Source organism: Emydura macquarii, unplaced genomic scaffold (genome assembly GCF_026122565.2).
Source record: "Emydura macquarii macquarii isolate MOO-44397 ecotype Brisbane River unplaced genomic scaffold, CSIRO-AGI_Emac_v2 contig_2897, whole genome shotgun sequence".
NCBI lineage: Eukaryota > Metazoa > Chordata > Testudines > Chelidae > Emydura > Emydura macquarii.
This window is the reverse complement of record NW_027133034.1, coordinates 23,524,664-23,668,842: the sequence shown is the minus strand read 5'-3', so window position 1 is coordinate 23,668,842 and position 144,179 is coordinate 23,524,664. Positions and strand designations below refer to the sequence as shown.

Here is a 144,179-nt window from a genome sequence, read left to right as displayed (position 1 = left end):
GCGCTGTGTGAACAGCACGCAGAAGGGAAGAAGAGCAGTCGACATGAGTTACGCAAGCTACTCTGTGTAGTTTGCGTAACTCCCGTCGACTGCTGCCTCATCTCCAGGTAAATTGATTTATTAAATGCTGAAGACCTGGGACCTGAATCACCCCTTTTGAATTCTGGTAAACTGGAGTGATACAGTGATGAATCATGGCCACAGTCTGTAAGCTTTCTGGTGGATGTCTCTTTCCTTCCACACTCTCCAGAAGTGCCTGGTGGAGGAGGAAGGATGGACAAAGTCTGTTAAAGCCAAAGGACTTGAATTTTAAAATTGTGATCTGGAACTGTGGTGGGACCTTAGTGATGTTGATGGCAGAAGACTGGAAAGATGGCAAAAAGATTGGTTGGGGTGTGTTTTAAATGTTTATATGAAGTACTTACGTCTCTCAATTGCAAGTTTAAAACAGGTGTTAGAAATGTTCATAGGCTGAAATTAATTCTGAACTACACCCTAACCTAAACCCTTACCACATGACATTATGCCCTCCTGCATCTTGAACAGGCAAGATAGGTTGCAATGTTTGCACACTTTTTTGTAGTGAGGGCGCGCGCACGCTCTCTCTCAAAAAAGAAAATTTGTAGTTTCAAGGATCTGCTTAACCTCTCCACACATAAATAAAACTCCAAAATTAATCCTGCAGCATCTTCCACATCCCACAAGGTACTTGAGACTTCATGTTACCCTTCAAACTTCCCTGATGGCATGTTCTTTGCACATCTGTCCCTCTCTCCTTGTCAAAAATATAAATAAATATATACGTCTTCTGTGAGATACTATGTCAGACCCCAGATTCTTTCTGACTCATCTTTCTTTTCTTACATTTCCCTAATTTGCTTATGAGACTGTCATATGGGACTATGTCAAAAGCCTTAGTAAAATCAAAATACATCACATCTTCTGCTTCCTCCATCCACTAGGCCAATAACCCTGTCAAAGAAGGAAGTTCAGTTGGTTTGGCATAACTTATTCTTGACAAATCCATGCAGGCTATTCCTTATAACCTATTATCCTCTGTTGCTTTCAAATTGGTTGTTTAATGATTTTTTCCAGTATCTTTCCAGGTATTGAACTTAGGCTGACTGTTCCCTTTTTTTAAAGATAGGTACTATGTTTGCCCTTCTCCAGTCCTCTGGAACCTCACACATCCTCCATGAGTTCCCAAAGATTGTTTTACCTAGCTTCTTAAGAATCCTAGTATGAATTTCATCTGGCAATTTGAATACATCTACCTTATCTAAATATTCTTTATCCCATTCTTTCCCTATTATGGCATGTGATCCATCCCCCTTGGTTGTGAGCTCCTACCAAAAAAGAATAAAATAATAATTTTGGGCTATCACTTTAGTGGTTTCTGTGGAGGTAAGATGAGGTGTTCTTTCCCAAAGGCAGGTAAAACTGGGGAGTGAGATTTATCAGCTACTGAAATTCCTTTTATTTATATTCATTTTATATACTTTGTTTCAGATTTTGGGATCCAAATATGAATATCAGCCTCCATGCACAGTCCTACTGTGCTGTATTTGTCATTCACATTCTGTCAATGTGTGTTAACTAATTCAATTCAACACTTATAATAATGAATTTCTTTCATTGATTTCAAAAGAATTGTATTTTAATAAGTTTTCTGTGTAATTTGTCTCTATTACTCAGTTTGAGGAACTGATAGGAAATTACAAAATGTGACACAACAATACACTTTCTCCTTTCACCGGAATCATATTGAATATTTCATCTTACTTGGAAAATTATGTTGGTAGAATATTTCATTAGGTTTCCAATTTATTTTATATTTTCCTGCATAATAATAATAAAAAAAAAGAAGTCTAATATGTGGCCTTTACTGTACTTCTGGATACTATCTGAATCCCTAAGCTTTTGAATGCCTGGAAACTAAAATTGTATGAAACTAATTTAAAATTAACCAGAGTTCTTAAGCAGAAAGTTATAATAGTAATTGAATTTATAATATAAATTGGATATATTGTATGGTGAATACTCCTTTTCTATTAAACTAAGTTTACCACCCTCCCTCTTCCCAAAGTGCTACACTTTCATAGAATAGATTATCAATATATTAAACAAATGAATGAAATTATTCAGGTATCTTCTTGGCTGTCTGAAAGAGCATGTGTGCACACTGTTAAATTTCTTAGATGCAGGACTGCAGTTGACAAGATAATTAAAGATGCACTTTATACTTGAGTCTGACTATAACTCTATCACAAAACTACTTTCATAGGCATGGGTGAATCTCATAAAGGTTAGAGTTTGGATGAGATAAGTATCCCAAAATTTGGATTGTTATCCAGACTTTCTAGACCTCTTCTGCCTGTATTATTACACTGAAAATATTGAGAGGAAAAGACTCCTTTATGGTATTCCAGTACTTTCATTTCTAGTTCTTACTGAAACCATGAAGTTCCAGGACAGAGAGACATACACAGAGAATCCCTTCACGTGTGGGAAAAAGAATGGATGAAAGATGATGAGCCTTCTCTCCAGTTGCATAGCTCCCAAAGCTAGGCTCTCTGCTGTGCACCAGAGAAGGTCTTTAGGAAAGAACCAGTCTTGCAAAGCTTAGGATTCCCACTGTTTAGTAAGATGCTTCTCAGGTGCATCCCTAACAAAGTACGCTCAATTTTTCCCTGAATCGTCTTGCAATTTAGAATGTTCGTAAAACCAAGGCAAGGCTTCCAAGGAGCTAAGTTGGGCATGTGTGCACAGTGAATCCTTTCCTAGTTGGGCACATTATGAACTTACAAAAAAAATCGATTGTACATTCTCAATATTTAATATACACTCCTCAAAAGCTAAAGATACTGCTTTTAAGGAAGACTATTTTGATATCCGATTTAACTTTTTAAAATCCACCCACAAGAAATTGGCTGTAGGGCCCTTTTGCCTTCTTTAAAAAAAAAAAAAAAAAAAAAAAAAAAAAGCTACCTATTTACAAGGCAAATGTCTGTCTTCAAATATAGCTGAAACAAATGTGATCAAAACTTCTAAAATTAATTTTTGGACAGAAAAAGGCATGATGAATTTCAGTTACAGAATTGAAATTTTCAGGAAGATTTGAGAGAACTGAGAATAAGGTTTTCAAACAATTGTTCTATCCCATGGTTACAGCTATTGTGTTTCCAATTGGCATTTTTGAACTATTTGTGGCAGGAATAATCAGAATTTAATAAATAATTATTAATATGTTTTAACTACTGACTACAATATGAAGAAAGCTGCCATCTGTCCAAACTATTCTTCTTTCATCATGCATCAGTTGGAATTCATGCAAAAAATCTGCAAGCATCTCAACTCTGTATCTGCTGCATCTATACAATTAAAATATTTATTGTTTAGAACTGCAAATAAAGAATCCATATCCAAAGTGTCAAGTGATGTCATTTACTGCATAGTCCAAGAGAGAGAGTAAGGAATATTTTCAAGAACACAAGGTCAAAAGAAGAGAAATTTGGTGTTATATAGACTGTCAGACCAACTAGCTTCCTAAAGACTGAGGCCTGATCTACACTGGCGACATAGGTTGACGTAAAGTCACTTACGTCGATCTACTTACACCCGCATCTACACTGGCACCACTGTTAATTCGAATTAAGGTGCCTGAAAAATCGACTTAAGACCACCTCTGCAAGTGGCGTAGCACCTAAATCGAATTTGTTAAATCGATTTAGTGTCAGTGTAGACACGTCACTTAAATCAAATTTATTGACCTCCAGAATGTATCCCACAATGTCCCACTTTGACTGCTCTGGACAGTCGCGCTGTGCTGCTTAGTGGTCACGCTACCAGGAAAAGTCCCCTCCACTCAAGCCCCGGGAAGATTTGAATTTTCATTTCTTGAGCTGCCAGCAGGGAGAGAGCTTTGTCACTGTTCTCCACATGGCTACTGCAAAGCCCAAACACACTCCAGCATGGAGTCAACCAGAGGTCTTAGATCTCATCGGGCTGTGGGGTGAGGAGTCCGTTCTGGCTCAGCTCAGAGCCAGCAAAAAGAATCTGGATATTTATGGGAAGATATCCAGAGCATGCTGGAGAAGGGACACGAGGGATGCTCAGTAGTACCGTGTGAAGATCAAGGAGCTGCATCAGTCTTATCAGAAAGCCAGGGAAGTTAACAGCTGTTCTGGCTCCTCACCCAAAACATGCTGCTTCTATGATGAGGTGCATGCAATTCTCGGTGGCAATCCCACCACGGTGCTGCCTCGCAGCATCGATATCTCCGCTAGGTCATGGTCCGTGGTCAATGATGAGGACTCCATGGATGAGGAGGCTGAGGAGAGCAGGACGCAGGACAGCGGGGTGTCCGTTCTCCTAGAAAGTCAGGACATATTCCTGACACCCGAGTAATCCAGCAGCACCCAGGACAGCACTAATGATCCCAGGGAAGGCACATCTGGTGAGTGTTTGTTAGCAGTTCTGTCTTTTTACATTGGGTGGGGGCACAAAAGGGATTTCAAGCGTTTCGGTGAGTGTACGGTGGGGTTACCCAAGGAACAGTTGTTGTTATGTGATGAGAAATGCTACATTTTTATCATCAGTAGATATCTCACAGAAACATTCATGTATGTAATATGTTATCCTTCGCAAAACTTTTCAGGGGAGGGCTGCCTTGTTCCTTCCTCCACGGTAAGATACTTTGCTGAAATCAAAGGAGCCTGCGTCATGGTGGAACACTGCTGGTACCCTGCTGCATCCAGCAAATCTTTGTTTTAAGCATAGACTTCCCCCCGCCTCCCATGCTCTCCACAGTTCCTGGGTTTAAAATACCAGCAGAGTTTTCCCCCGGCCATGCTCGCCACAGTTCCTCTCTGTAAGGGTTTAAAATACTGGCAGAGCTTCCCCCCCCTCACCACGCTGTTCGCAGATTAGAAAGGGGGGGGAGGGGAACCAAACAAGAGATGACATGTTCGGCGAGTTCATGAGCACCTCAGCTGTCACAGAGACAGAGCAAAGAGCGTGATGGCTCAGCTTGTCCCAGAATATGGACAGGGAGAGTCGCAGAGAAATGATGGAGCATGATTGCAGTACCACGCAGGAAATGCTGCGAATCATACGGGACCAGGCAGACATGCTCTGGCGGCTTGTGGAGATTCAGGAGGAGTAGAGGCAGGACAGAGTCCTGCTGCAGCCCCTCCATAATGCTCCTCAACCAAGGGCTTTGCTGCCCTCCCCCTCCTGCTCCCCCAAGAGGTCTTCTTTACTAAATCATACCTTGTTCGGGAGGGATTTGGTGGGTACAGATATCGATTTTGGGTGGGGGGGGGTAGTTCACCAAAGGCAAACCACATCCAGGAACAGAAATCAGTCCTGTATCTCATTGCAGAACCTGGTTTTCAAAATTTCCCTAATGCAAAGTGCTCTGGGGTTAGCTCTTAGCATAGTGCTGGCATCTGGCTGCTTATAATTGGTGGCCAGTCTTTCTGCTTCCACAGCCCAACCCTGGGGGAACCTCTCACCCTTCGCTTCACACACATTATGAAGAACACAGCAAGCAGATATCACAGAAGGGAGGTACTTCTCACTCATGTCCACCCTAGTGAGGAGACTCCTCCATCTATCCTTTAAATGCCCAAAGGCACATTCTGCAACCAGTCTGCAACTGCTTAACCTCTTATTAAAACACTCCTTGTCCCTGTCAAGGTGACCAGTGTATAGCTTCATTAGCCAAGGGAGCAAGGGGTAAGCAGGATCCCTCAGGATCACTATTGGCATTTCCACACTCCCATGTGAATTTTTTGGTCATGGAAGAAAGTGCCCACCTGCATCTTAAAGAAAAGTCCTGAATTACGAAATACACGAGCGTCATGCACCTTCCCAGAACACCCCATATAGATGTTGATGAAACGACCCCTGTGATCCACAAGTCCCTGCAGGACCATGGAAAAGTACCCCTTGCGGTTTATGTACTTGGTTGCTAGGTGGGCAGGCACTAAGATAGGGATGTGTGTCCCATCAATGGCCTCCCTCTCTCCCCCCCAGTTTAGGAACCCCATCATGGCAAACCCCTCCACTATGTCCTGCACGTTTTCCAAAGTCACGACTTCGTAGCAGAAGTCTATTTATGGCACTGCACACTTGATTCACGGCAGTGTCCACTGTAGATTTACAGACTCAGAATTGATTCCCAACTGAGCGGTAACAGTCAGGGGTTGCCAGCTTCCACAGAGCAATGGCAACTCTCTTCTCCACCGTCATAGCTTGTCTCAAGCGAGTATTCATGCACTTCAGGGAGGGGGCCAGCTCCGAGCACAGTTCCAGGAAAGTTGCCTTTCGCATACGAAAGTTTTGCAATCACTGGTCATCATCCCACAGCTGTATAATGATGTGGTCCCACCAGTCTGTGCTTGTTTCCCGGTACCAGAACCGGCACTCCACAGACTGCAGATGATGGATTACAGCCTGCAGCAATCGGGAATTGTTCCGCTCGATGGCTTGTAGCAGGGCAGCCTCGGTGGCATCGCAGTTGCCTGTGCTTCGGCTTCTTGCTCTATTTAAAAAATAATCGATGATAAGCTGCGATGTATTTGTCACGCTCACAATAATAGTGCAGGTTTGAGCTGGCTCCATGTCTCTCCAGGAATGGCGATCGCAGGGAGTAAAAAAACGGCGTGCAAAATACTTTTCCTGTTTGATTGGTGGGGGGGGAGGGGAGGAGGGGGAAGCAGTGTTGCATCATGGGCAGATGACACTACCCAACAGCTACCCACAGTGCACTGCTTTGCAATTCAAATTAAGGCTGGTCAGTGTAAATGCAGGAGACCTGTGCAAACAGTGTAGTGTATATATGCTGCTGCGATTTCTAAAAATCGGTTGTTGAAAGTCAACTTTAAGTTGACTTCCCTCGGTAGTGTAGACATAGCCAGAGAAATGCAAGAGAGATAACTTAGAGATATCCAATTGGATGACAGAACGATCTATGGCTATTTGTTTCCTAAATGGTAATCACTTTTTTTTTAGGCATGGATTTAAACTAAAATCTTAAGGCCTTCAAAGGGTTTTGAAGGGCTCCTAGCAAACCTATGACCAATAGAGTTCTCCATTTTCAGTCCCAAAAAGGGCATCTCTGAACAGAACTGAATCTGGCAACAGCACATCAAAGCTATTTTTAGGGGTAGATTATTTTCAATGATCTTTTGCTACATCATGAAATGTCACAAGCTATTATAACCTCATCTTCAAATGGATTCATCCATCTACTATTAATACTGATAGTTGTTTATATAATCATTAGATGTTTTTCCTGAAAAATGGATGAAGATAACATGAACCTTTACTTGGAGCTTGACATCTTTCACTGAATCACTGGTGAAAGACTGTAGTTGCAGTTGATTTGAAAGTAATGTACCCAACTGCAAATGACATGAATTTCTTAGCCTGTTCCTTTGGAAGAAAAATTAAGATAAACTAATAATCCAGAAATCTATTAAAAAGAAATAAACTTTAACAGTGACTGAAGAATGCATGAGGCAGGAGGCAATTGATGTTTTTTTCTCATGTGCTGGGAAGGTTTTTGTCATAGGACCCCAGCATTTTTTCAAAACATAGTCTCAGTTAAGTCACGAGTAAAATCCTCTGGATTTCCCCCTCCTGGTTTCAGGACTTGTTCAACAAATTTCTATTTAAAAAAATCATTAAGCACTGGGGAGGTGTATTTTGAAAAAGTTGGGTGGGTCCTTAATATGGCTACCTTTTGATTTTAATAATATTTGATGATGATGTCATACACATGTTTAAAATCCATCAAGCGATATGTTTTCAGTGCTCATGAAAGTGAAAGACTAATCCTGGTTTTACAGATGATCTGTGATGGATGAAGTGAGAGGAAAGATGGATAAGAACACTAGGGGTAGATGTCACAGGTGATACCTGACTAATTTCACTATAAAGATTTTAAGAAAATTCTTATACTGTGGTTGTGTAAGGGGCAAAGAGGTTCTTTTTCTTCCTCTGCCATACACTCCCTGGTGTCTCAAGCAGGGGATTTGTTTCTAGTGTTCGACAGTTTTTGGTTAATCTGAGCAGCCTTGTCTTGGTGGCTGATTTGAATTTCTCCTCATATAAGGAAATAGCTCATTTTGTTTGAAGCTAAAACTGAGTGGTTTCAGGTCAAGCTATCTGTTTCCGAGAATGCAGATAGGATGCAGAGGGAACAACTACTAAGGCTACGTTTACACTGATGGCAGCAAAATCGCTGCCGCCAGATCGATCTTTCAGGATTGATTGAGCGGTCCGTGAGATCCACTCAATCAATCAGGAAGTCGACTGAGTAAGTCCACTCCCTCAAGTAGCGTAGCGCTGAGTTGACGGGAACGCTGTTCCCGTCGGCTCATCGCAGTGTGAATAGTGCGCAGAAGGGAAGCTGAGCAGTCGACGTCAGTTACGCAAACTACTCTGCGTAGTTTGCATAACTCCCGTCGACTGCCGCTGAATTGCGCGGTCAGTGTGAACCAGCCCTAAGTCTTCTCTGAATTTGGGCTGGTGACATTTACTGAAGTATAAGACGTTTTGGGAATACTTTGGTACACAAACTGTTCTTTGGATCTATGGTCTTCCTCGCTGGTCAATGTTATGGGGGAAGCACTGGGTTTATTGCTGATGGAGACTGTTAACATCTACTTTAAGGAGGGCAGGTGGCAGACCTCTTAAGGAAGCTGTAGTGCAGTCTTTTCTCAAGAAACCATCACTTGAAATTGACAATCTGGTTAACTATCATTTGGTATCCAATCTTCCTTTTTGGATAACATGGTAGCTAATATCTAGATGCCTTTGAATTCCTTGAACCTTGTCACACAGGGTACGAACCTTGGAAAGGCACAGAAGCTGTACAGATATCATAGGTTAATAATCACCTCCTGATGATGTCTAGAGGGCAGGTGCCCATGTTGATATTGCTAGATCTAGCAGCTGCCTTTGATCATGAGCTGCTATTGACTTACCTGTGCACTACAGCAGGACTAGATGAGGTTGTAGTCAGACAGTTTTTTCCTATTGAACATTCGTAGAGGTTGGTGCTAGGCAGCTGCTCACCGTTTCTAAGAGTGCTCTCATGTGCAGTCCTTCAGGGTTTCAGCTTGCCTCCCGTGACATCAGTGACTATGTATGGGGCCACTGGAAAAATTAGGGAGGTAGGCACAGGATATGAATATCCAGTTGTTTCTCTGTCCGATCTGACCTAGCCAGCACTGAGGAATTCCATTCTCACTCTGTGGTTGAGACTGGAGAATAGAGCTGGATGAAACACAATCCAAATAAGACTGATGTAATGTTGGTAGTTGGGGAGAAGTGAGCAAAAGTCTAATGAGAATCACATCTGTCCCTGTTGAGATGTGTATCTGCCATTCATTGTTAGAGTTTACTACCTGGGAATATTACTGGATCATCAACTGCTATTAAATGGCTATATAGTTTATAGGAAACCTTTATTTCATCTCTGTCTGTCTCTGATACTGTGACTCTTTTTCTCTGATGTGGACCAGGCTACTGTCATCTGTGCCTGGTTCACCTCAGAACTAGATCCCTGCACATCCGTTACACGTGCTCCTAGCAATATACTTTATAAGTGACTTACCAGATTCAGCAGCAGTTGATAGTTCCAGGCTGATTTTAAGGAGTAGCCCAATGCAGAGTACATTGCAGTAATCTAATCCTGAGGTGACAAATGCATGGATTACTTCAGTGTACTCTCCATTGAGATTCTCCTTAAAATCAACCTGGAAAGTTAAACTGATGCATCGTGCAGCAGCTTGTAGCATCTAAAACATGTGCTCTGGTATTTGTATTGTGATCTGGATGCCTATTGGCTTCTGGCTGATTTTGTCCTGTAGTTTCTAAATGGTTTGGGACCTGCATGCTTGAGAGATGTGGCTCTTTCACCATGTCATGCTGCCCCTGTTGTGATGAGCAGATGCTCTTGACAGGCCCCCATTCCTTTGTCATAAGAGAGGGAGCTGTGTGCAAAGCATCCTCCATAATGGGTCCTCAACTTTGCAATCTGCTCTCCCCACTCTGAATTGCCTGAAACTTCAGGGTCGGCTACCCAGCTCATCTGTTTTCTCAGGCATCTGGGGAGTGAGGGATGTGCAAGGGGGTGTTTGTGGTAAAGGGATTGTTTTGATTTCATAGCCAGTTAATCATTTTCAGACATGGGGAGGGATTAGAAGGAGAGAAACAGCAACTGATTTAATTTCTTTTTATGACTGGATAGGCATCATGCATCTCAAATTCAAATAAATAAATAATTACCCTGGCTAAAGCCGTACATAGTACTTTCCTAAAGCGAAGTGGAGATGGCATCTTGCAATTTTGTGGAAGTCTGGGATTGTCAAAAGACTGTAGAGGAAGCATAGCTAAGCAGCAGGAAATTAAGGGCTTCAGCAATGCAGTTCACTTATTTTTTTATTTCTTTTATTACCATAGTGCCTAAGAGCCTTAGTCATGGACCAAGTCCTTGTTGCAGTAGATGCTGTACAGATACAGAACAAAAAGTTGGGCCCTGTCTCCAAACAGCTTACAACTGAAGTAGAAGACATGAGAAAACAGAGATAGGGGACTACAAGAAAACAGTGAGACAAAATTGGTCAGCAGCATGATAGGCAGAGGTGTAACTGTTAAGTGTTTCATAGACATTACAGCAAAGAAAAGTTATTTGAACGTGCATGATCAGGGAGCTCTGAGGATGTTTAGGAGAGCTCCTCCCAAGCATGTGGGGCAGCATGGGAAAAAGCAGAAAATTGCTTGTTTGAAAATTTTTAAGTGGGTGATGGAGATGGCTTCATTGGCTGATCAGAGGTGGGAGTCAACAGCTTGAGAGTGAAGGAGAGATGATAGATAGGAGACAGGCCTGAGAGAACTTGACAGTGATTTATCTGGAGTTGCTCCTGCTTTGAGCAGGGGGTTAGACTAGATGACCTCATGAGGTTCCTTCCAACTGTAATCTTCTATGATTCCAAGACAAGCAATTTGTTTGTAACAGAGAAATGGGAGCCAGTGGAGGGATTAAAAGGGAGGGATAACATGGTCAAAGCAACAGTTTAAGAAAATATTTGCAGTGGGAAAGAAGGGGAAAGATTACATTCTTCAAAGCCAAAGAAAAAGATGTTGCAGTAATTGAGACGCATAAGAACTATCATATTGGGTTATACTTGGTCATACCAATGGTCCAGCTAGCCCAGTTTCCTGTTTCTGACAGTGGTCATACCAGGGCTTTACGTGTACAGAACATGGCAATTTTCACCCCTGACTTTCACTCTTGGCTTCTGGAAGTCAAAGGTTTAAGGTTCTCATGGGCATGGGAGGGTGCTCCTGACCATCTTGTCTAATACCCATTGATGGACTTATCCTCGATGAATTTATCTAGTTCTTTTTTGAACCCAGTTATACTTTTGTACTTCACAACATCCCATGGCAATGAGTTCTACAGGTTATATTGTGCATTGTGTGAAAAAGTACTTCATCCTGTTTTAGTATTAAAATTGCTGCCTATTTATTTTATTGGGATATCCCTGGTTTTTGTATTGTGGGAAAGGGCAAATAACATTTTTTTCCATAGCATTCATGATTTTTCAGATCTTTATCCAATCCCCCTTACTTGTCCCTTTTCTAAGATGAACAGCCCTAATCGTTTTAGTCTCTCCTTGTGTAAAAGCCATTCAATATCTTTGATCATCTTTGTTGCCCTTCTCTGAACCTTTTCCAGTTCAATCATATCTTTTTAGAGATGGGGTGACCAGAAATTTATATAGTGGTATTATGATATTCTGTCTCCTTTTCTATCCCTTTCCAAATAGTTCCTAACGTTGCTAGCCTTTTTGACCACTGCTGTTCATTGAGCTGAAGTTTTCAGAAAACTATTCGTGGTGACTCCAAAATCTCTTTCTTGAGTGGTAACAGCTAAGTTAGAACCCATCATTATATATGTATGGTTGGGATTATTTTTGCCAGTGTGCATTACTTTTCACTTATTAACGTTGAATTTCATCTGCCCTTTTGTTGCCCAGTCACCCAGTTTTGTGAGATCCTCTTTTAACTCTGCACTCAGCTTTGAACTTAACTATCTTGAATAATTTTGTATTAGCTGAAAACTTTGTCACTTCACTGTTCACCCCCTTTTACGGATCTCTAGAGAATATATTGAACAGCTCAGGTCTCACTACAGATCTTTGAGGGACTGTGCTATTTACCTCCCTTTACTGCGAAGACTGACCATTTATTTCTATCTTTGTTTCCTATCTTTTAAACAGTTACTGATCCATGAGAGGACCTTCCCTCTCATTCCATGATTACTTAATTCCTTAAGAGCCTTTGGTGAAGAACCTTATCAAAGGCTTTCTGAAAACCCAGGTATGCTATATAGGCTGGATCACCTTTATTCATCCACTTGTTGACTCCCTCAAAGCATTCTAATATGTTGGTGAGGCATGACTTTCCTTTACAAAAGCCATGTTGACTCTTCCCCAACAAATGGTGTTTATCTATGTGTCTGTGTGAAGGTATATAGGACACCATTCATCTGTGGTCACAGGCCTACTGGTGGCTGGTTGGCTAATTAGCTCTACTGCAGCACCTGGGAAAAGACCTGCAACTTAATGGGCTGATCCTCATAAAAAGAAGAGTAGGAAATGCAAGGGTGCAGGGTCTGCAATACCTGTCAGAGGCTGGAGCAACTGCTGGGAAAAGCAGATCCAAGAAACAGATGGGAGACTGGAGAAAGTCCTGTTAGAGTGTTTGGGATAAAATAAGAGCCAGGAACTTTTGAATTGATGAACTCATGGGTTGAGGGACAGACTTGGGGAAAGGGACTTATTCTGTACAGACTTTGTGGGGAGAGGCTGTGAAGCTTTGATCCTGTTTTCATTAAGAAGGCTTGAAATGAAACCCATAGCAATTCATCTGGCTGGAAACTATCTTCCCTGGATTCTGTGAGAGGGCTCCAGGCAGAATTTCTCCAGAGAGAGAGCTGGCTCAGCAAGCACAAGCATGAGTCCAGTCAGAAGAGGGTGCTATAAGATAGTCCCCAATCCTTTACAGTCTCATAATTCTATTCTTTATTATAGTTTTTACCAATTTGCCAGGTACTGAAGTTGGGCTCACTGACCTGTAATTGCCAGGATCTCCTTTGGAGCCATTTTAAAAAATAGGTGTTACATTAACTAGCCTCCAGTCATCTGGTACAGAGGCTGATTTCAGTGACAGATTAGATACTACAGTTGTTAGTTCTGCAATTTCATATTTGAGTTCCTTCAGAACTCTTGGGTGACATCTGGTCCAAGTGACTTACTACTGTTTTTAAAATCTCTTCTTTAGACATATCAATGTGCGACGTAAGATGATGAGAGCCTGGATAAAAGTTTTGGTTGTGTGAATTGGTAGGATATACCATATTTTAGAGGTGTTATGTAGAAAGAATCTGCACGATTTAGACACAGCCTGGATATGAGGACCTAGAAAGAGGTATGCATTAATGGGCATGATTAGGTTATGGGCCCGAGAGACAAGCAGGATGGTGATATTGTCTCCAGTGATAATGGAAGGAGTTGGAGGGGGGAAGATTAGGAGCTCTTTTTTAGCCATGTTGACCTTGAGCTGATGACTAGACATCCAGGAGATTTTACTTTGGACAGAAGGAGACAAGTCATCAGACATAGTACTCTTCTAAAGTGGAAGTCAGGGATTGTCAACAGACTGTAGAGGAGACATAGTTGAGTAGCGGGCAATCAAGAGCTGTAGCAATTCAGTCTTTGTTTGCCCCATCATTGAAAAGATCAGGAGGCTGTGGCAATAGAAGAAAAGACATTTGTCTCTGAGAGAACAAGAGGAATAAAAGTAAATGTTATATATTAAAATAAAATATAAAGATGTGTGATCATAGTGATGACCTTGTGGAAAAAATGCCATAGAAATGAATTGGTGATTTCCACTTTTTAACATGCATATCAGCACATTTCTATAGATGGCCTTCAACAAAAGTAGCACTTAAGTTGTCATGGATTCCTGTACTTCATATCACAAATTTGGAATTGGTGTACAACTAAATGAGAGAGAGAGAGAGAGAGAGAGCAAAGGACAGAATTTCTACAGTTTTTTTGTTGTGGATTTAAACAATTGGAAGCTAATTGTTGGTAAAAAAACAAATTGACAGAGCTCCATGAATAATACAGGGGGCTGGGCTGGGAATTAGGGGACCTGGGTTCAGTTCTCAGATCTCTCACTGACATGTTTGATCTTGGACAAGTCACATAGTGTGGCTCTGACTCACTTAACATTTTTCCCATTTTTACAGATAAGGAAAGTACCTTCTGTGATGGAATACGCTTCTGTATTCACATTGTACATGCTGTTGTAATAATCTTTGTACAAGGTATCCCTTGTAAGGTATCATTTGAAAAGATATAATTTGCTTGTCAGTATTGTCCTTATAAAATGTGTGTCAACATTATATGTGAAGTTATAAGAGTCCCCAGTATGGCATTATTAACTCATGTTCCAAACACCAGAGGTCTGTCCTAAACAAAGGAATGTGTGCTTGCCTTAATTTGCATTTAAGTAGTAAACAGAGTCATCAAGCAGAAAGGGAAACAAAGGAAGCTCAAACAGCTGGAAACAACGAGCTGGAAACAACCTTCCACACAGACTCTTTGTCTCCTAGTTTCCAGCTGGAAAGGTTTTTCAAGGGGGAGATTGAAACTATAGAAAGGAGGGGCAAACACCCCAAGACACCCCTCTATCTATCTGCCCATCTCATTCTCTGCAACTGAGAAGACCAAAGAAAATAGCCATTGGACTTTGCAGGGGCAGGACCTGACCGGAAAGTTTGGTCAATAATCTGCTGGTGCTTGTGGTGAGACAGTTTGCTTTGCAACTAAGATAGTTTCTTAAGTAGATTTAGGGAAAGTGTTTTATCTTTATTTTTCTTGTAACTATTTCTGATTCTTATGCCTCATTACTTTTACTCACTTAAAATCTATCTCTTTGTAGTTAATATTTTTTTTTATTGTTTTATTTAATCCAATGTGTTTAAATTGAAGTGTCTGGGTAACTCTATTTAAAAAAATAAACTGGCATATTATTCCTTTAAAGGAATATTGGACATAATTGTACTGTCTAGGAGAGGGCTGGGCAGTACAAGACATACATTTCTGGGGCAAAATCTGGGACTGGAGGCCTGTTGGGGTCACCCTGCAGTATAACGAAGGTTAGTGAGGGACCTGGTGTGATTGGCAAGCTGCAATTACACACAGACACTGTGTGTGGCTTGCATGCTGGAAGGCTGCTTGCGAGCAGCTAAATGAGCAAGGCATTGTAAGGTACCCAAGGTTGCAGTGTAAGGATAACCCATCCCCCCCACAGGTCTGAATTGTACATGGTTATGTCACACCTTCCTTTTTAAAGGTACTCTCTGGATAATGTGAGAGCTAAGTATTTATTATTAATTATAACAAATAAGGCAGAATGAATAATTGGTCTTGGGTGATCATGAAAGAGCCAGTGTCATTTCATATACAATTAATATATGTTCTATAGCACTCTTTGGGCTATTGGCCAGAGAGTCAGGCTGATAATTAGTAATGTTAAATCTTCAAGCACTCATTTTATATTTTTTCTTTGTTTCTAAAGAGTTTATCTGAGGAATCTAAGTAGTTTTTATTTTTTAAAATAGTGGGTTTTATTTGGGATTTAAAGGATTGGAAATATTGAAATATATTGGCAATAAATATAATTAATATTGAAAATAACAAATATAAGAAAAGACGGTCAAGTATTAATTGACAAAGTTTATTTTTTCAGTTTTTGGTAATTTGATATAATGGGTCTGCTTCTCCATGCTGTTACAGTAGTTCTTTGCTGGTATAATTTCTCTGAATTATGCTTTTTCCCTCTCCCCTTTTTATCTTGTTTGCTCATCTTCATGTTCTTTTTTTTTTTAACTCAGTGTTTCTTTGCTTTTTTTTCTTATTACCTTATTTTCTGAGCTCTCTAAAATTCATTAAAAAATTCATTTTGAGAGGTATGTTTTCAGAACGATGCACATATATTTTAGCTAAGCAATCTCCCTTAGTGTCAATGGGAATCATGCACTCAGTTGTATTACAGAGCTCTGGGCTGAAAATTTACCCAAAAGTCTCAAATAAGCCCTTTGCCCTCACTTCCCCCTATTTCTGGGGAGGCATTTGGAGCTTGAGGAGAAACAAGATTAGGCATGTTAAGGCCTTCAAACCAGTGTTTAAAAGTGTTTTGGAAACTAACTAGGAAGGAGGTTATAGAAACTTTGAAAAATTTTGCAGTTATCAAGGCTTTGGCTGCGGTTCTGTCTCTAAATTAAATGTTTTTTTCTTCCTGTTTTTGTTTTTCATTTTCTGGGGCTAGCTTATGGATTGTTTGGGCCCTGAGGTTAACAAAAAACTCAAATGTATTGTTTAATACATTGTGTTTATGCCACATTTGTATGTACCACACACATACCAGCTGTTCCCAAGAAGGTAGTCTTTGGCATCTTGCTGCACTTGATTCTTTGCTGTATTACACCAGTGTACTCCACTGATTTTTTTTAAGCACCCAGACTGTTCTAAATTTTTTCAAGGCAGGCAGGGTTGGCATAAGGACAGCCTGAGTATCTGGGAGCTAGTTGCCCCAGCCCTGCTGCACCCCATGGACTTTTGGCATAGCAAAGAATCTGAGCCAGAATGCAATAAGTGGCAAAGAATGGAAGGAGAAAAACAAACAACTTGCAATTTATATAGTACCTTTCATCTGAAGATCTCAAAGCACATAATAATGAATAATTAAGCTTCATAACAATCTTAGTCAAATTGTTTTTGTTGTCTGCATTTTAAAAATGGGTAAAGCAGAGGCAGAGAGCAGTTAAATGACTTCATCAAGGAAGCTAATGGCAGAGGAGGATTGGATTAAATGACCTCCTGAGGTCCCTTCCAGCCCTAATATTCTATGATTCAGAGCCATGAACAGATTTCAGTAGTCTTGACTCTGAGTCCCCATCTTTGACCATTAGAATCACTGCGCCAATAAGAAAGCAAAGGGAATACAAAAGTGGGAGAGAACATAATATACTGGTGACTTAAGCCCAGTGGGATGCCAAGATTATTTTTGGTACAGAAAAATAGGGACAGTGGAGGGAGGGGGAAATGGAAGGAACAGATGAATATGGATTTCAGCTCTGCCTTCTCCACTCCCTTTGCTGAGACTTGAGTTAAGACACTGTTGGTGTTTAAAAAACCAGGATGTGTTTCATAATGTCGGAAAACAGTTTTTTTTAAAGAAGATGTTTAATTAGTCAAAGAGAGAGGTAGTAAACTTGTGGAGTCAGCATTGCTCACATTGCCCACAAAGAATCTGTTAGTTGTAGGCAAAATCTGAGTCTTTGCTGCACCCAGTTGCCCATGTTAGATTGATCATCTTCTCCCCCTTATGAGCAAGCCTCTTCCCCTGTATTTTATTTCACTGCAGATATCTTAAGTCAAGGTTATACACTAGGCTAGAAAACAACTTTACAGCAGAACCTATTAATAAAGGTGTCTGTGTTTGAACACTGAGTCAGATATTGAGTACTTTCTTTAGCTGTCTATTATACTGTATGTGATATTTAATGGCCAGTTAGGACAATCTGGTATATGTATTTCCCTTCAATCTCAAAGGGCACATAGTCCACACCTGCTTCTCCTATTCTATATTCTCCAGTTTCCCAAATTCCACAGAGTATAAATTATTCTTCCTATTTGATGACTCAGAGATGCCTATTTTTTTGAAACACTGACCTGCTTCTTTCATAAATATCTGATACAGGAGAGATGGGTCAGAGCTTGAGCCTTTGAAGAGACAGACAAGCCAGGTAGCAGCTAAACCAAGGCATTTCTATGTGATGATTTATTACAAACGCAGGTAGGAAGTGTGCAGACACTACTATGAAATGTCATTTATTGTTAAATTACATATAGGATCTCTCTGAAGAGACTTATTTGTGATCAGAGAAAAAGGATGAAATCCTTCATACTCTGCCCATTACATTTTTACCCTGGAAAGGCAAACTCCAATTAATCATAAAAGGTTTTTCCTGAAATTTTTGAGCAGCCCCTTAACAGACTTACACTATAATTCCACCTTTAATTAAGCTAGTTTTTATATTACTTGCTGTTACCTTCTGTCAAAACATTTGTAATGCCAGCTTTCCCCTAGTATACTGTAAATTTGGTTGCTCTGCTGAACTAATCTTGTGCATTAAATTCTTTTTTTGGAAGACTACACATAAAAGAAAACAACGTTGTCACTAAAAAGTGAATTATAATGATTACAAAATAGCTTTGAGTGTTTATTGCATTTATTCTTTGGACTTTATCAATCTGGAGTATTCTGTCTCTTGCATCTTCTGCCATCTGTCCTGTTTGCACTGCTATGGAAAGAAAAATGATAATGCAGAACCTATCTGTTTCCCTAGAGGCCTTTTTTATGTGATTGACAAAAGGGAGGTTATGTAGAGTACTTATACCGGGGATGACATTTATGGTTAAAGTGTATTGATGTAAATACTCTAACTCATAAAATGGCTGTTATCTAACAGTATTTCTATTTCTCGGTGGTTTTCTGCTGCATGATTTTTTTATTTCATATCTCCAAAGAGAGAGATTATGACTGAATTTAAAATTGACATGTAAAGAATAAGGGCTAGATGCACAAAAGGATTTAGGCACCCAAGTCCAAAATGTAGGTAATCAAAACTCCCCCTAACTCTATAGGCAGCAAAAGTTCCTTAGGAAGGAAACTTAAAGACCTACTTTTATTGACTAGTTTAAAAAATGGGTATAAGATGTATCTGAGTACTATTGCTCTTCTGTCTTATGATGGTATATGCCAGAACCACTATCATATATTCAGGAACTGTTCTTTGCATCAGTACATAATTACATACAAAATGTTTCCATGGGCTGGTAAGCACAGCTATCACAAGAGACACTCTGTTTCCAGGATGCATGGAATTCTTCCTATGAAATATGAATACTAGTGAACAACATGGCAGTTTCCCAGGGATTAAAGCTTATTTTCAAAGGCTTGTTCTGAAGTTCTGATGATAGATGCCATTTTAAACACATCATCTTAAGTCTCTCAAGGCTCACAAACCAATTTAGTTTAATTAAATTTCATTGCTTTACAACTAAGATTCTTCCACCTAAAATGAACTTTAAATTAAATGGCATGCCTTACTCTTCCATCCATATAATAATGGCATTCTATTCCACACTTGCAATAAAGAAACAAGGTATAAATTTGTAACTTTTGGTGTGTTTCTTTGAAACTTCTTACATTAACATCTGACAGAGTACATTCAATCCTTGTTAAAATCTTGTTCCCTCTTGAAGTATCTGCACTGATCTCTAAACAAAGATGTATTGCCACTGTCAGCCAAATCTGTACCAACATTGCATCTGTTCTGGTTGTACAATGGATGCCCCGGGCAAAATAACTTAAGTTTTCCCCCTCTCTGTTTAACATAATTGTAAAACATAATATGGATGTGCAAATCAAATAAAATGCTGTATTGTCTGTACTGTATGTTAATCAATATTGTATACTGGGGCAATTTATTTATGAATTTAGAGCAAGATTTTCAATAGGTGCATTAAGTTAAGATTGTAAATTCTTATCTGAGTACCTAAAATAAATGGATTGGTTTTTCAAAAGTATTGAGCAGCAAGAAGTTTGCAATTTGAACATCAGGACACACACATAGGTACCTTAATATGGATTTAGGAGACTAAATTTAGGAACCAATTTTTGAAAATGTTGACCCTACATTTCTATATAAGGAATCATTGTATATCAGTTTTTACAGTTTTTTTTACAGTGTTTAAAAAAAACAAAACCACAAATGCAGAAGCTGAGCACCTTTGAAATTTGGGCCACTTGCACTGTTTAGATGTATTTAATTTTACTGGGAGGTGCCTAGCTTTAGCTATCCAAAGTTGCAAATTTTGGCTTTAGTTTCTGTTGAAATTGCAGTTGTACAGTATGTATGATGTACTGTAGCTGTTGCAGAGAAGAGAAAAGCTATGAAATAGCAGTGATATGGTGTGCTTCCCCAGGAAGGATTCTATATGGGTTATCTTCTCTCAGAATAAGTGGAGATTAAATTGTTCTAATTAGCCACTCTGACTATTGTTTTTGGTGAAATATATCAGAAATTACTTGAGTTAAAATAAAATCTATTTAATAAAATTTAAGGAAGGAGAAATCTGGAATATTGAATATAGATTTATAATTCTCACAGATAATGTAACTTTTTAAATTGCCTGCTGTGAAACACATTATTTTCCTGAAATGACTGTTATGGAAGCATCTCCTTCAAAGTCATCTTTTCAGTGAATGAAGAAACAATGGTGCCAAGGGAAAACTGGTATAACTTTGGTATTTTTAATTCTTTTTTAAAAAAGAGTAATATCAACAATAACTACAACAATAACATTAACAATAACAATAATAGTATTTCTTGGGGGATTAATAAGCAGCTGGGGTCACTTTCAAGGTAATCAGTGCTCTTATCTAGTCATTAATCCCCTAGAAATATGCAGTTATCCCACACCCAGTTCTTTATTGCTTAAATAAAATCTGATTATCAAGGAATAGCAGAAACCAGAATGTTATAGGCAAGATCTAAGTAAAAGTAAAAGATTGAGAAAACAGAGTGTACCATATATGTGATAAATGGGTTGGAATATAAAATACAATTGGAAGCAAGTAATTAAAAGAATAAAAAAAAAAGGTGAGTAGCACATATTGTAGTAGTAATAGAGGAAATGACTAGTTGTAGTATTATTTAGGACGGACATATCAAAATGGTTTATATAAAAAAGATAATGGGAATTTTTAAAAAAGCATAACTATTATTACAGTAGGAAGATTAATTCTAAATGCTGGTATACACCATGGGGCAGGTCTTCATGTGGTATAAATAGTCATAGCTTCATTGGATCTGGCCCAAAGCATTTATGAGAGGAATCTGTGTTTAGGTGGGAAAAAACAAAACAAAAGGAATGGTAGCTGAACTATCTTTTTTTCTGCCTTCTGTGCCTGCTTCAAAGGGGTGTCCATCTGGCCTCTATTCTGAACAAATAATTATTTTAAAAGATGCCCAATTTATTTAGACATTTTAGCCACAGCATAGGAACTTTCTTGTTCTCACTTTTTTCCCTTCAAGATCAATTGTACTCTGAAAAGTGAAAAAGAGTTGAATTAAGGGGTTCCATATTTATTAGATTATGGAATCCCTGAGAAATATGTGCTCAGTTTATAAATAAAATGTGTTTTTCCAAACACCAGCCCTGCAACCCCACTTGGGATCTGAAAGTTGAGTTCTATTTCTTTAAGGCTTGTGTATCATCATCAGTTACAAAGATGCTGTGGGTCAAATTTTACCCTTCTGTTGCACCTAAACAAACCTATTATTTCTGAACAGAAGCCCAAATTTGTCCTAGGAACTGGAAGTTAACAGTTCTGTTGATGCTCACTCCAGAGTAGAATTCAGCTCACAGTCTCAGACCTGCATTATGCTAACTGTTGTTGGTGGATGATAAGTAGACAAGACCCTTTATTACTTATGTCTGGCTTAGAAATTGCAACCTTTTCTTTCCACCTGGTGATCTTGGCCTGAATCCACAAAGAGACTTGGCATTGCAATATTTACCATGGGAACAACAATGTGATCCAAAAAGCCTGAGTACAGCACCTAAGAGCCCTATACAATGCATAGGTATTAATAGGCACTTTAGGGTACAATTCACAAAAGCAAGCATACTAGTCAAGGAACCAGGTACGATAGCCAGTGGGAAATGTTGATGAGAGGGTGTGTCCTAACCCCTGCCCTTCTCCTGAAGAAAGGTGCTTCCCTGCAGCCTGGATTTAGGCATCTATCCCTGTGATCTACAACTGGGAACTCTTCTCCAGTTGGCTTAGGTGATTAAGTCATTTCTTTTGAGAATGAGTTAGGTGCCTGACTCATCAGCACAATATGGGGAGAGGGGAAGTTAGCTGGGTGACCTTCTAGCTTTTAGCCCAGTGGTTGGGTTAGCACAGTCATCAGGAAAGTAGGTGATCCAAGTTCAAATCTCCCTTATCTACCAGAGGCAGAGAGGATTTGAACAGTGGTCTCCCAAACGTCTCTCAGGAGAGTCTTGTAGCCACTGAGTTATAGGATTTGTATGATGTGGGGCTCCCTTAGGGTTTGTCTACCCTGCAATTAAAAACTCACTGCTAGCCTGTGCCAGCTGACTCAGGCTCGCAGGGCTTGGGCTAAGGGGCTGTTTAAACTGTGTTGTAGAAATTCAGGCTCAGGCTGGAGCCTGGGCTTTAGGACCCTGCGAGGTGGGAGGGTCCCAGAGCTTGGGCTGTAGCCCAAGCCCAAAAATATACACTGCAATGAAAGAACCCCTTAGCCTGAGTCAGCTGGCATGGCCCAGCCACAGGTATCTAGTGGCAGTTTAGACATATCATTAGTATCTTCTGTTGAAGCTGTTTCACTGTGTATATATAAGTAAATGGTTATTGATGGGGGGGAGAGAATAAGTGACTCTCTAGTACAGGGGTTAGGGCTAGAAGATAAGAGAGCCAGGGTCCATTCCCTCTGCTCCAATTACTCTAATTATTTATCCAAAATGGAGAACAACTTCAATAATACTTAGTCCTGCCTTGAGTGCAGGGGACTGGACTAGATGACCTCTTGAGGTCCCTTCCAATCTTAAAATTCTGTGATTCAAGAGCAGAGACTGAGGGAGCCTCTCATCAGAATATCCCTTATACCAGTGGTTAGAGCACTTTCCTAAGCAATATGAGGCCAAGGGTTCTGTGGATTTCAGTGGCACCTAAACTGTGACTTCAGTATCTTTGTGGACCTGGGGCTCTGAGACTAGGTTGCTGTACTGTGTTCTGCTTGTGAATACACCTTACATCCATTTGTGAGCTAAAGCTAATACAATTGCATGCTTGGTTAATGGAGTGCTTCACTGCAGGCATAGTAAACCAGTGTTCCATGATCTGCCTGTGGATTTCTGGATGGAGTTTGAGTTATCATTGACCTATAAAGTTCTTAATGGGTTAGGAACTTCATGCCAGAGAGCGTCTCTTCATGAACACTGCCATAGTTGAGATCTATGGAGGTGCTGAGACTGGACTCTCCTTTGCTATAAAAGAGAGGGCACTGGCAGGATGATCTCTGTGAGGACCCTTTTCCTTTGAAATATTGCTACCCTCCCCTGGATCACAAGAGCCATATGCTGACTTTCAAGGCATGCTGCAAGGCAAATCTTCTTAGGAGAGCAGCTGAAGAAGTGAATATTGTTGAGGGTGACGTTTAAAGAGAAATGTAGAATGTTTTTGGCCTGTTGGTTACTCAATACTATTCTACTATAGGGTTGCTATTTCTTTTATTAATTTATTTATTGTATTTAAGTATGTGTCAGCAGGGCTGGGCCTAGACCAAATGGCTTCCCCAGCAAGAAGTGTCTTTGGCACCCTCCCTCCATTTATTAAACTTTTGAATATTGTATTTTTTTATTGCATTTGTAGCCCATTTCATGACTTAGATGCATGATTTATCCCTGTCATATAAGATGATAAATTTGCATGCTAGGATCTGTAAATCTTTATTCATTCATTCCATATATAAACAAATAAAAAAATTAGTTTCCTCTAAGCTTATAGAAACTTAAAATTTAAAAATAACTGAAATGTACTAACATCAAGAAATTAAACTGTGCACCAATATTGGGTGGACCAGTATTAAACAGTGTTACATTAGGTGACAGTCTTAGAATGTTAACCCTAGTCCTTTTAGTTTATAAGGTTGTTTTTCCTCACCTTTTGCCCTTGTGAACTGAAGCACAGCATCAGACAGACCCAAAGACCGGTTACACAATAAAACAAGGTTCACAATATTGCAGCTAGGCTCTCACTTAACTTCAGTTTGTTCTTATCTCACTGACTGACTGATGATGCTTCGCCCCTTCTATACCCATGAGGGCAAGGCAGACAATCTTCTAAAAGGTTTGAGGAAAATGTAGTTCTCTAAGTCTGGAAGTTTCCATGAGATTCTACAAAAGGTCCAGAACATTCTAGGAGGTTAGTGAAAAATGAATACACATACAGAATAACTGAAACATTTTACTTCAAACATTCTATTCTCCCTTTTGTCATTAACAACAAAAATAGCACCCCTAGCCCACCACCCCAAATGGTCGTCTGAGTCGCCTGCCCCTAAATCCAGCCCTGTGTGTCAGAGGCTTCTAGTATATTCAAATTGGTGCCTCTTATTTATATCTTTAAAGATAAAAGAATAAGAATAAAAATCAGTAAACTTTTCTGTAATCAAAATAAGCAGATATGGCTAAATACTTGCTGGGTGCTAATCTACTGAGCAAGAAGTTGCCTTTTTTTTCACTTGCGTTTCTAACCATAGCAACACTTGAATAAAGAAAAAACATAGTATATTAAATCGTGAAACTGTGTGTAGAACTTGGAATGAACTACACACCATATTTGAACTGTATAGTTTACTTAATTTTTGATTTTTCGTGTCTCATATCAGTGGCATGCAAGAAACAATACAAGCTTTATCTGATAGCCAAGATAACACTGGTAAATTCCCATGGATATTAACCAAACACATTATAGGCCATACTGCCAAATATCTCCCTTATAGTTGAAAGCTACTTAGTTTATATCCTGTAGGAGTTGCATGTTTGTATTAAAAATTATACTGTTCAGACAATGAAAATTTTAAACAACTCCTTTTTAAGAAACAAAAGTAATATAATGGTTTCTCGTTGCTATTAGGAAAGTACCCAGTGGTTAAGCTCCTCAGTGCTATTAGAAAAGCAAAACATTCTCTTTTCCTGTCTCTTGCTCTCTGCAGACCCAAATCTTTTCTGTTATTTCCCTTTCTACTTCCTTCCAAGTGATCCATTCCCAGTCTCTTTTTTCCTTTGTATCAGTCTGTTTTGCTCTCAGTACTCTCACTTCTACTGCTCTCTTCTGTCTCAGACCTTCTCTACATTAAGGAAATTAACAGTGGTATAATTGCATTGATTTAACACCACTCCTAATGTAGAGATGCTACATTAGTGCAAAGTGGAGCATGTCCCAGAGTAATATAATTTGATAACTTAACTACATCTGAGCAGGTCCCAGTTTTGACCTTGTATAGTTTACATTAGGGATTTGCACAGGAGTAATAAATCAATATAGTTACACCAGTGTAAAATTATCTTACTGCAGACAAGACTTAAGTTCCCAATTCTTCATTCTTTATGAATTGATAAGACACAATGCAAGAAGTAATAAATCAGCCACTGAGGGAGACAATGCATTGAAAGGTATGATGCTCTAGTGGAGTTAGAGGATACCTCTAGTGGAATTTGGAGGATTTATCTGAGACTGAAATAGTTAATTTGCTGTAACATCACCATTTTCAATAGGCAGAGCTGCCAACTTAGTCCCAGACATGCAGAAAGAAAGACAAGGCTTTGGATATGGTTTAACTAGAACACAACTTACTAACTTAACTCATCTAGGAACTATTTGGCAATAACTCATACCATGTCTGTGGTGCTTCCTTCCATAGTCTTTTCAACTTGGTAGAGGCCTGCTATTAACTCCTCACCTTTCATCTGAGACTGTTGCTGTCGCCCCATTACCCTCTCCTCTTATGTGGATTAAGGAGGTTGTCCCTTCGCTGTGCTAGACATTAGGCACTCCAACCCCATTCTGCACCTTTTTGAGGGGAAGGCAGCCCCTAAGTCCACTTCCAACTCTGGTTTATCAGGGAACAAGACTACTATGAAATGCATATGTGCATTAGACACCAAGACGCAGCAGCAAATAGTGTGGCTGATTCCCCTCTACTGCTACTTGGATTCCTGGATTTTTAACCATCTTTCCCAAATAGCAGCCAGAATCAAATCCACTCAGGTGAATAATGTGATATTGGACGTGCAGTTTCATTATGGGTAATAACCAACTTTTCCCACTCACATAATTTAGCCTGCAGCTGATTTACTCCTCTAGTGGCTTTGCCCACTCCTGAAGGCCTTATTGTCCCCTTGCCCAACCCTCTGCTTCAACATCTCAGACCAGGTCACAGTTAATGGCACCTTGATTGTAGGGAAAGGATTTATATGCCTTTCCCTTTCTTGAGAGGGAACCAATTGACTTCCACAGAACTCCTGCCTCCCACTATTTTCCCCTCCTAATTGACGAGGAAGCTGCTTACATGAGATGGGGGAGAGAAGGAGAGAACACTTCTTTGTGGGGCAACAGCCCTTCCCCACTACCCCCATAACTCCAGACAATGATCCCTGTTTTTAAGTTGCAGGGGTGCAATGAAGTTACTTCAAGAAGCTGGTCCTGTTTTTCAATTTGACCACAGGCAAAATTGTTACTAATAGTGGCATGGCAATGTTCAATTAGCATACATTCAGGGCTCAGTTAAATTTTGGGGGGAGTGGGGGAGTGTTCAAAATGGTTTATAAAACTATGCCCTCTGGGCTCAATTAAAACATAGTAGCTTTTAGGACATATTTTAATTTTTAAATTCTTATAGGGACTGTCAGTGAAATGATGGGAAGCTGGTAAGCTTGACAGCAGGAGCCAAGGTCACTTGTATGGCTCCAAAGATAAAATATCTGTGTGCTGCGTGTATACAGCTCATCGTGTTGCTTTTTAATGCTTTACCATTTTCATTTTGCAAAGCCTTTTTCACAGAGAGTTTTAATTGCAAAGACACAGGACTCTACATAAAACAAAAAAAATCACATTTTCAAAGGAGCATTGTCGGCCTCCAAATCTACGCTCAGTTTTGTTTTGGGGATAAGCATGTTATTTGCATATGCAAATAGTGCTTGTGCATAGAGCTCCCCTATTTGCACATAGGGAATGTGCAGGCTGTTTCAATGTATTCATCTTTTCATGGTTTTTATTTTTTCCATATAAAAAGAACTTAATGAAAGTCTACAGGCCATGTTCTCCAGTACACTACAGACCCTTTGTCTCAGTCCAGAGGGATATTTTTAGTGTGAGGGATGATGAGCCACTCCCATTTCTATTGAAAAAGGGGTGGAGTCATCTGAGGGAATCTATCCCTCCATTCCCTATCAGTTTGCTATCATACTCACCAGAGTCACATGATTTGCAAGACTGGTTCTGAAGAAAGTAATAACTTAAGGCAGTGTGGAATGTAGCCTGAGACAGTTGCAAAATTCCTCACAAGCTATTCACCTTTTCATATTCTAGGACTATAGAGCCTATAGGAGATAAGAATCCCAGGCCTTGTGCAGATTCTTGTACTGTATAGGAGGAACAATGGGAGCAGGCTTATAGGTGGCCTATGTAATTGAATTCCTATTTATTGAAATGTATTTCCAGGTTTCAGCAAAAATATCCTAAATCTCAATTGAGACAAGCACATTGGTTCAGGGAAAGGAATACATAATCTGAATCTTCACCTGAAATTGCACCAAGCTTTCATGAAGTCATTTAAAAATTGTTTAACTTTTTAAATGAATTTCATTTTCATATATCTCTACATTTCCCCAGTGTTCTGGCTGGTATGGAAGTACTGCAAATAGGCCATTCTCTTTCTACTCCTGGCTTGACTGGAAACATGATGTATTGGGAATCCAATATGCTAAACTGTGCATATACAAACGTTTTTGGAACATTTAGTCATCTATTTTCTAATTTTTTAGGGGTGCATTTCTGCAGTGGATAAAAACTACACACCACTGGAAGTCCAAGCATCACTACTCTGGATATTAGTAACAACTGTACATAGCTGTTCCAAATATATATATATAAATTAAACATATGTAAATAATTCTATCCATATAAGAAAATGTGCACAGGAGGTCAACTTTTGTTTGGACCAATCTTGACAGTATTGTTCTACCTACCAGACAGCTTTTGCATATTCAAAACAGTTTTTAAGCCAACCCATTGCTTCCAGATTTATTATTGATGCTATTTATAAATCAGATTTTAAACCTTCTTTCTGACTTTTCTTTAATGTTGTGTATTCAAGAAAAATATTTCAAAATAGAGCCAGAAAAATGTCAAGTAGCAATAGCAAATATTTCAGATTCTTTTACTCTAACTCTCCTTATGCATCTGCTTTTCTCATTTTCTTGTGTGTCAGAAAGATAGTTTTATTAGATTTTTTGTATAGTAGGCAAGATGAGAATCTAAATGAATGCCAAGAAAAGGTTGATAGAACATTTTGTGTTCTTAGCCTTCTGTTATTGTTCACACGTGTTTGTTTCCTATAGCACTAGAATACTCAATTGCTTGGAAAAATTCCCAACTGTCTTTATATTTAAGATTTTTTTTTCTATTTTTGTTAAATGGGTGGTAATGGGGCTTTATTACCATGGGAACAATCGATCACATGTAATTTCCAGTTATCTTCTGACGTTTGCATTGTAAAGCTTTCTTTTGTTATAATCATTCATTTACTCCTTTGGTACAATATTACAAGACCTCATTAAGTGTATTAGTTCTTCTCCTGTGGCTTTTAACATCATTGTTCTCAGAATTTTAATGAGCTGCCTGTAATTTTTAATCAACATATCATCTCTCCTGCCTCTCTCTCTTTTTATAATGTACCCATCATCATGGTATGTGAATGCATCATGGACAGTGTTTGTTTAGTTGCAACAATTACAGATAGGCAAAAAACACAGTCTTTGGTAAAAGGACTGAGACTACTATACCTTTATTCAACTTAGATACACTGCTGATTAAATTATGTAAGATGCTTTTACCTGCAGCAGTTAGTGTACAAGCTGTAGCTCTGTTCTGGAAGAAAAGCGAAAAGGCTACTGCATTGCACATGCTTTAGCTGAATGTTAATCACCTTCTGATATAAGAGTCTCTCAAACACTGGATTCTGAACACTGTTCATTTTAAGGAAGTATATTTGCACTGGTTTGTAAACATATGTGCTAAGGTGTGTTTCTGTACCATTTCACAATTTCATCCTGCTGGTCTGCTCTTTTGATTCTCTTGACCTTTTTCTGTTAGTTATATCATGCGTTTAGTGTAGCTGTTAAGTCATTTTGAGTCAAATATTAAGTTAAAACATCCTGCAGTTTAATAATTATGTGAGAACATGTTGATTTTCTGTTCTACACTAGCATATAATATGATCCGATATTATAATTTCATCTTTTTATTTGATACTTCATTTGTGTTTCCTTTTGGTAAACAATTACGATGCTCATCTTCTCTTAATGACAGAAGTTTGGTATGTGATTTCTGAAGTTCTGACAGTCATTGAAGACTAAGCAAATAGCTCTCATTGAATAATTTACATGAATTTATCCGCTCATAGAGCTTTTGAAACCAGACCACAATATCTTCAAATTTGTTAATTTATTTTAATATACATGACTATTTTTGTGAGTTTAATTTACTCTGTGTTGAATGCAAAGAATTCACTGCAGTTATTAGGCATTGAAATGTGAGCTGTTTGGATAGCTGTGACTAGTCAGATAATCATGTGACATTGTTTCTAGTCCCTGCTTGGATGAACATAATACTTAAAGGGGTGAAAAAATAACAATACTTGTGGATCTCAAATCACTTTTCAAAAGACAGAAGTATAAGTATACCTGTTTTGCAGATGGAGAAACTGAGGCAGACAGATGAAATGACTGCTCAGTGGCAGAGTCCGGAATAGAACCCAGTTCTTCTGAGCCCCACATCACTTTGGACTTCAAAAGCTTTGAATCTCAAGGAAAGGTGAAAGAGAACACTTTTAGAGGATTTTATAATATTTTAAGTATTTTTCTGTCTGGGCCCAGCAAACATATTTCCAAAAAAAAAAATTAGGCTACTCTAAGATTTTTGGCTGGCTGCCAGCCATTTATCATATGCAGATAAAGTAATTGTGTGTGTGACTGGATCTTCAGTGTACACAGACAGTTGCTTAGCTCATTTGTTTAATGGCATCTGTATTAGTGGTTTCGATAAACCTGTTAAGCAGTATCAGTGCAAGTGTTGGAATATGCAAATTTAAAATGAACTTTTTGTAGCATTTATGTGAGTAAAATTCAAAACTTAGTGGACAATGAACAGAAAAAGGGTCAGGATATTGTGAAATCAAGCTCATTGTAAAATTAGAGTGAATACTTGATCTTAGAGTGGAGTTGTAGGCTACAGATCATTGTTAGACATTTACAGTCACAAGATAATGTTATTTTATATACTTACATTATGGTTGAATAATTTTAAATTATAATGTAAGACAAAACCAATATAATATATATTATAAAATTAAAGATACAAATAGAATATGTAATACATTTCTAATTGAAGTCTTTTCAAAACAAAAAATTGAAACATTTCACTTTGATTTTTTTTTAAAAATGACATTTCACGGAAATTGACATGTTCCTTCAGAAGGCTAGATTTAAACAAATCAGCATTTACAGATGGAAAAATATTCAGCTGGAAAAATTTCACACTTTATTTAGATTTAATAAATCAACACACTGACGACTCATAGTTCTGAGTTTGTGAAAATTTATAGAAATGCAAACAGGATTATTTCATTGCTGTCTTAGTGATTTGGTATTCCTCACACTCCATGACCTTATTGTTTAAAACATGTGATTTCATGATCTTTGAATAGCTGTATTCCTTTACCAGTTTTGCCACTTAAATGGGCCTCTTCGACAGAATGCCTGTAAGGCATTGGGCAGGTAGTTGCATGTTTCTATTGATACTATATTTGTCATTTGGTACTGATGACTGCATCTTTCACTCTAGCTTGTTGTTATGGTACTCAAATAATTTGATAAACAGTGTGGGCTGGTGTACACAGAAATGGATTGGGACTCTGCCTTAGGCCAAGCAGTGAGGCAGGTATCCAAATCATTTGATTTTCTTTCTGTGCATCAGTTTCTCTATCTATAAAATGGGGATAATGATACTTACACTGAACTTTGCAGAGCTCTTTGAGATCAACAGCTGAAAAGCTCTATATAAATCAGGGGTGGGGAACCTTTTTCCTGTCAAGGGCCTGATGGTGGCCGAAAAGGGGCAAACGGCGGCAGGGTTTCGGCGGCAGGCACTGCCCCCCCCCCCGCTGAAACCATGCCGCTGCCGAGAAACCGCGCCGCCGCTAGGGCCAGACCAAATGATTTTGCGCAGGCCGGACATTCCCCACCCCTGATATAAATGTTCAGTATTATTTTGTGTGTCTATGGCACTGATCACGGTGGTAGCGAAGTATTGTGCAACACATTAAAGATAGCTTTGAATATGCCCTCATAGCATTATTTTCACATCTCCTTTGTGCTTGATATGTATGTTTTTAACAGTCTTCTTTCTTGCCTTCTGCTTACTCCCATCTAGTCTTCCAGCTGTTTGCTGATCCTGGGTCATTGTTATAGGAAAGTCTCAATTTCCTAACAGGTTGAGAGTTTGTGGTGGCTTCTTCATACAGTATATTGGGGGGGTTTTGCATGCTTTATTCATATGTTCTTAGGACATTGTCATTTTTCTTTGCTGACTGGAGACATGTAGCAAAGGAATGGGTCTTTTTTACTTTGCATAAAGTTTAAATCAGTTAACAACAATTCTTACAATTATTGGACTCTTAACTTTATAGAAATTTCCTCCAATGGAGGTGTGACACAAATCACCACGATTATCAATTTGCCATCTTTAAATATGGTAATTGTTGTGAGTGATACCTCAAAGAATGCCTATGTTTTTGTAAGATGAAAACAGTGTAGTAGTCTGTTTCTTTGTTGGAGCTGCTCAGTGGATATATTTTTATGTTCCACATCTTAAGAATATATTTTGGGTTTTTTCTTTCTAATTTTGTTCTGTAATTTTGAGTACAGTCACTTGCAGGAAAGTATGAGAATTGAGTGAGACCCTGAACTTGCTTATCAAAAGGTGATTAGTTTTAAAAATGTCTTTTTAGCTGTGGGGTTGGTTATGGGGAACTGAAAGCTGCTATGGTCTAAGATATTTGTCTTCTATACAAATGTCTAGGTAATATTTGGGACTCTGTCATTTTCATTTAAAAATCTGATATTAAGGCTATGTCTACAGGGACCCACAGTTCAGACTTCACTGTGATGTGAACTGCAGTGCACAATAGTGTGCTGCACTGTAACTTCTCCCTGTGGATGCTGCTGACACGGACTAAAAGATACCTAGTTCACATTAATGTAGTTCTCTTCCAAACAGACCTACATTAATGAGAACTTGGTGCCTTTTAGTTTGTGCCAGCATGGGAGAATTACAGTGTAGTGTAGCATGCTGTATGTGCTGCAATTCACACCCCTGTAGTTTGAACTGTGTAGAGTCTCCGAGTTTAATGTAATATTAGGATGTGAACCAGCTAACCTTAAAACCTCCAGTATTTCCAACTTTGTAGGGGTGGGTGGACTTGTCTGCAGCTGCCCACTAGTAGAGCCAATCTAAATGAAGGGCTTTCTGAGTTCAGATCCATGGCCTGTGTGGTAAGCATGCTTTTTTCCCCAGTCCTTGCTTGTCCTCTGGAACCAGATTTCTAATTGAAGAAAAGTTGAGACATGAAGGAAAAGCAGAGACTGAGTAAGAGAGATTACTCATGGACTGAACACAGAACGATCTCAGGGGACTGGCGCATGCGCCTCGAAATAAGAGGGAGACAGTAACCTCCTTGCCCCACTAACTCCATCTCCATAGAATTGATAAGAGAAAAAGGATGTCTTCATCCTTTTTCTCTTTTCTACAATCCCTTCTGCAACTTCCATTAAAATGGTTTTAATTTTCAAAATCATGACAATAAATTTGAATACACATCACGAGACTTGTTTTTTGGAAGAATTGGCATAGGAACCAGTTGCCATAGGTGTGTGATAGCATTTCTGAAATATGGGCTTATTTCTCATACGAGTCAAGCCAATAAAAGGTACCAGTACATTTCATCCTCACATACTAGCTCTACTATAATTTTATTGCTTCCTACACCCTAGTACTATATCAACTTATTGAGGACACAATTTATTACTGAGACCACCTTCTTCTAGTCTCTAGCCTTTATTAATTTGGATTTTTCTTTGACACTGAAGATGAACCAAATAAAACCCAACAATAAAGAAGTACAGCATAAGTTGTATTTTTATATGACCAGTCCACATCACCTACTGTACGATATCTTCTTACAGTACTTCTGTGCAATGTTAACTCTTGCTTGTTAATATGGAGAAATGCTCTTTTACTTTGTGTATAGTTATCTGGTTTTTAGTTTTATCCTTTTTTTTTTTGGGTGGGGGGGGGGGACAAAGATCAGTAAAAATTGAATTTAAAAGCAAAAATGTCATATGATAATGGAAAAGGATTTTTAAAAAGTTAGAGAGCTAACTAAATCTGTTCCTGTTGCTGCACTGGGTTTCTACCACATTAGCTCAACTCTGTTAATATTTGAGAGAAAACTGTGTGCAAAAGAGTGGACCAAGCACAGTGTTGTAGTAGCCATGAAAGATATAGAACATATAATGTTTATTATACAATGCCTAAGGGCTCCAGCCAAGGCTGGAGCACCATTGTACTAGGCACTATACATGTACCTATTAAGAGACTGTCCCTGTCCCAAAGAAATTACAATTTAAAGACTTGACCCTGCATTACTGAAATCATTGACTTCAGTGGACACTGAATTATATCATAAATAGGCAAGACAGCTACTTGATGAGGGTGAACAAGAATCATCATATTGCAGATAGGGCTATGAGACACACAAGGTATGTCTACACTTTGAACTAAGGCTGTGATAGTGTAAGCCATTGGCACGGTCCAGCTGGGGTGTCGTGACCTTTCCTCGGGCCCAGGCTCGGAGGAAGGCCACAGCGCCTTCCTTTAGGGGAATAAACAGTGCCCATTTACAAGTTTTTAGCCCCAGCCGGGTGGGCTTCCTTCCCACTCCGTAGCCCTCCGGCCCTCAGGCAGGGTGGGGCAGGCAAGCAGTTTTCAGGCCCTGGCCCGCAAGTCGGGCAGGGCTGATTGGGCAGTCAGTAGCCCCCGGCCTTCCCACAGGCAGGGCTAGTAAAATAGTCTGGAGCCCCTGGCCTTGTAGGCAGGCAGGGCAGGTAGAGCTCAGGATCCTCTGCCTCCAAGCTCAGAGGGCAGCACTCACTCCTGGGCTGGTTAGGAGCAGGAGGGGTGGAGGTGGGGGGGGGAGGATGCAGGCCCACCCAACTCCACTGCATCCCAGCCCAGGGCCCTATCAGTGGCAAATTGCTTTGCCACTGAGTCAGCGGGGCTCTAGCCGCAACTCCCTGATGGGGTTTTAGCCCGACTCAGCCACTTGCTAGTCAGCTGTCCCTGGGCCATTTCCTCCCACTCTGTCCCTGGGTACCTGTCAGTAGTAGTAGAAGTAGTAGTAGTAGCTGGGGTAGAAGGTGAGCGGCAGTCCCACAAGTCCCTCATTGTTGACCAGCAGCAGGTCTGGAAACTCCTTGGCATTGTCAATGGAGGGTAGCTCCTCCAGGTCACAGGGGTTCCTCCAGTCTCCTGGGATCAGTCACTTCCAGGGGGTCCTTGACATCAGGCAGCTCCTCCAGGTCAGGGCCAGCCTCAGGGGGTATTTCCACCTAGGAGTCTCGGGTGGCTTGTTCCAGCTACTAGGGCCTAGCAACCCCTCTCCAGTCGCTAGGGCTTGGCGGCCCTCTCCAGTCGCTAGGGCCTGGTAATCCAGGCAGGTTTTGGAGGCTTCACTCGGTGGGGTGGTTGCTCCAAGCAGTCACTGGGTCTGAATCAGGCCTAGGCTACAGCCTCCGGGAAGACACATCTTCCTCCAACAGCAACTTCCCCTACTGAGCTCCTAGGCTGGCCTTTTATAGTTCTCTTTCCTGCCTTGGCTCCGCCCCTCTGTTGCCAGGTGGTTTGGCCTGTAGGGCCCTGTTCTCCCCAGCAGGGGCGTCGCGACCCTTCCTCGGGCCCAGGCTCTGAGGAAGGCCACAGTGCTATAGATAGACATGCTCTTAGGGTCAGATCCTCAGCTGGTATAAATTGTCATTGCTTCATCAACGTCAATGGAGCTATGACAATTCACACAACTTGCCACCAAGAGATTAGTGACTTCTCCAGAGTCATTGAGAAAATCTGTAACTCAGCTGGTAACTGAATCCAAATTGTCTGAGTCCAGTGTGTTAACCACAAGGCTGTCCTTTCTATTTAAACAAAACATCTTTTCCTTTGTGTATCCTTTCTTTCCATAGCCTGCTCTTTAGTGTAGAGGTTTAGTTTAGTGGGAGAAAGACTACATACAGTGAGATTAGGTGAAGAAATGAGAAAACATACTTATTTCAAAGTGTTCACAGTATTTTTCTAAATGTTTAAACTCTGATTTTGACATGTATGTTCCCTTAATATTCTTGTTTTAATACCAGCTCTGAGATACTCACTTGACTCTAATCCACATTTCTGCTTCCCCCCCATTCCTAAAGATAGCCAAAGGTAAATTGGGCCTACATTTAAAGCAGCCCTTTGGTGGCTTTCATATAAATCACATTGTCTTGAATGATCACTTAAGGGAGTATTGTGTTCTGGCTCCATCACAGCCTACACCACCTCTTATGCCAAGAAATGGGAGAAGAGGATAGCATAAAGTTAGCATAATTAAGGCACCTCTAAATTGCCTTTGTGGTGTTGCAGCAACGCAAAATATAACTTAAATATTGACCTGTAACATTAAATATTAAATTGACAAAATAAATGGCTCCTATCTAAAATTATCAAATTATGGTTTAGTAACAAACAATGAATGTAGTCAAAAACTCAAATATGTCTGAAATATACATTTAAATTCTGAGGTTCTTTGCAGTTTGAATGGTGGGAAACTTCTGAGGAAGTCATTCAAACAATAAATAATTTAATAGGAAATTGTGCTTAAACATATGTATTGTCTTTCCCAACTCAGATGCAACCAGTTTCTAAGAACATTATAATATAACATCAAGACTATTAAATACCATCTATCTTCAAGAGATGGTAAAGGAAACTATGTAAACATGCAGTTGAAAAAGGATTTGTCTATCAGCCTATCCATCAGAATCATCAAATTATTTAGTTTTTCCAATTCTGGTTGCTTTGAAATTCAGCCCCTGCAAAACACATCTAAAAAACTAGAAATTGATCCTCTAAAAGAAATGATTAGCTGAAGCTGTAAATTTGGAAGCCAAATGAGATACCAAACTGCAACAAAATTAAAAAATCAGAAACTTGCAGCTTTGGCCTGCTGTTGGAGATGTGCATCTCCTGGAGGCACCACACTAGCTCACATGTTTTGGGACTGTCCCAGGATACAAGCCTTCTGGCTAGAAGTAGGCAAGAGGATTAATATTACAGCGGAGATCTCCTTAAAATTACTTCCCAGAACTGTTTTGGGATGTATCCCATCATCTTGGAAAATCTCCAACTAAGAGAAAGCTTGGTTCTCTAAAGCACTGCTTGCAGCCAGACTATGCTGCTTACGCCTTCTGACAGTAGAAGCTTGGCACAGTAACTTGGCTGACCTGGCAGCTAAAGAGCAGGTCATATTTTGGAGAAGAGGGACTTCAGACAAATTTGAAGATTGTCTGATTTTTTTAAAAGTCTGATTAATTCCTAGTGGATAAAAACTAAGATGTTGCTCTCCTTTACCCTCTCTGTCCTCTTCCTTCCTTTTCTTTATCCCTCTTTCCCTTTTTTGTCTGTGCTCTTCCCTTTTTTTAGGGGACAAGGGAGGAAAAAAAACTTGCTGATTTAAAGGAAAGTGCCCATGTTGTCATGGGAATGGCATGTATGGTCCATTCCACATGAGAGAAGAACTCTTGTGTTTCCTGAACAACTTAATTATTAAATACAAACTTCCAATTCTAACACATGCATTCCCTGAGCATGCAAGTTCAGGAATGTTACCTGTCCCATAAATTGTACAGTATAGACTGTCACGTCTTTCTGTCTTCAGAATAGTACCTGTTTAGGTGGATAAATCACCAGGCCATGAACTGACTTACTTTTATTGATAACAATGCATTGTTGATTTGAGAAATTGTACAATGGTCAAGTTGTGGATGAGGAGTCTGGGGTAATCCCTCATATTCACAGAGGGAAATTTTACAAGGGATATTTGAAGGTTTCTTAATGCAATAGATAGACGTAACTAGCGTTTGATACAAGTTTGTAACATGTTGTTACTGTACAACATGGTGATTATACAAGCCCTTAAATTCTCCCAGAAGATAATGTTACTGGGAGTCTCTTTGCTTCATCAGCCTCCCTGTTTCTCCCTTAAGCAGTAGAGGACCTGAAGTAAATCAATCTGAATCCAGTGGGTTTTATTTTCCCATATTTACATGGTAGATATCCTGGTAAGCCCAACAAGTCTTCTTAAGCAAAACAAAAGAAACCCCCAAACACAATACAAACAAATACTTTCTGCTGCGCCTTCTTCTGGGGTCTTACCCTACTATGTCAGCTCCTAGTTGCTAATGTTTCCCCTACAGTTGTAATCTTAATTTCTTTCCCTATAGGAAGAGGACATAGCTTTCCCCCTGAAGAAGCTTCCTCTGTTTCTATAGTCTGTTTCTCCCTCCTCTCCCCAGAAGAGGGGTTTTTAAAGGTCACTGGCAGTACTTAACTGGCCTCAGGTGTCTCTAGTTAATGTGAGGTAACCCTTTTTCAGCTTATAGGAAAGAGAGCTTTCACCATTTGGCTAACATACCTGTGGTCCACTCCTCTCTTGTGGGTGTGGAGCTGCTGCGATCAGAGTTCTGGCCTAACCTCCACTGTAGCCAGACCCATCCTGCTTCCCTGCTAGCTGGTAGTCCCCGTGGTTCTTGGTGCTGGGGGGTTGTCCCCTGCTGGCCTGATTCCCAGAGAGGGAGTGAGGGCCCTACTATCACCATTATTGGGGTCTCTCCTGGCTTGTTTGCTGGCTGCTACTGACTGGGGGCTCTGCTGTTGCTGCTGCTACCTTTGGGGAGGAAGAAGAGGAGCTGCCTTGGGGAGCATGTGGTGGTGGTGATGCTGCTGCAGGATGTTGTGGAGGGGGTACTGCTACTGAGCTGAGTAACTGTCTTCTTTGTTATCTCCTGGGTTGGTGATGGTTGCTATTGTTATTTTGGGGGGGAGAGGGCGTGACTAGCAGTCTTCCCTCTAGCCCATCTACTCTCCTGCCACTGCCGCCACCACCCCCACTGCTACACCCTGCACCATCCCTGATCACCATCTGGGACTGCCATTGCTTCTCATCCTGGTTGCTCATCCTGACCCTGCTACCATCTGGGACTTTATTTGCGGCAGCAAGCAGTTACTGTTTGCGAGTGCACGTGGGTGTGTGTGCTCCTCCCTTGGACTGCATTTGGCTGATGTGTCCCTCCTACCTTTGCCCACTGGCTCCCCCTGCAGCATTTGCCCCCTTTCCCTTTGCTGCCTATCCTGCCTGCCTGCTGTTGATGACTTTGTTCCCTCCCCACTCTGCCCTAGACTGGTTTCCTAGAAAATTTTTTGTTAGTTTTCCTGCCCTGCCCTAGCCCCTGGGAATCTGTATGCCTTTTCCTGGCTCACCCCAGGCCTGTTTTCCACCCATTCCTTTCCTCCTTTACCCCTTGTCCCACCCAATCCATGTGCCCATGCACCCTCAGCAGTTGTGAACCCCACACCTCTCCCTTTTTTTGTTGTTTCCCCTAGTTCACTGCACTCCCTGTTGTCATTATAGTCCCCCTCCCTCCCTCCTTTCCCAGTGCAACCAGTGTCCCCACCACATATAAGGCCTCTGTGACTCTTTCTTGCTGGTACCCTCCTCCCCTGCTTGCAGCATAGTGGGGAGGAGTATGCCCACCACTCTCTTTTATCTGTCAGGACTGACTTTGTCACAATAACTTGGCTCTTTCCCATGTGAGTGCTGGTTATTCTTGACTTTCTGGATGATTTGGAAGACACACATTTAAAATAATACATATCTCTAGTCTGTGGAATATTTGTTGTTTTTTTATGACATTTTGTGGCTTAGCTAATTAGCATGGTTTCCTAGTTGCAATTCCATGTTCCACTATTGTGCTTAGAACAATAGCACACATGGCCATACTATTAAATTGGAATGGTATAAAACCTCTTCTTAGAGCCCTGAAATCAAAAACATCCTTATTGTAACTCCATTGACTACACTGAAATTACACCAGGGATGAATGTGACTTGATTTAATTTTTACTAAAAGTTTGGGGTCAAATTCTGCTCTCTGTTACACAAGCGTAAATCCAGAATAACTTCACTGAAATTCCTTAAGTATCTCAGGATTTAAAGCAGTGGGAAGAATTTGGCCCAAAAATTTAAAATACATTTTAAAATTGGGTTTCTCTCTTCTCAGCAGACAGAAAGACACATATGCAGGGCATCATTTTTAAAGCGTTCTGCCACATAATAGTCAGCAGATGGCATGGTGATGGGCCTGTTTCTGGCAAAATTAATTATTACTTTTATGCTTGTTCCCAAATGATTCTTAAACTTTGTGTGCATTTCAAAAATGTGTTAGCATGTTATAGGGGTGGGCTTTTTTGTTTTGTTTTTTGTTTTTGGAAGTTGGACACCATAAAATACTAATTATCTCTTACAAGTATCTAAGATAGCCATCTTGCAGAGAGGCCTGTAAATTTGGTACAACTATAGATAACGTTGATTCTTTCCCCCACCCCTTGCTGCAATTCTGCTCTTGCAATGCCTAGTGCACTTAGGTGAGTGTCAACAGCTGTTCCCTGAGAGCAGTGAAATGCAGATTGTTTGTCTGGAGATGGGCATGAAATGTTTTCACATGAAATGGCTTCACATGAAGTTGAGGCCTAGAGGGGATCAAGATAATTGTTCATCAAAATATAGTGACAGCTGAACTGGCTTTAGCAGTAGAGACCCACTCAGAAAGTGCATCAATAGAACCAGTTTTGTCAGTCATTATTGCAGTGAATTGACCTACTACCTCCTGGGTTTGAAGTGGTATGTATAATTTACCTCAATGAGGAGCAGGTCCTGATCTTGGTACTCTTAATTGATGAAGACAATTTAGAATCCTTTGGAGGATTATGCCACTACTGTTACTATATGCAGAGTTAAATTAATCAGCATGATTTTTTTTCTTCTTTAAAACCATTTTGAGTTTACTTTTTTTCTTGCTCTAACTGTATTATAATGTAGATAGAAACATGCAGGGCTTGCTTTTGATCTCAATTGAACTAGTGTAAATAAGGAGTAATCAGTGAGGTTACAGTGGGGTAACACCAATGTATGTGAGACAAACTCAGGCCCATGGCCTTTCTGAGAGAGAAAAAATTCTTATTTCTTATGGAAAAAGAAGAGGAGAAAACTAAAACCAGTGAGGTGGATGATGTTTGCTGCAAAGGCAGTTTGAGAGGTCAGGTTCTTTTCCTAATCATGACAAATGAGTCTGATCTAATGGATACTAATAATCAAGGATGACAAATGAGTTACCTTTTCAAATATTGTAGTCTCTATTATGTCTTCCACGTGAATAATCATTTTAAAAAATTTTCTCTAACAAGGGATGTGATTGTTGTTAATTCTAAGTACAGCAAAACTGAACTGACTTTGACCCTGAGATAGCTTTATAAACATTTCTTTTAATATGTACAAGAAAGACATCTAAGGAAATTTCATGTATTATTAGAACTATGAACGTATACAATAGAATGCTTTGTACCAATAAGTAGCTCTGGGAAGCCGAAGCCAACCTCTTTCCAACATCCACCTAAAATGAATGGCAAACTACTTGAAATGAAACAAAACATAGTGGAAATACTAATGGAATAAAACGTGCACAGGGAAAGAGGTAGGTCTATTGAACATGAGAATAAATTGTTAAATGGAAATGGAAATTCTTCTAATTAATAAGGCCCTTGATAAATTGAAATATTGAACAGTTGAGCAATTTGACTCCTTTAGATAAAAATAATCTGATTCTTGTCAATCTTTTACACTTGTTTCATATTGAAATAATTCCATTAACTTCAATGGAGAATCAGTCTCTAGAATATAAAATTAGATTATTTTTGGGAATTAATGGTCTACAGGATTGATAAAACACAAAATGTGTAATCTGTAGAATATCCACTAGAAACTGGCCCATTCAGTTAAGTGATTGAAAATTGTTACTCTCTGATGTCTTTTTAGTGGTCTCAATGCAATTCCCAGTAGATAGGTCTTCAAAAAATTAAAACAAATACAACAAAAACACTTTAATTGTCAATTACAGTACAGAGCTAGGAAAAGAACACAGGATTCTGGCTCTCCAACATTCTACTATAAAAATACTGCTCAAGCATGGAGGAGTGAAATCAGGAAGGCCAGAGCACAACTGGAGTTGCAGCTAGCGAGGGATAGGAAGAGTAACAAGAAGTGTTTCTATAGGAATGGTAGTCACAAGAAGGTCAGGGAAAAAGTGGGCCCTTTACTGAATGGGGGAGGCAACCTAATAACAGATGATGTGGAAAAAGCTGAAGTACTCAATGCTTTTTTCCTCCTCTGTCTTCACAGACAAAGGTCAGTTCCCAGACTACTGTATTGGGCAGCACAGAATAGGGAGGAGGTGAGCAGCCCTCAGTGGTGAAAGAACAGGTTCAGGACTCTTTAGAAAAGCTGGACATGACAAGTTCATGGGGCCAGATGCAATGCATCTGAGGTGCTGAGGGAGTTGGCTGATGTGATTGCAGTGACATTAGCCATCATCTTTGAAAACTTGTGGCAATTGAGGGAAGTACTGGACAATTGGAAAAAGACAAATATAGTGCCCATCTTCAAAAAAGGGAAGAAGGAAGATCTGGAGAACTACAGACCAGTCAGCCTCACCTCAATCCCTGGAAAAATCATGGACCAGGTCCTCAACAAATCCATTTTGAAGCACTTGGAAGATAGGAAGGTGATCAGGAACAGTCAGCATGGATTCACCAAGGGCAAGTCATGCTTGACCAACCTGATTGCCTTCCACAATGAGATGACTGGCTCTGTGGATGTGGGGAAAGCAGTTGACATGATATACCTTGACTTTAGCAAAGTTTTTGATACAGTCTCCCACAGTATTCTTATCAGCAAGTTAATGAAGTATGGGTTGGATGAATGGACTATAAGATGGATAGAAAGCTGGCTAGATCATTGGGCTCAGCAGGTGGTGATCAACGGCTCAATGTCTAGTTGGTAGCTGGTAACAAAGCAGAGTGCCCCAGGGGTTGGTGGTGGGGCTGGTTTTGTTCAACATCTTCATTAATGATGGGGTGGATTGCACCCTCAGCATGTTTGCAGATGACACTAAGTTGGGGGGAGTGGTAGATACGCTGGAGGGCAGGGATAGGATACAGAGTGACCTAGACAAATTAAAGGATTGGTTTAAAGGAAATCTGATGAGGTTCAACAAGGACAAGTGCAGAATCCTGCACTTAGGACAGAAGAATCCCATGCATTGCTACAGACTGGAGACCAACTGGCTAGACAGCAATTTGGCAGAAAAGGACCTGGGCGGTTACAGTGGATAAGAAGCTGGATATGAGTCAACTGTGTGCCCTTATTGCCAAGAAGGCCAATGGCATATTGGGCTGCATTAGTAGGAGCATTGCCAGTAGATGCAGAGAAGTGATTATTCCCTTCTATTCAGTACAGGTGAGGTCACATTTGGAGCATTGTGTCCAGTTTTGGGCCCCCCCCTTCAGGAAGAATGTGGATGAATTGGAGAGAGTCCAGAGAGGGCAACAAAAATGATTAGGGGGCTAGAGCACCTTACTTATGAGGAGAGACTGAGTGAGCTGGGCTTGTTTAGTCTGCAGAAGAAAAGAGCAAGGTGTGGATTTGACAGCAGCCTTCAACTACCTGAAGGAGGGTTCCAAAGAGGATGGAACTAGACTGTTCTCAGTGGTGGCTGATGACCGAACAAGGAGCAATGGTCTCAAGTTGCAGTGGAGGAGGTCTAGGTTGGATATTAGGAAAAACTTTGTCACTAGGAGGGTGGTGAAGCACTGGAATGGGTTACCTAGACAGGTGGTGGAATCTCCATCTTTAGAGGTTTTTAAGGCCCAACTTGACAAAGCCCTGGCTGGGATGATTTAGTTGAGGTTGGTCCTGCTTTGAGTAGGGGTTGGACTAGATGACCTCCTGAGGTCTCTTCTGACCCTAATCTTCTCTGATTCTCAGGCAAATACATTTTTACCAGTGGATTGCAACTTATGTTGATTCCCCTCTAGTAGCTCATCCAGACAAAGAAAAATAATTTAAGTCCAGATCCAAAAGGGGATTGAAGTGCCTAAGTGCTCTGTAATCCACAAAATCCCCCCTTGGCAGCCACATAATCCTGAAGGTGCCTAACCTGACCCATTGCCTAAGCTTTCACTGTAAAAGTTCCCTAGGCACTTAAGTCTCTGCCTCAGGCAGCAGTGCACATGCCTTGTCACCCCACCTAACCCGAAGTGCAAGCAACAAACCAGGGGAAGACAGGTGCTCCTCTGCCTAACTCCTCTGCATAGCCCTACTGGTTATGGCCCAGCTGACAATCTGAGCTGTGGTGGTGGTGGCCACCTTTATAACTTTTAACCCAAGGGCTAGCGTATTCTTTTGGGATGCTGGAGAGCCAGGTTCAGTGCCCCCACTATCTGATTTGGGAGAATTCTGGTGAGGAGCTCTTTCAGTCTATCCTGTTGAAGCCATGCCACTTTGTAGAAATGCTTAGGCATTGGGCCAGAGAGAGAGAAAATGACTTTATAGCCTGGGGTTAGGGATCCCCTTTGGATGTGGGAGATCCAGGGTCCAGTTCCCCAGCTCCAATGACTCTTGCATTATTTGTTCAAAAGAGAACAGCTTCAACACCGGAAATTGAGGGAGCCCCACATTACACAGACCAGTGATTTGAGCACTCTCCTGAGAGGTGTCAAAACCCCCTATTGAAATCCTAGCTGGCAGAGAGAGGAGTTGAACCTGGGGCTCTCACATCCCAGGTGTGTATGCCTACCACTCAACTATAAGGTAGGCAGCAGCCCTTTCTCCTTCTCCAGCCATTTTATGTGGAGTGAGGCAGGCACCTACTTAGTCTTGCAAGAAATGGCTTAGGCGTCTAAGCAGCCTGAGTCCAAGATGGAGGTTTCTGGCTGTAGAGATCACAAGCCGAGATAGGCCTTTCCCTGCAGCCTGGACTGAAGTGCTCAAATCTGTGAAAAAGGTGGTGCTTAGGACACACATCTGTCATTGGCATCCCCAAATGGTTCGCTTATGTGGCTCCCTGCCTAGTGTGTTGGCATTCCTGGATCTCATTCTTAGTCCCTTCTCTCTCCTTATGCATTGGAGAGGGAGTCTGGGCACCTAACTCAGATTCTGTGCATCCCATTGTCATTTCACTGAGTTTCTAGGTGCCTAAAAGTTAGGTTCCACAATGCTGAGCATTGCAACATGTGTGTCCTTTTGTGGATCCAGGCCTTACTTTCTTACCTCAGGTGCTTGGTTTGTGTTACGGAACTAAGTCTCTTATTCAAAGCTTCTGGATGCGTGTATTTATATTTGCACATGATGAAATCTGTATTTCTATTTCTTTAAAAAAAACTGCTTAATTCACACTGTGAAGGCAAGTTTTATAGTTAAATGACAGGTCCTAATGGTTTTTTTAATGACCTGATATGTAACAAAACTCAGCTGTTCCACATTTTGGTTGCTAGTCTCTCATTGGAAGGTTTGAGAATTGAGAGGTATGGTAGGGTCCACATTGTGTTATGTACTGTACAGACCTGATGGGGCAGTCTAGACACAACTTATGTTATGTCGGTTTTATGGCTTCACAGAAAATATCAGTTTCCAGGGCTGTCAGTTTGCCCCCCTCCTGAACCATCACATTTACAAGAATGTTATACGTTACCAATGTAATGTGCAACATGATTAATACAAATGTGTTTATAAAGAAGAATGTTGAACAGATTCTCACTCACAGACTTTATGCTTCATTGCTGAAGGTGGTAGGGATGACTCCAGCAGAATACTTACTGGGACTCTCAGGACACAAAGCAGACTGCTGCTTTGGGGCTTGCTCTTTAAAGACCCACAAAATGGGGGGGAGAGGGGGAAAAATCCCAAATAAATATGTGGCCTATTACTGCTCTTTAATCTTTTCTGGTTTTCTTCAAGTTTATATGTCCTACTGAACTAATTTTCCCAGAAAGAAAAGCATTTTATCTTCACTCCTTTCAAGGAGGACAAATAGTCTTGCCAGCCCTGGCTTAATTTTCTTTCACTTTAACCCTGTGTTTTAGCATATTTTATCATCCAAATCTCTGCAGTATTTGAGTGAGATTCCAGTAATGTCTTCCTGCAAGTTGCATCAGTCTCTATTGGCCAGATTTTTAAAAGTACGCTGCATTCAGCTGCTCCTGCTGAAAACAATGGGAGCTGCTGGGAGCTAAGCACTATTGAAAAGCTGACCAAAAAGTGTGTGGCTGTTCCTACTTGCCCTCCAGATGAATTATTCAGGGCCCGATTCTGTCAGCTTTACTCACATTACTAATTTACTTCCTCAGTAGTCCCATTGATTTGGAACTCCTCAGTGTTTGTGTTAGTTCTAGTGGCAAAATCTGAGCCTCATGAAGCAACTGTAGGGTCAAACCCTGCTCGCATTTTTATACGAGCAGTTCTGTAATGCACAAGACTCATGATGTCAAATCGAAGTCATGCACAGTGGTCAATGGGATGATTCATAAGAATAAAGCAAGAAGGATGCCTGATATTGATACCTAAACATGCCCAGTAGTTCATGTTCCTCTCTTTAGATATTTCCAATGCAGGCAGGCACTTCAGAGGCAGATTTCATATTAAAATTCAGTTGTAGCAAAAATAAATAGTCTTGAAGCAAAAAAAAAAAAAAAAAGGAAAAAAAAAAAAGGCAAAACAAACAGGAAATGCAGATATGAGCTCTGGATACAAAACTAGCATACAGGCCTTGCAAAGTATCTTTCAGCTTAAGTAGTAGGGGTTTGTGTGTGTGGTGCTAGAGGGCCTGGGCTTAATTCCCACTTTGTGGCCATAGTTGGCTACAAATTGATTAGTAATGAGGACTTTTATTATTAATCCTGTATACCAAGGTGCTTTCCAACAAGCATGTAGGAAGTTATGCTGTTTTGATCCCTTTAATATTTGAAAAACTGTATACATGTAATCATTTGTATTTGCAGATATCTCTTAAAAATGATCTAGGCACATAGCGAAGTCAATGAGACTTAGAGTCCTAAGTGCCTAAAATCCAGATTTCAAAGGTATTTAGGCACCTAAATATGCAGATTGCACCTAACGGAATTTTCAAAAGCACCTAAGCAGCAAATGGAATCAAGGGGATTAAGGTGCCTAACCTGGTTGGGTTCCTAGTGGATTTTCAAAAGTACCATCTGCATATTTAGGTATTTGAAAATCTGTCCTCCTGTCACTTTTGAAAATGTTACCTTCTGGTTTGCATCATCATCGTCACCATAGCGTTATTCTCCAGCTATGTGTTCATGAATAGATTATGCTTTTGTATGCACAGCTTGTGTTGACAATGACACATTTTTGCAAATGGTTATTTTTATTGGATTCTTAACACTTCCTCCTCATGTTGGAACCCTTTGCTTTGTTTTGTGGTTGCCTCTATATTCATTGCAAACAAATCTTCCTTTTGCTATTTGTTTACCCTTGAATTCTTCTTCAAGTAGTGTCCCTGTTGGTGTCCTTCTTCAGGTGTGCTTATACCCCTGTGCCTTTGACTGGAGATTATTGATAGCGGTGCTTGTTCTGCCCCTAAAAACACTGCATCCTTGTGCACTGTACTGAGGTTATATAAGGCTGCGCGGGTGAACTGCCATTTGCTTCTTTTTAATGGCCTTCGGCCGGAGACAAAGTCTAGTGTGTATGTGTGTCTGTTTACTGTGTACTTGTTTCCCCCTTTTATTAGTGTTTTAGCTTCATGGTTCTTAGTAGTAATAGTAGGTTTAGTACTTTAGTTGGAACATTTGTTCTTTTCTTTTTCCCCTTTATTGAGAGGCTTGAACAATGTTTTCTTCTGTCAGGGATGTCAGGCTTCCCGGGATTTAATAGGTGCCTCTCTTGTTTGAAATACAATTCCTGTAAGTGATGGGCACTCATGCTACATTCATTGCCAGCAAGTGTAAAATCTGCTTATCTTTTGAAGAAATCCTGTAAAAATAGGAAAATTAAGTATAGACTGTTAATGATGGAGCAAGCCTTAAGCCTGGCTTTGCACCTGGGTACAGAGAAACCCCCCAGTACCAGGATGCTCCACATCTGTCAGTTCCCTGTCATCATTTGAGATCAAGGTCACCAAGAGCTTCCAAGGGGAAGACAGTACCAAAACCCCAATCTTCAGCACTCTTCTTGACTGAGGTATCGATAACTGCACTGACAGTACCAAGAGCTTCCCACTCCAAGTATAAGGAAGGGGATAAGAGGAGTAAAACAGAGTTTTACTCATCAACGAGGATATGGTTGCTGGAGATCTCAGTCCCCAAAAGTAGTACTAGTGAGACTCCGAGTACTTTGGGTACTGTGACGCATATAAGTCTTCAGCTAAGTCCTATACCTCAGCAGTAGAAGGCTCGGTATTGACGACTACTACCACCAAGAGACCAGCTTCAGTGGCATCCTAGACCCCCTCAGTACTGACATCAGTGTCTCACACAATGGCCTCTGGAACATCATTCGTGCCACTACAGAGTTCTGTTGTCTTTCTGGTACCTCAGGAATTCCTGTAACTGAAAGACTTTGTTACTGAATGAGCCTGAGTCTCCACTCTTGATACCAGGGTTGGCTGAGTTACTGACTGCTCATGTTTCTGGGAGACCTGCCTCTTCAAATATCCATAAAGCAGTTGTCACCTCCGACACAATATGTGGAGGAGCGTTCTGACTTAGACGCTGAACATTCTGTTCCAGGTTCTCCAGTTTATTGCAGGAGATGTTATTCTCTGCTGTAGAAGCAACAGACAGGGCACCAGACCCCAGCCTTCCAACATTTGGAATGACCAGCATTAGATTCCTACCCCCATGCGTTATGGACTCACTCATTGGCCTTATTGGGATCCATGGGCAATGTACTGCCAGCACTTTCGAAGAACTTCAACTCAGTCCCACAGGGAACACATAAAATCTGATTTCCTGGTACTATCCATCCCTCCTCCCCATTCTGAGCTTGATGAGACCTTTGAAAGGCAAGAATGGACAAGGAGGTTACCCCCCGTCCCAAGCATTTATCATTGTCACTGGATGAGGGATTTATACCACCATTCCCATCATTAGCTGACTACTTTAAACAGTTCCAGGACGTGAGGAAGTGGGCAGCTGACACTCTGTAAATTCCCCTGGAAGATGACCAGGATTCCCATCACAAGCTCCTGAACATATTGCACACCTCTGCCTCAGCATGGGTGACACTGTCAATTAATGAAGCTTTCCTGGAGCCAGACAAGTCCATCTGGGAAACTCCAGCAATGGTCCCTCCTATATGAAAGAGGGCTGATTTTAAAGTACTATGTCCCAGCCAGGGATTCTGAGTTTTTTATTTTCTCATTCAGCATCAAATTCTCTGGTCATGGATGCAGTCAATGAGAATGGTAGGCAGCATACCCCAAAAGCCACCCCTTTATAAAAAGGCCCAGAAACATCTTGCAAACAAAGAGGTCCAGAGCTATCTGTCACCAACACTTCAGTTCAGGATAGCTAATGACATCAGGCGCTGATGTCAAAACACAACTACCTGAATTACAAAAGTTTAATGTTTTTATTGACCATTTACCACAGGAATATTGTGAACAGTTCAGTGCCATAATAAAGGAGTGTTAGCTTTTGGCAAAAACTTCACTGCAGGCTTCATTCGATGTGGCAGGCACTGCGTCTATTTCCATCACAGTAGTGATGAGGTGAACTTCCTAGCTTCAGTTGTGTGGGTTTCTGTGGAAGGTACGATTGACTGGAATATCTATCTTTTTGTATGCCAGAAGCTTTTTGCAGATTCCATGGATGACTTGCTTCAGATCCTAAAGGACTCTATGGCAACACTTAAGTCTTTAGGGATATACATGCCTGCAAATAAAAGGAAGTTTTAGCAGGTCTCAGTTGGAACAAAGATCACATCCTGTTCAATCTTCCACCTTCCATAGGCCACAGGAACCACCAGCTAAGAGGTTGAAATTTTTCAAAGAAAAAATCCTGCAGCTACCTTGACTGCTTTGTCCCAGTCTTCAAATTATCCAAATGCCAGTTCTGATGGTTTAGCAGAGAATCCACACCACCCAGTGACTAGATTTTTATCAGTTGCATGACACACACCCTTTCTCAATTTGAACACCACCTCTCTATTTCATTAAGCATGGGAAGCAATAACATCAGACAAATGAGCATTGGAGGACATTACTTTGAGTTATACTACCCAATTTACCTCTACCCTGCCTTCCAACCCCCTTCCCCATATGTCTTTAGGGATCCCTCTCACAAATAATTGCAGACATAGGAGATCTCATCACTCCTAAATCCAAGAGCCATAGAACCAGTCCCACTTCAACATAGGGGAAAAGGGTTCTATTCAAGTTATTTTCTGATAACCAAGAAAAATGGGGATTGGATACTAGATCTCAGACAAATGAACAGGCATGTCAAACATCTGAAATTCAGGTGGTGTTCTTAGCAGTTAGAATTCCGTCCCTGAAATTAGTGGACTTGTCTGTGATCCTTGACCTCAAAAATACCTACTTCCACATAGCAAATCATTCTCACAAAAGATTTCCTCATTTCGTTTTCAGTCACAATCCTTACTAGTAACAGGTCTTACCCTTTGGCCTGTCAGCCACCCAAATGGTCTTCTCAAAAATCATGTTGCTTGATGACTGAGGTAGGCAGTGACTAGGAACTGTTTTTTCCTATCTCCACAATTGGTTCCTCAAGGATCGATAATATTGGGGTCATGCAGTATGGTCAGCAGTATGGTCAGCAGTTCAAACAACAACTTCACTGTTCCAAAGTCTAGGTCTGCAGATACATCTTGAGAAATTGATCTTGACCTCTACACAATGAATTCTCTTTATAGGAGTGCTTCTAGATTTGATAACAGGCAGAGCTTAACTCCCTCTTAAGAGGTTCCTTTCTCTAAAGAACCTTATGCAAAGAGTGAAGCTTAGCCCTCAAGTTCCAGCATGGCCATGTCTGTAACTGCTGGGACACATGACAACTTGTGTTTTTGTGACACAAAATGCCAGGTTGCATCTTCAATGTGTCCAGGGTGACTCAGGACTGTTTATATAACCAACAAACAGTCTCAACAGGCAAGTATCTGTACCCTCTCAGATCCTATAGTCACGCAAATCCAAAGTTTTTGCAAGAATCCTGTTCAACCAAACCCCCCCTACATTCATATTAACATCAGAGGTTTTCCTCATTTGGGTCCACACACAGTCCAGGACAAATGGTCACAACAGGAACAGTGCTTGCACATTAATCTGTTGGAATTAAGGGAGGTCAGAAATGCTTGCGTCTGCTTTCGTCTCCTACTCAAAAACTAGTCCATCAAGGTCATGACAGACAACATAGTGTGCATGTTTTATATCAGCCGTTCTCAAACTTCATTGCACCGTGACCCCTTTGTGATAACACAAATTACGACATGACCCCAGGAAGGGGGACCAAAGCCTGAGCCCGATCCCACTACCCTGGGTGGGAAGGCCAAAGCCTGAGAGGGGGCTGTAACCTGAGCCCTGCTGGCCAGAGCTCAACCCCCCTTGTGCTTCAGCCCTGGGCAGTGGGGCTCAGACTTCTTCAGCCCAGGCCCCAGAAAGTCTAATGCCAGCCCTGGCAACCCTGTTTAAACGGAGTCGTGATCCACATTGGGGTCCCAACCCACAGTTTGAGAACCGCTGTTTTATATTAATAGTCAGGACAGAGCTTGTCCTCCTCTCGCTCTACACCTATGTGATAAAGCTTCCAAAGAACTTGTGTGTAGCCAACTGAATAGTCATCTTGGCTTCTTGCCTCCTAGCTGTACGAAACACCAGGGAGGATGACCTGAGCAGACATTTCTCCCTAAATTATGAGTGTGAGTTGGACTCTTGAGTCCTCAACAAAATATTCCTATCTTGGGGATTTTGAAGGTTGATCTTTTTTGCCACAGTGGCTAACACAAAATGCAGGAAATTCTGTTCCAGAGGGGGGCTTGAACCCCATTCTCTAAGGGTATGTCTTCACTGATTGGCGGCAAATTCACCACTGTCAGATCAATCTATCCGAATCGATTGAGTAGTCAGTGAAGACCCACTCAATCGATCCAGAAGTTGACTTGTTAAAACCACCCCCTCAAATGGCGCAGCTCAGTGAAGACGCCACGCACAACGAAAGTTAAGAAGTCAATGGGAGTTATGCACGCTACTCTGTGTAGCTTGTGTAACTCCCATAGACTGCCGACAAATTTTAAGGTAAGTGTAGACCAGGCCTTTAGAGACTCTTTCCTCATTACACGGACAAAGTTTTTCTGTGCATATCATCCAACTCCATTGCTCTTAAAGGTCATTATCAAGATCAGACATGACCAACCCGAAGTAATTAATTGCACCAAGTTAGCTTAGACAAGTTTTGGTTTCCTTACCTCATCAAACGCTCCTCTGACCCTCTGTGGTAACCTCTCCTTCCGACTTTATGCCATATTTTTAACCTATATGTACTTTTGGTTCTTTTATGTCTTGCCTTCACTTTCATTTGGAAAGCATCACTGTCACTACACCTCCAAATATCACTGTTCTTTGCAAAGTCAAGTCTTCTAGCCCCAGGGTGGTGGATTTTTCCTTTTCCATTTCTCTGCTATACCACTTGCTTCCAGGAAAATCTGGAAGTCACCTCCCACAGTTCTCTTCCAGGTCCCCTTCCAGACTGATGGATTTAACAGGCTTATTTAATTCAATTTTTGTCAAAGATTAGGTTGACTTCTGACACTATTCCTTCACCTTCATGGTTTGATAGGGTCTTAGTAGGTTTAGAATTCAGTTCAGGTAAGACTTCAAAATTTACAAAGACCTTGATCTTGCAAAGACATGCTATTTATAGTTAAATACATGCTTAAGTTTATACATGTGAATAGTTCCACTGAATTCAGCTCACATGCATAAATCTTTTCAAGATCAGGGCCATACAGAAGACTGAAACTTGTTCTACAATGGTCCAACCCAACATAGCCTCAGTAGACCATTCAATAAATCCTCTTTCAATAATCATATCCTCTCCCATAAGATTGAGAAAAGAAGTGAAAATGGCTTCTGCTGACCTGCCTGAGCAAATGGGGCAATCCCAGCCAATTGGGGGCCTTAAGAAATGCCATATAATTTCTTGTTTGCGGTGCTGTAGCTGTGTTGGCTCTAGGATATTAGACTGACAAGGTGGGTGAGGCAATATCTTTTATTGTACTGTCTGTTGGTGAAAGAGACAAGCTTTTCAGCTTACACAGAGCTTCCTGCCCCCCAAGGTCTGACCTGAACAGAATTTGGTCCAATAAAAGATATTGCCTCACCCACCTTGTCTGTCTAATATAACTTTGACCTGAAATTATGAAATCTAACCAGTCCAGGTCAAAACTTAAAAATGCACTATGATCAATTGCCATGACACTTTTGCTGATGTGATCTATCCATATGGTGAAAACATTTTAGTCTACTTTGCAAAACATTTTACTCATGTAAAAATTTGTGCACAATGATGCATTCTTGGGAAAGCTCAACTAAATAGTACAAGAACAAATTTTAAGTTTTTCAGTGTTCATTTCACACAGTTCTAGTGTTTTGTAATTGTAGGATTAAATTAAAAATACTCCCTGAGGTGGGGAAAAAAACATATCCATTATAGAAGTTACCCTTTGAGTGAGATTAAAGGAATCTTGACATGCATTTTTTTGTATATATTATTCTAGCTCTTCACTTGTGCTTTTTCAAACTCCGTGGTCTTTCTGATCAAGCTATGTGCCCTCAGTACTCTCCTGATGTATAGTTTTGGAATGACAGGCTGTCACTTAGCGCTTAGTTGATTTGAGAAACATAGCGCAAATCAACAAAGCAAGCTGTCAGTTTCTTTGAACTTTAAATATACTATAGATTCCAAATGATCTAAAACTTTTCTGGCAACGATTCTAAATCTAATAAATTTTTAGTTTATTATGCAGAAATGTTGGATCTACTTCAATCATCATTATCATCATCTAGTTTATATATACTGCTTTCATCCATAGATCTCTGAATACTTTACAAAGGACATCAATATCATTATCCTCATTTTATAAAACCTGTTGTTAAATCAACCCCATTAATATTATTACATGGAGTATAATTTGAATTTCATTATACTAATTATTTATGTTAGAAAGGTACGGAAAAGTTTAGACAACCTTTGGATAAATGTTCAGATTTTCTGATGCTTATTCAAATATAAATATAAGCTTGAAATTTTAGAGGTTTATCCATCACTAAGTGTATGTTACATATGTATATTTGTTAAAATATGTTTCCTGTTTGTTCTCTGTTAAAGAAATTCATAGCAAATGTATTTAACTTACAAGTCAAACAAGGTTTTCTAGCTGCCAACAATGTGACCTGGATCCGTTATCTGAAAAGCAAGCTGTGTGCTTTCAGCTTCATACATCATAAGCAATTTCAACAACCAGTAACAACAAAGATTCTGAGCCAAATAATGCTATGGGCCAAATTATTCTGTTACACTATTGAAACTCCACTGATTACACTGAAGAGCAGAGTTTGGTCCTCTGACAGCATAACCACTGGCAGTTTGATATATAATACATACAAGAGTACAGCTTAATCTTCCTTAGCTATGTTGGTTTAACAATGCTCATATTAGTAAAAATCAATTTTTTTCACTAAACTAAAAATAACTGATTTGCCATAAGGGAAGAAGTTATGGGGTGGAATTCCCAGCCCTATTGAACTCAATGACAGTTTTGCCATGTATTTTATCAAGGCATCATATTTTGCTGACCTAATCTGGGTTGTGTTAAGGAAATAATGATTACACAGTGATGAACATAAAGAATGGCCATACTGGGTGAGACCAATGGTCCATCTAGTCCTCTGTCCTGTTTCAAACAGGGACCAGTGCCAGATGTTTCGGAGGGAATGAACAGAACAAGGCAATTTATTGAATGACCCATCTGCTGTCGTCCAGTACCACCTTCTGGCAGTTGAAGGTTCAGGGATGCCCAGAGTGTAGGGTTGTGTTTCTGGCCATCTTTGGCGAATAGACATTGATGGACCTGTCCTCACTGAACTTACCTACATCTTTTTGGAATCCCTGTATGCTTTTAGCCTTCACAGCCTCCACTGACAAAGAGTTCCACAAGTTGACAGTGTATTTTGTGTGAAGATGGACGCCCTTTTGCTTGTTTTAAAACAGCTGCCTATTAATTTCATCAGGTGACCCCTAGTTCATGTGTTATGTGAAGCGGTAATAAAACTTTCCTAGTCACTTTCTCCACACAAAGTCATGATTTTATAGAACTCTGTCATATTTCCCCCTTAATTGTTTCTTTTTAAATGGATCAGCAGACCCAGTCTTTTTAATGTCTTGTATGGAAGTTGTTCCATACCCCTAATCATCTTCATTGCCATTCGCTGCGCCATTTCCACTTCTCATGGTTTTTTTTGAGATGGGATGACCAGAACTGCACTCAGTGTAAAAGGTGTGGGTGTACCATGGATTTCTATAGTGGCATTAAGATATTTTCTGTTTTTATTATCTATCCCTTTCCTAGTAGTTCCTAGTGTTCTGGTCGCTTTTTTTTTTTTTGACTGCCACTGTCCACTGACTGGATATTTTCAGAGATATATTCACGACTCCAAGATCTTTCTTGAGATGTAACAGCTAATTTAGACTCTATCATTGTGTATGTATAGTTGGGATTGTTTTTGCCAGTGTGCATTACTTGGCACTTATCAATACTGAATTTCATGTGCCATTTTGTTGCCCAATCACCCAGTTTAGTGAGCTCTCTTTGTAACTCTTTGCAGTCTGCTTTGGCCTCAACTAACTTGAATGATTTTGTATTGTCTGCAAACTTTGTCACTTCACTGTTTACTCTGTTTCCAGGTCATTTACGAATACATTGAACACCACAGTACAGACCCTGCTGTTCACTACTCTCCATTGTGAAAACTGACTTTTCCTACCCTTTGTTTCCTATCTTTCAATCAGGAAGTGATAAGATGAATTCCCTATTATCCCTTGACATAAAGTATAATAAATGGATGAAAAACTTGGCAGTAGTAGAAAATTTCATAATAAGCTGTTTTCTCTGTGCTTTTAAAACTAGTCTTAAGTATATAGGCATCAGTGTCTTTATTCATTAGCTTTCTGGAGAGACTGTTTTGCGGAGGATAGACAGCATGTCAATAGTGAATTACTTTTAAATAACAAGGTGGTAACAAAGGTAGAAGTACAATAATAAGGAAGTAGACCCCAGAACTCAAGTACAGTGTTCTTATATGTATCATGATTGCCTTGTAATTTTAAAAGTAGGTAGTATTTAAAGGTAGTATTAAGGAACACAAAATTTAGGAAGAATGTGGAGCTTCAGTATAGTTTTTGTTCAAATTGTAAAACTTTACTGTCATCTGTAGCACCTATCAAACATCTGGCTGGAATGGAACAGTGCAATAATGATGGGAGCTGTAATCTCTGATATTTTTTATATAAATGAATGTTTATTAGGAGAGCAAATCCTGGTGCCCATTAAGTTTGCTTTGATTTCTTCAGCCCAAAGTAATTTTCTGGTGGTACAAAGCCAGAATAGTATCCTGATGTTGTCTCTCAAGAGCCTCCAAAATATGGGTAAAAATATGGAATGATAGAGGAAGTGGCCAGAACTGTAAATGTTTTTAAATCAGTGTTTTAAATATGTAGAGGCCTATCAGATACGCTCTTCCCAATATGTCCCTTCCCTGCAGCATATACTCTGCTTGTTCCATTTGTGATTATTGTTTGATTATGCTAAATTGCCATTATAGGAGAGGACTGGCACAGAATCAACATTATAAATCCACTGATCTTGTATTTCTTTCTTTACATTACTTCTTATGAGTCTTGTGGTTTGTTTCAGATAGGTTATGGTGCAAGACTATATACTGGATTTATTTGGTGAATTTTTGTACCTTTTTTCATAATTAGAGAACCTTATGTATCAAAGTATATGATGCATTTTGTTTTATGCATTATACTATATTAACTGAATGTTTTCCTACTGGATTTACTAGAAATATGATTATTTTATCAAATTTATTTATTTTTATTTATATATGTATTGGTTTTATTTACTTTTATCATGACTGAACATAAAAATTTAATGCTTTTTTGATAGTGCTTCTTATAGTTGAAATATAAAGTTATGAAAGTCATGTAAATGGAATCAATTTATCCATATCTATTTGCTCTCATGTTAAACAAAATTATTCTTTCTAGGATGAATTATGGCTGATTTGACTCCAAAATTTAATAAAAACTGATTTCCTTTCACAATGCTAAATCATTAATGATGGGGGGGGGGGGGAAATGCCTGCAATAATATTCAAATATATTGGATCCAAGTTTTGCATGGCCTTAATATATTTTTGTCAGTGCTGTATTAGTTCATAAATTTTAATGCTTATAATCATCCATCTAGTGCAGAAAATGCCTGTTCAACATATTGCAATTTGTATTTAATGAACATACAGCACAATTCACATGAAACCCATTCATCTTCTACATTTTACCTTACTCAATACTGTTCCTGGTGAACTGTACAGAAGACTTAACTTCCATGCGAGTCTGACTTTTTTCATTATTGTACTCAACTATTGTGAGCTAAAATATCCAGTGCAATACTGAGAGGTGTTCTATGTTATTGTCAAACTAATTGTGTATAATGGGGCAGTCTGAGCCTTTTTTCTACATGGTGCTTACATGATTGTGTACGTAAATTTGTATGTACAAGTTATCTTAATGGCATGTGGGAATGGAAAGTTAGGCACATAATTGGACATTTGTTTGTGAAAATACTTGATTTACATGAACAATTTTGGTGAGAATGCAAATTAGGAGTACATTTATGCATGTTTAGTTACAAAATACCCTGTAGTGGCCTGTGTGTATAGTACCGGTGGATCAGAGGTCTGAACATTGGACCTTGTCCATTTGTGAGACTTTCAGTTAAAAAGAGAGTATGCTTTATGACACTAGCTGGCTTACTACCATTAAGTAAGGGGAAAGGGAGAAAATTGTAAAAAAGATATAGACTTACACGGCACCCTTCAACTTTAAAAGGATAAGCACTGCACTACAAACTATGATTCTCTGGTAGAAGTTTTTGTGTGTGTTTTGTTTTCAGTTTTTTCCTTTTTTGATAATTTAGATTTTTTTTTTTTTTTTTTTTTTTTTTTTTTTAAAAGCCAGTTTTTTCCATTGAGGAAAAAAGGGTTTTATAGAAAATGTTCAAACATACAGAGATGCTTTAAGAATTTAATTAATTAATTCTGGTAAAATTATTTTAGATTAATAATGCTTTATTATTTATAAATGTATAATAATTTATAAGAATGTATAATAATTTATAAGAATGCAGAATAAAATACTGACAGATTCTAAGCTTGCAGCATAGTTAAAAACAAACAAACAAAAAAAAAACCACCATAAAATTCCCTCATAAACACCTTAGGTACTGTTTTTAGAACAAAATATGCTGATTTGCTAAGAACAAAATATATATGTGTGTGTGAGAAACAACAAATTCAATGTCCAGACCCTTAGTTTGTTCATTAAGGGATAATGCTAGATTCAGGTCAAAAACAATCCTTGATCTCTTGTGCCAGTTATATCTGGCATATGTCTTTTTTGTGCTGCTATACAAAGCCAAATGAATGCTGGCTCTTTTGATTTTGGTAGATAAAAGAGAATTTAATTGTCTTCTCTGCAAATTAGGAAAGAACAGTTGTTTGTTAGTTTTCATTATGGACTTTTCAAGACTTATCCATCTAAATTCCTTGCACATACAAGCATATCATTTTCATTCCTACTCTTTAGGTAGATGCATAGACTTTAAGGTCAAAAGGGACCATTGTGATCATCTCCTCTGACCTCCTCCACATTGAAAGCCACAGAACCTCACCCACCCACTCCTGTACTAGACCCCAACTTATGACTGAGTTACTGAAGTCCTCAAATCATGGTTTAAAGATTTCGGGTTATAGCGAAGTCACCATTTACAGTAGTTTAAACCTGCAAGTGACCCTGTGCCTTGTGCTGCAGAGGAAGGTGACCCTGCCCCTCCCCAGGCTCTCTGCCAATCTGACTTAGGGGAAAATTCCTTCCTGACTCCAAATATGGAGATCAGGGAGACCCTGAGTATGTGGGCAAGACGCACCAGTCAGATACCTGGGAAAGAATTCTCTATAGTAACTTGGTGTAACATCTGTAGACAAAGTAATATACCTTGACACTCATTTAGGACCAAATCCTGCTTGCCTTACTCATCCAAAATTCCCATAGTTTCATGGTTATTTTCTTACAGAGTCCTTACAGTAAAACCAAGAATTAGATTAAATGAAATTGCTGTGTGCTCTGATAGCATGTGCTTTGAATAAACTTCCATATGATTTTTGCATTGCAGAAATTGGGAGGGGGTTTATTGATCTTTGACAGGTTCTAATGCCTTTTTCCAGAGCTGTCTTTGTTACACTATGAAATGTAATACATGTAAACTGCTTCTATGAACTTCTGTTCATATCCATGTTATCATGAACATATCTTATTAATGCACTTTACATTGTTGTTTGGGGCTAGCTTCTCCATTAGTCTGTCTTGGAACCCTGGGCCTTTTAGAAATAGAAATCATAGTTGGAGGTTAGACTGCAGCAAGTTTGAACTGTAGCCATGTTCTAAAGTAATAGCACCTGGACATCTTAGCAAGACAGATGTTGTTAAAATAATGTCCTCATTTATGCTGGTGAAAATAAAATATTGATTTTTGGCATTGAGAATTTATTGTCCACATCAAGGAGAAAGTACTACACACTGAAGCAAAACCTCTACATTTGCCATGGAAAAAGCATTCTCTTGCTGTTCCATCTATGGAACAAAAAGCAGCCTTTTGCCTGTATCTGAAACAAAAATGAGCCTCCCTCTTTCTCTCAACATAGGAATTTCCATACAGGATAATACTAGTAGCCTAGTATCCTGTCTCTGACAGAAGCTGTGCTTGTTTGTCTCTGTCATATGTGCAAGAAGGTGTCCTATATGTCTATCTTTAATTATCATTGTGATGTTCCTCAGGGGTTCCCAGGGTTGTGAGGCACCTCACCACTACTTGCTCTTAGTGTGAGGAAGTCTTATCTGTGCCTGAAGTGGGATGACTTCCTGAAAACACTAGTCTCAGGCAGCACAAGCACTGCTTTCCAGGCCTCTGCTCTCGCTATACAAGTAGCAACAGGCACATACCAACCCCCAAGTCCTTGAAGCATTCCCTGCAGAGTCCAGCGTCTTTTCCAGTGAACAGCCCCAGAATTACCAGGCCTGCTGTTCACACAGGAATATTACACACCAGCTTGTATGATTCAACTCAGGACCACCACCTTACCAGCACAGCACTTAGATATATTTAGAGTGAAAACAAGAATAAGTTTATTACCAAAGAACAGTGATGCAAGTGAACGGGAATAAGAATATTGGAAACAAATGGTTCTATACAAAACAACATCATAACATGATTTCTAGGGACTAAACTTAACTAACATGTTATCCTCTTGTCTGAAGAAGTTTATCTCAACCAAAGTTCTCTCTCATTGATGAAATAAACTCACTGTCCATTTAATTCCTAAGTGAAGGATGACAGGGGATTGTCTTTGTCCTCAAATATACTAAAGCATACCTTTGATGTGCAACTCAAGTAGGGTGACAAGATAGCAAGTGTGAAAAAATCGGGACAGAGGGTGTGGGGAGTTAATAGGTACCTATATAAGACAAAGCCCCCGAAATTGGGACTGTCCCTATAAAATTGGGACATCTGGTCCCCCTAACCTCAAGATAGAGTTCTCCTTTTCCCCCACCTCTCATTTACTTCTTCCTGTTGTTTTTCTTTCTCTGAAGTGTTCACAATTCTGCATTAGCATTCAGATCAGATCAGTGAAAGGAGATCCATTGTGAAACATACATTACTTAATTTACATGTAAACAGTCAGGTAGATAAACATTTCTTGTCAAACAGAAAACCTGTTTTTCATCTTTGCAGGTGACCACTCCCTAGACACAGACTGTAAGAACATAATTTTCAATATGTGTATGTATATCAACTCCTTATTCAAAATCTGTATATGCATTTCATTTTGATGTTGATGAAAAATTTGACACCAGTTTTTATTTGAGGTCTTTCATGACACTTTTTGGTGACCTAGAATGTACATATTAGACCCAACATATCCCTGCAACCCCTGCACTCCCTTTTCTGTTGGCATTAAGAGGTTCTTGGGTCACAATCATGTCCAATTTTTCCAGTCCTGAAGTAAGACTCACTGGTTTTAATGTCCAGGATCACACCATAAATCTTTTTAAAGATAGGTACAACATTTGTCACCCCCTATTCCTATGGTATAGTGTTACATATTTTGATTAGCAGCTCAATAACTTCAGATTTCTTGTATGAATACCATCCAGGGACTTGTTGCGATTTAATGCATAATTCTACCCCCTGCCCCCCAGTACCTCATTTTTATATTGCAATCTCTCATTGTGCCTTATCTTTAGTATTTGAGAAAAGCAACCTCACCAACACCCCCGGAAGTGAAGAGTCACAAGATCATAATTTAGCTTCTCTTTAATTACCTTTTGCTCATTGAAGCTTCGATTCAGCAAAGTACTCAAGCACGTGTTTAATTTATGTACATAATTAAGTTGCTTTGATTTTAATAGGTCATAATTATATGCTTTAAAATTATTCATGCTGCAGTGCTTTGCTGAACATGGACGAATTGGAGTGTATGCTTAAGTGTTATGCTGAATGTGGGCCTAATTGCACCCTTCTGGTAATCCAGTGGACCCACCAATGATCTTGCAGATTTCCTGATGCTGATATATTTAAGAAACTCCATATTTATTTCTCTCTTCCTTTCTCCTTCTTGCCACTAGATCTTCTCTTCCCACCCCCATAATAAAGCTACAAGAAACTTGACAATGGTTGAGCCACTGGTGTGCTGAGACTGCTGTCTGTCATTCTGATTAATGTTGTTTCATTGTTTCCTTGTACTCCCCCATTTATCTGTATCCCTGTTGTCTCTTGTTTTAAACATAAATTGTAAGCTCTTTGGGGAGAGGGGGATCATCTTTTTGTTCTGTGTAGGTTATAGAGCCTCACACAATGGGGTCATGGTCCATGACTGAGGCTCCTAGGCACTGCGGTAATACAAATTAATAATAAAGAATATAGAAAATACACAATACTAGTGCTAGGTCAAAAATATATTTAAATCAAGTAATGACAAAACTAGAGTGTTTAATACGTATTAGAGCTGAATGAATATCTCACTAAAATATATAAAATTTAGTTGCTTTTTCTGCTCATGAAATACCACTGAGAAGATTGCAGTTTCTTGAACTTAATTATTTTGTGAATTTTATTTTACTTTGTGGAGCATGAAATTTGGGCTGAGCTGGCTAATTGTGATTGGTTTCAAAAGCCATAAAAACTATTAATTATCAAAAGAAAAGAAAAAAGATCGATGACCAGGCAGGTGTCTGCAAGTACTACAAATGCTCGTTCTCTGGGCAAGGCTTGGTAGCTGGATGACTCTCAGGGTTAGAACTCTACTGTTCCAGAGAGGTTCAGGAAGTCCTGTTGAACAGCAGAAAGGCATCTACAAGGAAAACTTACTATCCAAAATGGAAAAGATTTTACCACTGGGTATTCTAACTATCTCCTGTTGACTCTGTCTAGAAGACCTTGTCACTTTGAAGCAAGGCGGTCTGTCTTTGAGCCTCAGTAAAGTTCATCTAGCCACTATCAGAGTCCCATTCTCCCGTGGAAGGTTTCTTGATATTTGCTCACCTTGCATCTTCCAGATTCAACAGCGGGTTATCCAACTTCTTCTCAAATGTCAGAAAGCCCACTCCGACTTGGCACTTGAACTTCAGTTCTTAATTATCTGATGAAACCTCCCTCTAAGCCCCTAGCTACTTGTATTCTTTTAAACCTTTCCATGAAAACCTCCTTCTTAGTAGCAATTACCTCTGCTTGACAAGTTGGTGAATTAATTAGGAGCTGTGATAGTTGAACCTCCTTAAACTGTTTTCTTCAATGATAAGGGACCTCTCTGACCACACCCACAGTTCTTATCTAAAGTTGCCTCAGACTTTCATATTAGTCAGAAAATTCATCTGCTGGTCTTCCACCCTAATGCTCCTTAAGCTAGAGAGGATGCTGCCCTTCACACCTTAGGTATTAGACGAGAGATAAGATATTATTTGGACAGGAGGAAACCTTTTTAAGTTTCTTCAAAGCTATCTCTGTCTATCACAGAGTTAAAGGGATGCCAGTTTCCATCCAGAGTTTTTCTAAGTGAGTTTCTGGCTGCATCCTTTTCTGCTATGCAGCTGTTAATGTGCTGGGTCCTCCCAGGATCATAGCCCATTCTACTAGTTCTCAGTCCACGTTTGTTGCCCTACTGAAAGATATTCCTGTGGCAGAAATCTGCAAAGCTGCTACATGGGCTTTGGTTCACAACTCCTCAAGGCACTATGCCTTAACACATGCCTCAACAGCTGATGCTAACTTTGATTCCACATTTCTGAAGACGGTTATAGACCTAGTTCTGAAGCTCCTGCTTCCTTCAGGGGATATTGCTCGAGAGTCATTTCAAGTAGAGACACTACTCAAAGAAGGAGAGTTTGTTCACCTTGTGCTGTAATTAGAGTTCTTCAGGATGTGTGTTGCCACGTGTGATCTGCTACCCACCATCCTTTGCCTCTGGTTCAGAGTCTTTTCTCCATGGGATTGTGCTGTAGAGGAGGAACTGAGAATGGTACAGTGCCACAGTACTTTCAATATGTGGCACTAGCGTAGCTAGGGTGGATGCAAGGATCGAATGAGCACTGCTGTCGAAAATCTCCTACTGAAGGTACATGTGCACCTTCAGTGGAGGACCCATAGTGGACACACATCTAGAAGAAGTCCAGTTACTGCATGAGATGAGTAACTTCTCTTGCTTAACTTGTTCTGGAGGTTCTGAAGGCTTTTTACATCCTCATGACATCTGTAAAGCTGACAAGATGAACAAGGGGCAACTTTTAAATAATGTAGTTGTTAGTTAAATGAGTCTCTCTTGCTACCGTAATTTTGATACTTTCATGACATTAGATTCCTAGCATCTCAATTGATAGATTTGACTACTTTAAGAATCATTTACCCAATTTTATGCAAAAGAAAGTCAACAATTATTTTGTTTACTAACATAAACTGATTTAACATTTGTTCAAAGAAGGCAAAGATGGGGTCATGTATTGACATATGTAAATATTCCACTTCTATGAGTTGAAGAACAGCTTATGATTCATGAATATTTATGCACAAGATGAACACAAATTATCTGCTACAGAAACCAAACACACCAGAAACAAAAACATAATTTAGTTCCCATCTTAAATCAAACTAATGCAATAAGAAAAGGAAACTATTAATTTAATTTGTATGCTATATTGAAGAGAAGTCTGCATATTGAGCTTGGAGTTCTTAAAGTTCAGCAGCACTAGTGTGATTAAATTCCATTGTTAATGGGAATTTCATCAACATAATCAAACTGAAATTGCTGAATTTGAATTATTTTTCTTATCCTATTTTCACTTTTCCTTGCTTAAGATATTACAAATCTTGGGTAAACAAAAAGGTTTCCAAACAATCAGCTGATGGAAATACAAGACAGTATAAACTAGAATACGGAAAATAAGTTCACGGTCCAAGTGCAGATAGTGAGATTTCTGGGTTTTTTTATTTTGGCTTAAACAGATAAATTTCCATTTGCTTGTATACTTTGCACCACCAACAGGCTATTTGCATATGTTGTGCTGAATCACTGAAGCCACCTGTACAGTAAATTAAACTCTGTACAAATATCTCCAAAAAAAACCCCTTTGAAAATAAAAACAAAATGCAATGCCACAGAGTTAGGGTACCTGCTTTCCTCAGTGGAAGGGAAGGGGGGAGTGAGACAGACAGACAGACACACACACCCTTGAACATAACAAGCTCTAGGAAAGGATAATTTGGCAGTAAATCAGAATCACAGCTTCACAGTATTTATATCAAAAAGAGTCCATATTTCAGAATGAAATTAAATCTGTCAAATAGTGATTACTCCCACTCCCTCTTGAGACTGGGTCATTTGACACATCCATGCAATAATAATTCTTTCAGCCATTTTGAAATCAACCATATAAAAACCCTTTACTATTTTATATGTTTCTGTTTTGCGGCTTTGTGTTTGTCTCATCATAACATAAATAAATGTAAAAACCCCAGATCTTGATTTGTGATTGAAAGCAGTTATGTAAAATTGGCTTCTAACTATAATTGGAAAAGAAAGCACTATATTCTTCCACATCATTAGGGTGTTCCAGGGTGTTGATGTGGAAGAACAGGTAATAGATACAGAAAACTGTCCTTTTCAAATTCCAGCAGCAAAACTTGAGAGCGAGAGAGAAAAAACTTTCTGAAATGGAGGAGTTGTAATGGGAAAACCAAGTTTGTGATCTCAGTCCTGCAGGCTTAACTGCATGTACTTATTTGCTATGCATATGTTACTTAACATGCGTATGAGTATTCTCACTGGTTTCAATTGGACAACTCACATATGTAAAGTTAAGCACATGCATAATTGTTTATACGTGGGGCCTAAGAGGTACTAAAGCAAGGACATAAATCTTGCTCTTCTTACTTAAGTAAGTAGGGTCGGTGAGAAATTATTGGGACTACTTGGCTTAGTAAGGTGAACAGACGTTGCTCTTTACTTGGAATATTTTGAGTTTTGAATATTCTTATTAAATTGTGTACTATTGCTCCAGAATTGCATCCTGGAGGAGTGGCTGAAGGGTGTTTTGGGGTGTATGAGTCACTGAAATTTATTTCTTCATCTGTCCCTCTGAGATATCTTTTCAGTCAAACCTGCACTAAATGTGTCTACACTTCAGGCTTATTTATGCACTGAAATTGCACTGGTTTAACTAAAGTTATGATGATGCACCAATATAGTTAAACAGATGCAACTTTGTATGTAGACCCCGTACATCAGTTTAAAGCTGTTTTATTTCATCTTAGCTTTCCCCTAAATAGTAGGAACACGTGAAACCAAAATGAGCCAGCTTTAAACCAATGTAGACTATCCACACATAAAATTGCACCAGTTTAGCTAAATCAGTGCTTTATCACACCTTCAGTTAAACTGGAACAACTTTGTGTGTAAACTAGGCCTGTGTCACTATATTTTCCTTTAAGAACCGAGACAAGCATTTCCTAGTGGATGGGTGACAAACTGGGAAAGAGTTAGCATGACTGCTCACTGTGGATAGTTTTTAAATAAGATTCACCCAGATGCCACAGTTATGATCACATTGTAAATTATTAAATGACATAATAAAAAAGCAACCTTGCCATTTTCCAGTACCCGAGAACTCATTTTTCTCTGATAATATAAAAGCTGACACTATTTATTTATCTGGATTACATAATTGTGGTATCTGCATATTCTGACAAGCACCTTCAATTCCCTGTTCAGATGCCAATCCAAAGAGGAGGCTGTCACATACACCTTGCTCATCAGCCAAACCAGATGCCTGTATCATGGAGAATAGAGTTCCAAGAGCCTTTGCTTCAAAAACACAGGTCTCTTCCATTTATGTAGAAGGATAAAATTTAGTAACAATCAGCTTTATAAGTCTGTAACTGTAGACCAAGCTAATCAGAAACACTTCATAAGGTCTGAATCTGTCCAGAAGAAGGAATTGTACAAATACACACTAACCAATATATTAAATGGAAGTCTTCCCAGCAGAAGTTGCAGATTGCATTGGTTTAAAAAATGTAAGCACAATCCAGGTTTAAACCTGGAAAGATCTCTGAGTGAGGTTCCAGTGCATAGTCTGAACTTAACAAAAGGTGTTTAAAAGTGCAAAACAAGCTGGCCCAGTAGTCTGGTGATATCACAGTGCATTGCCACATGGGGGAACAGAATTTGTTTCCTAATTTAGCCACAAGTTTCCTATGCCACTGAGCTTAACCTCAGATTTCCTGTGATGTCAGTCAAGGAAATCCCTTCTGAACTAATAGTGTGCGAGTAATTTTTCCATTGCACTTTTCCCTTTTCTTACTGAGGTTTGCCAAATAACATAAAAATCAGACCTGTGAAGTGGTGCTCTTCAAACTGGGGAAGAGATGGGTTTCTGATGATAGATACAACAGTGATAGGCAATGTATAAATACCTCAATAGATATGCAGGCCTGATATTTCTCTCACTTACTCAGTGGTTTTACACCACTGTAACACCTTTGACTCCAGTGGAGTGACTCCTGATTATACCTGTTGAGAAGAGAATCTGGTCCATAGATGTACTTTAATCTGCCTAATTTGTAGACAGCTAGGTGAAACACTTTTGATTTCATTATATCAAATTTGCTTTTCTTTATCCCTATTAAATTTCATTGTCATTTAGTGAGTTTCCCTGCCAATTTTATAAATGTTCTTTTTTTGCAACATGAAAATCTGCTTTTGCTGACACACTGACTCATATTTATATCACATAATGTCCTTTGGAGCCTGTACTGGTGAAATGTGCTTTATTGCCCCATCATTTCACCAACTCACCAAATGCTAATACACACAATTTTTGGTGTAAAGTTTGTATAGCCCAGTTCATTGATATCCCTTGAAGTGGACAACCTGCTATTGTGATTAAACAGAAGTTTGTGTACATTTTGTGCTGTAAATTTAATTTCTAAGTAATATTTGCACATCTTAACTATGCAAGGGTTTATTTTATTGGTTTAAAGTGCACTTACTAATAAAGACTTTATTTACAACTTGCATAATAGTCACATATAGCTGGACAGAGTGTGTTAAAGAGTGAGGCAAGAAATACTCAGCTTCTGTTAGTGATTTTAATTTGTTTAGATATAAAATTAGCTAAGCACACAGTTTCTCTTTGAGGCTGCAGTCACAAAGCCAGATTTTCTTCCCAAATCAATTAGTGCAGAAGGATAAAAAAGGAAGTAGAAGGATACTAAATAGCATTTGCAATCTTATAGAGGCTTTGGAAAATTTAGATTTCTTTTATGATTATAATTAAATTTCTACTATGCGTCAGCAGTAACATGACCTAAAGTTTCCCAGAAATGAAAACTGGTAATAAAGGGAAAAAGACTGGGTTATATATAATATATAATATAATATATGCCTTAGTGATAGAGAAATCTATTCTTCTTAATATCGTCTAATACATTTTATAATTTACAGAAGACTGCACTTTTGTAACCATTTGCATTGATTTTGTAGGTTCTTCCATGGGCTTCCACTTTATCTCTACTTTATTTTTAATTAAAAAAGAAATGCATGTAATTAATCCATTATAATTCTCTATGTGATAGTATGGATGCACCGAACATGCATGGCATTATTTGAGAAGGCCAGCAATTATGAAAGATAATCCAAATGGCTGTGTTTTCCCTGTAAAAGTGAATGATAAAAACGATGTTGCTATGTCCATATGTTATGAAGCAGATGGTGTGCATATACCCCTCCCTCTTTCCCCCTCCCTCCCCCCTCCAACTTTCTGCTCTCTAGAAAGGGCTGGGCTGGGAGTAGGAGATATTCTTTTACTTCCAAAAGGTCTAGTGCATCCAAACACCTTAGTGTATCTAAGCAATGATATCAATAGGGTGAAGGTTTAAGGATACTGTAGTCTGAGAGGTTTTATAACTTTTCTTTCTACATGGGGTCTAGTTCCTATTATCCTGGCCTTTGTAACAAAAGCTACCATTTTAAAGCTTAGACTCGAAAGAAGCATATTTTGTGACCACAAGAAAAGAGGTTTTTAAAAAATGTATGTCTATTTCTACTAGTAGTATTAGTGTCTGAGGTGTTATGGTTCTGTTTTTATTGCAATTAGTCTTTTTCAATTCCTAAGGCAGAATAGTTGATAAAATTTTAATTTGGGTCTTTTATGTGGGAAAGCTCTTAATCAAATCTGAGGCAGTGATTGCCAAGTGAAGGAAGATCAAAGGTATTGTGAAAACATCTGGGCATTCCCTTCTGAGAGGCCTCTTTGCTGAGCCTCTGTGTTTCAATGGCTTTTGACCTGTAAACAGCCATGGTGAGTGACAATAAAAAGTAATTTTTTAAATTTTTCAGTTTGCACAAATGCTGTTCTCCAAGAGAGAACTCAAATGAAGACTGTATGAACAGAGTGGCAGACTTGTAGTCCCTATATAGGAATGCAGGACTCATCTATTAAGTTACCCTGACTTTGGGTGCTAAAATGCTGTTAAGTTTTGGGAGTACTTACTGCTGAATTATGCTGCCTGTGACAGATACTGCCACTGCATGAAATATCTTTGGGGAAATGTCTGAATAGTTTATGTAACACTGTGGCTCGGGATTGTATGTAACTCCAGGGTGGAAGGGTTGCCACAGCTCTACCAGGAACTGAAAACAGTGGAGCATGATAGGTGAATCATTTGCATGATATATACCTCCTGGAGAGGGAGAAGCCCCTGAGAGGCTTGCCTATACTGGTTCAGACTGTTTTTTCCAGAAACCAACAAACAAAGAGGGCTTTTGATTTAAGAAGGCTGGATTTAAACTAATATGGGGCCTTCTTTCTGATTCAGCAAATGCGCAGGACCTTGTGTCCAAGGAAGGGTTTAACCCTTGCAGAAGGGTTGGAAAGACATTGGCCTACTAAGGCGTCATAAGACTGAGAGGTCACCTCTGGTAAGCTTTTATCACGCATGTAGCACCTCTTTTGCTTTTATGTTTTCTCTGTAATGTTTGTACCTTAAGAATACATGTGCTTGCTTAGAAAGAGGAGTGTGGTAACATGTCACTGCTGGTGATACATAGCCTTAGGGGAAAAAGCAGAGCACAGAAGACTGGCTTCCTGGGTGATATCAAAGTGTAAGGCAGGGAGCTCTGCAGCCTTAAAACTCTGGTCAGGAGGGAGAGAGATGAAGGTCTCTGTCCAAAGAGGTGACTGTTGGGAGCCAGAGATCTTAAGTCGGTGCCCTTGAAGGACCATGGAGGGGAAAATAGAATCAGTTACCCTTAAACGTTGAAATGGGCAGGTGGCACAGTTAGATCTAACTAGGCTATAAAGGAAATAGAAACTAGGGAGGTAAAAGAGAGCAAATTTTTCTTAGATTTAAAGTTTTGCTGTATGTTTAGAGTGTCGCCGCCACATAATTGCACTTGGAAACCTTTTTGCTGAACTATTTTAGTGGATTAGAGGCATATAAAATGAACTTTAGAGCACACTTTATCTACTGATACTGCCACCAACCAGTCAACACCAGAATCTTGACTGGTGCAAAAAAGTACAACCCTTGAAAATGGTAATTTTCATAAGGACAGCACCTCTTCAGGCTATTCTTCTGATGGTTGATGATGTGAAATTACCAGAAATATAATATTTTGGAGGTGGGTACTTCTGGTGCATATAAGTGTGTGTTCTTTACTCTCAGCAAGAGGTGTGCACACTGCACATGTGCATATACAAATGTTTTCAGTTTTACTGAAATAGTCTGTTGGTCCACCTCTACTGTGCCTTCAATGACTGCAGTGTCCTCATTCCATAGAGCACAATTTCTGCAGCATGCACAGACAATATTTGAATTGTAGAAGAAAGCTTCTATGGAGATATGTAAAATCAAGATTTCCAGCTTTCTATGCAAGTGTGTCACCCATGGAAGCTAAGAAGCAGCAGCACTAACTTAAGGCAGCAGAGATCCAGTTAAAAATAATGCAAGCTTCCTTATACTGTTTTGTGTCGATGTCTTCGTAGCTTTAAGTATTTACTTATTCTCCTTTGTATATTTCCTGTCTGCTTGGTAGTATACTCAAAAAAGATAACTGAAAAAGGCTTCCTAAGACTAAGATTGGCCTTAACCCCAGCAGTTTAAAAATACTCAAAATCATTATAGGTGAACTGCCTTAAAAATGTTGACCTTGTCTTCTTGTGCCTGCTGTATCTTTACTTATGGCAGGATAAAAACAATGGTGAATCTTAGCTAGACCAAATAGAATCAATCTCTGGCAAAAAAAACTTGCAGAATTATTGAATATCTTTGAGTTTGTCATTACACAATGGAATCTGTAACTTTGTCTGCATAATAGTTAGAAATGAGGATGATACCATTTTAAAGGTTCTGAGTTTGTACTAGGTTTGAATAAGCAAGAAATGGGGATTTTTGTATTCATATTTTACCAGAAATAGTGAGGTGTCATATGGATTTGGAGTTTGTGACCCTTATGGACAGAAATCCTATCAGAACAAGCTTTCTGTGATTTCTTCTTTTTGGACAGAAATACTGTGAGAACAGTCTTTTTTTAAGCATCCAGTCACATTCCAGATTAGCCCTAGTCTTGGCAAGAGCAAGACATATGACTGGAATTCAAATTTTAATTAGAACTCATCTGGTTCAGAAAATAAAAACTAAATTAACTTCTCCCACCTAAATCCAGATTACAAGTGCACCCCTTTCCAAACACAGACATCTGTGGTCTGGTTCTCTGTCTCTTCTTCCCAACTATCTGCCTTTTCCATCTGCAAATCTTTCTATAGAGGAGGATCAGCAATGATTCAAGATACAAAGAGAAGGCCAGGAGAAAGCCACAGGCTTATTTATTAATTCATGAAAGTATGAAGACACGTAATGGAGCAAAAGGAGGCATCGTGAGTGCCACCATTCTAACAGTGCTGGCACTGAGGAAGCTCTTCCTGTAAAAGAGAGAGTACTTGCAGTATTATGTTTTTTTGTAGCACCTAGGTCAAGATACCAGTCTCTTCAATGGGAGAATGATGAAAATGGATAAAGATAGCATGCAAATACATACTTTTGAGTCGCAAGTGTATTTCTTAAGTGCAGTATTCCCAGTTGGCAAAATCCAAATAGCCTATCATGATTTTTGTTAGTGTATGATTAATGGGATAGATCATTGTTAGTTTAGGCTTGAACTGTATTTTTTTTAAAAGTACTTTCTATATTAATTATAGAACAATAAATGGAATGTAGTGTCCATCACCTTCCTTCTCTCCATGCATGAAACTGATAAAAGAGTAAAATGGGGGGAAGAAGGCATCTGGTGCCCACATTAATGGAGGGGAGGGTCCTTAGTTATGACAATATACAGCATTTTAAAATAACTTTTCTGATTAGTTGTTTAGCACTGAATCATAGAAATGTACAGTTTCAAGGAACCTTGAGGTCATCAAGTCCATCCCCCTGCGCTGAGGCAGGGCCAAGTAAACCTAGACCATCTCTGACAGGTGTTTGTCCAACCAGTTCTTGAGAACCTCCAACGCTGGGTATTCCACAACCTCTCTTTGAAGCTTATTCCAGAGCTTAATTACCCTTATAGTTAGAAAGTTTTTCCTCATATCTAACGTAAATCTCCCTGGCTGCTGGTTAAGCCAATTACTTCTTATCGTACCTTCAGTGGACATGGAGAACAATTGATCACCATCCTCTTTATAACAGGCCTTAACATATTTGGAGACTTTTATGAGGTCCCCTCTGTCCTTTTTTTTGGGGGGTGACTAAACATGCCCAGTTTTATTTAATCTTTCCTCAGAGGTCAGTTTTTCCAGACCTTTTACCGCTTTTGTTGTTCTCCTCTCGACTCTCCAATTTGTCCACATCTTACAAAGTGTTTCCTCCTAAGTGGAGTAATCAGTTGCATGCATACAAAATGGGAAATGACTGCCTAGGAAGGAGTATTATGGAAAAGGATCTGGGGGTCATAGTGGATCACAAACTAAATATTAGTCAACAGTGTAACACTACTGCAAAAAAAGCAAATATAATTCTGGGATGTATTAGCAACAGTGTTGTAGGAAAGATACGAGAAGTAATCCTTCCCCTCTACTCCATGCTGATTAGGCCTCAGCTGGAGTACTGTGCCCAGTTCTGAGCACCACATATCAGGAAAGATGTGAACAAATTGGAGAAAGTCTAGAGAACAACAACAAAAATGATTAAAGGTCTAGAAAATGTGAACTGTGAGGGAAGATTGAAAAAACTGGGTTTGTTAAGTCTTGAGAAGAGAAGACTGAGAGGGGACAAGATAAGTTTTCAAATACATAAAAGGTTGTTACAAGGAGGAGTGAGAAAAATTGTTCTTGTTAACCTCTGAGGATAGGACAGGAAGCAATGGGCTTAAATTGCAGCAAGGGAGGTTTAGGTTGGACATTAGGAAAATCTTCCTAACTGTCAGTGTAGTTAATCACTGGAATAAATTACTTAGGGAGGTTGTGGAATCTTCATCATTGGAGATTTGTAGGAGCAGGTTAGACAAACACCTGTCAGATATGGTCTAGACCATATTTAGTTCTGCCATAAGTGCTGAGGACCGGACTAGATAACCTCTCAGTCCTATGATTTTATTATTCTGTGATCTTTCCTAAAGTGTGGTGCCCAGAACTTGACACAGTAGTCCAACTGAGGCGTCACCAGTGCCAACCACAGCAGGGCAGTTACCTCCTGTGTTTTACACATGACACTCCTTTTAATACACCCCTGAATATTAGCTTTTTTTCACAACTGTATCACAAGGCTGTCTCATGCTATTTGTGGTCCACTATAACCCCAGATTCTTTTTCATGAAATACTAAGGCATAATTTTGTTAACCCATGTAACCTCAGGAAGATTTCACTCTTTGAAGATGATTCTTAAGTGGCACTTTTGGACTTCATGCATACTTCTAAGTCATGAAATTTAGGAAGGGGCAGGAGAATTCTTCACATGGAGTGACCATTTTATTTGGTTAAATTGTATTGGTCCTGGTGGAAAGACTATTGAAGTCAATGGAAACATCCTATTGACTTCAATAGGCATTGGATTAGGCCATAGGCCTGATACAGCAAAGTAATCAGAGTCATGCTTAATCCATTTAATACTGTTTAATTTTCTTTGAATCCAAGGTTCTTATCTTCCCTTTCAATGTGGCCCTGATTCAGGAAAGCACTTAAATACCTGCTGAATGTTAAGCACATACTTACTTTTTAAGTGCTAAGTCACAAGTTAATCAAGTGCTTGTTTGAAACTACATGTACACCGCATGATAAGGTGTGATTCCTCTGCTTATGTACAAATACTCATGTCTGGTCTCATTGAGTTACTATGATTATAAATAGCAGTGTATCCGTGGTAGCACAGGTAGCAATAGTGGCTGAGCTGTGCTGAGTAGAAATCCCGCTGAAACCTGTGAGTAGGTGCTTGGCATGGCTCAGCCATGCCTCCATGGCTGTTACCCATGCTCCATGGCTGTTACCCAGCTATACTGCTGTTTACATTTGTACTAGTTTGATGAGAGCTAGTATGAATACATATACATGAACAGTGGAATCACACCTCTTTAGCTCATAGTGTAGACATAAGTTAAATTGGGCCCATACCAAGGATGTGTGAGTAGAAAAAAAATTAACTTTCCATTAAGTTGAAAGGGAAGCCAAGAGCTTTGAATACAAAGAAATATAAACTGTTAAATTGGACAGTTTCTAGTGAGTGAATATTATGTTTTGCTTAAGTTATGGTGCTAAATGTTAATTATTGAGGGAAACCACAAAAACTGGAAGTTTGAGTATTATATGTGCTGTTTATTTTTCATACTTTGGCAATGTCTATGCATGTTGGAGTTATAAAATATGCTTAAGGGAGGACATTTAAAGGAATTATTTTATATAAAAGGATTATTCTGTTTAAACAAAACATAATGGGAACTTACCATTTCAAATAAAAATGGAAATCGTATTAAGGGAAAAGGAGCTTTAAAAAAGGTTAAAAATGTATGCACTGTTCATTATGCCAGCAAAGCAAGTTATTTCAGAGGTTAGCAATAAAGGGAAAAGAAAGTTTTGTTGGACAGGAGTATTGATATAAATACAATTTTTTAAATGTAGCACCTAGAACACTCAGTCAGGACTGAGGTCTCCATTGTGTTTGGTGCTGAACAAATGTAAAATAAGAGCTCAAGATTCTCTGAACAGGAACAAGATGTGATAGGTGGCTGAAGAACCCCATGGAGTAGTGTGGAGGAGATATGGTTGTATTGTATTATTAATGTTTAGGAATTAGATTGACTGAAACCAGGAATACCTATTGTCTCCTTGTGCTATATGGTTTAGGCTGTTTTTAGTATTAGAACAGGAAAAAGAGAAGACCATCATCAGCAAGGTGATTCTTACCATTTTAACCTACAAAAAACAGTAGTATATAGAAACTCAAAGCACAATCATCCTAGAGTTACACAATGTACTATACAGAGATTAGACAGACAACAATATACTTCTCCAGCCATTGCTCTTTTTAGTAGGTATCCTTGGGTCCACAGCTTTGATCTTACTTTGCTTATGTTCATCTTTCCAAATAGAGTATATCCTCTAAATAAAGAAATGAATGGAACTGGATACATTTTATAGGTTGTATTTACATTTGTTAATGATAAATCAAAAATACACTTTGGTCAACTGAATGAATGCCCTGCCTATTTAGCAGGGTAAATTCATGTAGCTGTTCTTAACTTTTCTCTGTAGGGATGTGTCCAGCAGCTCGGAAGGGATTCCTATCTCCTTTGAATTTTAATGTTGCTGAGAAACAGGAAGAATGAGATAGGGTTTATATCTACAAACAATCTAAAAAGAAAAAATGCATCAAAATAAATTTTCTTTGTATTTTCCTCAGGATTACTTAAAAATCTTAATAACAAAACTGCGAGTATTACTACTGAAGTATGCAGGTGACATGCATTTATGGCACACTCATTGGCAGATAATGTGCATCACAGACAGAAGGGCTGTTCATTCTTACAGAAGCAATGTCATTTTTTATGAAAGATTTATGCAGGATCTTGGCAGAAATCACGTGGATCAGATGAGGTATATGTTTCTTCCCCTATAACTGGACTAAGAGGTTTTTGGAGGACAATTAAATAGCCTCTCTTGCTATTATTGTTACATATTTCTAGTATCATAAACATTTGAAATAGAAAGGAACATATTCGGTCATGTTGTCCTGCCCTTAGCCATTATATATTTATTTCCTACTCTACATTCTCAAGTACTTTTGTATAAATTTTTGTTTTATGTAAATTTAAAAGTAATGTTTTCATTCTTTTTTTTCAGATCAGCATTGTAATTTGTAAGAGAAGAATGTGACATTCTATATTTGAAAATGGATCAACGTACCTCCTCGTGAGCAATTCAGTGCCCCGTTACTCATCCCACGGGCACTGCCTTATTCTCCACATCAATGACTCATACTCTTTCAGAACTGCCTAAATGGTATACGAGTGGCAACAATGCTTGGTTTATCAAATGACAGTGTGCAAAGCAGCAGTACCAGCTTTACACAGAGGGAAGATTTACCTACGCAGCATGAATAAATTGGGGCTATGTTTACAGCAATGTGAGCAGTTGATGTCCACACTAAATCCACCCTTTTAAGTTTTACTTCTCATTTTTACTGCTACAGATACTCCAAATAAATCTGAACAACAGAAAAGAAGTTCAGTCATCAGCTTGACTGAAATAACAGAATTGATAGCATTAAATGGGGGAAAAAAAGATTGCCCTTTGCACTGAGGTTGTGGAGTCCAAGTATCTCTACAATCAGACAGATTGCCTCTTTTGTGAAATGTAATTCAATTGCAGCCTTTTCTGTGCAACAATTTTTTACCTCTCTCTCTTTTATGATACTTCAGAAATGACTATTCATATAACATTGGCTTATCTTGGTGAAACAGAAAGGAGTTTGATGTACGCTGTTGTAGTGTTCTTTCCTGAGTAATTTTCTGCAGTACCGTGTGCCCTTTGAATTGTGAAGTCCCGCAAGCTAGGCCTCAATTTTTCAGTGTGTTTACTCATTTTGAGTTTCTCAATTTTTTGACTTCCGCTGAAGCCATTTAGTACTCAGCAGATCTGAAAATAGGGTCTTAGATGACTCAAGTTAGGCCCCCAAAACATGAGTCGAGTAAAATTAATGAACAATTTTGAAAATTTTTGCCTCAGTGATTGTTTTTCTCAATAGATATTTCTATGTTATCCCAGCTGCCAGAAAAATCTAATGAATGTTTTCATTATATTGATCCATATGCATTGATAAAATGACATGATTTTGCCTCAGATGTCTTGGTGTGAAGAAGTTATTTTTGCATAGTCTATTGATATAGATGCATAGCTGATAGCCTCAATCAGTTATATTATAAATACCATCTTGAAACAGCCCACAAGTCATGAAACAGCTATTATCCAGTATTCTCTGTATTCTGCCGTCAGCATCCTTTATGCTGCTTTAATCTACAAACTGAAACGTTCAGACTCTTTTTTTAGTATAGCGATTTCTCTCTCTTAGTAAATAAACAACACATTAAATCAGATTGATTCTCAGCCTTGATTCTTAGGCTATAAATCTTGGCCAACCTTGGTGCAGTTACATATAGAGAAGTGTAACTGTGGCTGTTCAGAGGACAGTGAGATGTGAAAAGCAATAGAATTAATGCTTTCAGGTTTATTATGATGGTTACGCATTCCTTTTGTTTGTTCCACTGATGAACTTTCTTTTAGAGGTTTTCATAACACAAGGGTTATAAATTAAGGTAAGTCATACAAAGAAATAAAAGCAGCTGTTTATCTTCTACAGCTATTTACAGAATTTTATAAAAGAAATTCACTGTTTAGAATTCTCCCAACTATTAATTTCACCTTTAAATATAGTTTTCTTTGCATTTTCTTATTGCACACAAAACTGCTTTTTATCTCAATTTAGAACAGTCCTGTAGTTTTAAACACATTTTGTAGAGAAAGTGAGTATTTTATCACTAGCTATATTATTTCATTCAGATACAAATGAAAAATAATAGTAAATGAGTAAACAAATCTTTCTTGAGTATCTGCTTCTCTCAGAAGTTCTTTAGTGTCATGCAGAGTTATAGTCTTGTATTAATTGATGTTTTTCTAAAAACTCTGCCAGGGTGCCTAGAGCTTGTGATAGGTGTTATTTAATACATCATAAGGAATAAATAAACTGCATACTTTTTGTGTGTGTATCGCACCAGAAACAAAATAAATATATAGCTGTACATGTTCAAAATTATATAGAACATAAACTGCAGAAGATGATGATGATGATGATGATGACGACAGTAGCACAGTTATGATGTGTAAAATACTGTGTTGAGCAAACTGAAGGAAGATGAATTTACTATTCAAAGAGCTAGGTGTGCTGAGAGTCTCTATGCCTGAGCAGGCACAAGTGGGAGCAGCTGTGCTTAATGGTTGCTTCCCACTCTGCTTTTCACTGTGATTCTCAGCACCTGTGCAGTGCCAGTGCTCTCCCTATGTCTCTGCTTATGCTGTCTAGTGGGCAGATATGTTCACACATGAGGCTGTCTGAGCTGTTTGGCAGGTGAAAATGAGGGCTGTGTAAACATGAACACTGGCCCCCTTAAAAACAGACTCTCACCAGCAGGCAAGCCAAGACTAGGCTGATTTCAGAAACAAAGGACTAAATGTTATCCTGAGTTCCACAGGGTGTATGTTGTTCTTCCCCCATCTTACCCTTACTCAGCACAATCTTTTCCTAAGGTCTGATCTTGCTCAGAAAAACCACTTGCACTGACACATGGGAAATATGAAATATCCTTTTATTTTGGAGGCTTTAATAGAAGTTTCCCTCTTCTCAACATTTAAGCCCAAAATCTTGTCCTTCAGGAGAAATCCATCATCCAATACCACTGACCAGGAAGTAGACTGACTATGTGTGGGTTGCAGTACTTTAAAGTTAACACCAGTTCCCCCCCGGCAGACTGCACATAGACAATAGTCAGAAATATTCATTCCCTGTAAGATCAGTTGGCAGGGAGGTTATTTTTTTTCTCATTCTTTGTTCTTAGTTTATGATTATTCTTCTTAACATTTTCTATTCCCTGTGAACATCTAGAGTTCTGCCCCCTCACTCCCCTGGTCTGATAACCTACACACTGTAACCTTTTAATTGTGCAATAGTGAAACAGTTTCTGTAAAGTGACCACTTCTGGCAAGTATTCTTTGCAATTTGGATTCTTCAAGGAGGATATTCTAACAATAGAAATATGTCCAATGGGGCACAAGCTGTACTGCCACTCTCAGGGCTTCCAGGGGTAGTGAGCCAACATAACATGATATTGTGAAGTAATGTTGTATATTGGAGCATATCTTGGCCCAGAGGCTTCCTTCAGTGGACTTCTTCAATGTACATCTCAGCCATCAGCATAAGTGTATGCTTACAGTCTGAAGAAGGAGAGCAGGCTGAAATTGAACAGGTTTCTATGTATATTTTTGGAAAAGTAGACAGATTTTGGCAGGAATTTATGTTGAATGTTCCTGGTCCACATCTCCACCTTCTCCAGCGAGAAAAACTGTCAAAAGGCTAGCCCATATAAGCCCCAGAAACCTGGTCCTGAAGAAAGTTTTTTTTAGATGGAAAAACCTCACTGATGATCTCATGGCATCCTCCAGTCCTACCAAGATTGTGATTTGTCACCAATTAGCAGGGCTTAGTTGTAATTATTTGTATAACACTTGTGACTTGTGCTCAAAGGCCACAACAAGAATTAGAGACATACGGTGCTGTAAAACGATCTTTTAAGAGATAGCCCCTTCTTCATAAATGTAGTCTAAGGCCCCAGTCCTGTATAATTAAATTTATGTACTGAGTACTTTCATTAACTTCAGATGCATTAAAATTAAGCACATCTGTAAGTCTATGCATGATCAGGGCCTAATTTAAGACAAGATATATCACGTGAGCATAAAACAATGAAAGAAGATGTCTGTGGGAGGAAGAAGGATGAGACTAACATCCATACAGTCATATAGATTCACTGATCAACAGTTGTACAGCATGAGAGTTCCAAAAATCTGTTTTAAAAGAAATTAAATACTGCTGCAGCACCAAGCTATCATTAATTTACTGATTTCTTGTAAGTGTAGCAGCAGAAGTGGGATTTGAGGTGGGATTTGAAGGGAAAGGGCATTCCAGGTATACAGTAAAGTGTTCTTCAGCATCCTTCCAGCCTTGGGAGGAAGATGCGCACTGCTCAGTGACTATTACTGCTGTTCAGACTCTCAGGACTGCACATTTAATTCTAACATTGGGAAACATAAGAAACCCTTTTTCCCATTTGAGATTTTTTTTGTTAAGTTTGAATTGGGGCAGGGTCTAGTCACCACTAAGACAAAAACGACTTTGAGATTGTCAAGAATTGCCTCTTGATTATTAAAAACCATCAATTTTTAAATATATTTTTAAACTGCCAATTCAGGATTTGACTATGAGTCTGAAATAGCCTGAGGCAATTGTACAAAATCCTTGATAGTGTGCAGAAACTTTTGTTTCCAGAATAATTCTTATAAAGGTTACCGTTAGAAACAATGCTAATTGCTATAGATAACAGGTACACACAGAATGTGAACAGTTAACCAAACTTCCTTTACTGTTTTTCTAATATATATATTACCTTTTCTAACAATCTACTCTATTCTAAGTATAATGATACCTGCTCAAACTGGTAACATTTTACTTAGTGCTGACAAGGTAAAACAAAACACAAAAATTAACTGCATCCATTGTACCTCAATATATGAGAATTCCTATATTAACTATACAGAAGTATAGATGATATAAGTACTATAGAGGTAACCGTACACATTTACCTATGGGCAAATTACCAGGTGTGATCACTTTATATTACATAATAGTCAAACCACAAATGTCTGTGTTGGTTTCACAGACAAGCTTGTGAACACAATGTTTTACTGAAGAGACACCACATGTCACAAGGACATTTTCACAATCCTCTGCTACACTTTGTTGCATGAAGCTCCAGATCACTTTCTAGGCACTGAGGGAGTTTCTGGGCTTCCCTTTTCCTGTGACTTGACCCTCCAGTCAGGTTACTTCAAAGTCTCTCTCCTTCTAGGGTAATCAATAAACAAAAAATCAAAGGCAGTTAATGCAAATAAACAGAGTTAATAAGAGAGGAAAGAATGCCACCTCTCAGGGAGGATCAGATCAGGGAGGGACCTTCAGATAGTGGTTGTCAGGGAAGTTCTTGCCTTTCCTCAGAAGTGGGTTTTGAAGACACAGGCCTGGTCTACACATACCTTAAAATTCGGCGGCAGTTGACAGGAGTTACGCAAGCTACTCAGAGTAGCTTGTGTAACTCCTGTCGACTACTTAACTTCCGTTGTGTGTGGCGTCTTCACTGCGCTGTGCCACTTGAGGGGGTGGTTTTAACAAGTCAACTTCCGGATCGATTGAGCGGGTCTTCAGTGACCACTCAATCAATCCGGATAGATCGATCTGACGGTGGCAAATTTGCCACCATCAGTGAAGACGTACCCTTATTCTCTTCTCAAATCTACCAAGAAGTGAGCAGCTCTGCTTCCCTTTTAAATTCCTCGGCCTGTGCATGCCTTGCAAGGTGTGGCCAGGCAGAGGTGCCTGAGCCCAGAGCTGCTCCTTAATCCCTTATTGTCCAGTGTAGGGTTTGTATACCCCATCACAGATGACTACCCATGTCCAGATAATAGCAGAAGATGGGATTTTGGAATTGCTCCTGAAAAAATTCACAGAAGAACTGCCTCCAAATGACCCCAAATGGCTTGATAAGACAGCAAGCCTCTTTCAGAGGAAGAGGGCTATAAGGGTAAACTGGCGATGTCCATAAGCCTAGGCCACCATGGACATGGCTTTCTACTACCAAATTGCTGGTCCTGGGTGCTTCTAATGGGGGTTATGCTGCTGGGGCCCAGTGACAGTTCTCAAGAGAGCAGCCACTTAATTGAATTGAAGTGTGTAGTAGGGAAAGCAGGATGGGAAACAGAATGATATGTTTTTGAAGTCCAGTATCTCATGAATTACTAGCTTTCCAATGGTGTGTAACTCTGGTGGTTCTGAATTAACAGTGGTCAAACAGTGGTCATGTTTTCCTTGGATCAAGCAAAAAGATAAGCCATTTATAAGCATGCTCCCCCAGTCCATTCCTGGAGCGCTTGCTGATGCTCATCAAAATGCCTGGCGAAGGGAAGGAGAGGGTGATGATTTGAGAATCTATCCGTACAAACTTATGAATGCTGTCTGATATTCTGAATTGTTACTATGAAAACTACTGTATCATGAATGCCTATGTGTGTGTGTAGCCACCATGTCTTACCAGCCCGAAAAGTATGTCATCATCAGATTGAGAACTATAAAGAATACTTAAGGTTAATGATGGCAGGTTTAGCTTACTTGCCTGAGGGAAGGAAGGCAGAGAAGAGCAATGGAAAATTACCCAAAAGACAGAACAAAGGAGGCCCAGGAAGTTAAATCCACACAGGGAAGGTCTACGCTGCTGACAGAGGCAAGCCTCCCATCCAGGGACTTGGACCTGAATTGGAAGGGCTTGTGCTACAGCTCTAAAAATAGCTGTGCAGATAGTGTTTTGAAGTTGCAGCTCAGGCTCTGAAGCCAGCTCCCCGTGCCTAGGCTTCAGAGCTAGAGCTCCAAGCTGAGCAGCAACTTCAAAGCCCTGACTACACAGCTGTTCTTTAGCGTGCTAGCACAAGTCCTACAAACCCCAGTCTTTTGACCCAGGCTGGGACGCTTGCTTCTGTGGGCTGTGTAGACATACCCACAGAAACGGAGGGAGCCAGACAGGAAGAGGATGTGTGGGGCAGGAGAAAGCAAGGTTGCACTAGCTGGGAAAGAGACTCCATGAGAAAGAAAGAAGATAGCTTGTAACAGCCTGCATGAGACAGGGGACACGGAAGGTGCCTAAGGACTTCCAAGGGAAGAGTGAACTAGAAAGTGGCATTGCAGTTAAGATGTTTGTTATTTTATATGATCTGTACTCTCCTGTGCTTTACATGATTAATTAAAATAGCATTAAGGTGTTAGACTGGACAAAGTGTCTCATACACTTCCCAAGTGTGGCATGGTGAGAAAGTTAAATTGTAACCCAAAAGCTTTACACCTTTGGGGTGGAGCTCTGGGAGAGGGGGTGTTTAAATGTGAGAGAGACTGAAGGATCAGCCTTGTGCCCAGTGGGGCTAGGAGCTGGACAGTGGGTTCCAGCTCAGAAAGGAGTGTTAGGCTGCAGGCCTGCACTCTGAGTGTGTGCACGGGGACCCCCAGGTTGGGGAAGCAACTGGATTTCATTCAGGCTTGAGAAATTGAAAAGAGCTGGGAAGCCAGGGACACAGCGATTAGGATTCCCCACACAGCAGTCTGGTGGGTTGCCAAAGCAGAGCGCTCTGCCAGTTCTGTGATGGAACATGATTACCAATAGCACCCTAAAGACCCTAGAAAGGAATCACAAGCTGTTTGAGTTTTCCCCACTTCCCCTAAGAAGCCTTGTCATAGAGGCTTGTAAAATATTGGGAGAAGAAGATTGATGCATATCAGGAGAGAACAGGTGGGGCTTCCTCCATCTGGAAGACAGTGTTGTGTAGAAGAAGGATCTTGGACTAGGAATAAGAAGGTAGGAGTTTAATTCCAGATCTGTAACTGACCTGCATGGTCTTGGGCAGGTCACTTTGCCTTCTCTGCCTCCATTTCCCCAGTGAAGGTAATGATTATTTACCCTTCTTTGTGAAGCACTGATATCTATGGAAGTTAAGTGCTATACAAAAGCTAAGAATTATCTCCTTCCTCTGAAATCCATATCAGAATATTTTCAAAACTTAATGAAAAGTATCATTTTAATGTTGAATGGATGAAAATGAAAGTTGGAATATGGCATTCCGTATATTTTTTTTTCTCTCAAAATTGCCCACCCCTTCTTGAAATCACAGAGTAGTGAATTTGAAATATAATGTTTCATGCTATTGCTTTTTTCTGGGGTTTTTTTTTAAGGGGAATGCTTGAGCAAACTTGGGGAAATGTACTTATAGTACAAACTCCATTACTTTTCTTGTACCTATTAGATTTAACAATAACTTATTTCTTTTCTTTCTGCTTAACAATAAGATCAATTCTTTTCAAAGAGCAGATGTGTTCAGTGTATCACTTTTATGTATGATACTTCAGAAGAAGTTTACAATGTGCATATTGATTTGGTTCTCAGTGTCCAATGAAGTATCCAGAAAATACCTTATGCAAACAATAAATGTAAACCATTAAACTGAATGCTAATATTCCCTTTGACTCTGGGAAAAATGCAATCATAAAGACTAATACATTGGGCTTTTGTACTTGAATTATATAACAAATAATCTGTGCCAGGAGGAGGGAGTGATCTGCCCTTGCTATGTTGTTTTATTTTGCAAAATGTAACCTTTAAAGATTTATTAGGCAGTTTGTTTAAGACAGCTATGTTTTTTTAAAAAAAGAATTTGCAGCTTTCTTTGTTCTCAAAAGTGTCTGCAGTTATAATTACGAAATATATTCACCCAGCTGTCAGTTAGAATAATGAATCTGAAAACTTGATTGGGTAATAGGAAGGAATGAGTGGGCCCAGGTGAGTGCTATAAGCGTTAGTAGAAGCTAGAAAGGGAGGCTGCTTGGTAACCAACAAAAGTAAAACTATCAAGGGAAATAAGAGCAAAAATAGGAGGTGGTGATGGGATGTAGCTGGCCTCTGTGGCTCCCTACAGGAGGTCTGTCATCTTACTATGCTCCTGTCCCAGGAAAGAAGAGGTGAAGGAGGGTTCTAGAGGCCTGCCTAGGGAGACTGTATGGAAACAGCTACTCAGAATCCAGCAGACTCCTAAACAAGGAGCTGTGGGCCTTAGCAGATCAGATTCCTTCTGGAACCAGAGGGGCAAGGCAGGGTGTTTGTCTCTGCCTCAGGCAGCTTGAGAGAGAACCAGCATTTAGTTCTCTCTGCATTTGCTTACGCTGTGGGAGAGTGGACCTGAGAACTTTAACCCTGAGGTAAGGGGTGAAAATAAAGGGACCAGATAGGAAAAGGCCCAGGGAAGTAGCAGCAATGACTTGAACTGAGAGGTACATGCCTGCTGTTCATGGGGTCCCTGGGTTGGCACCTGGGATAGTGGACTCTGGTCCTCCCCCTGGCCACCAGCAAAGTGGTGTAAACTCTGAGAAGGGGACAATGCTCTTTTTAGAAGCCTGAGGAAAGGACTGAATTTAAATGGCCTGAAGCTGTAGCTGAAGACCCTGGGTGAAGGCAGATTGACAGACAGTTTTGTTGGACTTTTGCTACCCTAGGAAGGCTTCACTTTGATTGTGTGACCCAGCTGGAAGAATGAGTCACTGAAGGCCTGCTAAACCAGGTTGAAAACGTGGGGATCTAGGAGCAGAAAAAGGACTGAAGTGCTCCCTGTAGCAGCAGGAGGTGCTCCAGAGGTGAGTGTTCCCTGTTACACATGCTTAGGCGGATGTTCTATAATAGTCATGGTTTTAGTGTGCATTTTCACTTTAGTATGTTATAATTTACGTCCAGAAAACAAGAGAAATGATGAATCAGGAGATAACACTGGGATTTGGCTGACTGTCACTCTGGTTTTATAGCTCTGTCTCTAAATGGGGAGGCAAATATCTCATAATAAAGTGATGAGAACTCTGTACTGTGTCATTATGTAGATTAAATATTGACAATGTACAAGTGCTTATATACAAATACAAGAAGTTTAGTTCACCCATCTTCGCATTTAGAGTGCCTGGCATTAAATGAGGATATTGGTATTGTGGAAACTTGTTGGAATGTGGATGATCAATAGGACATGGTAACACCAGAGTACAAATATATATAGGAATGATAGAATAGGTCAGGCTGGTGGGGGAATGACACTAAATGTGGATGAAAGTATGGTCAAGTAAAGTGAAAATCTTAAATGACTCGAACTGTACTACAAACGCTCTATGAACAGAAATTCCATGCTGGAGCAATTAATATAACAGTAGGAATATACCACTGACTGCCTGGCCAGGATGGTGACAGTGATTGTGAAATGCTCAGGGAGATTAGAGAGTCTACAAACCCAGAAAATACAAATACAGGGGATTTCAAAAATCCTCATATTCACTAGGTATACATCATATCAGGCTGTGATGCAGAGAGAGAATTTTGAAACCCCATAAATAATTCCTTCTTGGAGCAGTTAGTCTTGAAACCCACAAGAGGTAATTCTTGATTTGCTACTAAGTGGAGGACAAGAACTGGTCCAAGAAGTAACTATAGCTGAAGTGCTTGGTAATAGTAACCATAATGTAATTAAGTTTAGGGGGAAATACCAGCAAAACCCACCATGTTAATATTTAACTTTAAAAAGAGGAACTGTACAACAATGAGGATGCTAATTAAATGGAAACTTTTAAAGAGCAATCATCGGGGTAAAATGCTTGCAAGCAGCATGGAGACTATTTAAAAACACCATAACAGAGGTTCAGACTAAATGTATATCCCGAATCAAAAAAGGGACATATGATTACAGGTCTATAAAAATCGTGAAGAGAGAGAGTGAATAAAGTATTATTTACCTTTTCCCGCAATACAAAAACTAGGGATCTCCCAATGAAAATAATAGGCAACAGGTTTAATACAAACAAGAGGAAGTACTTTGTTAAACACCACACTATTAACCTGTGGAACTCATTGCAATGGGATGTTGTGAAGGCCAAAATTATAACTGGATTCAAAAAGAGAACTAGATAAGTTCATGGAGAATTGGTCCATCAATGGTTATTCGCTAAGATGGTTTGGGACACAACCCCATGCTCAGGACAATCCTAAACCTCTGACTGGCAAGGGTAGATCAGTCCCTAATTATCCGGTTCTATACAGTCACTGTGAAGCTCAGGTACAGGCCACTGTTGGAGACAGGATAGTGGGCAAGAGGGACTCTGTGTGGCAGTTCTTTTGTTCTTATATCATGTACTAATAGAACAGGCTCGAATGCAGTTCTGGACTACTACCTTGAGTAAACAAAAATCTGAAGACATTGTTTTCATTTGCATTACTTTTAGGTTGATGAAACTTTTTAGTTTGCTCTTAAAATATCTGGTTGCATGACAGTTAATAAAGGAAGTCATATGGCTACAACACCATGTTGAATATTTATGTGTAAGTAGTAACTACTCGTGTTGAGGACTCTTATACTAATATATTTATTAATACATCCTACTCATTTAAATTATGCTGTGTATGTTTTATGGCACATGACTTTATTTTGTAGTTATATTTTCAACAATTAAATTCTCATGCTCTTAACACTTCAGGCAAACATCTTAAAATCTTTTAAATAAAATGTTGTCATAGTTACAGGGTTAACTGTACCTCTGGCTTCTCTGAGTGCATCTCCACATGTTAGACCTCGTGGCCTTTTTTCTTTGGGGGTGGAATCCTGTGATTTCCCTCCTTCCCCCGCCAATCTATTAGGGTGGGCCGATACAATAGCACCCTGTATCATGCATGCTTGCCAGCAGGTTTGGAACCTGCAGTTCTTCCCTTTGGGTGCTTGTGACTAGTGCCCTGGTCAAGATACAGTGTTAATAAATTATCACAGACAGCTCCAAAGCCATAACACTAATTTTGGTGTTGCCTGTGTGTTGAGTAGCACACTTTCATCATATTTAAACCAGTGTGAAATGAAAAGTTTCTATGTTTCATCTCCCCATTCCTTCCCTGATCTCTTTGCTCCCAGCCTAAAACAGCAGTGAGAAGTGGTGATAGAGCATATCCAACTAGTGCTTGAGTGCTGGGGAGGGTTCTAATCTTTATTCATGGCAGAGGAGTAACCAGTATTTAAATGATAAATATTTAACAGCCTGCTTCTTTTCTGCCCTCCCTTTATGAATATCCAAACTAATTCCCTTGTTTACCAAGGGAAAACATTTCCCATCTGTGTATCTTTTTTCATTTCAGGCATAAATGTAAAACAGGTAGTTATGATATGAACTTCCTTTTAGAAAACATGTATAAATGAAACGCTACTTCAAATTCTGGCGTTACAAATATAATTGTCAACGTCGACAACCAGATTTGTTAAAACTATAGGTTTCAATACTTGTCTTAAAGGAGTCATTTAAGATTAATAACCCAATTGTGCCAAAACCCCAGTTTTAGATATTAGCTATATTCTCAATATTAAAAATAAATAATAATTTGTCCATTCTGCTACTTTTATTCCTGCTGTTAATCTGAATAACAGATGGGTTTCTTCTATTTGATAAAAGTGTCCCTTATGCTGGGCATGTGAGACCTAATACTGAAAACACTCTGTATAAGGAAATTAGTTGACCTTTGTATTGAATATTTATTTATGATATTTGATTATGCACTGAAAAATTGTAGTTCAAACTGACAGCTTCTTACCAGTAGAAGAATAATTCATTTAGCAAACAATTTACTAATACACAATGCTTTAAAAACCTAGGCAATATAAAAATTGATATCTAAAGCCTCCAGATTCATGCAATTCAATGGAGGCAGAATTTGCCATAGAATTCATCCTTTTAACAAAATTGTATTCATTAACTTATCTTATTTTTCCTTTAATTCCTCTTGTAGAATTCTGTTTAGAAAAGCATATAGGGAATCTCCTCCACCTGAATTTGCTCTACCCTTTTCACATGATAGTATTGGATATACCTGAGTTAACTTGATTGGCAAGTGTAGTCAAACTTAAATGGCAGAAATAGTGTGTGTGTGGGGGGGTGGGGGGGAGAAGAGAGAGGGGGCGGGCGGGAGGCAATTTCATTCCTTTGTTAGTGCTTAATACCTATAGAAAAATAGATGCTACTACATTAACTCAGGATCATCTGGGTTCCAAGATAAGCTGCTCCAGGGCTTTCTTTGCCAGAATTACAGGTTTACATTATGAGACTAGGACCATATTTTTATAAACCACCAATGCTGTAGGATAACAATGGAAGATACATGTACAAAATGCATGTACAGACCTACAGACTAAGGCATCAACATAAAATAGTAAAAGCACACAGTTGTGTATCTCCATAAAATTGACTTACAACCCTATTAAAACTAATTAGATGGCAGAAACAGACAAATACCAAGGCAAGACAATACAAAGCAAATAGTTTGAAATTAACTAAAATTTTTAATTCAGAGTGAATATTTATTAACTTCTGGTACAAGATTCTATTTCTATGGTCAACTGTTAACAGCATAACTCATTTTACAAAATGGAGTACAACTACAGAAGGCTAGAATCAATCAACACAAGTTGAAAAATCTGGCTAATCATACATATGAATTTTTATTCGGCTTTATGTATGAGACTGTTTCAAATTTTGATCTTTAGTAATGTTTAATAATGGCCTATGGATGGACTTTCCCACGGAGTAAGAGTACTTCTATTTAAATCAGCAAGTTCTGAATTCAAAACCCAGCATTTCCTTTGCTCTGGTCAGTTTAATTATAGGGAATCTTCCACTGGAGTTCAGTGAGCTTTGGATAAGACACTGAGTATGTCTACCCTTCAGTTAGATACCCACAGCTGTCCCATGTCAGATGGCTCAGGCCAAGGGGCTGTGTAACTGTGGGGTAGATGTTTAGGCTCAGGCTACAGCCACGCTCTGGGACCCTCCACCTCACAGGGTCATAGGGCCTGCACCACAATCACACAACCTCTTAGCCTGAGTCAGCTGGCACAGGCCAGCTGTGGGTTTTTAATTGCAGTGTAGACATACCCTTAGAGACCTCCATGCAAAAAGATTGGCTTCTGGGACGCTTTCCTCATTTTAATTAAGAGTTGTATGTTTTGTTAAAGGTTTTCAAGCAAATAATTAGTGCTAAAGGATATAAATATTCTTTACATTCTGTCTTTTTAGCTGAGGGTCTGAAGTCCATATTTGGAAGCTCATGTTGACTTTAGTCTGAATTGTTTTATGAGGAATTTGGCTTTTTTAGTGCAATAATTGGATAGAGTTGACGCTGGCAGAGGCTTTAAATGTTCAGTCACCTACTCTTGTCCTGACGTTCCCATCAAAGCCACTCCGTTCTGCACCTATATTGTATTTTCCATTATGTGGGGCTAAACATGTCCCCTTCATGTTCTAACCCAAGTAGTAAGATCTTATAAGCCAGTCCCTTGATGCATAAAATATTTCAATTTTAAGTAGACCTCATTCTAGCAAAGCACTTGAGCATTTGCACAGCTTGAAGTCACTGGGGGTATATCTATACTGACAGCGGCAAAGTCGCCGCCGCTAGATTGATTTTTCTGGTCAGTGTAGACCCTCTCAATCGATCAGGAAGTCGACTGAGTAAAACCACTCCCTCACGTAGCGCAGCGCAGTGAAGACACCGCACAGGAGGGAAATACAGCAGTCGACGTGAATTACGCAAGCTACTCTGCATAGTTTGCGTAACTCCTGTTGACTGCTGCCGAATCTCCAGGTAAGTGTAGACCAGGGCTGGGACTACACACATGCTTAAGAGCTTTGCTGGATCAGAACCCAGGCAGTCTCCATCTGTAAAACAAATGGTTGCCAAACAGTAGGTCACCCTACACACTGTAGAATCAAGGTGTCTGGGGAGACCTTTGAATCTGAGTTGCTTCTGAACACTGGATTGTGTAGCTGTGTTGAAAGTTATTGTGACATTAACAGGTTTTTCGTTCATAATTATATTTCTAGAAATGTTGATAGTTCCACAACTCAAATCCATGCTCTAACTCCTTTTCTCTGCTCTTTTTGAATCCAAAGCTTTCCAGGTGTTTGACACAGCAATGTTGCTTACAGAGCTTTGTGGCTCAATTGTGTGACAGATCACACAATTGAGTCAGTAGGAGACTGCTCAGGCAGCTATGAGAGCAAATTCCTCCTTTTAAAAAAAAAAAAAAAAAAAAAAGTTTAAATTCCTATCAAAGTGGCTGGAAACTTTAAACTTTAGGCATCTCTGCCTTATTTCTTTTTTCTTTGGTAACATAGTAACAATGAAACAAGTAGTCTCACTTCTCATCATTTTATATAGTTTGGATAATAAGAACTAGGCATCAGGCCAAAATGATGAGACTTTTAATGAGAGATAGGTTTGTGGTGGTTTTCCTATATAGCTGTAGTTGGAGTTCAGTGGACTGTCAATTGTAATTCTCCTTGATCTTTTACTGGTCTTTGATTGTTGTGTTCTCTTGAAATGCTTGAAGCCTGATGCCGGCACTTTGGGCCCTACAGTCATGGTTTTATTTCTGTTTGCCTCAGTAGTGCCAGTTTGTCAGTGAGCACTAGCTAAATGCTTTACTGATCTTTTTTCCTATGAAATACAGAGTATCTAAGCCTGGGTCCGCACTTACCGGGCGATTTGGCGGCAGTCGACAGGAGTTACGCAAGCTACTCAACTTCCGTCGACTGCTGTGCTTCCCTTCTGCATGGTGTCTTCACTGTGCTGCGCTGATGGGAACCACGTTCCTGTCAACGCAGTGCTACGCCACTTGAGGGGGTGGTTTTACTGCGTCAACTTCTGGATCGACTGAGCAGGTCTTCACTGACCTCTGTCGATCCAGATAGGTCGATCTGACGGCAGTGACTTTGTCGCTGTCAGTGTAGACATATCCTAAGACTCTGCACTGGTGACTAGGTTTTACAATAGCCATAGGCTTCCTTCACCTCTTCTAATCCTTGACTATATGGTGTGACTTATGTTTATCTTCTCTGATAAATCTTTCGGCAGTGGTATCATCTTCATTCAGATATGTTGACAGGACTGATAAAGGCTAGATGTCTGCCAAATGAAGTTTTGGACAATAAATGGACATTTTTGTTTACAGGTATAACACAACCACTTCAGCTGCCCATCAGATGGCCTTGTTAGGCCCCACTCCATTGCCTCACAACTAATATCTTTAATGCTTTGAACCATTTATGTTCTAATATATTTTGATCTTTTGAACCACCGAAGATGAGGAGATGGGAACCTTTTTGACTCCAGGGGTATATTTTATTATATTTTGGGTAATATACAACTGATGTGTAAGCCTAAATTCTGAACAGGCTTCCAAGGGAGGTTGTGAAATCGCTATCATCAGAGACTTAAGAACATGTTGGACCAACACCTGTCAGAGATGATCTAGGTTTACTTGGTCCTGCCTCAGTGCTGAGGGGTGGACTTGATGACCTCTTGAGATCCTTTCCAGCCCTGCATTTCTGACTTTCAGGTATTATGGTAATACCTAAAGACTCCAACTGAGATTAAAGCCCCATCATGCTAGGTGCTGATAGACAGTAAGAGTTGGTCCCTGCCCCCAAAATATTCGTGTCTGCCACGAGCCCTGAGTAACAGGAGGCACATGGTTACCTTGTCCTAGGACCAGGCTGTCTGAGTCACAATTTGGAGCTGGTTTCCACCTTTGCTCAGAGGAAGAAATAGGGTTGATGCAGTTTGTCTGTTGCAGCTTATCTTCCCCCTCCATACTGACTGAGCTAGCATGTTTGTGGAGGAGGGATCAGGGCCAAAGCTCCACTCACTCCTGCTTACTTGCTTCCCACCCACTTATCCAGGATGGAAGGAGAGGCCTGTGAGGGCTACTCTCCTTACTTCTATCCCTTTCCTGCCTGTGCTGCTACCCATGATACAGATTGCCAGTCCAGAGGATTAAAGATGAGAGGCAACATGTGTTTGAAACAAATTATCAGCTGGGATCAAGTGGGGAAGGGAGAACAAAGTCAAATATGGTTTTATAGCAGTGTGCACAAATCATAGGTCAGGGGTCGGCAACCTTTGGGAAGTGACGTGCCAGGTGTCCCCCCCCCCCCCCCAACCTCCCTCCCACACGCCGTGGGCCCAGCCACTATTTGAATTTGTGCCCCCTGGAGGCAGCAGGAAGGGCGGCAGGATGTGTGTAACTTCTCTCGCTTCCCCCTCCCCACTGCAGTGGCAGCAGGTATGGTGTATGCAGTGGCGTATGGAGGGGGCCATGCCCCCAGGTGCCAGCCAGGGAGGGGGAGGGCACTGACTGGGCCCTCCTCTGAGGAGCCACCCCCTGCTGACATCCCCGGCAGCCACGCTGATGCAGCCCTTCTGGCTGGGAGTGGGAGGGGCAAATGCCCCTGGGCCACCCGGCGATGGGGTGGGGAAGGCTACTTGGCCCCTGCATGGCCAGGGTCCCCGCGGCTCCCTCAGTGTGCCCAACACTGGGACAGAGGAAAGGACAGGAGGCTGAGAGGCTGGGTCAGCGCAGCCGCCGGGGATGTCAGCAGGGGGGCGGCTCCTCGGTGGGTCCAGCCAGCACCCCCACAGACTGCCCCAAGCAGTGCTGCTCTGTGACCCTGCCCATCTCACATGTGCCCAGCACCCTGGCCAGGAACTGCTCCCAGCCCCAAGCAGTGCTGCGCCGTGGCCACTCCCCCTCCCAGCCCCACCGCTTCCCCCCCCTTCCGCCCTCTCCCATGTGACGTGGGCCCAGTGCCACCAAAATGATACAACCCTGATGCATGCCATAGATTGCCGACCCTTGTCGTAGGTAAACATTTCAGTAATACCAGTTTACTTTCTATCTAGCCATTATGACGTGCAACCCAATCCGAACATTTTACCGTCCTATAGGAATTGTGCTTTGTTGTGACTTGTGCTCCTGAAGAATGACTTCAAAATATTTCTCCACGTTCATCAAATTAGATCACTTCAAACCCACCTGTCAGTTTTAAATAGTGTTAGGATTTCTTGCACAAAATAAACATTCAAAGCATATTTCTTCTGCTTTGCTTACACTGAGTTTCTATTAAAAGAGCATATTGATAAGACCATTTATTGGAATAATGTTTCATAGTTCTGACCTTCATGTCTTGATTGACCATGTCTTGATTGTTGCTTGGGGGCCTTGTCGTGCCAAGGATTCTGCTGACCTTATTGTACTGAATCCTACCTGCCACCTTAAGATGTATGCCTTGAGGACTCACAGATGTTATATGGAATCTGACACACAGTATTTAGAATGTCAAGCCTGTTAATGCTTTCAGAGTTCCAGTTATTATTTAGCTTTTGCTTTTTAGCTACTTTAAAATCTTTTCTGTATCTCAAGCACTTTAAAATGCTCATTTTTTTTGCTGTATCAAACCTTGACAAAGGGGAGGGTTGATGTGAGGAACATACACCTTTCTTTGTCTTGAGGCTAGATCTGCTGTAATTTTAATTAATTTCAATTTTGATGTGGAAATATATTATGTGAAAAATGGCAACATCTTCTACCTGCTTTTACAAATATCCACTGAGCTATCCATCTGCCAGCATTAAAAAAAAAAAAAAAAAAAAAGAATAATTATAAGCAATAATGTTCTCCTTAAATATAATCTTATTATTTTACTTAAACTAAAATATTCTGAGCTCAAATATAGCCAAGTTTATCACTGTGACTGACTAATATAGTTTAGGGAGGAGTCTGTCTCTTCCTAAATATGTAATCTGATGCCACTATTTTCCCTCTTTGATGTAGCAGAGCCCAGGGCCTCCAACTTTGATCATGGAAACAATGGCTGCTCTTGCACATTGGATTGGCTCAATTTAGATTTCAGTGCACCAAAGAAACTAGATTATTACAGATAAGGCTGTAGTAAAATTGTGTGCACTACAGATACTACAGATAGTTAAAGATTTGAACAATTCTTATACATGTGGTTTAAAAATATCATACTAGACTATTAATAAAATTAAACTGAGAAAATGTTAGGTCCATATTTTGGAAAAGAAGTTGAATTTTTTGTCTGAAAAGACTTTCATGCCAATTTAAACTATTAGTGAATGATAGGTAGTCACTTCTGTTAAGTGCATACAAATGTGTATTACACCATTTGTTATTCCAATCAGCATTTGCTCTTTGTGCAACAAAATTACCATAAATGAAGTCAACTAAAATGTATCTTAATGTCATTTACCTCTGAGAATAAACTGAATTGTAGGAAACACCCAAACTTGAATAAAAACTTTTCTCCCCCCCTCCCCCGCCTTAAAAACAAAACATTCTTGGGGGCATTGGTTTACTTACCTGTTCTGTGGCAGCTACTTCAGCTGAATTTCACAGTTAGCCATATGTCTACTTAATCTTTTATAGATTATAATGCCAAAAGGGACCACTGTGATCCTCTAGTCTGATCACTTGCAGAACACTGGCCACAGAATCTCCCTGAATTAATTCCTGTTTAAACTATAGTACAGGTTTTTTTTAGCAAAAACGTCCAATCTTGTTTTAAAACTTCAGTGATAGAAAATCCACCACAGCATTTAGCAAACTGTTCCAATGGTGAATTACACTCATCGTAGATTGTGATCAAATCACAACTTAACTTTCTCTTTGTCAAGATAGATAAATTGAGTTCCTGGAGTCTCTCAGTAATTCAGGTTTTCTAATCCTTTAAATTGTTCTTGTGGCTCTTCTCTGACCGTCTCCCATTGAATAACATCCTGTTTGAATTATGGACACTGGAACTAGATACAGTATTCCAGTAGTGATTGCACCAGTGCCAAATACGGCAGTAATACAACCTCCCTTCTCTTACCCAAAAGTCCCCTGTTTATACATCCAAGGATCACATTAGCTCTTTAGGCTACAGCATTGCACTAGGAGCTCATGGTCAGCTGGTTATCTGCTCTGACCCCAAGTTTTATGTTTTTAATATAGATACTTCTACCTATTTAGCTTAAATATTTGTATTGCAAACCATTAATGACATTACTTTTTTTTCCAGTGGTCACTGACTATTTAGTTTAAATATTCCATCCTGTTTTTATTTATTTATGTTAAAATAGTGCACTGACGTTAGACTAAAGTTAACACTGATGATAATTGGATAATCGTACATTGCTAAATGTGATGTCAACAGTCTCTATGCTAAACTGCAATAGGCGGTAGGTCACACTTGCATATAACTTGTGTATACATTTTCATTGTACATTGCTTTCACAAAGAACTTGTTCATTGATATTGTGACAGTAACCACTGTCTTCAGTGGACACAGACATCTCTCCTATGATCTTTGTAAACCTAATCCACTTCAGGTGACAAAGGCTGGGAAATAAAGTTCAGTCTCTTGTTAGTGCTCCAGCATGCCATGCAATTACATGTACCTTCCTATTGTACTGAAAAATATCCATCCTCTTTTCTGTAGCAGTTTTGTCCCAGTGCCTCTTTCTAGTTTGTAACTTAATATGGGAGTTGATGTTACTCAGAGCTTTGTAAAATCTACATGAAGATCTCTTGTGTATATATCTAAAATTATAAGGTACTTCCATCAGAATCCCTGTATCATTGTCACTGTTTCAGCTATTAGATGGGTTTAATGAGTCCGTTTAAACAAATAATTAGATTTCTCTGTTAAGCTGAATTTATTAAATGTCTCTCGCTGCTTCCTCTCCTAGCCAAAGACAACTACCTTTCCTTGTCTCTGTTCAGCATCTGTGGCTCTTCCTCCTCCTCCTCCTCCTCCATTCAGCTATGAACAATTTGCCTGCTCCTTCCCCAGATCCAGTTGATTCATGTGCTGATCCCTTTCCCACAACCTTGATCAATGCTTTCTGATTCCTGGTGGACAGGAAGTTTTCTGCCTTTTATGATCCCTCTGCTTTCTTATTACCTCATCCAAGCATCCCCATACTAGTGTTTTCAAAATGGTATCCATCAAGCCTCTTTAGCTCACCAACTAATTTCCCATGTGTATTAGCTCCTTAGGATCCTGGAGTCTTTATACACGTTCCTCCTTTTCCCTTTGATATAATAATACCAAGCCTCTGGGCACTGATTTAGTAATACCCCAAGATGAGTTGCACTCTATGCATATGTCATTCACATGCTCAACTCAGCTGCAGTGGAAACATTTCCAAAGCTATTGTGCCACATTTAAAGCATAAATTGGATGTCTTTGATGGTCCTTACTCCACCACACCCTGCTCACTTCCTGTATAAATGAGACTAAATAGGTGACAGCTGCCCTCTTTCCCTCATGAGCCCCATGGCATACCAGTGTTCTCCTGCAGACCTTAGATTTGATAGAGGATCAGTGCAGAACAGTACTAAATTTGTTCAGACAGTTGGAAACATCTTGCATTAGAATACTAATTTACTTAAGATGGTGGTTTTGAGATGAGGGGTCACTACAAATTGTTACTACTTGGCTGATTTCACAGGAAAAACAATAGTTGCAGGACAAAATTGTTTCTTCATTGCAAGTAAAGATTGGTGAATAGTGCAATTTGTTTCCCATTAATCTTCACTCTCCCTGTGAAGCTGACAGTCCAGGTGTCAGCTCATGCCAAGACCCCAAGCCTCACTGAACACTGCCAGATACATAGCTGGAAATCAGTCTTGCTTACTGATGTGTTAGCATTTTCAAAACAAATATTAGGTCTTAAATTGATAAGAACATGTTTAGTGTGTTATAAAATGCTTGTAGGATGGTTCATGTATTGTTCTCACTCACGTTATAACATGAGGTATAATTAACAGCAAACATTTACCAGCCTGATCTGTAACTAGAATGTAACCAAGGAGAATGAAGCCTTGTTTTAATGCAAATGCTCTCTTACAAGAAGATATTAAATTCTGTTCATTAAACACAAATGAGTTTTGTGAGATGAAGGATCAAAGACTAAGGGGCCTTTCTTCCTCCATGAAGAAGGAGACCGGTGTGAGAACAGTTTCTGTCAGCTTGGCTTCTGTGAGAAGATATAAATATGGACAAGGAAAAAGTCTTCATCACTAAACGGTTAGATTCCAAGCAGGGCAGAATAACTGAATGAGAAGACTGAGATTCCCAGATTTACTCTGGGGAGCCCTGAAAGACTTTTGGGAAACGCAGATTACTACGTATCTGCTACCCTTTTGAAATTATAGACACTCACCTGTACATATATTTTACCAGCTTTAACCTCTCAGTGACCCTAATTTCTTTTTCTTACCTAATAACTCTTTACTATAGAATAGGCTACTAGTATTGTCTGAGATCTAGGATGCAAATTGACCTGGATGAGTGACTGCTCTCCTGGGATTGGATGTAACCTGCAATATTTAATTCTTGATGTATATGACTGGACTAGTGCTATATAATTTTGCCTGGGTGGCAAAATAGACTGGAGTGTTTGAGGATTGTCTGTGACTCCATTATAAGATTATTGTAGTGCTTCACATTTGGTACTGGGTTGGTGAAATCCAATTACAGAACATACCATCAGTTGGGGTGTCTTCCTTGCTTTTGACCGTCTGTCCTGATGTAGGCTTTCACAGTAATAAGCCACTCCAGACAGTGTGACACATGTATTTAAATTGATTTGGATTGGTCATGTGCCGTACCTTTTTTTTTTTTTTTTTTAAATAAACATTTAAGTGATCAAGTTCATACACATTTGCAGAAACCAAATTGCATAGTTGTACAAACTAATATTGGAGGCAACTGAATTTTTAATTTATAAATGTGAATATTTATACATTCATACACTTGAACAATACTTGCAGCATCCTCAATTAGGGAACCAACTTCTGACCAGTGAGAACTAAGCAACACAGGCCAGTTTTTGAACATTGAGTATAGTATGCTTGCAGCAAACAGTTAATGATCAATCCACAGAGGTTTTTTAAGACCTAACAATGCGAGTAAATTCAGCTGACTAATATCCTTTGAGAAGAGAGAATTGTGATTTGCTCATGTATAGCTGACAAAGAATGAAAACCAGTCCTATTTTTGGATAGGGCTGTGAATTGCAGTGGAAAAGGAGAGGACAATACCACATGTCAAGCAGACAGATGCCCTGGAGAAATTTGGTTACCTCCTCTCCAGAGATGATGCCAGAAAGTACGATTAAGGCTATGAAATTGTTACGGAGGTCACAGATTCCATGACTTTCTGAGACCTCCGTGACTTGAAAATTCAATTAATTCAGCCCTGGGTGGCAGGGTTGGGGCTTCAATAAATCCATGATCGTTTATTGCCCATGTCTTGTCCGTGACTTTTAATAAAAATACCTGTGTGAAAATCATAGCCTTAAGCATGATGAATGTGCTTCATATGTTTGAAGTGCTCACATACTTGAGGCTGGGTTGTTTTTGCATTTATAGACTGTACACAAAAGATTACATCTGCTCTGTCAGACACATACATGTATCTAAAGGTATACATGTGCATTTTGTATCTTCATAATCAATGGGTGTCTATTTGGGATTATTAAAATCCTGAATGTAATACAGTGTGAATCTTTCTGTTTATGTCAAGTATAAGTCTGAGCAATTTTTGTGCACTGGTTAGGTAAATAACTGGCAAGGCTTATAACGAAAATCCTCACACTACCCCTAATAAACTTAAGTACTGCATATCCTATTGTCATCATAACACTTCATCTATAAGTAAAATATGCAGGTCAGGGATTATTTGAGAATTTAAAAATTTATATAAATTGCTGACCTATATATAATTACATTTTAAACAGTTCTTCATTATCTACTCTTTTTGTAGGTAATACAGGTATTTTGATAAATAACTTGTTCTTTTGATCCTTCATCATTCATCTGTGATCTAAAAGGATGTTAGTTTCACTACTCATTAGCAAACTAAACTTATATGGATAATTTATCTTTTTAAGGCAGTGAAGAAAAGTTCAGTTTCATCAATATCAGAACCAAGTATATTCAGCTTCCATATTTCCTTTAGGACTTATGCTATAAAGCACAGCATCTAACACTGAAAACCAGTTATAGAAAAAGGCATTGCTTCATATATTCCTAGATTCCAAGGCCAGGAGGGACACTATAATACTTAACCTGACCTCCTGTATAACATAGGCAATGGAACTTCCCCAAAATAATTCATAAAGCATATTTTTAGGAACCTAAACACTTACCACATATAAAAGACAGGAAGAATATACCCTCTACCAAATCACTGGCAGATATCACATCAAATGAATTATTCCAAAAGGTACCTACTCCCTCCCCACCACTTCCACACAAACCTTGGATCCTGTAACACACAGCCAACAAAATTCCAAATTCCTACGGAAACCAAAATGAAACTTCTGCTAGCAAAGAAACTGATAACTTTCATGGAAATCTTATCACTTATTCCTGCCCCATGTTTGATACTGTAGATAAACCTATCTAAATTGAAAAATAAAAATAAATGAACCTCCACACTGACAAGTTATTTTTTAACTATAGCATTCTACTGAGTCTCTCCAACTTCATCCTTAGCCATAGTGTAATAGAGTTATGCAGGAAGAATGATTTGGTGGCTAGGCCCCTAAAATGGGACTCAGAGCCTGGGCTCACTTTCCAGCTTATCCACACCCTTCGTATGTGACCTGGGGCAAGCCACTTTAGCTTCTTTATGCCTGTTTTCCATTGTAAAACAGGAATAACACTTCCCTACTTCACAGGTTTTGTAAGCAGAAAAATTATTAGGAGATGATCAAGGGCTATAGAGTAATTAGATATATTTATAACTCCAAACAAAAATTTTCATTGTTCTATAACAAAGAATAGCTTTAAAATGGCAGAAGGGCTTCAGAAGTGGAACAGGAAAGGCAGATCAAGTGAAGATGCATTTGAGGTTTGTGTCCTTCTGTTCCAGTCACAATTTGTGATCAAGGTGACAGTCAGGAATAAAATACTGGCTTGTTCTGAGTTCCATGCTTTAACAATCTGACTTAAATTTACTACCTTTTGTCCATCAGTGATTTTTTTCTTTTGCCATGTAGCTGTGAATACCTGCTGGAAGAGAAGACACAGAAAACCATATAGCAACTAACTTTGCTTCTATAAAACACTTGTGCATCCGCTACATGTTAAATGTACACCTAAGATAAAGGCCGTAATCACTCTGTTATAAATTAATATGCTTTTGTTCTATAATATGACCATACTATTTATGTGCTATAAATGCCCATACTGTTATACATTCTCAACATGGGAAATATGATAAGCATGTTTGTATCTAGACCAGCATGTCTCAATGGGAGGGAAATGCACCCCACTGAGGCGGCACAAAGGCCTGGGTTTGGAACACAGATTTACCTAGACTATATACACATACATACTTTGTATACCAGACTGAAAGTGAAGAAATAAGGACCCAGTAAAACAGAACTCTAGCAGTGAATCAGCCATTTTTACAGTTTGGGAATCTTTTCTCTTTTAACTTTATTTCTTCTATTTCTCATATCTAGAAAAGAAGTCTAATTTTTACAGACTTGCTTATTTAATGGTCTCAGATTTTCTCATTGTTTTTTTTTTTTTTTCCCCCAAACCAACAAATCAAGATCTATTAAGGAGAAAAACCAGGACAAAGAAGGTTGAGAGAAAAACATTCCACCAAATTCTTTGTTGTAACTTTGGAATTAGTGGAGTTATGGTAGCAACTTGACGTATATTATGTAAGATGGGTGATTTTACTGCATTTACAGGTCCCTTGAACTTTCACCGTAATAGTAGTGCAACACCAGCTGAACGTTCTTTTTAAATAATTACAGAACTCAGATGACAAAACCTTTTTATAAATAAAAAGTTTAATTAAAATTGTCAGTAATTGATCATGGAAAAACATGAGTATAGGGGGGATAATACAATTCAAAGATAAATACACAGTGAAACATTGCAGCTTCACAGTAGCAAAAATATACTGCTTTAAAAGTTGGGGTTTAACACTAAAATGACAGTCTAAGAACAAAAGAAAATAAGAAAGCAGAAAGAATAAGGGTGATTGTTAAGGGAAGAATAGCATAGTTATGAAGACAAAACAATGTAAGAATCAGTCAAAGTTCCGTGTGTGAGAGAGAGGCTGTCAATTTTGCTCACTAGTGCAATATGTCATCTTCACACAATTTCACATTAGAACCTACTCTGACTATAGATCTAGAAAGGGTTTTTAGACTATCCTAGAAAGTACTGAAGAATTTAAGAAACTCAATGTGTTGGTCTACTTTTCCATCACAGTGTTTCTTGAATCATCATTTCCTGATCAGTTTTGTTTCAAAAGGTTCTTTCTCTTTCCACCCCTTGATCACCCCATAACTGCCAGCTCTGTAAATTCAACAGGGACTTTAAAGCCAATGTGGGCTCTTTCCTGCACATCATAGCCAATAATAGTCTGCAGATCAAGTTATGCCTTCAGTTACATCTGTGCAATACAATTAGGCTTCAGTAGACATTTTAGGGAGCAGCATGTCTTTTTTGTGTGTGGTGTTTTTTTTTTTTTTTTCCCCCTCCATTCAGTGGTCAACCCATCTTTGATTGAGAGTTGTTGACTGCCAAGCAAGGTGGCACTTTCATGACCTTGACAGTGTCTGTTAAATTGATAGGAAAAAGAAGGAAACTGAAGAATTCTCAGGCATGTATCTATCTACTGCATGGAAAAGTAAAACACTGCTTACCTACTTCAAGCTGGGGAATGGTACTTTTAAATTCTCTTTCTTAAGAAGGTCTCTGTATTCCACTTGTCATGTCCTTCTTCTGCTAAGGGAACTGTAGCAGAGTCTGATGCTCTGTAGAATGTTTGTTTGGTTCTCCCCATGATATGGAAGTTTGACCTTCTCAATCTTTTGGCCTTCCCGTAACCCTTGCCAGTCCTCCTGCCCTCCTTTGGGGAGGAAGACTACAAATTTCTCCATGCCTTAGATCTTCCCTATCCAAGCAGTGCCCTACTCCCATTTCTTTCTCTTCTGAGGTTCAAAGTACTTAGTTTCTCCTCTACAGGAGTCGCCAGCCAGCATTACCCCCGAAATACAACTCCAAACCCAATTCTATTTGACATAAATGACTAATTCATTAGCACACACAAAAGAAAATATATAACTAGAAAAATGATGTTTTCCTGATATTTAGATGCTAGTCAATCTTTTACAAATTTCAATACTTTGATAATGAAAAATTATAGGAATATTAATGTTCCAGGAATGATATTTAAGTATTTTTCATTTCTTAATTATGGCCTCAGATGAATTTGAAATATAATATCCAGTTTTAACTTTTTATTTTAAAAACAGCAGTCATAGCAATAAGAGTCAGTCAGAGGCATGATTAAGTGCTGGTGTGCTATCTCTTCCTGTGCTCATTTCCCACTAGCTCTAAGCTCTATGCACCCACTCACATGGGCAGCACCAGTGAGGTCATGGTAGGGGCAGAGGGAGATTCTGAGTAGCCTATAAAAGATTTTTTCCCCACAAGGCCACCATCTCTGCAACATGAGCAGCCTTCAGAGCTAAATCTAATCCTGTGAAGAGCAAAGCTCAATGTAAGGATTAGGAGGTGATGAACTAGGAAATCTATTGTATAGTATGAATAAGTGCATACCTCTGTTTATGATGGATTACTTACTATGGAGTTGGACCACAAGAGGTTGTTAAAGGAACCACACAGCAAAGATAAAACAATGACTCAGATAAGAGTCCTTGAGAAGACAATGGGGAAGTTGTTACTGAGGAATACATCTTACCTGACTCCATCCAGGCTAAGAATAATTCACCTTTTCCAAGACGAAGTACAGGATCAAAGAATGGATATCAAACTGTTAGTGGATCCAGGGCCTAGAAAATGGTGGGGTGTTGAGTGAATGACCAGAGGCTGCCAAGGGAGAATGTGAGAACTGACAGATTGGCCGGGAGACAGAGGGTGGGGGTGGGAAACTGCCCTGTTCTCCCTCAAATGCAGGGAATGGGATTATTTTCCTTACTAGAGATTTGCAACAAGGGAAAAGGCTTTTTGCATCCTCCCTCATCCCCTCCAGCCCATTCGAGTAGCAATCAGCATTCATTTTTTTAAGCAATATTGATAATCCTATGGGCTTCCTGAACTTCATAGGAAAAACATTTAACTGTCTCTCAGAACACATTTTCCAAGGGCTGGGGAAGCGGTCCTCTTCATAAAATGTTTCAGGTTCCTCCCCATTCTGCAGAAGACTATAAGTAGGTGAGTAGTGGGGAGGGGACTGAAAAAGTTTTGTTTCCTAATTGTTTCTCTTAAGGAGAGTAATAATTACTAAAGCTGGTTTGAACAATTTTGACAATAGGATCTCTTGTTGAAGCCGAAACATTTTGTGTTGATGTATCAATTTTGTTGTTTTCATTGGGAATGCTTTTGGTCCTAGTTCTCTTGTCACTTGTGTGAGAGAGAGCAAGCACTGCTCAAATAGTTCAGGTTTTCAATCCAAAAATGGACATTTTGACATAACTCCACTTTGTGAAAATATTCCAGAATTTTACTTTGTTCATTTGTGGTATGGAAACTCATTTTTAAACCCCGAAATGAAATGGAATTGTTCTCCTCTGAAAAGCTTTAGTCATAATTAATAATAATCAGTATGCTTTGGAGTTGGCCCTGCTTTTAGCAGGGGGTTGGTCTAGATGACTTCCTGGTCCCTTCCAATCCTAATTTTCTATGATTCTCTTATCTAGTGCTTTTCATCTATAAATCTTGGCACTTTATGAATGTCTTAGATAGTCAAGCCTGATATTAAGAACTTTCTCATTCAATTATTTGGTACCATGAAAATAAATTCAAAACTTGACTGGAGTATAGTAGAGTCTTTTACAATGGGGTTAATCTGCTCAAACTGGATCTAGTTAGAACTCAATTATCTGTACTAACTGCAATCTCTGGAGAACACACACCAAAAGACTCGAATAAACAATCTGTGATAGAAGTAACAAAGACATTAACATCTGCACATCGGTTTCACTAACGCATTATCTGGATCTTGCAATATAAGAAGATGGGGGGAAAAAAATTAACAGAAGCAAAACATTTATCAAAGGATAGATCTGAGGATGGCAGCCTGAGGACTCATGTTTGACAATGGTATTTATGGTTTTATCAAAATGAATCCCTCCTGAAATGACTTAATCTAATAAATACCTTGGATGAAACTATTTCAGCATGACAAGGATTTAATTTAATAAAATGCCCCACCTCCCAGATGTGATCATCACGCAGGCCTCCTGTTAATACTCAGTGAATTCACAGAATCACATGGTAACAATATGCAAATCTGCACAGCAATAAAATCGGTCCATATTTATATTTTTAAAAAGCAATCCTAATGGTAATTTATAAATAAGACACAATGAATAACCCTAAATAATTCTAGAGGACTCCAAAGCAAAGATTGAATGGAATGGAAACTTATCACGATCCCCAAAAGACACATTCATATATCATCCCTGAGAGACACAGCAGGAGTGAAAAAAATTCTATTCTGTTCCAGAGTCAAATGATTAACTATAAACTGGTCTTCAGGATGCCATGATTGGCCTGATCAAATGGGAGGGTAGGAGGAATGGAAAGCTAAAACTAATTAAAGGTAACCTCTACTTGAAACAATCAACAGTTTCTAACTAGAGCTAGATGATATTTTTGTAGAGTCAAACATTTTGGAAAATATATTCACAGACCCTTTAAATTTGGATTAAAAAGTGGGGATGGAGGGAAGTTTTCCATGAGGAGTTAACTTGAACAACTGTATAGTTTTGTATGAAAATTGTGAATTATGACATTTGAAGTTGCTTTCCTATAATGGATGGAATCACCAATGGAAAGTGGTGGCAGCACTGCTAGCTTGCTTTCCATCAGGTTGAATTACCTCGTCCAATGCAGATGTCCCTTAGGGGAATATGGGGTGCAAACTGGATGCTTGTGTCCATCTGTCCTTTTTTATTTCCAATTCTGATCCAAGCCCAAAGCAAATATTGCACTGTCACTAAGCTGTCAGGGGAATTATTGCTTTGTAGAGTTCATAAATATTTTTGGATGAAAGGACCATAGAGGAACATCAATTCTTCTGATTCTGATTTTAGTTTTTAATTTCAAGTGTACAGTCTTCATCATCATTACAAGAATAGTTAAAATGTTAATACCTATTGTAATACCATGATAGTTTCTGTGAAACTCTGCAAGCTTGTCTCTAATGTTCAGTGTCAACAGATGTTGCTACAGAGCAATTTTGCTTTGGTGAAGATAGCGTCATTAATAATGTAATATTAATGCCCTAGATTCTTAGTTGAATTTGACAAAAAGTTGAGAAGGGGAGCCAGAAAGCTTGCTGTTCTCCTTGATTCTAGGACCTTTCTATTCCAGTCCTGGCCCCAAAGTGTGCTCTAAAAATATAAAGGGACATCCACCAGATGGGAATTTGTGTTCCAGCCATGCTTCCTCTCTGTTTCCATTGCCTCTCTGCTCCCATGCTGCATTTGGGGTCTATAGTGGAGGGGACGGATAGGAGTTGGAAATGTCAACTGCATTCCAGCTGGGGAATCCCCATGCCAGAGAAATACCTAGCTAGGGAGATTTGGCTACTTCCTGACCCCCGAAGCTTAAGAAGTGGATAATTAATTGTGGTGACAGGCTTATACAAGGCGATGGTTTCCTTAAAATGGCTTAGTCTTCAGTTTCTCTTACTTTGATAATTTAAGCAAAACCAAGCTGAAGAGCATTCTCAGTGCAATTTGATGATAAAGCATGCAATCAGAAAGTGAAAGAAGACTATTCATCAGGCAACCAGATTTGCTAGCTGATTGTCCACACTTTTGCATAGATTTTTTTTTTTTTTTTTTTTTTTTTAAATCCAGCTTTATGGAGTCTCAGGATTTAGGAAAGTCTAGATATTGACTGACTGACAGATTATAGTGGGAAACGAAACTCTTAATTCCCTGAAAGATGGACACAATGTAGAACCTGTTCTAATCTGCAGCATTTTAAGAGTTGATCTTTACATCGAATCAGACTAGAACTGTTGATACCATATATTTGTCACATGTCTATACCTATACCTGATATGAGAGAGTCAGACCAGATGCTACCGGAGAGTGCTAGAAGGCCAACGGATCAGCCCCAGGCTTAGCAAGTCCCTTTTTCCCCTGGTAGCTGAGCAGGGGTTACTCCAGTTTAATTAATAAACCTGGAACCAATCAAGGCCCCACCTAGGATTTGTTAAAAGCCTCCCATCCAAGGAAAGGATGTGGCTGGAGCTGAGAGTGAGGTGAGCTACCAAAGTGTGTGAGCAGGCAAGATGCTGTCAAGAACCAGGAGGGTTTAAGAGAAGGAGCAGAACTGTGGCAGAAGAGAACTCTGCAGGTACAAAGAGTCGGGGAGGGAAAACTCTGACCGAAGAGGGCAAAGGATCCTTCCCAGGCCTGGAGGCCTAAGGGAAGAGACCCTGCCAGAAGGGAAAGACTGAACTGGACATTTGGTTCGGCACTACCACGCCCAGTGGGGCTGTCAAGGGCCAAGAGCCTTCCCTGGTAAGGAGGCCAGGATGAACCCCTGTCTGGGCGGGGTAGGGACATTGTCAAGGGGGCATGGAGAAGTAACCCAGGGAAGCTAGCAGCTTTCCTAAAGCCACAGGGTGAGGCTGCTACTTGTAGGGTCCCTGGGTTGGGACCTGGAGTTGAGGGTGGGACTAGGCCCACCCCCCCACCAGTCATTCACTGGAGGGGCAAGAGTCCCAGCAAAAAGGCAAGGGCCTGTGAGAACCAGACACAGGACTGGAAGCCTGCAGGGAACAGACATCTTAGAGAGGCTTTATTACCCTCCCCCAACACTAGAAGGTGGAAGAACACTAAAGGGTGAAGCAGTTCTCTGACCTACTGCTAGAAGGAAGCACTGAATCCACTGAGGTAAAGGAAGAGCTTTGTCACACTATACAAGACCTTGTGCATTACAAGGCAAAAATCTGAATCTTTAATTTAATTTACTTTCATTCGTTTTCCAGTTATTAAAAGCTGAAGATGTAGCATTCCTTGGAAGTTTTCTACTAAAACCATAAACAAAAGAGAACAAAATGTAGGGGCAAAATTACAAATTAGTGACACCAGATTGACATTTTAAAATGGTGGGATTGAAATCCTCTCTCTTCTGGGATTGATCTGAGCTCACTTCAGTGATGTGCTGTTGGTTTGGGGCATGCAGCCCCTCTTCAGTATGTGAAAAGAAGCAGAATGTACTCTTTGGATTAGTAATTGGTGATGACAAGACATAAAGCCATTAATCATTTATTTAATCCGGCAGTCACTTGAGCAGGTCAAACAGTACATATGCCTGTGTCCATGGTCATGTAATAACACTTACAAGAAAGTAGCTATCTGAATACACAAGCTGTGCTGCACACCCTGATCTTAAGCATCTGTATCTATGATACAGTATTGCAAGGGAGAGCTACTTAACTGCTAGTTTGAAAGCTCTTTATTTGAGAACCAGCACTGAAAATTTGAGTGACTAGCTTACTTGATTGCTGATAGTGCCATGCCATTAGCCAAACGGCCCATGTAAGATGAGGAGAAATGTTTTAATTCTATATTTTTGTTATCCATATCCATATCAAACATGTAAAAATTAAAGCTCCTTTTTTGAAGGAGGGGCAAGAAGGGTTGGCTTTGAAACTAGAGGGCTGTATTGTTCCCTCCCATGGGCAGGAGGAACCAAGGGAGGAGGACGACAGAGAGCCCAGAAATTCTCAGTTTCTTACTCAGTTATATCCAGCTGAGGCTTGGGTGGTTGCATAGATGGTGCGGAGAGGGGGATAGGTGTGGAATGTCTTAATCTTGGGACTGCATAGAATTCTATAAACTGATCTGGCCCTCATCACCTTCCTCAGTCTGACTCGTAGGAGTAGGGTCACCTCAGTCACACTGGTACAAAATGCCACTTTTGCTACTCCACCCAGTATTAGCACTAGAGTTTAGGTGCAAATATACACTTAATATCCACTCCCTCCATGTGGTCACATGGTGTGGTATGTCAGTGTGTAATTACTCCCTCAGCTTTGCAGCCCGCTGCCTGGATGTGCTCAGTCAGGCTCCCCTTCGCCCTATGAAGTGATGATAGGGAAAACTGGAGTCAGAATCTTTGGAGCAACTTTTTTTTAAAGAAAAAGCAAGTGTGTGAGAAGGTTTTGTCTATTTTGCATGTTTTTAATAACCATATTTATCCTCAAGTATGCCTACACGCTTTCAGAAGCCACCAGCTTCTGATGAAAAATTTAAGTCAAAGATTAAGAAACCATGACAGAACTAGAAGATTCAAGATGGGTCATATCAGAGTCTCTTGTTTTGCTTGGTGCTGAATCTCTTGAGAAACGCATGTTGACCACTTATTCTGAGAACAGATTTAAGAAACTGATCTGTCTTGGGGAAAGGTGGCTGATTTCCAAATGCTTAGGGTTTATTCTCCCTATTTTCAAACTCTGTGGGTTTTGGTTTCTGTGGGTAGGATGTGTTTACAGAAGTTGGCATGGAACAATCTTATGAAGGTTCACCTGGAAGCTAGGTACTGAATCCAGGCCTCCAAGAAACTTCCCCTCCTGAGCTTCTTGACACTTTCATGGATCTAGTGGCCCCCAAGATTTGTCCTGGATCCTGATTCTGTAGATTGCTTTCTTGATTTCTTCAGTGGTAGCAAGTGGCAACTACACCCCTCGTCCTCAACTTCAGGGAGAAAACTAAGTGGGGAGTAACACAGCGGGGTCATTGGAGGGTGGTGTAGTGCAGCAACTTCTCTCTGCTCAATGGGATTGTGAGTTTCCCCTCTCTTTGTGCTCTTAGAGTAATCACTGCTAGATTAAGGCAGAAGCAGATAGTGCCACATAATAATGCAGTAGCTGGGAACTGCTGGGCTTCAAATCCTTAGTGTGTACTTACTAAGGAATCCTTGATATAGTCTATTTTGTGTTGCTGTGTGGAAGGTTTTAAAATCTAAATCATGGTTTGAGATAAACTACTAAATATTGCTTTGAATTATGATCTTTGTAATACACAGAGGTGTATATGGTATTGTTTTGTAACGTCCACTTTTAGAGGAAAATGAGGATAAGCCTTTCTATTTTACATGCATCAGATAGTTAGACAGCATACTACACCCAGTGTTTAAAACACAACATAACATCTGTTTCACCATGCATTCAGCCTCAGTAATTCCTTCCTTTTGCAATCCTTAACAAGAGGAGAGAACTCCTAATAACTAAAGCATGTATTTATGAAGATCCTGGTGGGCACAAAGCCTTTTCAGTGATGCTAAACTGATAATTCTCCTCTCATGAATTCAATAATCTGCAGAATCAAGGTGGGTGAGGCAAGATCTTTTTCTGGAGCAACTTCCATTGGTGAAAGACAAGCATTTGAGCTTCCACAGAGCTGCTTTTTGGGTTTGGGGAGGTCCAATACAAGATATTCGCTCACCCACCTTGTGTCTCTCCTATCGGGGACCAACATAGCTGTAGTCCTGCAAACAAATGAGCACAATCACCGATTCAGAATGCAAGCTTCTCCATATTGAGGGAGAATTAACTGTAATCTGGCTCCCTGCACGGAATGAATTTTATGCCTAGAATTACAGGAGATGGGAGAGGAGGAAATGATAAATGTTTGAAACACTCTACCAGCAGAGAGAGGATAATTTCACATATACACTTGTTTGTATATAACACTCTTAGGACCACAATGTAACTTATACCAATGGCCCACATTTCTGAAGGGTGTCTGAAGTAAGACAAAATCTAATTGATTGTCAGTGCTGCAGTGATAGCTTCACCATCCTTTTAAAGGGGAAAAAGCTCCTTGTACTACCTTCTTTCTTCAGCTGGTGCTATCAGGAGCTTCCTCCTTAACTGTTTTACAAACACTAACTCATTAATTCTCACAATACCCCTGTGAGATAGGTGAATGTTTATATTAGTATTTTCTAAGAGGACAGAGACAGAGGGTAAGTGGCTTGTTCAAGGTCAAAGAGGATGTATGTCAATGCATGGATAGGTTCCTCCAGCACGGGAAATCCCTAGGTGTGGTAAACCTGGGAGCAGAATCTACCCTACCATCTCCCTGTCCCTCAACATGATAAAGGCATGGCTGAGGAGAGAGGGAAATGGCCAAAGCACTATCTGCTCAGTTGATCTCTGGCTCTATCTTGCATTGGAGGCTGAACTGGCCTCTGGTAGCCTTGGGGTTTGGGAAGCACAGAGTCATACCTTTTGCCCCGTACTCTTGCAGTCTACCCTGTATGGAACTTGGCCAGTCCTGGTATCAAGGGGCCAATGTTCTCAATAAGAATGTAGTCAAAGTAAAATTAAAAATATGACACCTACGATAACAGATAATCTGTTAAATAATCACTATTTTGTGACGTTAGTTAATGTAACACTGAGTAGTCAATGCCTCAGATAAGATGGTAATTAGGTTTAATCGGGCAGTTAAACATCAATTCTGACATTAGTGGTTGAGGTTCAGTGTATCCACTTGTTTTGTAATTAAATGGGGGGGGGGGGGGGGAAGTCATAGGAAATGTAACTGCTTTCTTGTTATAACCTTGGAAACAAGATACAGTATTTTCAGGCTTCAGAATGGGGCTCATGCTTCCTTTTTTTTGTGTGTAGTTATCTGATTTTATAAACAGTCTGTTCAAATCAACACAATAGACTTTCTTTAGAGCTTGGTCAGATGATCAAATCCATTCTTGAACAGACAACTTGGCCACCTTAACATTACATTCAGAATAGGTAATACAACCACCAGTGACCTTTTTCCCCTAGTCCTCCTGCTTGCTCCCAATAAATGAGTTATACTGGAAGTACATTTCGGTAAGATATTTGAATGTGTACAGCATAACGTGGGAGATAAACAAGGCTCAAGAATGAAAAAAGAATTGACTCTTTGATTACTAATTCTATTAGTAATGGCTTCAGGAGAATCACTCCTGAATCCTTACAAAATGCCTAAACCCCAGAAAGGTTTTCCAGATTTATTAGCATACTATCCATAAGCATATATGTGACCTAGAAATTTGTGTATATAATCTGTAGTCATTGAATAGAATTAGAAAACAAATTTAAAAAACTATAAAATCGTACCCTCTTTCCTGTCAGTGAAAGATGTGTGTTCTCAAGTATTTTGCCCTATTTATGTACTAATATGATCATCACCATGGTATATCTGTGTCTTAGAACAGATTTAATTTGTAGGTTGTGGGGCTTCCCTATGGAATAATATTCTGTACAGTAATAGATTTAATGCTAAGAATTTGTTCCTGATTTTTATAGCCTGTTTTCTTTTGCTCAATTTTAACTCATTATTCCTTATTATACACTTCTGATCACCTGCAATAATTTCTCTATCATTGAGTCTAGACCTTCATTTACTTAGCTCATCATGTTTTGTATAGCTGTAATTTAGTTAAGCTACATATTATTTTAAGCTTTCCTCATAAAGGGGGACTGGAGGGACTGATTTTGTTTTCCTCTTTTACTGTTGTCTCTCAATACAGAGGTTCTCAGACAGGTACTGTCTTACTAGTGATGTAGAGGGGAGGACAATGATCCTTGATCCATGGAGTGGCCTCTGAGTATGCCGCCTGAAAATGCATTACATCATAGTAAATTAATCTGTTGTTGCCATGCATTCTTTTTTAGGCTTACTGCTATCCAAATATTTATTTAACATATTACTTTTGTGAAGTAAGATGTTAACTAAGATCGTGTCAAGAATCAGTCATTAAACTTCTTAGGAGTCATTAAACTTCTTCCCCAAACTAATCCTGGAGATTGGAGAACATCCAAAATTGCAGATTATGGATTTGGTTTACATAAGCATAATAGACTTGGGTTTCCATCGCTGCTGATGTATTTCTGCATTAAACTCTCTCCTCTTCCCCCATCTGTCTTTGGAGACCACACTGCTGCATAGAATTTTTGTTGAGAAGCCAGCTAGCCTGTTCTCCAAGCGTAAGAATTTCAGGTGCAGATGACAGACTTTTTTCTCTCCACAAAATCCCAGATGAGGTGGACTGTCTCATCCTCATTCTTCAGTTTGCAGACAAGTGGAACAGGAATTTTGATGTTGCCTCAACTCCAGTGTGTACTCAATATTTTAAAGAATCAGGTCAGCAAGAAAGAGAGGATCCACTGGAGCCCTGCTGAAAGAGAGGCTTTTGTTCCTCCTAAAGGTGCCTCACTAAAATCCTCAGAAGAAATGCCACTAAAATACACACTAACACAAAGGCATGGTGTAAAAGAATGGTTTTAAATTGCTTGATCAGATACATAAAATAACTTTCCTTTATTTCATTTAAAATTGTTTTATATTTTATACAGAATTTTTTAGAGATGCTCCTGCACAGTGGAAAAGTGGTTCTTAAACCTTTTTTCATTCTGTGAACCACTTCATAAGAAAAGTATCTTCCCATAACCCAAATTCCTCTTTTCAAAGGCCAGACCCGGCTGTCTGGTTCTCAAAATATTTCTACAGACCACCAGCAATATCTCTGTAGACCACGATTGCAGAACATCAAAATATGTATTTCAGTATTTAAATGCCTATTGAATCAGGTAGTCTCAGTCAAGAGACTAGAAGAAAAAATGCATGTGACTTCCACTATATAAATTGGTTCTGATCCTGGACAGGAAACTGTGTGGGTACACCTCTGTATCTGTGCAAAACCCTATTGACTTAATTGAGGCTCTGTGCAGATGCAGGAGGCCACTCATGTGATTTTATTTGCAAAAACTGAATCTCAATACACGCTGTGACTTTCCTCTGTCTAGTAAAGATGGTTCAAAGGTGTGACGTTCATAGGCAACTCCAAATCTGAATATTCCCAGAGTTCTGAGGTATTCTGATCCTGGATTCTGGTTTGGTCTCATTATGATCTTAGCCAGGAATTTTCGATCCAGAGCTGTCAAATATTGTTAATGCACAGTGGCTTTGAATCCAGACTTCTGTTTCTGGTCCTGTTTCCAAGGCCAAGCTGCTCCTTCCCCAAAGTTCAAATGTTAAGTGATTTATATGATAAGAATGAGCCAGTAAAAAGAGCTCAATGGCTATAGGAAAAAGTGTATGTTTATAAATGCAATAACTTGTTTCTTGTCCTTTTCAGGAAAAGCATAAAGCTCTGATCCAAAGCCCATTGAATTCAATGGAAAGATTCCCACTGGTTTCAATGGATCAGGCCCTAGGAGACCCCAACGCAAGAGTTACAAGTAACACACTTTCAAATATAAAGTAAAAAACTCTTTTTTGTTCTCCAATTCCTGCCCTGTGGATATTGACATGAATAAAGCAGGGATCTAGGGTCGGAAGTGTCTCCATTAACTAAGAACTAACATTCTTTTTGGCCTATTGCATACCAATTAAACATCTAAACGTTATTTGCAAGCAACAAAGTGAGTTCATTCAAACAAGAATATAATTATACATCTATTGCAAAGGTAATTTTGTGTAAATGAGTAGGCAACTTTGCCTATCTCTTATTAGTACTAAATTTCAATAAGTGCTTTTTGAGCAATCAATATTTAATTAACTCACAATAAAGCTGCTTTTTAAAATGCAAATTAAATACTTATTTAAGACACTTAAATTAAGGTTGAAAAGTGAATGGACCAATTTCGTGTGTGTGTGTGTGTGTGTGTGTGTATATTCACCAGCTATTTGCAAAAATTTCTTACTGTTGCTAACACTGATTCAGTTAGCAATGCTGGAAGCTCAAGTACAGAACTGTTGCCAGTATTCTAGGTATTCTGTTGGTTACACGTGCTTAAAACACTGGCTGGCCGACTGTCAACCTCATGCTCCTGAAGTTGCTATGTCAGTGGAGCTAAGTTGGTGTTATCCCAACCACGGGATATTTTTGAAAACTTTCTGTAAGGTAGACATGTTTGTAATGCAGTGTAATAGCGCATAATGCAAAGCAAGGGCATATGCTTAATGTGGAGGCTGACTCCAAGATAGTTCAGGCATCTCACTGCTTCAACTCTGACCTTTTTATAACTTTATATTTTAAAATCTTCAGTCGCAAATTAAGACTGCTATAATTGATATTAAAATGTCAACCAGTTCATCTAACTTGTTAGCGCTCATTCAGTGTATCCAGCTACATTCCCGTGTTTCAAAATGTTTCATGATTTGGGGTCTAGAGCAAAAATCCTTTTAGGAGCCATCCATAATTGTTTGGATAATCTTGAGATATAGAATGACACAAATTAATCTGAATACATGGGGTAAAGGCAACTGGTGCCTGGCAGCTCAAAGAAGTTTAGCACTGGCTCATCTAGCATCTGAGTCAAAATCCACTGAAGTCCGTGAAAAGATTCTCTGTGACTTTAGTGTGCTTTGAAGTCTCCAGGTAGAATTCCCATTGACTAAATGATGCTGGATCATGACCCTGCAGAGAGGCTTGTAGTTTGAAACTGGCTGCGGTCACTTGAATGATACATATGCAATGTATTCAGCTACTAGATGGGGAATGTTAGTCCATTAATTAGTTAAATATACTCTTGTTGTATCTGCCAATTGGCAGGCAGAAACAATTTAAGTTTTTTATTTGTATCTGAGCTATAAAGTCTTTGAAGCAGGGATTGTTTTTTTCTGTATCTTGTACATTACTGAACATGATTAGCAAATATAGTGTATAGTATCCATACCGGTGCAAAATCAGCAAATGTTTTACAGAGATACTCTACCATAAGTTCCATCAAGAGGGAGGATTTAGGTGATATTTAAAGAGATGGAATGATTTACAGGACTGGAGGGAGGGCTTCAGGAGCACAAGGTACAGTCAGCTGAAGCAGAAAAATTGACTCCCAGCTGTGATTAGAGAGGTAATAGAGAAGAGTCTGAGATTGAGGGAGCAGAGATAGCAGTAATCAATGCCACCATTAAATACAATGACAGACTAGAAAGGCATATTTAGTCCATTGTGAAAAGAAGAAAACAAGTGCTGTATCTTTACAGGGAAACAGGTGGGTGGTTTTTTCTTGCTTCAGAAAATTCACTTGAAGTGAAAGAAATAGGTCAGGATAGAACAGGTTTTAAAAATCCAACAAACAATTGTTCCCTAAGCACACACCTGTTTTTGCTATGTGTCATCAAAATCATTCTAGATCTGTTTTAATCAAAGTTATGGTAATCAAATATAACTTTATTTAGAAATGTCTATAGAAATTCAAGATCAGATGTTCTAGCTTCATAAGGGAAAGATCTATAGGAATTTATAGCCCTACTGAGGTACTTCAAGATTTGCAAATGAGAACCTCCTTTAGACATTAAAAAATAGTTCTGATCTGAGTACTGTATGCAATTAATGCATATATGTCTGCCTTACATTAAGGTTGCCAGAACCAATTTCCTTACCGCAAGTATGGCTAAGTTTCTATCATGGAATTTGCTTTAAGTGGAGGGAATAGTTTTACGTTTTAGATATTATAAGTAACATCTTGCTTTCTTTTTTTTTTTTTTTAAACCTGCATTTTCCAGATGCCAATGCACGATACACGTTTTTATATAAATATATCAAGCTAATCATGTACCTCTGTTCCTATCACTACCATTTCTTATGCTCCAAAAGGGAGAGATTAACTTGTATATTACAATACTCTGAACTGTCACTTGAATGTGTGTTACTGTGCAGCTGTAAGGACATGTAATTCTCTCTGACTGTGCTTTTAAATATAGAGGAGTGTCCTTTGCTGCTGAAAGATCAGCTGTGAGATCAGCATTTTGTGTTGCCTTTCAGATGCCGAATGTCACTGTGTTTTCTCTAATGGAGACTTTGGGACAACATACTGTGCTGTCATTCCCTAATGAGCATCATGAAGCGCTCAAAGGAACAAGTTGCAGCTCCATTACACTCAGGCCAGGACTACAATGATCTGCTCTCAGCATAATTTAGAGTAGCCTCAAACTTTCTTTAGTTGCGCCAGTTGCTAATAGCCCTCCTAAGCATCATCCAGCTGGTAGCATCGGCCTATGCCACACCTAAGGATTGTCCCATTCTGAGGGAATATTTGAGTGGCAGAGACTTAGCCAACTGCTGCCAGAGCAGTGCAAGAGGGGGAAGATTAAATCTTACATCTGTTTGTATGGTAGTCCAATCAGAAATATACTTTGCTACCTAAAGGGAAGCCTGTGATATGCAGATGTAAGCCAGGTCTGAGTGGCACTCGCCCTGCTCAGCAGCTGAAAGGGGGGCATGTTATTTGCATGGGCTTTGTATTTGCATGAGTACAATTAAGTATTCAGCATATTGCATAAGCACACTAGGTGTTGAGCATGATGGGAAATGGTCAATGTGTCTGGTATTGTGTTACAAGTCACTTTTGTGTTAACTGCAGGGGTAATGAAATGTTGTCCTTCAATTATAAGAACAAATGGCATCAGATCTGTGTTTAGTCTGTGCTGAGAAAAAATTCACTCTCATTCTAATACAGCCCAAAAAAAGGGTGGCAGACAGATGTTTCAGCATTGCAAGGAAGGGGTGAGAAGTCTCCTATTGAGATTGCATTAGCCCTGGCAAAGGGCTATTTTCAGGCATGGATTGATGATCTCCTCCCACTGTCGAATGGTAGAATGAATGATTCCTATTGGACTCTTTTGTTTGTTAAAATCAGAGACATTGCTTCTGGTCAGCAGAAGGCTTTCCCATGAGCTGAAATTCACTAGGCACTGAATCACTAAAGAGACTGGTGGTTGTCAATCAAGGTTTCCCAGAGAGGTACCAGCTGTGAGTAGTACCTGCAGACGGAGTGGGATCGGTCAGCGGCAGTAGATGGCAGGAGCAACAGCGGTCAAAGCCAGTGGATGGTGGGATTGGTTGGCTGCAGCAGATGGTCGGAGCTAGCAGAGGGGACTCAGTGAGGCCCAGAGGTGGCAAGAGCGGAGGAGGCGTGGTCAAGCCTGCGTCTGGCAGGAGCCTGTAGAGGGGGACTGGCTGAGCCCCAACTGAGAGGTGGACTTTGCAACTACTATGGTGAGTACAGCAAGAAGGGAGAGGCAAAGGACATGCCCCAGTACTCTGGGATGGATTTGGCTCATTGAGTTCATGAATTCTGTTTGCACAGTTTCCCAAACCAGTGCTGTGTTACTTTTCTTCTGATAGAAGGTTTACTTTCTACACTCAGACTCTGTGCTTGCGAGAGGGGAAGTATTGCCCTTTGGGGCGCCCAGGGGATAGTGTGTGATTTCCCAGGTGACTGGGTGGGGGCTTGAGCCAGTTTGGTGTGGTATCATTGACTGTGATCCCTAGATATAGAACCCAGCCCTTGCTGCTGTCGACCCTGGCAGAAAGGTTACACAAACAATTGGGGGAAAAAAAATAACCTGTAGTATTCTGTTGCTCATACCCAGGTGCCTTTCAGACTTATTATAGTGCACTACCTCAATGAGATTCATCTGAAGGAAGGGGGGGAGGAGGGAGGATGTAGATTTCCTTCTTTTTTTTTTTTTTTTTTTTTTTTTTTTTTTTTTTAAAAGAAGCCCAGTGTGCTAACCAGGAACAAATTTCGTTTTGGGGCTTTTTGAACCAGCACACTATTTGCTGATTTATTTATTTTTGTGAAGCACTTTGTTGGATTTTTGTTTTTTCAGAATACTAATGTTGCTTTTTATGAGATGTAGCATAATTACTTTTGCTAGCACGTTAACCTCCCTGATACCAACTCAGCCAACCGTTTTCCTAACTGATTTGGTCTTGATTGTTGGGTCAATGGAATAATGAGTTTGAGCATCTCTCACACAGCAATGTAGTAGACAGCTTACTAAAGAGAAGACACCCTAATGGCAAAAATGGGTGCCATTATTATTTGAGGAGGTTTTCAACTTTGCAGTAGCCATCTGGCAGGAAATGTAGAACAGGTAGCCCCGTTTAGAGTGTGACAGAAGACTATATTCACACTTGGCCCAAAGCAATGGTGTCCCTAGTGGCTGATCCACTGCATAACTTGCTAGCAGCAGCTCTCTATCCCACCACAGAGCAACAACTGCCAGGGAATGTACAGCAGAATGTCATCTCCCACCAACTGAAGTTGAATGACTTGTTTCAAAGAGATTGAGTCACAGATATATGTGGGTGCCTTAAATGCCTCTAACGTTTCATGTTAGCACTTCGTAACTGCTGCCTCTTTGCACAGCAGCATGGAGAGCTCCAATACAGTATAACTGGTAACACAGCTACTGCCTTCTGTTAGTTTGGCATTGTGGGCCATTAGTAACAATATCTGACTTCACAGAATCTGCCTATAGAAGCACTGATTGGCAGGACATTATAACCAGGAGCATAATCTTCCTCCAAAATGGAGAGTAGCAGAAATAATGTTCTGTGTGGTGCTGTTTATTTTCAAAAGGCATTTTTATTTCTCTAGAACTGCCTGTTTTTCCATATCCTCTATAATTTTTTAATTAGATTTTTTTTTTTAATACCAGGAAGTATATTTTTTAGAAAAGTCCAGTGTCTTCACAGCCTTTGTAACCTTTTTCCAGTTATTTTCCTTTACTCTGAGTTGTGGATTGAAAATTTTCAGAAAGTGTTTTTATAAAGGATTTCTCACCTCTGCTCCTTTGACAGAACTCCTTACTCTTAAATTCCATCTTTTACAGAGCCTCTGAGTTGAATAAAAGCTGTTCCTTTTCTCTTTGCTGCTTTTATAGAGATTGTATGTGAGTGTTGAAGGCCCTTTCTGTATTTTGTCTATCTTTCGCCATTTCTTCCTGTTCTTCAACACAATGGCCCCAACCTCTCAACAGCCAACGGTTGAAAACTCTCTTGACAGCAGTTATTTTCTACCTATAAGCATTATTTCTATCCTATTCTATTCCAAACCATGAAGGAGGAAATGCCTCTGGACTTCAGAAAATGGAGTTTTTAAACTAGGAAGGAAGCCTGCATTTTCTTAAGTATAGCTGGAAGAGTTCAAGTGTGCAGCCGCTTCAGAGCTCATGAGGCTCAAGTGAGTACAAAATTAGGCCAGAGTACAGTACCAAGGAAACATCAGTGCTAGTTGCATGAGTGTGTTTCTTTATGGGGATCACTTATCTTGTAAATCCCATAAATATGTCAGTTCCCTTCCATTGTATTTATTCAACAGTACTACAGCTTCTCATAAGATATCCAAAACGTCAACAATCTGGAGTATACGAAATATTTGTTTCAAGTCTGATCCCCCCACATGCTGGTCTCTACAGTATATTTATAAAGGCTTTCTTAAGGAAATTGAAGTATCAAGCCTTTTCTGGAAATTGACAAAGGTAACATGTTCACCAATGCCACCAACAGGGACTTTGACTGGGGAGCGCTGCCTGTCGCAGTTAGTTCCTTGTCGTCTGGGCAGCATTCAGTGTTTGGTGCCAGGAGCATAACTTCAGACCTTCTGTGGTGGGGTTGGGATTTTTGTCATCCTGCCTGTCACTCAGGCCTGGTGTCACCATCAATTCAGATCTCTCACATCCAGGCTTTGTCTCCCATCTGTGTCTTCTGTGTACATCTATTATCTCTTGTCTTATGCTAAATTTATAAGCTCTTTGGGCAGGGACAATCTTAGTTCTGTTGTTTGTATAGAATCCATCACAAGAGGGTCCTGATCCATGACTAGGGCTTTTAAGCTCTATGATGATACAAAAAATTGTTAGGAAAGGAATATCTCTAAGTTTCTAGGGTGTAGTAAAATGACCATTGATATAATATAGAATTTTAATGAATTTTGCTCCTGTTAAGAACAGAACATGCTTTTTTCCAGTATTTACTAATCTATTAAACTAATTCAAAGTTTTAATTTTCATCTCAGAAAGATGAAGCAACTTTGATACATCCAAGCACAAAGTGCAACAGTACACTGTGGCATAATGTAAATCTGTAGGGATAAGATTAGGATTGGTCTCCTGTACCCCATTGATGCATTAACCTTCTCATCAAAGGGGAGGATTTAAAAGCTATTCAGGTGGGTGGCATGGCTTAGAAGAAAAGCAAGTCATGACTGAACATCCTTTCTGTAATGGGCAGGAAATGAGCACAAAATCAAGCTAGGTCAAAAGATCCTACTGTCAAGGTTGGCAATAGAAAAATTGCTGGTGTTTTGTCAGTACAATTTAATGTGCATCGTTATAGTAAACTAGTCTGGTTTCACTCTGTACACTGGGCTCCTGACTGTGAAAACATCAAATATAATGTAAAAAAAACCTAATAAAATATTGTAGGTCACTGTTACTACCCATACCATACTTCAAAAGAAACAGGCCTCGTACCACGAGGCATTTTTTCTCTGAAGATTTAAGCAAAACTGCAGATAATTATAGAGAAAAAAATCTTTTAGGAAACTGATGCAAATTGTTGGATGTACAATATGTAGGACTAAACCTTGAAAAGCGGTGAACAATCTTAAGATATAGAACAACTATTCAGATAGCATTTGCTTTAGAGTAGAACCCTCATTCTAACTTGACAACAAAATGTTAATTTGTAGCAGGGCACTAATTTCAATAGTCATTTTAACAGCATGCTCAAATTTAATTTCAAGTTTATTGCAAATTGTTCTATTGAGTAACTTCTCTTATGGTGTTCACTTACACCTAAAGATCTCTGATAAGTCAATGTAAATAAGTAGCAAGTCACCTACGCCGGCCTTTGTCACAGACTACCTTTCTTAATACATGACTGTCTCATTACACAAGTGCACCTCTTCCACTGGCTCCTTAGAGATTTGAATGAGGATGTTCATTGTACTCAATAAAAATACCTCCTAAGGGCTTCCTTCTGCAGAAGGGCTCAATCAGTAGCTCCTTGCAACTCTCTCCATTCCATACAGCTGACAGCTGTAGGATATGTCAGTACTTTGAATCAGTAATTTGGCAACATGTTATGTCTCAAGTGTCTGAATGATTTTCTTGAATAAATCAATAAGCTGCATCTACCAGGGAATTGCCGACATTAAATCCTGCTACATTTATAAATGTGACCCTTGCTATGGATTAGGGATAGATGAACTGGTTCAGATAAAATGGGAACGAGTCTACAGCTAAAGCTTTCCTGACGTTCAAAAATTCACGTAGCGAGTTTCACTTTTTTTCTGAGCATGACTTTGTACTTCATGGTCTAGGCCAGAACGAGATGTGGCAAAATACAGCCTGGGATGTTGTCTTTCTATTTCTAGCTTGACCAGGAGCAGAATGTATTTGATTCCTGAAATATCATTGCAGCAGCAGCATCTTTGCCTTTCCTCAGATAGAGATCCACTTTGTGGCTTAAATTGTAGGTACATTTAACATGTACTTATTCATTATTTTGTTCTGACATCCCTGGGGTAATCAATGGCAAAAGATTAAAAGGAAATTTGTACTTCCTCACTACAATGCTTTTGTTTTATAGCTTAAAAAATATATATATATATATATCCAGAATCTATTGGTTGATCACAGGATGACGATGAGGCTATGATGAAAAAAGCTAATGCAGTCCTAGGATGCATCAGACAAGGTATTTCCAGTAGTACCGATATACAAGGCGCTGGTGAGATCTCATCTGGAATAGTGTGTGTAGTTCTGGTCCCCCATGTTTAAGAAAGATGAATTCGAACTGGAACAGCTGAAGAGAAGGGCTACTGGGATGATCCACAGAAAGGAAAACCTGCCTTAGGAGAGGAGACTCAAAGAACTTGGCTTCTTTAGCTTAACCAAAAGAAGGCTCAGGAGAGATATGATTGCTCTCTATAAATACAGTAGAGAGAGAAATACCAGGGAGGGAGAGGAGTTATTTACGTTCAGCGCCAGTGTGGACACAAGAACAAATGGATATAAACTGGCCATCAGGAAGTTTTAGACTTGAAATTAGACATAGGTTTCTAACCATCAGAGGAGTGAAGTTCTGGAATAGCCTTCCAAGGGGAGCAGTGGGGGGCCAAAATCCTAGCTGGCTTCAGAACTGAGCTTGATAAATTTATGGAGGGGAGGATATGATGGAACAGCCTAATTTGACAATTAGCTGATCTTTGACTACTAGTGATAAATATGCGCATGGCCTGTGATGGGACGGGTTCTGAGTTACTACAGAGAATTCTTTCTTGGGTGTCTGGCTGGTGAGTCTTAGCCACATGCTCAGGGCTTAGCTGATTGCCATATTTGGGGTCAGGAAGGAATTTTCCCTCAGGGCAGATTGGTTTTTCACCTTCCCCTGTACAATGGGGCATGGGTCACTTGCTGGTGGATTCTCTGTACCTTGAAATCTTTAAACCATGATTTGAGGACTTCAATAACTCAGTCATAGGTTTAGCTAAACTTGTAACTGTTGATCTGGAGGAGTGGTGACTGATAATATGTACCACCAACATGCTTTTACACCAGAAAAACACCCTTTTATTAGCACACTGCCACCAAAATGGGGAAAAGTTTCAGAAATGTGATATCCTGCATATTTTGTATTCATGTGGAGAACTATTTCTGGCTGCACCACCTGGCTTGGTAAAATACCCCAAAACTCATACCTCCTGAAGCATCCAAGTGGATCTTAAATCAACTACCACTATCCATTCCTCCTCCCACAATGAGACACCATTAAAATGGCTCAAACTGCTCCCACACCCCCCAAATCCTCCTCTGTCTCTCTAGTAACTCTCATAAAATGCTGAGGTGTAGCTATGCCTGTGTGGCCACAGCAAGGTAGGTGCAGGATGCCTGCCCTGGAGCTATGGCCCAGCAGGTAAAGTTAAGATGCCCAATAATAGATTGCAGCTCAGGGAGTGTAAGTTTCCTGGCTACTCTTCTTCTCCTAATCAAGCCCAGTAGCTCCTGAACCTTATCTTGAGTGAGTCGTGATATACCGGCCAATATGTCTAGCTCAATCCCAAGGTAGGTCAGTGTAGTAGAAGACCCCCTCCTCCCGTTTTTTCCTGCACTAGGACTACCTGCAGTTTTTTTTAGCCAAGACCTGAAAGGTGTCCATCAGGCTAACACACTTGGTCAAATTCACTCTGTCCACAAACAAACAGTCATCCAAGTAATTCACTACCTGCCATAAACCAGCTTCCCCCATCACCACCCAGTGTAACGTTATATTAAATTTCTCTGTCAAAAAAACTATTGCACATTCCATGGGCATAGTGTTTTCAAAATAAAATTGTCCTTTGAAAGAGAAATCAAAAGGTTAAAGTCAGAAGGATGCATCAGTGGCAGTTGAAAATCAGACTTGGTATCGCACTTGTCTATCAGTGCCTCTGGGCTACAAGACATAACCATGCGTACAGCCTCATCAGTGGAGAAATAACATGGAACACACGGCTGGGTCTGTTCCATCATTAACTGAGCTATGCTGTGGGCATGACAAGTGATGAATTAAGAGAGATCCACCTGGAATTTCTTAGGGACCAAGCCTAGAAGTGAAACCCACAAGCTCTGTACAGATAGATGATTGAAAGGCCCTGCTACCCTATTCCCCTTTAATTCATGTGCAATCTTTTTCTTTACAATATGACCCACTCCCACTAAGAACTTCAGAAAATTTGGTGTGCCAACTAGCCAGGCCTGTGCTATCCTTGGCAGACTAGGATTAGGAGGAGAGCTGGAAGCCATGACTGGGGAAAATCACGTTCCATTAAATGCTCACTGCAGCAAGGGCTCCACAAGAAGATTGTCCTCCGCTACTCCCTTTCTGAAATATGGAACAACCAAAGTAGCACATACCTAGCAGTATGTACTTTTCCACCAATAAAATTCCAGAACTGTACATTTCTCCCTTAAGCAGCAAGATCCAAGAGTATGAAAATGACATACTGGAAATTGTTTTCCTTTAAGTCCTCTTCAGTAAGAGGCAGCTATATTTCTTCCTCCTGACCAGTGTCATTTGACATCCTAACATTGTGCTATGTGCACACTGGAAATTTCTTACAGCCTACTGATTTTATTGGGGAAGCAGTAACATTTGCCGAATTCTTGGCATTTTAAAAAATGCCAACACCTTTCTACCCTTGGATACTGATCTTGCTTACTGCATAATGTGATCACTTGTACCACAGTTACATTTGGGTGAATGTTGCAATAAGTATTCACAAGCATTCATTTAAATAAAAACCACAATTTCACTATAAAGGAACAAAATAACAAAAAAAAAAAAACCAAAAAAAACCCCCTAAACCAACAAAAGTCCATTAGCAGAAGGGAGAAGATATGCCCTTAAAATTTGAAATGGCATTTTTAGTTATGCAGTACAGTAGAACCTCAGTTACAAACACTTTGGGAATGGAGGAGGTTCATAACTGAACAAAACGTTATGGTTCTTTCAAAAGTTTACAACATTATTAACATTGACTTAATATAGCTTTGAAATTTTACTATGCAGAAAAAAATGCTGCTTTTAACCATCTTAATTTAAATGAAACAAGCACAGAAACAGTTTCCTTGCCTTGTTAAATCTTTTTTTTAAACTTCCCTTTTTTAATGGTTTACATTTAACACAGTAATGTACTGCATTTGCGTTTTTTTTGTTTTTTGTTTTGTTTTTTTTGCGGGGGGGTCCCTGCTGCTAACTGATTGGGTACTTCTGGTTCCAGTTGAGAAGTGTGGTTGACTGGTCAGTTTGTCCCATAAGTGTCCCATAAGAGATGGATTCTGTCCTTGATTCTATCTAATTGCTATGTGATGTTGGGCAAGATAATCATAATGGCATATGTGGAATGGGGCTAAATAAAGGTTGCATTGGCAACCTTAATTCTGTCTTTTCCTAACTTCTGAAGACTTGTCTTCATAATCTTAATATTTTAACATAGTTTTAATGTATTAAATATGCATGTGCACACACACATGTATGTGTGTTTAATTATCTAGAACTTTTCTTTTTCCAAATCCACCCTTGCAATGCTCACATTTACTCAATTTAACAAAGTTTTGTAGGTAAAGCACTGATGAAACAAAACCAGATCAACTCAGGCAAAACTGCTTAATGTTTTTTGTTTCTGAATCCTGACTTGAATCTTTGCATCAGCTGAAGATTACAATGTAAGGTAATACACACTTTTTTATCTCAAGGGCAACATTCTTATGTATGTAGGCTCTTGACCCACCTTTCCTTCGTCTTCCCTCCGTCATAGTGCTATTAAAAGCCTTCTGAATCTCCTGCTGAGGTTCAAATTCATGTTACCTTAATACATACATTGTAAATAACACCGGAAAAAGAAGCATTTTTGCTTTTGGCATTTATGAACTATAAGATGTTGACTATTCAATAAAATATTAGTGCTTCATTTAATATACTATGTGTTTTGATAATTTCCTTTAAAAATGGCATGTATATGCACTCTGCGTATATCTAAATATCTTAAGAAAATGAAGTATCTCTCTCAGCCAGTGAATGGCAAATCCCATGAACACATTTCTAAAGATTCACATGAATGTAATACCAATTTCCAAACCTACAGTATTCTCAACCAGGTCCATGCAATCCACTGATTCCCCTTGTGATCAGATTCCCAGTAATGTATAATTTAAAATTGCACTGTGAGGCCCAGTGATCTGTTTCCTAGACTCTGGTATCGCTACACACAGTCCTGGCATGAACTGTAGTGTGAAAAACCTCAAACCAAAGAGTACATGAGAAACAAATGTGGATACTCTATGACAGGACACATCTTTAAAAAGAGGAAAAGGAAAGAGTTGGAGGACTAGGCAATAGATAGCTACATCCTTGTGGAGGTTAAAAAACCTGGATAGAATTTGTATGGAGAGATCAGCTTTAGGGGAGGAACTGAGTTGTCAAGGGAAGGGGAGGAAGACAAGTAATGGGAGACAGAAAAGAAGTAGAGGCCAGTGGAGAAACTGCAGAGAAGAAAATCAGGCTAGTTAAAGTCTCCAACTATTCAGAGAAAAAATATTCCAGTTCTTAACCATCCCTCATTAGTCTTCAGACAGACTTCACAAATATACCTACTAATATTTTACTTGTATTGTTGTAAATTCTTTATATATTATAATTGTTGAATCATGAAATAAGAGTTATTAAAAATATCATTTATGCTAAAGAAATGAATCCCACATTATTTTAAGCTTCCTGTACTATTACTTTTCTGGTGTCTCTCTTTGGCATCTGTTCTCCCCACATGTCTATATTGGGCCATGAGAGATGCAGGGTACAGTAGGTTTGAAATGCTGCACATCTAAAAATAATGCATTTAAAGTACAGTAACAACTAAGAAATAATCCTTTTATAATGTCAATGAGAGGGGCATCTTCTGTTTTTCCTAATGTGAATTCAATGAGAACAGCAAGTTTAGCATCAATGACGTAAATGCAGTCATTTTACTATGATGTATTTCCCAGCCATTGCTCTTCACTGCAAAAAGGGGAAACCATATATTCTTAAATATATGCATCAGTTTAGTACAGACATTGAGAATAGTATATGCAGTTGAAATTGCTGGGGAAATTTAGGTAGGCTAAATATGCTATTGATGAATAAATGGTGTGATGGTAACATACTACAGGTGTGTTTGCTTCTTATCAAGAAGGCTAAACGGCTCTTTATCTCTTATCTGCAAAGCAATGACATTTTTAGCACTTCTGGTGAGTTATTGTCCCATTACGGCTTAGTAATCATGTTGAAGGACAGAGTTTAATGTAGAAGGGAGGTTGGATTAAAAATCAAACAAAACAAGCAGAATGTTAGCACTGTGATATAGCAAGGGCAGAGGGCAGTAGGACAGTGGTACTATTTGAGTGCCAGGGGAAGTGGGCGGGCACGAACCCACCCACTACGAAAGGCCCCTCCCCCTGGGGGGGACGAGTCACTGGACCCAGGACACAAGCGATTGCATGGGACAACAAATGAAAAAAGGAGCGGGTGGGGGGGTCACAGGGTCAAAGGGAGGGAACCAGAACGGGATGCTGAGCAGAGAACCCCGGACAGTGCCTATTGCTCCCGGAAGGTGTCAAGGGAGCCAGCGGACGCTGCCCAGAGGAACTCTGCCCGGATGCATGAGTGCACAAGGGAATGGAAGTGGGCCCCACAGTCGCAGACCGCCCCCTGTCAACCTCCTCTCCCTGGTCTTGTTGATGGCCATTTTGGCCAGGGCGAAGAGGAGGTTGATGAGGAGGTCTCGCGACTTTGTGGAGCCACGGATTGGATGTGTGTAGATAAACAGGTGCATGGAGAAGTGCAGCCAGAACCTCAGCAGGAGGTTCTGAGGGCGCCATAACAGGGGCTGCAACGTGGCGCACTTGAGGTAGATGTGTGCCAGGGTCTCCCTCACACCGCAATAGGGAAGGTGTCAGGATGAGGGGTGGACCACGCCAAGTACATGCCCGTGCTTACAGCTCCATGAAGGAGCCGCCAACTGATGTTCCCGGCAAGCTGTTGGGGTCAGGGTGGAGTACAGACTGGCCCACTGGGGGTCCTTGCCCTCCACAGGTGGCAACAGGTCCCACCACTTGGTGTCAGAGTGGGACATGAGGGCGAGGAAGTGAAGGGTGTGCAGCATGAGCATGTAGAGATGGTCCTTCGGCGTGGTTTGAAAGAGGACCGGCTGCAGGTCGTGCAGCCGGCTCGGTGCATGGGGAGAGAGAGACCGGGGGAGTTCACAGGGCCGGGGCCCAATGGAAAGTACTGGAAGGCTGGGAACGAGGGGGGGTGGGGAACGTGCACTCCCAAGACCTGCTCAAGGGAAGCCTCAGCAGTGGGGGGCAGCAAGGCTGCCCTCATCTCCTGGAGTATGAGCCAGGGGGTGTGAAGAGTGGAGAGCCCAATGCACCGAGCCAGTGCCTGGGGGTCCACCCAGTCCCCCCAGTCATAGTCCAGGAGATCTCCGATCTTGGTGACTCCCACCAGGACCAACCTCCATCGCACCGAGGGGGTCTCCGCCACCTGCACATGGAGCTGGGAGTTGTGTAGCAGGGGCTCCGCGAGGAAATCCTCCCCCTCAGTGACCTCAAGGGACCTGGAGGCTGATCTCAGCCTTCAGGTCCGGAGGAGGTCGTGGTAGAAGACCGGCAGCTCTGAAAGGTCTCACGGAAGACCTCTTGGATGGAGAAAATAAGAGCTGCCGGTCATATTGGAGCCCTCATAAGCGGCAGAGGAAGGCGTACGCCAAGTGGCTCCACGCTGGACTACCTGCACCATAAAGGAGTCTCTGCAGGGCCTGAAGACAGAAGGTGTGGACCTGGCTGTGGAGACAGCACAGGCCCTGCCCTCCCTTCTCCAGGGGAAGACTCAGGATCCCTGCAGAGACCCAGCGCAGTCCTGGCCAAAAGAACTCCAGAACCGTCTTCTGGAGGTGGGCCAGGAAGCTCGGGGTCGGGACCAGGGTGTTGAGCCGGTGCCAGAGCATGGACAGGACCAGCTGATTGAGCACCAGTGCTGTTCCCCGAAGGGAGAGGCACTGGAGCAATCCCGTCCATCTCTGCAGCCGCCAAGACACCCTGTCCTCCAAGTCTTGCCAGTTCTCCACTGGGGAGGGATGAGTGGTGGACAGGTAAATGCCCAGATAGAGCAGCGGACCGCGCTCCACCGGATGGCTTGAAGCGCGGGTGGGAGGGAGTTCGTCCACCACCTGGCCCCTACCATCAGGCCAGAGCTTTTGACCCAGTTGACCTGGGCGGAGGAGGCTGCCGAGTAGATGGCCAGACAGGCCTCCAGCCGCGGAAGGTCGCCCGGGTCCTGGACCGTGAGGAGTATGTCATCGGCATATGCTGACAGGACCAGCCTCCGCTCTGGCTAATGGAGCACCAACCCCGTCAACCTCCGGCGGAGGAGACAGAGGAAGGGCTCGATGGCCAGAGCGTATAGTTGGCCCGACAGCGGGCAGCCTTGGCGCACTCCTCGCCTGATGCTAACTGGTTCGGTTAGTCCAGTTGAGCTTGACCAGGCACTCCGTGGAGGCATACAGCACCCCTAGAAAACCCATGAAGTGGGGCCCAAAGTGATATCGGTCAGATCCGGGGAGAAGAGGCTAGCGTAGAAGGCCCTGGCCCTTCCGCACATCTCCACTGGATCTGTGAGGGGGGCACCGCCTGCAGGGTGCCCAGGAAGAAGCGGAGATCCGAAGGCGTGGATCACCTTCCCCAGTGCCGCGCAGAGGGAAAGGCGTGCCTCTGTTCCCGCCAGGCCAGCCAGAACTCCCGGAAGGACGCCACGAAGCCCACGTCCTCCAGCAGGCTGTTGTTAAAGTGCCAGTAGGCCGGCCTCGGCCTCTCTGCAGTGAGAGAGGCTGTCACGGTCACCAGGTGGTGATCCGAAAATGGGGCCAGCCATATGCCGGAGGAGTGGGCCCGCGAGAGATGGTGACAAGAAAGGTAGATGCTGTTGAACCGGGAGTGGCTCGACTGGTCTTCCCCCACCCGGACAAAGGTGAAGGTGATGACGTCATCTGCATGGTGGTCATGCCAGACATCCACCAGGGAGTGATGGTCTACAATCCCCGGAGGACATCCGCGGTGGCCTGGCACTGCTCGATCCCCGAGCGGTCTTGTTCCTCGAGGGTGATATTAAAGTCACTGCCCAGGACCAGGCATTCGCGAGGATCCAGGGTGCCGAGGAAGGCGGATGCCTGCTGGAAGAACCGCACCCACTCCAGGCCCACAGTCAGGGCGTAGACATTGATGAGATTGATGAGACAGCCCCTCCATGTGGATCCGGAGGTGCAGTCCAGCACGACCTTGGTGATGCCCAGCACCTTGGGCTGCAAGTTGGGCGAGAACAGGGTGGCCAATCCAGCTGCGTGGGTGGAGAGGTGACTAAGGTACACCCTGTCCCCCCACTCCAGTTGCCAGGTCTCGAAGGCCATCAGGGCGTCATGGAGGAGTAGGTGTGCTTTGCAAAGCAAGGCAAAACAAAACAAAACAAAAGGGTTCCACCCATGCGGAGTACTTCTTCAAACGAGCATAACATCTAGACTCTCTCTTCATAAATAACCTTCCACTTAAAAAGGAGAAAAAAGCCACCACACAGTCTATGCTCAAGTAGTTCTCCAGCCTTGCTGACCAGTTGATGGAGATGACAACTGATAGTTAGTGGGAGGCCAACTGTGATGGAATTACTGGTGAATGGCAGGACCTTCAGTCCTTTGGAAATTATTCAGATTTATCAAGAGAGATTCCTCTGCCCTGAGTTCCTCTGACTAATGTGAAAAATTTCATAGATTAATAGATTCTAAGGACAGAAGGGACCATAGTAATCCTCTAGGCTGACCTCCTGCATAACACAGGCCATAGAATTTTCCACAAAATGTATTCCTGTTTGAACTAGAGCATATCTCTAAGGAAAACACCCAATCTTGATTTTAAAAGTGCCACTGATGGAGACTCCATCTCAGCACCAGGTAGACGAGGGGAGCAAGTGAGGAAACGATGGGTATTCCAGTCTCACCTTCCATGGATAATCAATCCAGTCCTTAGACCATCTCTCCAGTCAGAATTTGGGATATAAAATATACTTTATTAAAATGAATATTTCAAAGTATCTTATTCCATAGTCAGTGCCATTAAAATGAATGAGAACATTTCTAGAATAAGATACTAGCCAACAAAGATATTGCAAACTTACCCTAAGTAGTAAAGACAAACTATGGAGAGAAGGGGGATGGTGTGGAAATGAAATGGCCAGGGTAGTGACTGATAACAGAATAAATCTTTTTTTGCCTATGGAAACTTCCAGACACAAATTAGAATGTGCTGTAGTGTAACCATCATGCTTAAATTTGTAATGGGGGAGCAGAGTGCCCAGAAATCTTAGCAATGGGTAGCTTGTTTCTGCTCAATGCTCCCAACAAGGAGAAGGACATACAGAAGTGAATGTGAAGCTAATTTACCCTGCCTCCCCCCCCCATTTCTGATGAGGAATTATGTACTGTGGAAATGGGAACATATGCCAAACAGAGAGGAATTAAGACAGCACGTGATTATTGAGAGATGTGGGGGAGAAAAATGAAAAACCAAACAAAAAATATATTCAAGTCCTGAAAGTGCAAGCAGAGAAAATGAAATAGTAAGATTGAACACAAATGGAGTGCACTTTGAATTGACATGTACTGACACACACAGTAAATAGAAATACCAAAGCAGCAAAAGGTTTACAAGCTGGAAAAGGCACCTCCACTGTAAAAAGGTGTCCAAGAGCATAACACCCAAGTCCAACATACACGTGTCACTGCACTCCCACACATGACTATCCAGATTACACCTTACTCACATCTGCCTGGCATCATCTGCATCAACTCTGACTGTCTTATCAGGATCCCATTGTTCTAGGTAGAACATCTACATCCATGTGAAACAGTTGTGGTGTTGCTCATGGACAAATCCTCATCCAAAAAAATGGGGTCACTTTATGGCAAAATTATGAAACATGGAATTCATAACCATCAGCTAGCATACTTTATCAAGGGCCATTGGCTGTAAACAAACACTTCTCCTTTTAAGGCTGCCAAAATTAATCTCTAACATTTATTAGTCCTTCTGTATGCTTAACTGAATACTACTTCAGAATCATACTTTGGATGCAATTAGGACATTGGGATTGTAAACTTCCTGAGTTTAGGGGCTTTGTCTTCAAAGCACCCAACACATTGTTTGTGCTCTGTACATCATAAATATGGTACCAATGGATAGGCATGTCATTTTGAATAATAGAACATACAGAATGGGATCTGGGCGCTTACCAGTCCACTAATATCCATGAGTAGCAAAATAAATACCGAGTACCTAGCCTGTATTATCACATCATCATCACTGTGGGTACCAGTACATTAGAGAACTCAGCACTGGCACTGAAAATTGTCTTGAGTTTCTGTTGTTTGACAGGAATTCTTGGGAAGTGTATGAATTCCCTCCTGTACTTGAACAGTGCCAATCAAAATCTGATAAGTGTTCTGGATGTAGATGACTGTGACATGTGACACATTTCCTACAGCTCAATGGGCAGATTGACCTGCTATAACTGACAGAAATTCATACTAGTCTCCACAGACAAAGGAGAGCCTAATGCTGATTGAAGCACTTTTCTAGATCAAGTGACGCTATCTCACAAATATCCAGGATTGTACTTCTCTCCAGCCTCATCTGGTAACATACTGTTCATCTGCCATCCTCAGTGTTGGGATGCACAGCTAATAGATTTATGTTCCAGCTCCCAGGAGTCTTGTCCCCTTCATCACTAAACAGCCCAAAATGTCAACAGTGACAATTCCGCAAGTGTCGTCTCTGATTTTGAGTGACTGTCCAGAAGCAGTCAGGTACAAATGAATGCATGTAAGAGACAAATGGTGGGGAAAGCTAGGAACAGCCTCCACATCTTATTAAGCATGTGAATATCTATGCTCTGATCACATTTCAGTCAAGCATTATAGGTATTAATAAAACTTGTGCAATCCTCATACATGCAACTGTTGTATAAATGGCTGTCACTCATGGTCTGATGGCCTGCTCATAGAGACAGCTAAACTTTCTTATCGCAGTACTTGGATTCCACCCAGCCAAAAAAGTCTAAGCCCTCAAGGCACCAACTCTGCACCACATAGGATTTGAGGCACTTACTCATGGGGAACCAGTAACTAAAATGGTGATGAAGCTCACTTAAAGCTTGTTCATCATTTCTCTCCCTCTCTGACTTGTGGAGGACGCTGCCAGTGCCCCAAAGCAAATGAATCAGTTCCCTCATTAACACCAAAGCATGATGAAATTGTGTGCCCAATAAAATACATATGTATTCTGCTACATGAACTCAGTCAACCAGTATGTGCATTCTAATCTTTCATGTCTATTGATTTAGAGGCTGGAGTTCTATCCCTTTAGGGAACTTCCACTCTTGCTCTGCTGGTTTTACTGACTTTCAGCTGTGTTCTTTGATGTGCTATGGCCACTTTTCACTGTTTATGAAACACAAAATGGCTGTAAATAAGATGGAGAAAATAAGTGGAGAATATTCCTTTTGTAGGTAGAATCTCCACAGGATACAGCTGGTAAAGATAGCATAGCCACTTCCTATGCCAACCAACTTTCTTCACTCCTGGTGTAAGAAGGAAGAGGGGACATCTTGGAGATAGCCTGGGGCAAGTTAGGGGTGGGAGTGGATGTCAGAATTATGATCAGTCCTCTGCTGGCATAAGGGACTTTATGCCAGCTGCATCTGCAGTGTTAGAGCACGAGGGGTTCTGATCTAACTAACTTATACCGGAGGCGGGTGTCCCTGAATCAGGGAGCTGCAGGCAGCTGCCACTCTTTACTCTGGCTGGACTGATCATAACTAGCACAAAGTTGCCTTATCGGACTGGGAAGTCCAAGTCAGAGTCAGTGAAACCAGCAAAGCAGGAAGTGAGAAGAAGTGTGAGGAAGTGTCCCTGTGGCTAGGGCACTGGTTCAGGACACAGTGAAATTCCATACTCTGCCACAGACTTCCTGTGTGACCTAGTCTCTTTGTGCCTCATTTCTCCATCTGTAAAATAAGGATAATAGCAAGTCCCTCCTTTATGAGTATAAATACATTAAAAACTACGAGGTGCTCAGATACTATGGTAATCGAGGACATACAATTACTGGAAATAAGATCAGGACCATTATTTCATATAAAGTTCAACGTTTTAATTTATTGCCTGTTATTTGTCTGTGATACTAAAACGAAATGAACACAGCTCTGACTGTCTCCTAAAACATAGTGGTAATCAGATATGCCAATTATGCTGCAAATATGTGACATAAATAAAAGCAAATTTATTTTCCATGCTGATTGTAGAGGTAGGGTTTGATGCTTATAGGGAAAAACCTGTGATGCAGTATTTGAAATATTATTAAACTAAAGCTATAAATAATGCATAAGTTGCATTGTGCATATTCATTACACTATCTGTACTTCAGACTGTCTGAGTTCTTTAAACAATTCATAATATTAGTTTTATACTGACACAGCTCACCAGCTGTAAAAGGTTCAGACTAGTAGGGATTTTAGCAAAGAAAGCAAATAATTGCGAGGGAGATATTTCATTTTGCCTGTCCAGAGCAATATATGTGGGCTTAGCTGAACAGAATTGAGTGGGTGCTGAAGTGCTGCTCTAAATACATTTGGTAACCTGCTCAATCTGCATTATTCACACTACCAGAAAAATACAAGTTGGATGCTTAGTACGCAGGCTGTAGGAAAGATTGGTCTATAAACAGAATCCACCGAAATCCTGGATGATTAGGCGTATTTGCAAATGTAAAGTTCTGTCTAACACCCTTTCCCTCCACACAGACACTTCCTTCACTTTATCCCCCACTTTCCCTTAGAATACTTCTACAGAGACTCCCTGTGATATATTTGAATGTATTGAGCAGAGTGTTTGAATCGGTTTGTGATTTGCGGTTATAGTTCTTTAAGCAGTTGTTTATGTTGACTCTATTATACAGTGGTCAACATGTTTCATTTCCTCTTCTTTTGCCTTAAAAGACAAAGTGTATGCATCGGTGTTTCTAATCAGGGATTTGTGCTATATCTACTATAAAACAAATGGTGATGAGGATTTCAAGAACTTTCTGTGCATTCAGAGTAGAAAAACAATCTACAACAGTGTTTTTGGCCTGGGATAGGGAGAGAAGAGACAAAGGGGACAACTGCTACATCTGTGAGTACTCCAAACTGCTGAACTAATAGCAATGAGGTGAAATGGCAGGCTCTATGGGATAAATGGAGGCCTTCAATCATGCCATGGAGGATTGGTCACAGAGAGAGAGCAGCTGGAGCAGTATTTTGAAGTAAATGAGATTTCCCCCAGTAAAAAACATTTAGCAGTATTACTGAGTGTGATGGGTGAAAGACACTGTCTGATCTTTCCAGAGAAGTCAGCCAGGAAAACCTTTAAAGAGAGAGAGTGCAAATTGTTCAAGAACACTTGGCATCTAAACCTCTGATTATAGAAGAAAGTTTCTGATTTCATAAGCTGAATCAACTTGAAGGAGAACCTATTTCCTCCTTTGCGACAGAGTTAAAAAGATTTTCAATACATTGTGCTTTTCAGGATGGGCTTGACAAGGCACTAAGACACGATTTATGTATGGACTGCTTAATGAAAGAATAGGGAAGAGGCTCTTGATTGAGGAAAATCTTACCTTTAAATGCACAGAAATTGGAGTAGCAATGCAAACTGCTGCCTACCACAGCTAAAACAGAAGTAGGGATGCATGAACCAGCTGTAGTCCAAGGCAAGAGCCAGTCCACTCAGCAGATAGGCACATGTTATCAGCGTGGAAGAGGGTTTCCATGCTCCTTGTGATTGCCAGATTAAAGATGCATATTGCAGAAGTTAGAATAAAGAAGGACATTTCCAAACCATTTGTCACACTGAAATAAATGAGAGAGAGACCAAATCAGGATCTAGAAAAAGGAATATCAATGTGGAAAGAGGCAGTAATGATGCAGATTGTGAGAGCAGAGTAGCCAGTCTGGATATATATAGTATGAGCAAAAAGGAAAAGTCAGCAATCTAGTTGACCTCTTGGGTGGCAGCAAAAACATTCAAAATGGAACTGGACCCAGGCTTCGTAGTGTCCATTATGTCACATATGAAGGATAAGAAAACTTTTAAAAATACCAAACAGAGATACCAATATTAGTAAAAACATATATGGGATAAAAGATAGTGCCATTTGGAGTCATGCAAGTGGAGTATAACAATAAGTAACGTTTATTAGACTTCTGTGTCATTGAGAAGTGAGAATTGGCCCTGTGTGGCCATGAATGGTTTCATAAGGTCCTTCTGGATTGGAAATCTATAGAGATGCCACAGTCACTTTCAGCAGACACTCCCCCCCCCCTCCCCCCCCCCCCAACAGCTGAACTGCAGCTGGAAGGGACACTAAATTAGGCACTAGGAGTATTCAAGGAGGGGATAGGAACTCTAAAACACATGTAGAATAAAATAATCTAGCAGAGATGACTCAGCTGAAATTCCACAAAGCTTTACCTGTCCCTTACAGTAGTCACTTGAAGGTATATGCTGAACTGGAACATCTAGAAAAAGAGGGCATGCTTTCAAAAGTGGCCTGGAGTGAGTGGGGAAATCCTATCATTCCAGTTTTTTTTTAAATGTGGTGCAGTAAGGTATGTGGATATTTTAAGGTCACTATAAACTCTGTACTGAAAGCTGAAAAATACCCTCTGCCTCAAATCAAAGATATTTTTTTGCTACACTGGCTGGGGGACAATGATTCAGCAACATTGATTTGTCATAGGCCTACCTCAGATGGAAACTGAAGAGTCTATGGCATACCTCACAACTGACACACAAAAAAATCAGTACCAGTAAAACAGGCTAGTTTTTGGTATTGCTTCAACTCTTGCTAGATGGAAACAGGCAATGGACCAAATTTTGCAAGGTATTCCGAGAACACAGTGTTATTTGGATGACGCTATTGTGACTGTTGGAAGTGATGAAGAACATCTGGAAACCCTGAAATGATATTAAGATGTCTAGAAGAATATGAGTTATGAGCCAACTGCATAAAATGCTAATTTTTAGGACCCGACAGCTTATTGTGGGTACTTTATTAATGCACAAGGCCTACATAAATCTTACCTGGAAGCTTCACAGCCAAAAGATGTTTCACAACGTAGATCATTTCTAGGATTTATAAACTACTATAGGTGATTTGTACCAAAGATAGCAAATGTATTGCATTCACTGCACTGTTTGCTGCAGACTGGTCAAAACTGGTCACATGAGTATCAAAAAGCTTTCCTGGAAGCAAAATAATTGGTCACCGCGGACAGTATGCTTACACATTTTAATCCAGCCTTGCCTATCAAAGTAGCATGTGATGCTTCCACACATGGAATTGGGACAGTTATATTGCACACCATGCCAGATATCAGTGACAGACCCATAGCATTTACCTCCAGCTTTCTCACAGCAGCAGAATGTAATGATGCACAAGCAGATAAAGAGGCTTTAAGTCTTGTCTGAGAAGTGAAGATATTCACCAGTATCAATGTAGGAGGAAATTCAGCCTTGTCACAGACCACCCACCCCAGTCCCTTCATCCCAGGAAGGGAATTTCTGTGACTGCAGCACGTATGCAATGCTGGGATCTCTTTAGCTGGTTATGTCTGACACTGAATTCAAAAGAACTGAAGTGTACACAAATGCAAACCAACTTTCCCACCTGCATACGCTAACTGAATAGCAATCTGCAGTAAAGACAAAATCTATCAAATTTGTAAATTTGTTTCTGATTGAGTGCATCTTAGTGATGAGGCTGATTGAAGAGGGATCCCAAACTAGCTCAGGTTTATGAAGCCACTCTGAAGAGCTGGAAATATACTGGCAGCCCTAGCGTGACACCCTTTTACGCACACAAAGGTGAGTTTACCATACAACAAGGACAGTCATGTGGGGAATGTGTATTGCGATACCTAAACTGTGCACAAAATTCTTAGAAGAGCTCCCCATATGTCAGTGAGGGGTAATAAAAATGAAGGCACTCACCAGAAGTTTTGTATGATTGGCTAACAAATAGAATAGTTTACTAAGGATAGGCTGGGATGCTAACAAGTACAGTGAATGCCTAAACCAGTGCCATTATGCACCTGGGAATGGCCTTCAGCTCCTTAGCAAATGTCTGCAAGTTGATTTTGCAGGGCCATTTTTGAGAATGATGAATCTAGTAGTGGTGAATACCCATTCCAAAGGGCCAGAAGTTTTTTTGTTTTTTGAATGAAAACCACCACAGCTGCACAGACAGTAGAAAAACTTAGAAGTTTGTTTGCAAGAACTGGGCTTCCAGAAGAAGCTGTGAATACCAACAGCCCTCAGTTTAGTTCAGAAGATTTTTGGTGGTTCATGAAGAAAAATAGTATTAGACATAGCACCTGTGCACCCTGCCACCCAGCTGCGAATGGCTTGATTGAAAGGTTTGTACAAAGTTTTAAACAAAACCTGTGATCCATGACAGATGAGAAGGGGTCATTACAGCAGAAGCTAGTATGCTTCTTGCTATCATATTGAAATGCAATACATGCCATGATGAATCAAACACCTTCAGCACTCTTTAGGGGCTAAAATCTCAAGTCACACTTGGACTTATTAAAGCCCAATCTACATCTACAAGTCAGAAATAATCAAATAAGTCAAACTATGGTGAGAGGTACCAGTGCACCTCATCAGCTACAAGGGACTCAAGCAGTGTTGGGTCATGATTACTGGGGATTCGTTACATAGCTTCCAGCAATTGTTAGCGCACAAATGGGTCCTTTGTCCTATGCAGTATAAATAGCACTCAGTACATGTTGGTGCTGCCATAGTGACCAATTGCAAAACTGAGGGGTTACTATGGCTGGAAAAAGAAGTAAAATTCAGAGAGCCATCAGTTGTTTCGAAATCAGTGCCCTAGCTTGAAGCAACAATCGATAATGTTATACCAGAGAGTGGCTATGCTGACCAAGCAGCATTAATGCAGGAGACATCTGAGTCAGACATTGCTGAAGACATGCCACTTCCTCAGAGAAGTGTTCAAAATGTTGGCAGATGCTATCCAGAAAGAAAACGAAAGCCACCTGGAACACTTGATTTGTGACTGGACCTTTTGTTGTTCCCTCCTCACATGTACTTCTGAAGGTTTAGGCATTTAATTTCGGGGGGGGGGGGGGGGGAAGATGTGATGTACTTGAATGTATTGAGCAGAGTGTTGAATCTATTTATGTGAATTTGCAGTTATAGTTCTTTAAGCAGTTCCTTATGTTGACACTGTTGTTGCATAGCAGTTAGCATGTTTCTTCTGCATTGCAAAATTGAGACAGCCTTCATGCCTTCTATCCAGTGTATGTGTATATTCACCAAGCACAACACTACTCCTCCTAGGAAACAGATGGATCCCTTCACTTATTACCTGTGTGTTTTGAGAGATTGCTGCTGTTAAACTGGTGATACAAGCTATTGGGGTGGCATTCTGAATTGTGTTAGAACCACTTCTATTTTATAATGTTAAAATGTTAAAAATCTAAAGATCATGCAGGGTCAGATTTTCAGATCCAATACAATAAGTAAATTGAAAATATTATCATTCTGTTGTTGGGGGGGAGAAACAATTGCAAAGAGACCATATTCCAAGGTATTTGCTAGAGCTAGTCAGAAATTTTTGACACAATTAAAATGATTTTTAGGCATATCAACTATGCGTGACCTTGTGCTTAAATTATTTAAACTGTCCTTATGGGTCCTTAGACACTATCTGACTGGGATGCTCAGGTAACTACTAAACTGTCCTGCGGTTTCACTGAAGCTGAAACAGTTAGTGAAAATGTATTTTTTGTTGATGGGAAGGTTTTTCAGGTCATCAGCTCTGGTCACTTCTGATGAGAGAGAGAGAGAGATTCAAAAGAGTCTCCAACTTTCACACACCGTAGCCTGGTGGTTAGGACACCTGCCTGGAAGCCACTTGAAGTCCCTGCTCTGAGTCAAGCAGCACAGGTACTTTAACTTGGGTCTCCCCAGGCCAGTGCCCTAATCAGCAACCTGTACAGTACTAGAGTTAGTCGCAGTCTCTCTCTCTCTTGCTAGAAGTAACCAGAGAGATCCGGATGCAAAAACCTTCCTGAATCAAAAACCTCAGGTTTCTCTCTGAAAATGGATATTTTGATACAATTTGGTTTTGTGAAAATATTAAGAAAGTTTTGGGTTTTGTTCCAATATGGAACACAATCAAATTTCAAAACCTCAAAAGTTGCCACAAAATGGAACTGTCATACCCTGGACAGCTCTAGCAAATACCTTGGAACATGATAGTTACCTGAGCATTGCAGGCAGCTGGAGACTAAAGCCACAAAAGCTTAGTTTTAATAATTTAATTACTAGGTCATGTATAGGTAGCACACCTCATTCATACGTCAATGTCACTTCTGGCAGAAGTAAAACTCAGTTTGTTTTATCTGGTAATACCAGACTCTAGCAACATTTATGCTGCAGGGTAAATGTCTGGGATTTGTTTGATACATAAGATTTTAGAATCTTACGGTATTTATAGGAGAGAACAAAGGATTTCCGTGTGCAATGGTTATTTTAAACAGGATATTATTCTTCAGAATTAATTTCAATATTCTGAGCCAGATACTGGCCTTGCTTTTTCCATACAAATCCTATCAGCATCTCTGGGACTGAGGGACATTCTAAGTCCTTTATAACCAATGTATACATAAACGCACAGTATTATGTGAAGTTCAGTTATCTGGGCTGGTATTTATGTTGGCTTTCTTTGCTTATTGAAACTATTCTGAATTAATATCCATTTCTAAACCAAGGAATTGCTCTGGTAGATTCTTTTAGTTATATGATTTGAATATGCAAAATTACATTTTTTTAATTTATTTTGTAAATACCCCATTTTCCTTATGCAGGCAAGTTAGTGAATTTACAACATAGATTATATGAAAGGTCTGCAGGAATTATTGAAGGTATTAATAGTCTATCAAATGTGCCAGGTACTCTTTAAGGGTCACATTTTGAAACTATTTCTAAAAATGCATCCAGTTTCCTGGTGCATGCCCTTTGAGGACAAAACCCTATATTTGCAGATACAAATGCCTATTTGTGTGCAAACATGTATATTTTTGCATGTTCAAGTGTACTGTATGTAGCCACAATGTTTGCAGACATACTTTGACGTAACGCTGAACATTTGGGCCTTAATGCCCCATCTTCTCAATATCCATGCCATCTTAAAACGAAAGTATTGTTTATTTTAACAGTAGAAACAAAGCATTTAGGGAAAAAAGAGATTTTTAAAACCACCCATTAAACGCACCTATCTTACCTAAAGCCCTATCATTCCGTGATGCTGACCTAGGCAGGCCAGTGGGTATCTGTGTCCATCTGATTTTCCCAAATTGCTCCCCACAACTGATTTCCCTCTGGAGAGAGAGGGAATAATATTTTTTAGCCTCTGTTTGCTTAGTCTTTTGGGATATGTCTAAACTGCATCGGGGAGTGATTCTACAAGCCCAGGTAGGTAGATGTGTGCTAGTGGGGCTTGAACTAGTGTGCTTAAAATAAGAGCGTGGACATTGCAGCTCAGGCTCCCATGCCTAGAAGAGCAGGTGGGCTTGAGAGCCTGAGCTGCAATTGCCGTGCTGTGATTTTTAGCTTGCTAACTTGTGCCCTGCTAGCATGGTCTGTCTACCTGAGCTGGGAGGCCACTCCCAGATGCAGCACAGACAAACCCTTCTGGTCTGGGCATTCTCTTGTAAACAACCCTCAAAAGTTTGCTGAGATTTGGCTTATTTGGGGCAATCCTTTCCCCTTCCTGCGTGTTTTCTCCATGCAGCCCCCTGTTAAACTAAACCAAAATATTCATATGGTGCCCATCCTAATAACCAGGTCAACATATTGTATTCATAAATTATTACAGAGCAGCTCTGTTCCATCACAAAAATTTAATATTTTCTAATTATATATAAAAAAAAAAAGGACCATGGGGCTGGTCCAGTATGGCAAAATTTCTATTCTTAAGCTACACTAGTTAATGGGACAGGATAGTCTGCCCATTAAGAGAAGTAGGGTCTAAGAGTTTGAAAAGTCTGATCATAGATAAAAGACCTAGGGGATGTTGGGAAAGAGAGAGCAGTCCTGGGAGGGAGAAGTGTGTGGAAAGAAATCCCATTATTGTGTCTTTAAGGCTGTGAGGGAAGAGCCTTGCAGAATAGTGTAGGGAAGACTTTCTTTTTGCCCAACCAATTGAGGATAAGTTGGGACAAGGGGCCACATTGCCTGCCCCATAACAGGACAGACACCAGGAGACAGCAGCAGGGAAAGGCTGCTCTGTTGAGCTCCCCGAAGGCGAATTAAAGAAAAGGGGCCAGCTGGCAAAGACTCTTCAGTGGGATAATCCAGAACCCAGTTCCACAGAGGATAGCCGAGGGTTCCTGCTTAAGAAGGACCAGAGACTCTGATTAACAGAACCAAGCTCTAGACAGGAGAGCTGTTGAAGGAGATAGTGAGGGACTAACTAATACAGCCCATTTCCAGAGAGGGGAGCTTATGGAAGGAGTGAAAAGCAATAACTCAGAGTAAGAGACTACCTCTGTTTATGGCTGTTAACAAATGAGACCCTTGGAAAGGGGAGTGGTTCTTTATAAAAAGGACTGTCTGAACTTGTTTATCACCCAGGTGAAGAGAAGTGAGGCAGGGCTTTACCTGCAGCACCATGCCAGTATCAAGCAGGTAGGAAAGCTCTACTGACAACTTTTTTGTTTCTGCTACAATTCAGTGCAGAGATGATTTATTCAAGTGGAGAAAAATACATTATCTGCCTACTGTGAATCCTGTAAGCATTCAATGGTTTGCTGATCTTATTTCAGAACAGTCATTTTCCATTTTCTGGACCACATTCTGTACTCTGCCATCACAATGGGGCTGTAAACAATTTTAACCAATCCTAGCCAAGCGCCCTTTTTCACCACGTCCTCTGGGCTTGCAGCAGGAAAAAGGGTACAGCAGGAGCAGGAGCCACCGCAATAACTCCCACACTGCCAAAGGATCCCATATAGTGGGATAACCTACTTATGGCCATGTGCACCACTTATGGTAATGTCTTGCCGTGCAGCACACAGCTCCCAAAACATATGGGAAAATTTGGTCTCTGTTTTCAATCAAAGATGCTGGGGTCTGAAAATCAAACCTCACGTGTAGTAGTAATAACAGTGGAGGTAGATTAATAAAAATATGATGCCTATTTGTTGTAGGAATAAAAGGTAGCTACAAAGCTTATTACAAGTTTAATTATTCATTTTGGACTGAGGCTGGAAAGTTCACAACATTCAATTTTTTTTTTATTAGCACATACTATATATCAAAGCAGCATTAGATCTACACTCTAAATAAGGAAGGATTTATACTAACAATGAGGCAGAGAGAAAACATCAGGTACATACTCAGAAATACTTTCATTATACCATCCCCTTCTCCAGACTGCAGGGCTTCTACGAAGTATTGGAGCTGTGATATTAAAAAATGGAAAAGAATCATTAGGTAACCTAAAATATACTTGCTAGTGTCTTGCCATGTCTAGTTTTATACCTCTAGTGATAAGTCCTCTACTTTGGGGAACTATTCCACTGTCTAATAGAGTCTGTGTCAAGAAACCTCACCTCCTTCCTGTGTCCATTAGTATGAGTGGTTTGAAATAAGCTTTCTCCATCTGAAGTCCTTGGAGGTGGTATTGTATTTTGTACTCTGTTTATGTTTTGCTGTAAGGCATTCTAAGCACTTTGGCTTGGGTGTGGGTCACTGTATGAATAATAATAAGTCTACGCCTGAGTATCCAGTCCTTACTCAGGCAAAAGTCTTCTGGAGCTTTTCCTGAGAAGAGATTGGGTTAATTATTATCTGACCTAACGAGGTGCTGATATGGCCCCCATATCCATACTAGCTAAGCACTTCACAAACATAAACGAATATGCTCTCACAACTTGCCTGTGAAGTTGGGAAATATTATCCCTTTTACACCGATCGGGAGAACTGAGGCACAAAGATGACGGGCCTCAGGAAGTTTGTGGAAGAGCTGGGAATTGACCGTGGATCTCTGGTATCCCAGGCCAGTCACAGCATTAATCTTAAGAACACCCTATTTATCACATTAATTCCACAAACTGGAAATTTATAATAAGCTTGAGATGTTATATCATTTGCTATTTTATATACTTTTATCATGTCTCCTTTGATTCATCTCCTTTTTAAGGTAAACAATCGCAGTCTTTTCAATCTCTGTTCACAGGAGAGTTTCTCCATGCCCTGGATTATTCATGTCACCCTTCTCAGAATCCCATCTTACTCTGCAATATCTTTTTTGAGATGGGGTGACCAATACAACACTGGTGCAGCCACACCATTGATTTATAATATTCTCTGTGTTGCATTTGTATAGTTTCCACAATAAATGCTCAGTATTTTATATTCCCAGTGCATTTGTTCCTAGGGTGGAGGCTGCAAGAACTGTGAAACATGATGAATTCAGTCATTTGAGTCATTTGGAAGGACTAACCATAACAATATAGATATTTAAGGTTCTAAAGTTGCACTGGAAAAACAGCTGCCACCTTTGAACCATGAGGGGTTTCAACCAACCTAAAAATAAGGAATTCAAGCAGAAATATTTCAGCCAAAGAATGAAACAATTAACAATTTGTCA

General features: G+C 40.1%; 2 long non-coding RNA genes across 5 annotated transcripts; both read left to right on the top strand.

The window, feature by feature from the left end:
• Window positions 1-37,810: 37,810 nt before the first annotated feature.
• Window positions 37,811-76,538, top strand: LOC137166742 (uncharacterized). 2 transcript variants are annotated; one of them, XR_010923785.1, is made up of 3 exons: window positions 37,811-38,155; window positions 75,098-75,291; window positions 75,538-76,538. It is a non-coding gene; the product is annotated as an uncharacterized lncRNA (long non-coding RNA). The 2 variants fall into 2 exon arrangements; XR_010923784.1 differs by lacking the exon at window positions 75,098-75,291.
• A 7,410-nt stretch (window positions 76,539-83,948) lies between these two features.
• Window positions 83,949-143,930, top strand: LOC137166952 (uncharacterized). Of its 3 annotated transcripts, none has more exons than XR_010923896.1 (3): window positions 83,949-84,073; window positions 84,605-84,742; window positions 143,766-143,930. It is a non-coding gene; the product is annotated as an uncharacterized lncRNA (long non-coding RNA). The 3 variants fall into 3 exon arrangements; XR_010923895.1 differs by lacking the exon at window positions 143,766-143,930 and adding an exon at window positions 113,176-113,607; XR_010923897.1 differs by lacking the exons at window positions 83,949-84,073; window positions 143,766-143,930 and adding exons at window positions 84,080-84,310; window positions 113,176-113,607.
• The last annotated feature ends 249 nt before the right edge of the window (window positions 143,931-144,179 follow it).